We start from the raw sequence: 144,179 nt of genomic DNA on the forward strand, positions 1-144,179 counted from the left end.
TTTAGCAGGACAAAAGCAGATTTCAGAAAATAAGTTAGATTTTAACCCAGAGACTAATTCACCCCAGATTCATACTAGAAGGAACAATTTGCCATACCATTGTTACTACCGAGTAACATTGCAGGAGTCCCATGGCAGGAGTCTGGTAGTCATCAACAGTGCTACTCATTGACTTAATGTTGTATGGGTGAGTTTTTAGGAACTTGCTAAAACTTTTAGCCTTGATACTGAGATTCTGAATACATCACTAGACTTACATGAAAAAAATAAACCAGCACTCCCCAGATAACGCAGGCCTTGAAAGTTATTTGCTCCAACTATGGGGATACATAAATACATAAAGACAAAATATTATTTCTCTGTAACCACTTTTAGGCATAGACTTATAGCAGGCTATGTTAAAACCCAGTTTATTCTGTGAGCTACCTTTGATGCAAGCCCATGAGGAAATATAAGAAAAAAAGATAAAAGGCCATTTCTGAATGGCCACTAGGGTAGGTAGGAGAGCTCAGCCTAACTAAGATTGTTGTAACTTCTTCAGAGTAGTGATGTTTAGGGATGAGGACGGAGGAGTAGCAATGGCCTCCTCCCAATAGCCAGCAAGTTGAGAGTAGGCTCTTCAAGATACAGTGTCACAGCAAATTAATTCTCTGCATACCAGACCAAAGAGGGGAATCCACGCTGAAAATGCAGAGACAAGAATTAAAAAGGCAGATTCTCTATGTCCATACTGCCTGAGGTGTGGGGCCAAAGCATGTGTACAGGTAGACCTGAAACAGCTGCATTATCAGAGCCACATAGCTATGCCAAAGACAAGAGGTACCAACTTAACCACAACCCTAGACAAGTACTCAGGCAGCTCCTCATGCTGGCATCCCTGCAGCTGCAGCTCTCCAGCCTTCATCTTCAGGTACACAGAGCACAGAGTAAGTGCTCCACCAGGGCTTCTCACTGCAGCGCAGGCATCATCTCAGACCTCTCTACCCATCATTTCATGGCTCAGGAGAATGAGTTTTTATAGTAAATTTATACCACAGTCTCATATGTTTAGACTTTTCAAATCATGATGAGAAGTCAAGAACAACAGTAGTGAAATGATAACTTCATATCCTGTGTAGCTGATGTAGGAAACATTGCTATTGTCTTTTTGACACAAGGAAGACATACAGGGGGGAAAAAATAAGGGAAAAAAAGAAAAGGGAAAAAAAGAAAATGAAAAATTTTAAAAATTAAAACTGCCTACTTTTCAGAGGTGATTTTTTAATTCCAGATGATAATATGCATTTTTTTGTGTGCTTACAGAGAGGGAAATTGTTTTTTTTTCATTCCATACTGTTATGACAGGACAGCTGAACGGCAGCATGTAGCATTTAAAATCAGCATTTCAAAGCCTCAGCTATTCCTGGAATAGCTATTCCTATTACTTCTCTTCTTATTTGCACCAAATCAAAACACATCTAGTTTATTTGAAGAGTCTCTTAGCTGATTAAATCTGAGCCTCTAAAAAACTTCATCTAGGAGAACAGTTTCTAGCTATGAACATGAAGGAAGCCTTGAATTCCTATGCAATCATAAATAGCACTGTTCAAAGGATTTGGGCTTTTTTGTTGTTGGTTGTTGTTTTGGTTTTTTACTTTCTTCTCTGCATGCTTTGAATGAGTTTCATCTTCCAGTCTTCTGAGGAAATCCATCACAAGGCTGAAGCCTTGTCCTTACCACTGAGGGCATACACAGCCTCCTCTCTTCCAGGGCCTGCTCATCCCTAGCTCAAATCCCCCCTCCAACTTCTCTCCTTCACAGGGGCTACCTTGCTTTCTGCAGTGTTGCTTGGGCAGTGAATTAGCCACACAGGCTCCTTGTCCAGCCTAACAGCAAGAATCTTTCTTTCTTTGCTCTCCCTGAGGAGCCTTTGCAATGCCCTGGAAATGCCTCAAAGCAAAAACCCTTCCTCTATCCAGCATCAGTGGCCAAGCATTACCTGTCACCATAATTCTGGTTAGGCTGCATCAAGGATGAAGCTGTTCCAGTATTTCCCTCTCCCTTGCTCTAGTGTTTGTTGCTTGACAAGGGAAGATGGAAAATGAAGATGACCATGTCCATGCAAACACCAAGTGCAGATCAAGCACATATGCTGACTCAGCTCTCAGGCAAACTACAGAGGCATCAGACGCTGTCATTTTCAGGGTATCTGATAATGTGAAATATCTTGGTATCCAGGGGAGCATGTCGTATCAGCACGCTCCACAAGGACCCTGAGGCTAGGAAGTCACATACCATGGGACCCAGGTTTACAGATGTCCTTCTCTGTTCAGTCACCTTTTTAAAGGGCAATCCCAAGAACTTCAAGAATTTAAAGGACTTCCACATAGAATCTGGCAAACATATTTTCAACCTTTTCCCTAAGGCCAGAAAAGAATTTTTTCCCCAAAATCACTGATCTAAGACATCAGGAGGTGCAGATCTCTTGTCCAACTTTACTGCTAGTTTCATGCCATGTGTAAATATTTATCTCATAACCTGTCACATCAGCTAATGAGCAAACTGCTCCTCTTGGGTTACAGTCTACCACCTGACAGCTTGCCAAGGGATAATTAACATATACCATCTTCCCACATAGAGCAAAAAAGCTGCAGCTTTCCCTGGCTGGTCTGTGAAAGGGCAGCATTTCCCACAATGACACTTAGCTTAGTGCCCCAGCGCTGTTCAAACAATTCACTTCACTCAGCTAACATGTCCTCACAGACTGCTGCTCTCTGAAATGAAACTGCATATTAGTGGACTGTTAGAAAAATTCATGTGACACAATTACATTCTTTGAGGTTTGCCACTCCAACAGTCAGTGGACTTTACATATGGGTTTTCCAGTGGGCTTAGATCTGATTTAAGCATAAAGAGTTTGGAAATGGGCTTGCCTGGATTTTTTACTTGGGATCTTTGTGATCTAATAATTTGAAGAGCTCAGAGTAATTACATAGGCAAAATCCACTCTGCATCCCACTGTGAAACTCTTCCCTTCCTTGTCTCATTAAAACAATATAAAAGCTCAGGCCATGACAGCCATTTGAAAAGACCTACTTTCTGACTGAAAAAAAAATTAAAATGATCTCATTCCTTCTAAAATGGGAACACAGTCCTTGACGTTAGAGGAAAAGTTCACAAAGGGAAATAATAATTAGTGTTACATGAAAGAGCTGGAGGATCTCATGTTGTCATACCACAAGTATATTATGTCTGTAGCCATTGGTAGGAGGAAGAGGAGACTCAGACTCCACAGAGGTTATAGGTCTAAAAAAATATGTACACCATGACTGAGTAAACTCAGAGATCCAGGCGTTCTGCCAGCACCCTTATCCTCACCTTGCAGTGTGGCCAATACAGTGACAGAACAGGCTGCTGCCCTCTGTGATGTTTCCAGATTATCCTCTAGTAAAAACAGAACAACAGAACCTCCGTTTACTGCAGTGTAATGAGTTAAGTTCAATTTGGGACAGCTCTGAATGTATAGCTGATGCTCTTTTAAAGATTGCCGTGGTGCTGCCCCAAGACCAAGTGTCTTCCCACCAGCTATCAATCATATCTTACCTTGCAACCAGTGCACTGCAGTCCATTACAGTTAATCAATGCTGGAGCATCTCCTGTGTCCAAAAAGGTAAGTAGGCTCATTTTTCAATATCGACTGTGACCATTTGCTTTTCAGCATGATTTCACTTCAAAATTAAAAAATAATTAGGATCTATATACTACTTTCTCTGTGCTATGGATTTCCCTCTGCCTTTGCTAACTGTGAGGTAGGTAGTCTGTCACCGTGTCACATGCTTTGCCACCAGGTATACACACAGAAAGAATCCTGCTTTAGCTGTTTGCCACTTGATTTTCGTACCTTAGGAACCCAGTTGCTCATTTTAGTCAGGTTCTTCTCAGTAAATGAAAACGTATCAGAGCTTTATCTGCAAAACCTGTCCTAGCCCTATTTTTAATTGAGCTGACCCCTGAGTAGCTTTGCCTTATATTCAGTGTCAGATGCCTTTGAAGCTGTGCTGACATCAAAAATAGATCTGGTATGTGACCAGCACTCGGTTATTTCCTCTCCTCATCCAATGCCTTATTATGCAAGGCTCTGAGGGATGTAGCTCTACAACTAACAATCTGTGAAAGCGTATTTCCCCAGCGGTTCCTTTCAAGCAGCATGAAAGTGTCAGTTGAGGACAGAAGCTGGCATTATGCTACTGGCATGACTGAATCACAAAAGTAGCTTCATTGTTAACTATTTAACAGTCTAAACATATTGTACAGTACTGCCCTGTCTGGTTTCTGCTGAGGAATTATTCCTGTAAGAGAAGGTCCAGGGAACTACCTGTTCAGCAAAACTGTGTGATAAGCCTCTGAACAGACTCCAGATACAAGTAATGGTCCAGCTGTTCCAGCATCCTGGCAACAGTGGCACAAAATGCTTCAGATGATGCTAAATCCTCATCTTCAAAACCACGTCCTTTCATGACAGCAAACTGCAGGTAACTGTGACCTCTGAAAATGTCAGTCTTCCTCTCAGATGGCAATGGCTTGAATTACTATGACCCTTTCACCGATGAGCTGCTTCTCCTAGTAGATAGCATAAGGAAAGGTTTCTTTTCCATACTGTTCATTACATTTGTATCAAACTTTCCTGAGAACATGGTGACAACATGCTGACACAAGCTGACAACAGCAGCACATAGCCCAGGGGAAGGCAGCAAGTTCAGGCCTCCCAGAGATAACTTTCTCTTCCACAATGACATCTTCTGTGAACTGCTTGGCAGCAAGCAGTTCCAATCATTTACTGTCTGCCTGCTCGTCTTCTCCATTCTCCCATGTTATCCTGCTTCTCCATATTCCTTTTGTTTCAATCCCCCCATCTCTTCTACTTTTCCTTTTCTGCCATCCCACTCTCTTTTTCAGCCTCCGTCACACATTCAAATACTCTTTAACAGCACAAACATTGCCTTTCCTTCCAATTAGGGCGTAAGAGCTAGTGAAATCCTAACCTGAGCTGCCTGAGCTGGGTGTTGGCAGAGGAGCTCACCTTCAGCAGTCACCACTCACACCATGAGTGCCTTCCAGGAAGCACTGCAGATTCCTAAGCACTGCTCTGTCTGGCAGAAGACGTCCTCCAAGCAAAAGAAGGAAGAGAGCATTAATGAAATGCCTCTTCTGTGATCAGTTGCCCTTTAAACCCATTCCATAACTCGACAGGGTAAACTAACAGTGACATTCAGGATCTGGTTAGGCCAATTTAAGGCAAATTTGCTAGTCGCTGTTGATGTGGGGACCTCTGTTGGTTTCAGAAAGAATTATTCTAACATTGTGCCAATAATGTTTGTGTTTCTGGGAGACAGAAACACACGCAATCTTCCTGATCATCCCCCAACATGAGACATGAGGAAATTCAGGGTCTATAAATTTTCAGAGAATGTTGTTAGGAAATAGAATTCTCTAATATAAGTGGAACATTCTCATTGGCAATTTAAATGGAATCTGTAAGTTATAACAGAAACATCTTCATTTACAGTTACATGCACAGTAACCCATACAGTTATACAGCCTATCATGCAAAGCCCTGAACAGTCTTGATGGACACTTTAATAACCAAAAGAACTCTCTACAGAAGCCCATACAACTGTCACTAAAATGTGACAAAAGTATAGGACATTTTGTGGACATTTTACATTCTTCTGCTCACAAAGTTTAAGAAGCAAATTAACTTGCCTTACTTCTGAAAGCAGTGTCACCATCTCCAGAGGCAGATAGCAGCACAAAGCAAATAAGGTTGGGATCTCTGCATACACTCTGCTTCTCAGAATACACATTTCAGATATAATTGCCCTCTTGGAAGAATTAAGAGCCTCTGTCCCCTTCTAAACGTGGCACAGTCAAAACATTGCTCTGTCTCTCACTAACAAGTATGGTTCAGTAACTGAAAAGTGATTTTAAATTCTAATTCAAAGTAATTTGATTTGCAGGAAATGATAGTTAATTCTTAACACAAACGTCTTTGTGAGGTGTGGCTGGACTAACACAAAGTCCATGAAGCAGGTGAGAGCACACGCTTCAATGTGCCTCAGGCTGTGATATCTTTCACAATGTCAGGCAAAACAATTTGGGTTTTCTTCTGGAAATCACTACCCACTGAACGTAATTTCTGCGTGGAAGTTTAAATGAAAGGTGTAATTCAACATAAGGAATAACTGTACTTCAGACAGTTTTAACTACTGCTTACATACTTGCAGTCAACATGCAAGTCTGTGACAGTACAGACCTACTGGTCTGTGCTTCACAAGACTTGGCCCTTTCTCTCATTCCAATTTTACCTCCAGACCATGAATAACTTCCTTCTGATCACCAACATGTCTGAAGGTATGGGTTCATGATCCTAAACAGGATCCAGAAGTTTGCATACAAGGGGTAAAGTCAGATAAAAACTGCCCTGTTTGAAGGGTACTGCCTAAGGCAATGTTTTGACAAGGAAAATTGGCACTCACACGGCAGTGCTCAGCCAGGACTTTCCCACTCCCTCCCCGTAACACATTCCTTGCACATTAGCCCTCACTGTGTCACACAAGGTTAGTGATGCTTCACTGCTGCTGTATGTACACTCTCCCACCTATTTTTGGCTCTGCTATGGCACCAATTCCAGTAGTAAACAAGGTCCATGCTGTTTGCAGTCTATTTACCCACCCCAACCCTGTAAGCTAGGAAAATATTACAGCCACAGCACATGCACGGGAGAGAGGCTAAGCTGAGGCACAGTACAGACTGAACACCTGACTTCTCATGTGAGCCTATGCTCCCTGTCTATGCTTTAAGACAAAAGATGCTGCATAATGTGCCTGTAAAGTCCTTCTGTCTGAGCACAAATTTTCACTTGAGAGCTGTGTGATGTGTTCCCATAGGCTGGCCAGAGCAAGGGGCACCACCAGGGTGCTGAACTCCCAGAGACCATCTCTTCAGTTTCAGGATGCACGACGATATTCAGTCGTGGCTGTAAGTGCAAGTGACATCAATTTTCAGAAAATCAGGAGAAGTGATATGGGAAAGGTAGCCTGACCTTTGCACCTGAACAGTTACAGAATCACAGAAAAAGGTAAAGTTGTAATAAAGATTAAAATTGGTGGGCATCTAGAGAAGTACAATCTACTTGTGATGACGACACCAGGAAGAGTTAGTTGGCTTTTATAATGAGAAGATCTGACTCGCTCTCCTTGGAGATCTGCAAACGGATCAACAGTTCTGCAGATAAAGGTGATCTGCTTGACCCAGGCTGTCTTGATTTTCAAAAATGTCTGCCAAAGTATTAGAAGAAACCAAGCAGCTATGGAGGATCCTGGCACAGTGTGGAAATGCAGTAGCGGTATTTTCTCAATGGAGAATCAGCCACAATTCAAGATTGGTCTCTGCTGGGACCTGTGCTATTTGGTGCATTTACAGGCAATTTAGAAAAGAGTAAAGTGAGAAAGCTTATAAAGAATACAAAGTTATTCAGGGTAGTAAGGACTAGCACTAACCATGAAGAATTGCAGAGGAATCACACGTGACTGAGCAAGAAAATCCCACGAAAAATCTATAACAGAACTGGCAAATGTTCAGAGAAAGAACAGAAGATGAAAGACAACAGTGCACAGAACAAATCAATGAAGTAAGATGCAGCATTTGGTGAAAGAGGTGATTTCTGGGTACATGAAATATGACTGATAAACTGTAACTGGGTGTAGGGAGGGTGGGTAAAAGCTGGTTGGCCACTTCTGTAGCAGTACTAGTAATAGGGGACATAAATTGAACTTGGCTTGTAGAAGGTAAAACAACAACAAAAACAAACGGGGGGAATCAGGAACTCCTTGACTGCAGATTGATATAAGTTTCCATGGCTTCAGGGGAAGGTTGGACACACTCTCAGAGAAGGAAACTGCCCAGGGACCACATCTAGCCTTGAAGGCTCTGAACTCAAAAAGATGAAGGCTGGCAGATCATCAAGTATCACACATACTTGACTTGCTCAGACTCTTCTGTAGGTCTTCACCTATGGACAATGTTAGAAACAGCACTCTAGGCTAGGCTGGGCATAGATTAGGCCTAGATTGGGCCAGGCTCCACATCATCAGTGTTATCTTCTAAAAACACTAAGATCTCTCCTATAACGAGCTTTCAACATCTTTATGGATTAACTCACATCTGGGGCTCTGTGTTATATCTTAGTTCCTTAGTTCCATTTTACAATTCTGCACATTTTAAAAAAGTTCACAGCCCTCTTCATGGCAGAGGCAAGCTTGGCTTCCCCCCCAGGTTCAGAAATAAGAGCACAAACACAGAAGAGCGCAACCATATTTTTAACTTAACCCACAACTTCTTGACTACTCTTCTCATGATTTTAAGGCTTCACAGCAACTTGATGTACAGTTCAGTTCAAACAAAAAAAAAAAAAGACCTTACAACTGGAATATCTTGGCATTGTGACATGTTGTCCCAAGGATGAAAAAATTCTGAGAGATTATTTGTGAGCTCTATTTCAGTCTTATCCTTGGGTACAGACTGAAAAGAGGAAGAAACACTGTTGAAATGTGACACTATTTTACATAAGTGTTTTGAGATCTGGGGGGGGGGGGGGGGGGGAAGAATGGGGGGGATAAATAAATAAATGCAAAAATAAAGTGGTAGTAGAAGTCCAGTCATGATACAGTGATGAGTAAGGCCTGTGTGTACTTAGTGATTTTTTTTTCCACTGAATTGCTGCCTGGATTCTCTAGCAAATCAGTATGGCAGGCAGGGAAGAAACTGTACTGCAGCAATAAGAAAAGAAAAAGAAGGCAGTCACTTTCTATTTGCACATTTCTGACACACAAGGAGAGATATCATAGAGGTTATCCCTTGAAGCACAGCTCACTTGGTATTTTTAATTCCCATCTCACAAACTTCACAAGGAAGATAAACAAAATAGCGCTGGGCAGATTTTCTGCAGGAGTAGCTGTAATTGGAAGACATCTTGCTCCTGCTGAGCAGCAGCATCTCACCATTTTCTCCTAAAAAAAAAAAACCAAACCAAAACACATTTAAAACATCTTGGGGCAGTTACAGGTCATGATTGCGGAAGAAAATCATTTAGATAGGAAATGTCTTTTGAGTCCAGCTGTTAACCCAGGACTGACAAGTTCAGTGCTAAACCATGTCACAAAGCACCACATCACATCTTTTAAATACCTCCAGGAATGGTGACTTAAATTGACACTGTGCCCAGGCCTTCCTGAGGTGCTCCCTGCCTTCTCTGCTCTAAGAGCCCTCTTTTCTTTCTCACACACTTTATCAGCAGAAACAGGGGAAGGGACTGAAGTATTATTTTGCACTCCTGAGTGTTGAACCGCACTTTAAAATTGTCCACATAAATGTGGAGAGGTTCATTCCCTGTCCCCCTTCCTTCACACAGCATTAACAAGCTGTCCCATTCTCAATAAGATTAATGAAACTGGTTTTCCTGTTGGTTGATTTCTTACAGCCTCGGTGACCTCCTGGTGCCAGTGTACCACCTCCAGACAGAATCACAGAACCAAAGAAACATTCATGTTGGAAAGGACCCTTGTGATCATCAAGTCCAACCGTTAAGCCTGCTCCACAAAGTTCACCCATAAACCATATCCGCAAGCACTGCATCTAAATGACTTTTAAACACACCCAGGGTTGGTGATACAACCACCTCCTTGGGCAGCACATTCAGTGCCTGACCACTCTTTCCGTGAAAAAAAATTTCCTAATGTCCAGTCTAAAGCTACCCTGTGGCAGTTTCAGGCCATTCCCTCTTGTTCTATCGCTAATTACCTGTGAGAAGAGACCAGCACCATCCTCTCCACAACATCCCTTCAGGTAGTTGTAGAGAGCAATGAGGTCTCCCTTCAGCCTCCTTTTTCAAACTAAACAGCCCCAGCTCCCTCAGTCGCTCTTCGTAAGATTTATTCTCCAGGCCCTTCCCCAGCTTCCTCGCTCTCCTTTGCACTCCAGCACCTCCACATCTCTCTTGTATTGAGGTGCCCAAAACTGGATACAATACTTGAGGTGTGGGTTCACCAGTGTCAAGTACAGTCATGCAATCACCTCCCTACTCCTGCTGGACACAGCATTTTTAATACAAGCCAGGATGCCATTGGCTTTCTTGGCCACCTGGGCACACTGCTTGCTTGTATTCAGTTGCTTGTCGATTAGAACCCCCAGGTCCCTTTCTGCCAGACAGCTTTCCAGCCACACTTCCCCAAGCCTGTAGCATTGCTTGGGGTTGTTGTGACCCAAGTGCAGGACCTGGCACTTGGCCTTGTTGAAGCTCATCTTGTTAACTTTGGCCCATCGATCCAATCTATCCAAGTCTCTCTGTAGAGCCTCCCTACTGCAGTGACTCCCAGAGCCTCTCCACACCCTCCTGACTATACCCACCTCCTACTACCTTATCCTGTTCACTTCTGGTATCTGAACCAAAGGTGACATCTGCTCAAAGGAGTTCAAGCCCTGTGCACTGCACATGGAAGCCACTATACCCCTGCAGAACCTCTTCATTCCTCCCATCCGGCCAGCTACCTTCACAAAACTTGGGCCAACTCAATGTCTTTTGAAGCACCATGCCTCCATTGGATTTGCTTAAGTGACCTGAGGGCTCAAAAAATACACCTGAGGGAGGAGGGACCTGCAGCCTAGAAAGACAGAGTAGTTGTGCAGTCTTCATTTCCTTGGAAAGTTTGGTCAACATTCCCATCCTCTGGGTCTGGAGACTTCATTCAGCTAATCGTCCAATATTTAGCATTCTATGATTTTTAAAGGCTATTATTCCACGAACTTGAATACTTTCTGCTTCCCTGATGCTTGAATATACTCTGATGGCTGAGTTTAGACAAGGTCAGATTTTGGTAAGCAAGAGGAAATACAATCATTCTCCCTGTGTTCCCACTTATTTTCCTTTTAAAAATACCAGTGAAAATAGAATTCCCTAAAGGAGGCTTCAAGAAATACCTGAGGTCCTTTAGTATGAATTTAAAGGACATACCAGAGAAAAAAAAAAAAAGGACATTTTTGAATTTAGAAAAATGACACAGAAAGAAATGTGCAAAGTTGTAAGGAATCAAGCCACATGCCCTTAAGGCCATAATTACACTTAACATGCACTTAACTTCAGATGATATCTGATTTACTCAAATCACTACTGTTTAACCAGAGTTCTGTTGGTAGAAGTTCCATGTAACTGGGGAAACATTTAGCTGCAGCCAGTGGACTGCATAATGTTTAACCAAGTACTAAGTGAGTGAAGAAGTTTAATCTCTTTTTGATTGACAGAGGAAGCAAATATCCACAAAAGCAGCATGGGTAAAAGGTAATTAATTCTACTTTTACTCTTAGTTTCTTTTAAATTTGGTCATATTATTTTCATGACCTGCAGGCTTACTCCATAGGAATGAGCCTCAAGTATAGGAAATCAGACTAGATGCTCGAATCAAAGTCTTTCCAAATTCAAGGCTTCATAATCCCAGAAGGCACAGTTCTTCTGCACCCAAGCAGTGTTGGGAAAGATTTGCATGGATGTGGATCTCAGACAACAGACTGCTCACCCTCCAGTATGGAAGTGTAAGCACTTGCTACCTTCACCAGGAACCAGCGGCTTGTTTCGAAAAGCCCAAAGCTCAGGTCAATGCCTGTGTCCCACAAAATCTCAATGGTGGCTAAGTAAATACCTGCCTCTTAAAAACTCAGAAGTTCCCTCTATGTCCTAAAGGAACTAATTTGTAAACTTTGATAGATCAATGAAAAATGCAGGGACAAAACCCTGAGGGCAGGGGATAAAAAAGTGAAACTGGCCTGAGATATAAATACATTGTCTAATTAGTGTGTCAGACAGTGCAACCAGTAGCCAAGAAAAAAGAACCTACAAGTGGCACCTGTTTCCACATTCAGCACAAGAAGTCAGAAACACAGCTTGCTTCAACGCAGTTTTGGCAAGGGAGAGAAAAAACTTTGGTTTTGTCTCTTTTGCAGAAATCTTCCTCTTCAGCCTCCGGTCACCCAGTCATCCATGTCCTCATCCTCTGTCCTGAAATTCACCTCTTCTGGTGCTGCAGCTACCTCCAGCAGAGGAAAGCCCACCCCATTGTGTGCAGACAAGCAGCGGAGCCCATGCCAGCCTCTCCAGCACAGCCTGCAGCAGACAGACAGACAGCTCCACTGACTGCGTGGAAAGAGAGCACACAACAAGCAGAATCAAAGAAAGAGAACATTTACCATGAAATAGAGATGAGTTTGTGCATCACTTTTCTTTGTGCTACCACAGTAAACGTGAATGTAATGGAAATATCACCAAGAGCTACAGGTATAGAAGGAAAATGGTGTCCAAAAGGCAGAATTACCTCTATTACTAGACACTTGGGAGTTACCCTGAATTAATGACAGTCCTGCAGTCCTCATTCAATGAAAATAAAATAATAAAATAAAAATAAGCTTAACAAAGTAGCTGTTAATATGCTGTACATTGCCTCTGCAAAAGGCAGTGCAAATGTAGTATATGTAATGAGCTAGTCCAGACCAGGCTAGCTAGAGCTTTACACAGGCATACTGCTGCCCAGACACCTGCAGATGTCTCTCCCTTAAGCTGTCATTTAGCATGCTCATGAGTAATCACACTTACATGAGTGGGTTTTTTGGAATGAACAAGGAAATTAGGTGACATTGATGCTGCTGAAAGATCATATACACACTGGCGAAACATGTCATTTTCTGTTTCTACCCTGCAAAGCCAGAGGATGTGAAAAACACAGTGTACAGATGTTCACATTGCACTGGAATTCTTAAGATATTAATAGCTGACAAACAATGTAACTGTTAAGGTAAACAAAGCTTAGCTAGTTGCCAACATCAGAGTCCACACAGAATGAAACAAACACTGAACTGATTCAAAATACATATTTCCTTCTGTGTCTGCAAAAATTACGAGCACAGAGGTAAATTTCCACAAGATATAAGGCTCAGCCAGATATTTGCACAGAGCTAAATGTGAATATTAAACACAATGTTGACAGGTAACACCTTTGTTCTGAGGAGCAGAAAACCATCTCATAGGAACCCACAGAAACTTTGGTTGGGAAAAATGGGTGCTGTAGAGCGGTCCATGAGTTATTACTGTAACCAATTTTTTTAAGGGTGGAGTTTTTTGATGTTTCCTCTCTCAACTGATGTTCAGTCTCATATTGGATGCTTCAGTCCCTCCCTCTTCCTCTATGTGTGCACACAAAACTGAGCATCTACTAGACTTGCTTTCCTCCACATCTCTTCAGCTTCTCTTCTGCTTTCAGTACAATTTTGCTTCTCTCTCTCCACCTCTTCTTTCCAACTTCTTCCCTTTTATTGTTCCAGTTCTCTCAACTGATTATTGTCCTCGCCACCACTCACTATATTTTTCTCTCATAGTCTAAGATTTTAATTTGCTTTCCCTTTATTTTCCTAACCTTTCCTGTCTTAATGTTTGCAACTCCCACCCTAAGTATCACACACAGCGCATATCATGAACAGCTTTCACTCAGGATGGGCTCCCTCATAATAAAAACTTGCAGGGTTTTGACTGACTCTATTTAAAATGCATCTGAGGGGTTTGGGCCTTTTTTTTTTTTCTTTTTCCTTTTCTTAAAAAAACAAATTAAATTCTTTGTTCCTTCTTTCTTCTTAGCCTTATCATCCATCAAAGCAACCAGCCCTTTATAAAACAAGCTGTGAGGGGAGTCTGTTGGCAGGGAAGCTGCTCTGGCTGGGAAGCTGCCAAAGGCTGCAAAAACACTGACAAACATCACAGGAGAGAGAAAGAGAGAAGGAAGCCGTGCCCAGGGTCTCAGAAATAGGTTAGTATTACAAAAGGGAGAAAAGACACAGAGATGTTTCAGAAACAGTTAGTGTCTCTAATGCAAAGCCATCACATTTAGAAAGAGTGATTTAGAAATGATTGCTTTTCTTAGCAGTTTCCAATGCAGAGCTAACACTGCTCCTTTCCCCTCCTTCAAGCCTCAAATACAACCAGCAGCTGCTGTTCAAATCTGTATAATGCTGACAGAGCAAGAACTCAGCATCAATCAAATTCTTTCCCCTTAGAAAACACCCTTCTGTCAATAACGATTTGTGAAAACAGATGTAAAGAGTCTCCCAGAGTTAACCAATTTATAATATTTAACTCTCTGAAGCCACTTTTGGAGTGACCATCCAAAGTGCAACATGCTGACATCCAGAGGGAAAGTAAGGAAGGCTCATTAGAGAGGTGATATTTGCATGCAAGTATACAAATCATTCAAAGCAGTTGCATCTGCTCCTGGCTGGCAATCGTACATCTGTTCCCATGGCTACTTTTTCCATTCATGCTTCTTTTCAGTAGTTTGCTCTGTCCATTCATAGTATCTTGGCTTCATTAGGCTATAAACAGTTTGGCAGCCACTGCCCAGCATTTGGCAAACTAGGACTCCAGCATTGACTGAAGCCTGGGATGTTGTAACTGCGTATATAACTGGTGACAAGAGGTAACAGGCACAAACTTGAACATATGAAGTCCCATCTAAACGTGAGGAGAAACTTTATTTGAGGGTGGTAGAGCAACGGAACATGCTGCCCAGAAATGTAGTGGAGTTACCATCTCTGGAGTCATTCAAAACCCTCCCGTTGCCATCTGTTGCAACTTGCTCTAAGGTGAGCCTGTTCTGGTGAGAGTTTGGACTAGATAAAGTCCCTTCTAACGCCTATCATTCTGTGATTCTGTGAAACAGTACAACATTTACTAATGAAAAAGATGTATTTAAAAAAACAGAACCTGAAAGTAGAAGAACATTTAACTCCATGACTTTTCTTTTACCTTGCCCTTTATCCAGGTGAAGAAAGAGGCTTGACTAAAGGACATTTTTAGTCTGAACCCTTAGAGTTGTCTGTGCTCTTTATCCCAGGTTATCACTCAAGATGGTCTGCTCATTAGCACTAGCAGTAGCAGCTGCGAGTCACTTTGCGCCAGAGGAAGTGACTATATGAGATGAAGGTGGGGACACATACTTACTGGAAATAAAACTCGTAGTAAATTTAGTGTTTTCAGTTTCTCAGAAAGCTGTATCAAACAAGCCCAGCATCCACAAAAGCTGTCCAAAGCACTGTAAGGCTGATTTGTCTTTAAACAGGAGCAACCTAAAGGGTGATTTGGAAGACGATAGGATTTGAGCTCATTTTCTTCTCTACAAGTAAACTCAGGAAGGTCCACACACATTCAAAGCAACCCAGGAGAATCTTTTAGGTCTTCCACCTCTTTCAGCAGTTCAGAGAGATATTATCACCATGTCCAGGGCCCTGAAATGGAGCACGAACTATGGCAGCACCTTAAGCAGGGTCCTCTGGATCAGATGACGGCTAATTAACAGGACCTTGCTGGTAAAGATGATCTGACAGTAAATCTACATTTATGTGTCACATTCTTGTGGTGCTAAATATTTTCTCCTTTGAGTCTAAAAGACACAAGTCAAGACTCAGTCCGTCACCTCTGTCAGGTCTTGCCATGGCTGTGGAGCCTCCAGCCAAAGACAACAATGTTGAGAGCTACAGAAGCTGAGTACTGAGTCCACAGGGCACTTGAATCCCAAATCTTGTTGCATCCAACTAGTTGTGCTCTTATTATGCCAGTTGTGTATTACTGGGCATATGGTATTTCTTTCTATCCCTTATTCCCAAATACTCCTTAATTTCCTGAAAATTGTGCCACTTCATACCGACTGCCCTCTTCAGGCACATGCTTCTTCAGCATAGAGACTGTTCACCAAGTTTAATAATGTACTTTCAATTTCTCAATGGCAAGTCCCTAGTTGTTTCAATCAGGACTATAGTCTCTGCCCTTTTATAAAATATGCTGAATCCTTTCAAGCATCTTCTAACATAAGTTTCTGAAGAAATAACTCATGACATCATCTAACAATGTTTTATTTTTTCAACGACTAACATTCTGATGCTGATTTCTATAATATTTAGACTAACTCTTCCTTTCAAAGTAGTTTGCTTTTAAAACAGATCATTGTGTTTCTACATATTTAATGACTGTAACTCATACAACCTATTTCATCTAGGTTTTTCTTTTTTGTTATTCTCATTCAGTTTTGCTGATGCTAGTTTTGACTACCAAACAAGCCTATTTTGGTGAAGAATGAAACTGAATCTTCTGGACCTCTCAAACATGTTAGGACAAGTTACTGTTCATCCAGGTATGTATGAATAATTCATAATGCAGCCTCATTTTTAGCACCATAAAGTCAGCCCATTAATTTGCAAATTATTTTTGCATTATTCATTTTTTTCTAATTGCAGAAATTCTGAAGTAACATAGGGAAACATTGCAGTACCAAGGAATTGTTAGAAGTCAGAAACAAATATTTTTCATTTAGAACTAAACCAAGAACAGAGGCTCATTTTCCAACCTGTGATGTTTGACTTCAGGGCTAAACAGAGCTTGACCTTCTTAGCCCAATTTTTTTGTGGCCACAAAGCTAGTGCAATCACATTCTGTGTGTGAGCGTGTATGTGCTAGGGGTTTCTAAAACCCTCAGTTCAAATCCAGCCATATTTAAAAAAAAAAAAAAAATGCCCTTAAGCAGGCTCAGTAATTTTCAGCTATTTCAAATTGCTTGAATATAGATAGCCACAATAAATAGCTGCAAAGAAAAAAGGTCATCCGTGTTGTAGCTGAACATGCACTTGATTGGAAACTAGAGAAGCCCTATGGAAGGGAGCTAAAAAATGCTCCACTTACAAGAAAATATCATTCTGCACTCTTTTTAATTCCAAAGCTTGCTATCTAAATCAGAAAGGAATATGTATACTGACAAGCATCAGCTCTGAAATATCACAGTATCGCAGAGGTTGGAAGGGACCAAGGGATCAAGAGATCATCAGGTCCAACCCCCCTGCCAGAGCAGGATCACGTAGGGTAGTCCGCACAGAAACGCATCCAGGTGGGTTTTGAAAGTCTCCAGAGAAGGAGACTCCACAACCCCCCTGAAGAGCCTGCTCCAGTGCTCCATCATCCTCACCGTAAAGAAGTTTCTCCTCATGTTGAGGTGAAATCTTCTATGTTCAAGTTTGAACCCATTGTTCCTTGTCCTATCACTGTGAACCACATATATTCACAAACACCTGGGTTTGTTTTATGATACATCCATACTCTACAAAATAAAGCAAACTACTACCTGGAAAGGTAGTGCCAATGACAGGTTTATCCTAGTGACCATCCTCACCCTTTGATTTTAGTATTTCTGCTAAAATGCACAGAGACCAGTCAAGTGGTTCACACCATTCCTACAATTTCCTGATCCACTGAAGCTGGATGTTTCAAGCAACTGCTGCTGAAGGGAAGGTCAGGCAGGCCAATGACTCCCAATAGGTCTCTCTTGTTGGCCATCTACCTTAAGCCATCAATTTACTGTGCAGTACAAAAGAACCCAAGCAATGGAGCGCGGCTTTGCAACCAAAGCAGTGCTCCTACTGAAAAACAAAGATACTTGACTTTCACAACACTACCTCAGAATTACACCGTGTAGAGATTTTTATGCCCCCCACAAAAAAAATGTCACCAGGAAGCCCTACAAAATACTCACAAGCAGAGTGCTGGGAACTCTAAGCATTGCTTTCAAGAGGATGGGTAAGCACCAGCTTGACTGTTGCAATTGCTCATTACTTATTTAGCAGCCTCTCAGAGGAGACAAGACGTGCATTCAAATTCAAACAGGGCTGTATCTGTACTCAGCAATTTTGGCAGCCAGCCAAAGCTACCAGAAAGGACAAATACACACGCACTCCCACGCCAGCTGTGACAACTTGTTGAAAGCGTTGGGGTAGGTATCAACTGCATTTCATACCTGACAAAATAAATAAATATAAAAATCAAGTAACATAATAACTTTAACAGATGCTGAAAGCTACACCTCTGCCCTGCAACTTTGTCCCCACTGGCATCAATGGGTGAGATTGTCACGAACCTGAACAGGATCTTACTTTGGGCCAGTCATGGACAACTTTCCATACACATTGCCCAGTGGGATCAGACTCAGTATAGCCCCTGCCTGTGACATGAGGACAGATTTCTCTTAAGACCAAAACATGCATTATTTGTACAGATTTTGCATATCACACTAGCAGTTAATATTTTTTATTTTCTTTCAGTTGTTTCTTGAATAGCATATAATAAAACGTGTAAGAGTGTTTGAAATGTAAATGATCCATATGGGTGTATATCTAATAAGAAGTGGTATTTTACTTGGAATGGGGCCCTGTAGGTCTCTGGTTTAAAGAAACATTTAGGCTAAGAGAACTCTGGGAGGTGAAAGGGTTGTTGCTGTAGTGTTTTGCTGCAATGGTACAAGCACAAGGCAAATAGGTTGCCTTATATTCCCTTCAGGGGAGCCGGAGACAAGAAGTAGCATGATGAGGTTGCAGTGCCAGGCTACATGCCTCTTCCTTGCAGCTTGGTCTCTTCTAGCTAAAAAATGTCTCTGTTTTCCTTCCAAGCCAATATTAAAAACATATGCTTTGAGAAAGCATTTGCAAGAAGCTAAATGCAGCTCCATCATTAGGATTTTTATGCTTAGGCACCACATTTTAAGAGAGGAGTGTTAAAATTTATTCTCTCCCTTGCTCAGCACAGCTGAGGCACTAAGCTACAAGAAACATGTCTGAGGATATTCCTAAAGCATTTCTGAAAATCTAGCTTCAGCTACTACAAGGTAGTACAAGGGCCACAGCTGTAGACATTTCAAATAAATCCTTTTTTTTGGGAGATATGCTTCAAGCACAGATCATACCATCCACTCTGTCTTTCTGCTTTCTCTTCCTGGACATCAGTAGGAGTAACAAACTCCAAGACCATCCCTAGTGTGAAGCACACTGTCCACCAAAATGACTTGGATGGCATCCAGGACATACCATGTGCACACACGTGAGAAAAACTAGGTCACCACTACTCCTTCCTCCTGTTTTTTCTTCTGCAAGCGCTCTACAGCACGAGGCAAAATCCTACAACTAGATCAGCAGGATAACAGCATTACAAAACCCATCAATAGATCCAAGTGCTCAGGGACAGAGAGGTCTAAAATACATGGTGAGATCCTTTCCCGAGCCAGCGGTTTCATATTATCTTATCTGCAGTTCAGTGAAGCAGAGTGTTTAATATATAAAAAATGAAAGCCTGTACAATTAGAAAATGTTAGCAAATCTTTATATCAATAACAGAGGCAGACAACAGGAAGTCTCTCTGCATTAGATGCAATTAAAACCAAACCCAAACAAACAAAAAAACAATCACAAAACCAACACAACAAGCCACACAAAAATCTCCCAAGGTCCCTTTGAAAGAGCCCTTCAAACTAGCTACATTTGGGCAAACCTGGGGTCATAAAAGTGCTCTTGGCTCAGAATATGCTTCATTACCACCCACTCTGGGAAACTCCCCACTCATCCTACTATAAAAGGGGCAAATTAAAAGCTTCTTCAAGATTTTAGTATTTGGGGACTATTTTCCTAGGAAGTGAAAATTCCCAGTGCTGACCTGCAGTTGGAAACCTTCACCAAAGGACTGGGGAAGGCTAACTGCATATGTATAATACAAGAGTGATTTGGGTTAGCTGTAAGAGTTCTTTTTACTGGTAGAAAATGAGATAGAGGGTCTGGTCTGCACTCACTCTGCATGAATGGAGCAGGCTTTTATAGATGAAGGTCTGAATCTCTCTGTAGTCTCCAAAACACTGTACCCCACCATATAGCTGAGGAGGTCACTTCATCCTGCATCAGTGAACATGGCCCCAGCAGCAATGCTACAGCCTCAGCTGCCAGGTACCCCAAAAAGAGCAGGGACATTGAGAGTTTTCTATCTGGAAACCCTGCTCTTTCCCTGGCTTTCAAGGTAGTCATTGCTCCCCCTCCCCACACTGTCTGGCCCGTGAGGCCTTGTCTTCACTCATTTCAACCCAGGTAACAGCATTTTGCATGACTTGCAACTCTTCTTCTGCGTTAGTCTGAGAAGAAAAAAGCACTCCATGTTGGCTTAACCATCTCCATGTGATAAAAGTGACACAAGGAGAAATGATAAAGGTTAGAGATTCAAGGAAATACAAAACTTCTCCTAAAACCTAAATGCCAACTTGGGAAAGGTCAGCAGGAAAAAATTCTATATAAAACTGAAACAAGGCTGAGCAGGTAAAGCTTACATCCATTTTCTGCTTGGCTGGAAAAGAATAGAGCTTCAAATATTTTTTTTTTTAAATGCAGGTATTGTACTGAGGGCAAAAAGCTTTTTGTTCCTTCACTCCATTCTCCTTTCTCTCTCTCTATGTATTTTCTGGGAAATGCTGGGGGGAGGTGGGGAGTGGATTTTTTAACTATCTAAGTAGCATTTGCAGCACTTAGACCAGAAACCCACATCTGAGGCATCCCAAGGGCAAGCTGAAGGTTAAACCAGAATATTTCCTCCTCCTCAACTCCCTCTGCATGAACCAAACCTGTAGCACATTCAAAATCAGTGCCTGAGCCAGAACTAACTTGGCACCAAAGACAGAGAGCGTACTCAGCCTTGCTTCATGGCAGTGTGGTGCAGGTCTGCAGGAAGCAAGCTGCAGAGCTGCATCCACTCCTCTCCAGCACATCACACAGGGTGACCCAGCTGATGGTTACCTGGAAGCCACAGTCCTTAGGCAGTCCCAGTCAAATACCAAAACTTCAGTGCTGGGCTGTTCTGAAAACTCATCCTAGGAGTTTCTTAACTCTATTTAATCTGCCCTCTTTAGTAAAACCAGCACTTAGGAAAAAAAACCTTATCACTGCTACAGAGTGGAAATTTCACACGTCAAATCCCTTTCAATCATCTGCAACTTCTACTTAAATAATTTCAGATTTCTGAGTGGCTACCTAGTGCCTTAAAGAGAGTGTCCTCCACAGAAAAGCAGTTGACACCACATTCAAGGGATGTATTGGGAATCTGTCTCTTGTCTCACCTCAGGTCAGAACAACCCATTGGTTAAGGCCTGAAGATACCTGAGAGGAAAAAGGATATCTAATGGCAGGCTGTTTTTCTGCTCATGATGGAAGAAACTTTCTTAAAATACTATGTTGTTTGAAAAGGTTCAGTTGACCAAATCTCTTTGAAACACAGCAGGACTTGTTAGTTACCCTAAAAATGCCAGGCACAGCTAGTGAAGTGATATACATGCATTTTACAAGTATTTCAATCTGAGGTAAAAAGTTATTTCACATAAAACCCCATTTACTATATGGACACAGCATGTAGAAACAAAGGTACTAGAACACTTTTTTCATGATGCTAGTTAGGTACAGGCCAAGGCAAACACAACACTCCTCATACTAAGTATTTACAATCTGTTCATACAACAATCCTCACTTTCATCCATCCTTCTGAACCTATACATTCAGTGCATAACATGAACATAGCTAAAGGACATGGTTTAGCACCAGACTTGGTAGAGTTAGGTAATGGTTGGATTTGATGATCTTCAATGTCTTTTCCAACCAAAATGATTCTACAATTCTATGACTTTAAATTACTCCTTACTGTATTTGGGGAAAGTACTGATTTTCCTCCCATTAGTAGGTCCCATAGTAAGCAATATTAGTGAATTCCAATGCCACAGGAAGCCAATGTCTTCACATAAATGGATGAAAGGGCTGAAGAGGAGGCAAAGACAGAGAGGTTTCTTTCAGAGCTGTTTGGGAGAGAGCTCATAGCTCTGTGCCAGTGAATAGAAGTTTGTCAGGAGAGTTTAGTAAGGGGAAAAGCCTGATCACATAGCTGCACAGAGAGTCCAGCAAAAGGTCATTCTCCAAGCAGACTTGCCAGAGCTTTGCCTGAAGGAGCCTCCAGTGCCTTTCCCACACCACAGGGCACAGCATCCTTTCCCAGCCTGATTTTGTGATTCACGGCTATTGCTTTAACTCTAGTCTTGAAATGCAAGGATCGTCTAAAAACAAAGAAATAATTGCTTTAGAATATAACACAATGTGTTATATGTTTCTACTACTAGCCATATTGAGAAAGCCAGTGTTGCTGATTGCCTTTACTACAGAGCTGAGTTATTCCTACCTGAAAGATAACCTTCAGCTCAGGTCCTAGAAGGAGGCAAGGAATGAGACTATGCAGAAGTAGACAGAGGATTTGGCTGAGATGCAACTCCTCCACGAAATAAAACACATACTTGCTTTCAAATAGGTGTATTTTTCAAGTACTCACAGAGAGCACAAGCCATCTCCAAGAAGCATCATGCAAGCCTTGCTTATTTATCGCTTAAGCCACATGCTCAATACACCTGGTATGAGTTGGTTGATGAAAAGAAAACAAAAACCTAACAGCCAAGCTGTTGCCAAGGAGAATGTCTGAGTGCCCTGTCAGAGACTGAGGCACAGTAGTTGTGGGGCTCATCCCCTGGCTCCAGTCAACAATTGTTCCACTTGTCAAAACAGCATTTCCTGAAATGCTGATAGGAACTTAAAAATAAAATATATTAGCAGGACTCTGCTATAGATATTTACTGCCTTGCAAGAATTTGGAAAACAATATCGTCAGACACTTCCAACCAAAATAATTCACTGTTTCTTTAAAAGCAGCCAGCTACCATAATGAAGATGACAGCATATTGCTAGCATTTAATTTATCCAATAATGCTATTGTCTATCAAACATTCCACACTATTCCACATTAAGTTCATCCTGAAGCCTGGCATACAACATGGTCATGCAGAATCTGGAATAAACCACACTGTGAAAGGAACTATTATTTAGCAGTTGTCAACCCAATATATATATCTTGCATTACTTCAGTGAGGGTATTTAAGACTACAGCACTGTAATCAAGAAAAATGAACTGAATAGGCCAATAATGCAGTTCAAAATGCAGCACCATATTTAATACAGAAACAAGTAAGATACAGGAACTTCAACAGAAGCTAGAGGCCTCTAACAAGGTGATACAAGCTCTGTATCATTTCTTGGCAATTAAGCTGGCAGAATTTGCTGTGGAAGTTTGAGTACACCTCACCCATTCGTGTGTCTGAATGTGGTGATACATATAGAGACAGCATACTGCTCATTTATTTGGCTGTGTTATCTCTTCTGAAGGAAAAGCCTCCATACCCTTCTGCATGTTTCCAGGTCAGTGTATAGTGAGTTCTGAATAGGCATCAGTCCTCATACAAAATCACTGGCTGTCCCCATGCCCTACACATCCAGCACGTGCACACATGCACTCCCTCCCCATCTCTTGTGGATCACAGCACTGACCTGCTGCTTGCCCCAAAGCTCTCCTTACAGCACAGGCTGAGCCCCATACCCCACACCAGCCCCCTTCTCTCTTGAGATTGAAATCCGAACCCTGACACCTGGTTCCTCTCTAACACAGACAGAAGCAAGCTCTGTATAGGAACAGATCTGGTTAAATCAAACAGGATAGCATCACCAGCAGGAGGGATTATGCCTGGAATTACAATAGATCACCCAGAAGAGAACGTTGCAAAGTGCCAGTCTGGTGGTTTTATGAATGCAATCCATAGAGTCCCCCAAGTTCTTGCTTTTTCTAAGGCATGCTGTAAATCACTGCCATCTAGTTCAATGCACACACTGAAAGAAAAGGTCCATTTCCTTCTTACAGCACTGCCTGAGCAGCATCAGACTCCTGAGGGCTAAAGGAAGATATAATGTGTTCACTCACAGAAGCATTGTAATGGGTGCTAAACAAAGCAAAAGTACAGAATGGGGACACTTCTTTGCCTGAAATCATTGAATGAACATCTTATTATAACAAATGAATGACCTGGGGTATTTCCCCTCTCTCTCTCTCAAAAGGAAAAAAAAAAAAAAGAGAGAGAGAAACATGAGGCTCACAGAATGGTTTCTCAAGTCAGTTGAGATATTTAATAAGGAATGCTAGAGGAGAAAATGCCTTGACATGCCTCTTGAATGGTACACTTGAAATGGCATCTGTAAAAGAAGACCCATTCATTGACAAACAGTGTTAAGTGGAGAGAAATATGTTACGTTAAAATTATGCTCTTTAAAGATGGGGAAGGTCTTGTCCATTTTTAGGATATAAGGAAGTAAACTCCTTGTTGCAAAGAACTAAGCAACACAGAAATAATTTTTCTTTCCCCAGGCTCAGACATTTAGATGCCAGATGTGATCTCTATAAGAATTTCAGCCTCAGAATTCACGTCAAATGCTACTTTGCTATCCCAAGTTGCTGTGATTTATTCTCTGTTGCCTCTGACTTCCAACCTACCCTGATCCTACCCCCAGAAAAGTCAGACTCAGGAAAAAGAGGTGCTCAAAAATCTCCCTCCCCCCACAAAAGATTGTAACAATTTGGCCTCTGTGCTCCCATCTTGTCAGTGCAATCAACATGCTCACCCCATCCTGGTTCCACACCACATTGCAATCAATATGAGCACCCCGTGCTGGCCCCACACCACAGGTCCCCATTATCACCAGTAGCAATCTGAGTGCTCATGTTCTCTCTCAATCTGCTTTCTGTACACTCTGGGGTGCAAGGATATGAGACCTTTCCTTTGGGAGCCATCTGTTAGTTTGCCTTTGGATAAGGAATACAATTATTTGCATTTATTAAGGAAACTAAAGCTCATTTTCAATCAAGGTCTATCATCTGTCTTTCATACTTTGCTCTACAGCAGAATCTTAATAGGTAAGCACTAACTCCTTCTTTATTACTGAAATAATAGATTAAAATTAGCAATAAGTAAGGCATTGATTCTCCAAGACAATAGCATCTGCTGAGCTGGTTCATACTCCCTGATGAACGTTACCACTGCAGCGTGAAAACTAAACAGATGCGACCATACATTGCCATCAGAGCCCTTTGTCGGCCTTCCTTCTGCATAGCTGTGCAATTAATGGACTGAGCAGGGAATGAAACCTTTCCAGCTGACAAGCACCTTTATAAAAAGCTGCCTCCCCAGGACAATGGTAGCAAGTTTGACCAGCCACTCCAAACCAAATGGCCCCAGAGTGATTTACCAGTGATCAAACAACATTCTGGTGAATTTAATGTTCAGGACAGAGGCAAGATTTTTCATCACCTTCAGCAGTCCAAAAATTGCTTCTGGCTATACTATTCCCAGCTATCTGCTTGTCCTCTCTTGAAGCTGTGCTAGAGACTCCAGAGAACACAGTGCAACTTAAGCCTCACTTGTTCTTGCAGACGAGTTATGCCAAACCTCATAGGGATATCCTAATCACTTTCAGAGGCAGGAAACCTCAACAGAATGGCACAATAAACATTTTAAGACTATAAACTCTTCACTTGCCTTTCAGCAAATTTATCTTGTCATCTATAGCCATCATCAGCACAGAGGTGCAGCCTACTACTACTGAGGTGAGCAGGGATGCCAGCATCTCAGATCTTCTCAGCTGCACTCTGCAGTACCTGCACAAGCCACTCAGGCATGTAGCTATGATGGGTGAGGTGAGGATGTTGCAGACTGCTGGAGGGTACTGACTGCCTGTGCTTTCTGCTCATGGGCAGTCCCATTCAGAGTACATCTTTTAATTGGAAAGACTTCATCTGAGCGGTGAGACATCCTCTGATGGCTTTTTGATGGTCTACTTAACAAGTAGTTTTAACATAAGGGCCCTGTGTCTCATAAGCAGAACTGAATGGCTGAACAGATTTGGAAGCAATTTTTCCAGGCAAGACTTCCAGGTTATGGGGATAGAAAGAGCTATAGATACTTCACCACATCATCTCATGAGAGGAAACCTCGTGGAAAGCACAATGCTTAATCGCAGAAGACAGAAACATGTCAGTTCATTGCTCTACCTGCTCCTAATAAGAGAGACAGGAAGAGTGAGTGTGCAAAGAGTGTGGTTATCAAAGGAAAAATATTATTCTGGGAGTAAAACAATGCACGCAGGAGACCAGATAGCAGCCTTTTGCTAATTTAGCAAGCACCTAACTTAGTCCCAATTACCAATGACAAATGCCTCTCCAGCTTCACTAAATAATGACAGGGAAGGAAGCAGTACGCTTTCAGAGAGGTAACAGAACTGTGCAAGTACAGGAAACAAGAAATGGCTTGCTAACAAATTTACCAGCTTTGGAGAACAGAATACAAAAGAAGCACATAGAAAAGGTGAAGAATAAAATACACGAAGGGTAGAACCCTAAATCAGCCAAGGTGTACTCAGAAGAGCATTGTAATACTCCTAATTCTTTAACTATTTGATGAGCTCTTCATCAAAGCGAATGTGGTCCTCAGTAATTATTGTATAAAGTATCACTTTTTTTTTTTTGCAGACTAGAAATAACAGTGGCACAAAAACAATTTCTAAGATTTTGAATTTGGCAAACCAGATGAGCAGAAAAGTATCAGTAGCACATTTCAAAGAGTGCCACATCAAAGGAAATACATGACCACAGAAGGGAAAGCACTTCAGAAAAGGTTTTGAATTTAAAAATACTAAAACAGAACAACACAGGATAGGAAGAAAATGAAGTCTCAGAATATTTTTTTTCTCACAGCAGAATTGTCTTGTACCTCTGCCTTTTCCAGAACAGATTTGTTTAACCTGTCCTAAATGCTTTCGGTGATGAAGCATCACCAACATTGCTGCCTTGCAACTTACTCTAGTCCTTTGCTATACTTATTTCAGAAAGATTCCTCCACTGCCCTTCTAGCAGATTTAAAATCATTAACTCTTGCCCTAGCTACCATAGCTATGCATATATTGTATCCTCCTCCTCTTCTCTTCTTCATGCCTTCTCATGAACCTTTCACCAAAAGCTCCCCCCTGCTTCAGATGAGCGATCTCATTCTTTCATCCCAGTAGGTGATGTTTTCTAGGCCTCTAGTCATTCTCAGTTTCTTCACATCCATTCTACCAGGCAGTTTTCATTTTTCTTTGAGCTTACTGCCCAAAATGAGATGCAAATCTGCAGCCCTGTCCTGTCCTATTCATAAAAACCACTAGATATTTGGTGATTCCTGGTGTTTCACTTTCCTTGCTCCACCAGCTGCAAGGCTGGCCTTCTTCACATAGAGCTGCTGATCCTGTTCAGACTGTGTTTCTCTATAAATTCCAGATTCTCTTCTGGCAGGCTGCTACCTTGGCAAGCACCTCCCTTCTCATCCCTGAATCAACTACTGAATGTGTTGACTGCCTCAGGGCAGAAATTGACTGCTTTCACTCATTAACTGCCTCTGGATAGTACCGTGCTCTTGTTCCTATTGAAATGTCTCTTTTTATTTCCCAACAGTTTCTTCAATTTATCAAAATTATTTTGGATCCTAGCAGGAAGAAAACCCAGTATGTACAACTCCAAATCCCCATTTGATCAATCCTTTCACTGCGCTTTCAGTCCGCTCATGCCAATTCTTTTCTACCTGTAAGATGTGTCACCATTGTGTAAAAATAACTTAGACTGGCTTAACACACTTTTTTCGTGCCAGATTCATAATGGATAGCACATACTTCATTATCTCAAGGATGCCTACAAAATACTGCATAACTATTTGCTTTAGAATGTTTCCAAAAAAATGAAGTGATTACTTAAGAATAACTCTCCTGCATCCCCTTTTTTAGATTTTCAGCATCACACATTTTCTAGGTGTCAAGGACCCTGACTGTCCTGCCACCTCTTCTTCTCTTCCAGAGGACCATGAGATTGCCATCTTATAAAATGCTCTTCAGCACAAACTTCTCAACTCTTCTTACTAGTAAAAAATAAATCTTTAAGCCTCCATGTCTAGTTTCCCCAATTCTGATGCATTTGAAAAACTCATCACTGGCAACCCAAGCATCCTTTGCAAGCCCCTATTCAAGTTTTAGGGTTTTTTTCAGTCCTTCTAATTGCCTATTTACCAGTTTCAATTTGGCCCATTTGGGCCATTTCTCCATTTTTAAAATACTGATCCTCTCCTTGCGATATCCTTGACTTCCGTATTACAAGTTTTGAGGGGATTTTGACGGATTTTCTTTCTTTCTAACACAAAATTTGCCTAAACTTCTAATACAATATCTTTGAGAAGTCTCGAGGTTCTCACTTCCTAGACTACTGTTTTTAAGGTTGTTTTGCGGGTTGGCTCTTTTATTTGGTTGGGTTTTGGTTTTTGACAAATTGTCTTCTTTTCATAGATTCATAGAATGGTTTGGGTTAGCAGCAACCTCTTGTTCCAACCTGCCTGACATAGGTGGGGACACCTTCCACTAAACCAGGTTGCTCAAAGCCTCATCCAGCCTGGTCTTGAGCAGTTCCAGGGAGGCTACCTCATGAAGTTCTGTGCTTGCCAGCAACCCAGAACCTACTTTCAGATATTTTTTAATGCAGAAGTGCAATACTTCATTTCTTTTAGGAAGGAGAACCTTTGGCAAAAATTTGAGCGCAAAATGTAAGAATTCTGAAGATAAACAAGAATTCGGTTCACTTATTTCTCCACTGCAAATATAAGCTGACCAGTTAACAGCAATGAGCAACAGTCAAACCCCTCCTCTTCAAGAGAACTGAGTTTTAGGATATTTAAATGCTTCAAACATTTGTTCTCTTTCACTATTTGCAGAGTTCCCTTTCTTGAAACTGAATAGTCATGTTTGGAATTAATTTGACTTGCTTTTGCTGACATCTAATCATGCTGATAGCATCTCTTGAATTAGGGCTCATGTACCACATGGGACCAATCACAGTTCAGCATCTTGGAGGCTGTTCTAGGAAGCAGTCACACAGCACATCAAAATTTCTTACTTCCGCGCCTTGCCCTCACAAGGCATCAATTCAGTCTATAGCAGGAAGTTACAATTACCCACTCTACTGCCTGTCTTACAACTGCAGCTCCTCTAATTTTGCATAACATCTCCTGGTCATGTTATGACTGAAAGCAGAATAAACAACCCCCACAATCCAGGAGGAAGCCATTAACAGCCTGCTATGCCACCTGCACATGCACAAGTCTACCAGGCCAGAGGGAATCCACCAGAGGTTGCTAAGGGAGCTGGGAGAGGAGCTTGCCAAGCCACTCTCTGTCATTTATCACCAGTCCTGGTTAGCAGGTAAGGTCCAAACAATTGGAGACTTGCCAATGTGATGCTCATTTACAAGAAGGTCCAGAAGGAGGAAGGAACTACAGGCTGATCTACAAGTGGTGTTCCTCAGCGTTCAGTTCTGGTGCTAGTCTTGTTTAATATCTTTATCAATGATCTGGATGAGGGTGCTCCCTCAGTAAGTCTGCAGAAGGCACTAAGTTGGGTGGGAGTGTTGATCGGCTTCAGGGTAGAAAGGTGCTGTAGAGGGATCTGGACAGGCCAGATCAATGGTCCGAGGTCAGTTGTAGGAGGTTTAATAAGGCCAAGTGCTGAGTCCTGCACTTGGGCCATAATAACTGCAAGCAATGCTACAGGCACAAGGGAGAGTGGCTGGAAAGCTGACTGGTGTAAAGAGACATGGATGTGCTGGTTGACAGGCAGCTGAACATGAGCCAGCAGTGTGCTCAAGTGGCCATGATGGCCAACAACTTCCTGGCCAGTAAGAGGAATAGTGGGGCCAGCAGGAATAGGAAAGTGATCAGCGCTGGTGAGGCCACACCTCAAACCCTGTGTTCAGTTCTGGGATCTCAACGTCTGCAAGAAAGACATTGAGAAGAGTGTCCAGAGAAGGACAATGCAGCTGGTAAAGGGTCTGGAGAACAAGTCTTATAAGGAGCAGTTAAGGGAACTGGGATTGTTTAGTCTGGAGAAGGCTGAAGGGAGACTGCATTGCTCTCTACAACTCTCTGAAAAGAGGTTGCAGCAAGGTGGGAGTCAGTCTCTTCTCCCAAGTAACCAGCGATAGGACGAGATGAGAGGAAATGGCCTCAATTTGCACCAGGGAGGTTTAGATTGGATAGATTTCTGTACAGAAAGAGTGGTCAGGCATTGGAACAGGCTGTCCAGGGAGGTGGTGGAGACACCATCCTTGCAAGTGTTAAAAAAACAAGTAGACATGGCAATCTGGGACCTGGTTTAGTGGGCATGGTGGTATTAGGTTGATGGTTGGTCTTGATGACCTTAAAGGTCTTTTCCAACCATAACGATTCTATGACAAGTCCCCAGTCTGAGCAGAGGACCACCATTGCAATCCTACACTTTGTTACTAGGGATTCTACACCACTTTTCCCTGCAGAATTTTTATGCCATTACAGTTCATATTATCCTTCAAATACAGCATAACTCCCCCACCAATATGTCCTGCTTTCTCTTTCTGCAGAGTTGGTAGCCTGCCAACACTGTATCTCACTGATCATCCTCCACTCACCATGTCCCTGGGTTGACTGCTTCATTAGGGTTGCTGGTTGAACCCAGGAATTCTAATTCTCCCATCCCCTTTCTTAGACACAAAGTACTGCTGTAGAAGTTCCATTCCTGAGCATTACTAGCCAAGGGGCACCAATGGCAGTCTCATTTTCCTTGTTTATTACACCTGGACTGTTTATTTCTCTCCCAACACGTTTTTCAGAGTGCACAGCCTGGCTGCATTTTAACTGTGGCTGCCTCACAGCCTGCATGGGTCCCTCTTGGCCCAGAAGCTTCCTTATTTCCTAAAATGCTTTAATCTTGCCCTTCTACCCCATCACCTCCTCTGCACAGGCTCTTTCCCTGACCCCTAAGCCCCATATGTGGCCTTAGCAGTATTTCAGACACGGCTACTGCAGAGGTCTGGGATTCAGTCTTTCACCTCTCAAGGTGAAAACAGCCCCCAGAACACTCCTTTATTGATACCAGTAAGGACAAAAGCCACTAGCTTCTACCAGAAATGCAGAATTCAAGCCTCTCATGAGGTCCTCTACCTTTGTATACAGCTGGCAGGTTACAACATAATTCACTCAAATAACACAGTTTGTCATTTTGCCTAATATTAGACTCTCCAACACTTGCTTCTTCCTAGCCTTGAAGGCCTTCAGGGTTGTAGGTGCACCCTTGGTACAGAAGCATGTTGTGATGCCAGCTAGACGGCTAGTATCATCTCCAGGTTAAAGATCAGCTGCAAATCTCCCCATTACTCCCAGCTGCTCTCCCAGGGTCTGGACTGCCCATACTGATAAAAGCTGCCCCAGAAGGTAGTTACCCATAGTGCAGCCTGTGCAATCTCATGGGAAGCCACCACTCTCTGGCCTTCTTCCTTCACCTTGAGCAGTAAGGTCTGGTTGATTTTGAATGCTTATAGAAATTTAGCTTCTCTCCTTTGATTAATGTACTTTCCCTGTACCTTACTATGCCCAGAGTAAGACGTGGAACAACAGGCAAAAAAGACCCAAGTGAGCGGACATGCTAACCTGAGAAACTCAAAATTAAGTCCTCACCAGCATCAACTGCCTTACTGCAGTCACTAGCTGCTTGGTACTGTTTTCACCCTCTCAGGGCCCAGGTGTTGCCTCTCCCTTTTTCAACACCTAACGGATCACTTTCCAGGCCTGCTCATGCCCATAATTAACAGCCAGCTAGCACAGACCCCAGTACCTGCTTGGACACCCGCATGAAGCTCACAGCAACTGCTAAAAGACATCCACTCATCAGATGAGGCAGAAATTCAACAAGCTTAATTTGCTTTCCAGCACCCAATCCACTTGAAATCTTCTTCCTCCTCCCTTCCCTGGCAAAACTGCCCCACAGAGAGCACTATTTGCTTTACTCTGTTCATTACCCAGGGAGGGAAGGACAGCAAGAACTCTTCCCTATAGAAATTGCAAGACAAGAACCCCAGCAAAAATCTAAGCCTTAGTTGCCCGAGTGGTCCTTGTTTTGACTCCTGCACAGTTGGATACACCAGAATAGGATGGGTCCAGTACTCTTGTCTGAACAAAAGTGTCTCAGGTCCTCTGAGATATCTGAGTTTACCCTAACCCACTCCACCTGCCCCTCTGCAGGCCACAGGCCACAGCTGGGCTCCCTGTCACATCTGCCAGTGCTGCAAGTCCTGTCAGAAACCTTAAAGCACTAGATGGCTGTTATTTAGGCAGCTGAAATGAGTGCCTTATGAATGTGAGATTTGCCCTGGAGCAGAGGAAGGATCCCAAACTGGAAGCACAGAGATCCTTTGGCACAGATAGTTATAATATACAATAGATGGTACTTCCTCCAGGAAAGTAAGGAATAATGATGAAGTAAAGATGCTTTTTTTTTAAAAGCAGTGTTATCCAGCTTGATCAATTTGTTCCTAGACATGGCTGCTTAAAAAAAAAAAAAAAAGAAAGTCCTACAATAGCAGTGAAAATTAAATAACACTGCAAAAGCAGACAGGGTCTGGGATTGAGTCATGATAGGAGCCAACTTTTCTAAGTAGGGCATCAAACAAAGGGAGAAAGTCTCCAAATTCTAGATGTATCATAGGATGTTCTAGGCTTTGACATTAGAGTTTTGATGATCCCTTTCCAAAAGGGTTTATATACCTGAGACCAAGGATGTCATATGCTACACATTTTGTTACTAGCCATAAATTCTTTACTACGAAGTTTGTAGCCACTTTTGTGTTGTTTGTTATGTATGAAATAAGGGATCTCAAACAGAATACTAGAAATAACTATTTTTAACCTCACAATTAAGTGTCCTTCAAAGCCTTAACTTTCAAGATACTGATTGATTCAACATACTGATACAGATTCAACATCTGCCCAAAAACATTAAAGAAAGCAAGCAATATTACTGAAGAACACATAATCTAATTTATTTTGCTTCTTCATCCAGCTAGAGTTCCTGCATGTCTCTTCCAAATACAATATAAATTTAAGAATGCATCGTTTTTCCCTCTACAAAAATGTTTTTCTGTATGACTAAGATATTGTCTAGAGCCACAATTGTGCCATACTCTCATATATGTGTGTAATTCCTTTTCCATTAAACCATTGCACACGTTTTTCCTTTGGAATATAGTTCTGAGGGCAGCTAGAGCAGTGGACAGGTCCTGCTGGGATTTATTCCAGAATTTCATGGAACTTAATATTTCAGTGGTTTAAGACATCATTTACTGATGTCTTTTATGAGTGTGTTTATAAAGAAGCACGTGATTACTGCTTGTGAAATTATGGGATATTTAGAACTACACATTGCAAAATATAGGACAAGTAGAAGTTCTCCTTCAAATGATGTAACACCACAGAGTACAGAGCCTTCCATACTTAAATACAGATTAATAAATATGCGCTTAAATATGGACTAAATATGTAAATACTTCTGATTTGAACACAACTGAGCTCACAGGTTCTCCAGCAACAAAATAGAAGTTGCACAGCCACTTCTGGAAAGTTGATGGGCTATGAAGCCATTGCTCACTATGCATTTTACTGACTCAAATTATATTCTTAGTTCTCAAGCATATTATAATTAATAAAGTAATGCACAAGGAGACAAAGTCCTCTTTGGGATTATTTGCAGTGTCAATCTTTTACCTTCTATGAAAATATTCCCCACCAACATCAGTTAAATAAGAGCCCTGCCAAGGGTGGGCTCAGTGTCGTACAAGAACAAATGTAGCAGAGAATAGCTTCAGCAGACAAACTCTAACCTTGATAGAAGGCTGCAATTTAAACAATTTAAGTAATACATATTCAGGCACTCAGCAAAACCATGAGAGATGTGTTGAAAGTCAACACCCAAAGAAGTAATTGGATATTTTTTCATCAGTCACTCATTTCACAGATGTATTTTTCATTAGCAAGGACCAAAAAAACCACAACAAAACAAACAAACAAACAAAAAAACCCCAGACCCACAGGTACTGCAAAACCCCCTAGTGCTAGTGGTTCAGCAACAACCTCCACTCCACCTCTGTGCTGAACCAAAGCCGTGACACTTGGCAAGGAAGATCCTGTGAGCTGAGAGAAGTTAATCTTAATGCCTTGGGAAAACTGCAGTTTGAGTAATTCACATTCACCCCACACCAATCCTCACTGTCATTATGCTTGGGCATTGTAGTCCCTTCACCCTGCACAATGTTGCAGCACAACATTCAGCCCTAGCAACATCACTTTCAAAAACCAGTTGTATTTCAATGGCAGATGAAACAGTTATTTAATATACAACTTCATCACAGAACCATATTTCTCACCTTTTCAGAGAAAAAACGCACAGTAGAGCAGTAATGAAATACAAAGCTGACCAGCTAAAACTCAAAGAGGTTAGACTGAGTTTTACTTTTTGTTACACAAATGAAAATAAGCATATTTTAGCACATAGCAGTGCTTTCTTTTTATGTATAAATGCCTTGTTTTCAGTCAAAAAGTAAAAAAAAAAAAAAAAAAAAAGTCAAAATCATAAATCCAAGCCAAAGAAATATTTTTTTTTAATCAAAAGCACAAATGAAAAAAAAAAGTATGGTGGGTTTTTTCCCTCCAAAGTACATGAAACATGGTAACCAGGAGCTGCTCCACTAGGGTTAAAAATCCTACTTCAGTGACAGATATTATTAAAATTTGTAATGCTTTTGCCATGGAAACAGCTGTCATGTCACCCACCAGGATTATGGCTGGGTGGACAAATAAGAGTGCAGATGATACATGAAAGCAGTAGGGATGGCAGCATTTTTAAGAATTAGCAATGACAAGGGAAATTAAAATGACATGTAAGGTCTAATTGGAATTCCTCTAGTCACTTGGAAAGATACTAAAAACCCTTCCTCAAAAGCACTCTTATCAACATTTTCTTCAGGAATTAGCGTACAACATAATTTAGTCAGCACATCAGCATATTAATTCTTTATTCTGCAAGCAGGTGGCAGGAAGTTTGCAAGTATTAACACCATCACACAAACTCTTGTTTGAGCCATAGAAGAGAGCAAAGCTGGGGAGCAGCAAGCTGTTGGCTGCGACTCATGCCCAGCTCCCCAGGACACTGTCCTGCCACAGTCCTCAGCCACAGGGTCATCCACAGTCGAGACCTTGCCATAAAGCTCCCTGCCCTGCTTATGCTCAGGATCGTAAGACCAGGGCTTACTAGCAAGAAGCTGCAGGAACATGACTGGAAAGCTGAGCTGAGGGACTACCATTCTGTGAATCTGTGACTAGGAAGGGATACATCACAAATAGGATACTTGGATTTCATTTGCATATCCTCATCCTTGCAGAAAGCAGAAAAAAAGGAATATTTAAAATACAATCACGTGTCTACTAACTTTGAACATCCATTTGATCCCCCCATACCCACTGTCTCTCGCTCCGAAGAGAAATCTACCTTGTTAGCTACCACAACAGCAAGGGAGGTTGATAATAAATGACCCACAGAGGGCAAAAGCTGCTTTTTCCAAGGCAGTAAGAAGTTTCACCTAGAGCCCACATACTGATAAGCTTCTCTGGGAGACAGCAAGGCCCACAGGTTATGTCTATTGGGGAAGACACTCTCAAGGCAACCAGAGAAAACATTCAAGACCATCAACCTGGATCCAGTCAGGGCAAGTACTAGCTCTCATGGACAGGAAAAGCTGTTAATTTTTCTCAGTCCTGTACAGAATTGGTCTTTTCAATCACTTCGCCAGTAGGATAGGCTCAAATGTCAGAAATGCTCTGCATGTAGCATGCATTTGCCATTGACTCTCCCAGCTCAGGCAGCCAAACTGTCCTTTTTTTTTCCCCCCAGTGTTTTGCATGGATTGTCAACATCACAGCCCCAGTGAGGTCATGTGAATGGATAAAAGAAAAAAACCAATCTCACCTTGCAAAATTCATCACATCTACACAACCTCAACCAAGACAGAGTGATCCACGCAGTGACCATTGCACTGGGACTTGCCTGTGGCTGACTGCCAAAAGACAAAAAAGGCAGTCACAGAATCAGAAATAGGCCCTGCCAACCTCATCTGATATCGTGGTTATCTCTGCTTTTGGCAGGTATTCCTTCCAGTTCTCACCTGTATTGACCTTACTGTAGTTAACAGGAATTCTGACAGTTTTTGTGGTGAGATGAATTAAGAGCAAGGACTCCTGAGTTCCCCACCACAGTAGTTATTGAAGGAATCACACTGTCCCTTTGCACAGTGCCAAACTGATCTTTCTGACAGAAGAACAGGTTCTTTTGCATATGAAAGAAAATTGACAGGACGTACTAGGGGAAGAAATGCCTCCTTTAGTAGCTCTCCCTAGTTTCACTGTCAAACAAGGGAACGATAAAAAGGCGCACTCACCATCCAGAACAAAAAAAAAACCTTCAGAAACCAGTCTAGTGAAGGCCAGAGCAGAAACTGTTGCTTTACCAAAACTAACATTTGTTGTAAAAGTACCACATTTGCTGGCTGCAGAACTGGAATGAGGGCCATGCAGCTTGATTTGTCATGCAATGAGTTTTCAACACAGATGTGCTTTTAGAAGAGCCAGGAACACTAAGAGCTAATTAAGGCACTTCAAAATAGCAATTTAAAATATAACTATAAAAATACCTAGTTTAATTCTTTACCCAGTTTGTTGGTTTGCATGAGAAATTTGTACACTCCATTGAGATGGCAAGTGGCAACAGGCCGAGGGGCTGTCCTTTGAACTGCTCTTTCCAGTAAATGGGATCAGACTAACTGCATCGGACATACAGCCACTTGGCAAAGGAACCCTCTCCAAGCAGTCAACATAAGCAAATGTCTACATAAAACCAGGAGTAAGACAAACTCATATGATTCTTCTCCCTCAGACTGTCCCACCTTTTCCCTAGTTCCAGATCAGACTTCTCCAGAATCAGGTATTTGTGACAATTATGAGGATTTATCTTTTTGCACTAAAAAAATATTCTCTCTTCCCACTAATCATTCAGTTTCCCTTAAACTTTTGGCACCCATAACATACTGTGGTGAAGATTTAGCTCTTCAGATAAGCCACTTATTGTTTAGAAAACCCAATGGGTTTTTTTCGTTCTGATTCTGGGTGGATTATCTACATTGATGCCTCAGCTCTCATACTAGCCAAGTTCCATCCCTATCTACCCTCCCTATGACTTCTTAAACTGCTATCTTACCCACGCTTACACATCTCTTCTCTCATCCTGTAAAAACGCTTACCACACCTTGGATCATCTTTGTTGCCCTTTTTTGAACATTTTACAGGTCTACAGAAAACCTGTCTGAGATGTACAGAACTGCACAGAAAATTCAAGGAGGAAGCGCTAAAAAAGCATACAGTGGCACGATGTTCTATTTCATTCCTCATCATGTTAAAAACTTCTAACATTTGATATGTTGGATTTTAACATGGTACTGACTACCACCAGTGGTTTCAGGTATTTGATATAACCTAGGACCAAGCTTCTGAACTATGTTGCCCAATTCCCTGAGCTCATATCTGGGCTATTATTTTATACGTGGTGTCATAAGGGTTTTGTTCTCATGTGTACCTCTTAACATGCATCTGTACTGAATTTCATGTGTAATCTTTTTGCTCTGTCACCCAGTCTTATGAGGTTCTATATATCTGCACAGCTGATCCTGCTTCTTAGTAATTTGAATAGTCATCAACAAATTTTGGCAGCACACAGCTGACCCCCTTTTCTAGGTCATGTATAAATATGCTGAACCGCACAGGCTCCTGGGAGCTCCTCTGGTGGACTTCCTCCACTGCAAGAACCACATTTTCTCCTGCCCTGATTTCTGACTTGAAATCCACATAAGGATTTCCCCCACTGTGGGATGGCCAAAAGTGATATTCTGGGAGGCAGCAAGTAAACATCCCCTACTCAATGCTGAGCTTGTTCAGCTGAGCTCTGTGTTTCTTGCATGTTACATTTGAAACCACATCACTGAATCCCCACAACTACACACCAGTAACGTTTCTGTCATGCAGACAGGAGATACACACACACACTGCCTGTTTGCCTACACCCATTCCTCACATACCAAGTGCCTGCTAAATTAAAAGGGGATCTACAAATACACCAGTGCTGGTTTAGCAAGATGCTGTTCTAGTTTCCAGGCAAAATAGAGTCTTGTGTGAAAGACTGCTGCAAAGATATTCGTGCTTAAATCTGACTGCCTGACATCAAGTGCTACACAGGTGATTGAAACCCAAGAAATAAAAGACATCACTGCTGCCAGCTGTCTTCATTTACTGTCATTATGGTTTGACCATGTATTTTTTGTTTTGTTTTCCCCCCAAACTGCACCAAATAGCTGAGTTTCATGAACTTCATAGTTATTCAATATTTTGGTTTTCCCTTTATTTTCCTGCATGAGGCGAAATTTAATCCCTGCACTGGAGAAAGAATTAGCCCACTGTTTTTCAAGGCTGTCATCCCTCTCAGATCTCTGAGTGTGTCAGAAGCATTCAGATGTCAAATGGGGAAAAAAAATATGTTCAAACCCTGCCAGAGTTTAGACATGCAGCTGACTACTGCCACTTAAAAAAGAAGCACAACTGAAAGACAAACCTAATTTGCCCCTTTTATCATCTGCAGCACCAGGGAAGATAGGACACTTTATTCAAGGCTTTCCTACATGGCTCCTCACAGCAGAGGAAGAATTAAAGATAAAAAGTTGGGTTATCATTACAAGCTTAGAAGCAGCTTTGGTGGACAGTGCTTTGAATCCTCTATCCATGACCTAAAACCTGGCATCTTTCACTTCTCAAAGCTAAAATACAGAGCCAATAAAGTTTCTTAAACTAAAAAGCATAGAATGACAGAATGGCTTGAGTTGGAAGGGAACTTCAAGACCATCTAATTCCAACCCCACCCTGCGACAGGAAGGACGCCTCCCACTAGACCAGGTTGCTCAAAGCCTTATGCAGCCTGGTCTTAAAACGTTTCCAGGGATGAGGTATTCACAACTTCTCTGTACAACCCTAGTATCTCCCCACCCTTATAGTAAAGAGCTTCTTCCTAACATCTAATCTAAATCTACTCTGCTCTAGTTTAAAACCATTGCCCCTTGTCCTATCAAAAGTCACTGGAACTTTGTCCAGAATAGTCGTAGCAACATTTTCCACATTAGCATCACAGTACCAAGGAGATGCTGGTTGAGAGGCAGTCCATCCCTCACTCGCAGCAGGGCCATCAACAAAGCTACATTGGGTCTGTTGCAGCTTTGCCTAGCACTGTCTCCAAAATCTCCAAACTGCCTCTAGGGTTCTCACACAACATCATTCTTCTTTTTCCTGAGATCCACCCTGAACCCCTCATGGTCTAGTCTGTGGGTATTGCCTCTTGATATAATGCCTGGCACTGCTGGAGGTGATTTGGGTCAGTACCTGAAAGGGGCCTACAATAAAACTGGGAAGGGACATTTTACAAGGGCTTGTAGTGATAAAACAAGGGGGAATGGATTGAAACTCAGGGAGGGTAGATTTAGACTGGATATCAGGAAGAAATTCTTTACAGTGAGGGTGGTGAGACGCTGGAACAGGTTGCCCAGTGAGATTGTGAATGGCCCCTCCCTGGAGGTGTTCAAGGCTGGGTTGGATGAGGCCTTTAGCAACCTGGTCTAGCAGAAGGTGTCCCTGCCCATGGCAGGGGGGTTGGAATTAGACGATCTTTAAGGTCTCTTCCAATCCAAATAATTCTATGAATGTAACTGTTTTTCAAATACTTCATCACCTCAGCCTTTACTGTGTCACCATCACCAGGCTGCCTCCCCCATCTGTGAGCAGATCCATATTTACCTGGAATTTCTTTTAGCAGCTAGCATACCTGCAGGGTTCTTCCTTATTATTCACAAAGTCTGTCTAAAGTCTTTGCTCCAGTTGTGCTTTGTCTTCTTGATTCTGTCCTTAGGCACAAGTGATGCTTTCTATACTCCTACCGTCTATCCCTGCTTCCATCTCCTGCCTGCTTCTACTTGTGTCCCAGTTGGCTTGAAACATTGTTTTTCAAAGTCTTTCAGCCTGAGGCAAACAGCTGGTATAGAAAATTACAGCCCAGTCATAGCTTCTTAGAGTTATAAGTACCTGAAATGAAAATCTTATCATGAGCAGGGTCATGAAATTGTAACAATTAGTAACCCCAGACCTCTCATCTATAATTATTTACTGCCACCTTTTACAGCCATCACTTACTATGCTCTAGCCAGAGGCATGTAATCCTTTTAAGCAACCCTGAATTGTACTTGTGCTATCCAAATAAATATAGCATGGATCTATTCTAGCAAATGACTGCACATTGACTCCGTTTAATGTTTAGTATCTTTCACTGTTTTCAGCCCTAGTAATTTTTACTTTATTTCTATTAGTTTAATCTTTTTTTCCCATTCACACCTCATTTTATGCTCACTAGCCCTTGCTGATTTTTTTATTTTGATTTTTATTATATCTTATATCACTTGCCTTTACTCTGTTCCACTTTTTTATATTTGACCTCAAGCTGTTCCCAGCGTTTCAAGCTCCTTCTCCACTCTCTCACACACATATTGCTCCCCTGTATCTCTCTCACATGCAATCAGTTCCTATCTTCATCTTTCTGCTTAGACACAGCTCTTCTGGCTTGACACAAGCTCTCATCTATGCCCATTTTATTCCAGTGCAATTCAGTGTCACATGTTATCTTCCCTCCTCTTGCAGTGAGAGATCAGGCTCAGGTGGCAGCACTTCCCTCAGGCACGTTCACTCTCTCACCCTCTGTGCCCATCTCACCCCTTGTCCCCATGGCCAGCAGCTGTCCTGAGCAGCCTGTGTAGGGAAGTACAGCCCCACATGCAGACACGTTCTCAGTCCACCGACAGATCCACCAGCCTTTTGGGGCTCTGAAAGAGCTATTCTTGACTGTGGTGGACATACAGGAGATGCTCTAAGAAGAGCTGCTCCTGGATCTAGACCTGAGCTGGTTGTTGGCTTGGGGAGTAGGGAGATATGATGTGGTTATTTGGTTGGTTTGGGGTTTTTTTGTTGTTGTTTTGTTACATTTCAGTAGGGGTATGGTTGGTTGTTATTTTTCTCAGCAGGGACTCAAGGTTACTGTTTTACCTGCCAACCAAAGTTCTGAGCCTTTCATAAAGGATTCAGGAGAATATCTCATATCCACTCCTCCCAGGCAGCTGCTGTAAAGCAGCAGAGACATCTGCCCCTTGCTGTTTCTGGATGCCACCAGCAACAGCGGGAGGGACAACTGTGCCGAGCTCCTGTGGCAGAAGCCAGGGAGAACAATAAATCCAGCAAACTCAGAGGCAAAGCTCTTGCCTTGTATTTTCTGTGTGATCCTAGCCAAGTTGATGGGTTACTTTGCAATCCTTAATGAGAACAACGCTTTCCTGTATCCTACTCAGCATCCCACTGGCCTGTGAGAAAATATATAGAGCACCATGAATATTGATAAGATAAACAGGACTTTGGAATAAGGAATCAAGAAAGCTGTCAGGGAATGTTTTCTATTTTCTTTGCCCGGGGGAAGTACAATCACTATCCCTTTCCTTTGGCAACATCCACCCACACAGAAGGGAAAATAGAGGGAAGCTGGCATAGCAAGAGCTCCAACTCAGGTCTACAAAAACATACCACAGCGAGATTTACCCACAGCAGATGCATCTTTAGAAAGGAAAAGGCCCGGTTCTTATGGTGGCTAACAAAAAAGATAAATCCAGGAGCTGCTGAGCAGCTGAGTCTACAGGATTGTCATTCTAAGAGCACTGTCCATTGAACTGATCAGTCAGCCCCACACAGAAATCCAGATCACCAGATGGTCTCCTGTCAGTGTGCAGACCACTCAGTACAAGGCAAATGGCCTTTGTACACTTGTACCCTGAAGTGTTACCTAATTTGTTTTTAACTGTTTAAAAATTCAGTGCATCCTCAACTCTTTAGCTACTCGTTTGTTTCATTCTGTTAGTAGGTACTAAATATTTTAACAGGTCTTACAAGGTACTAACAGCAGGTTCAGTTGTTGCTGTGCTGCGCATGAATAATTTAACCCCCTCCAGAATTAAAATTAAGCCTGGAATAGTGCATTGCTATAACCTTTACATTACACCTCTGCGTGCAGGTGCATGGGAGACTACAGAAAAGGGTTTCTGAGACTGCAGTGAGATGGTGAGATGCATAAAAAGCTCCTGGTTCACACTTTTTCCCTCTCACATGTGCCCCCATGACTCTCTAACTGAGCTGTTCCCATTCTCTGTTCCACACAGCTGGGAAGACTGTCACTCTGGGACCACAGCAGCAAACACATAGCCATGTTCCCTCCAGCTAAATGATAATTTACCAAACACATAGCCATGTTCCCTCCAGCTAAATGATAATTTACCATAGTGCCACAGGCTGACGAGTATCAGACATGCTGGTGTCTCCCTGCACGTCGAAACAGACTTAGCGCAGAGGACAAGCTGGACATCGACCCTCCCCTCTCCTGTAGAAAACTCCCTTTCTTTCAGAGGAATTCTCATGAATGCTTCAGCTTTGATTGCTAATAACTGTCTTCTTTGCTTGTTCAGCAGCTCTCCATCCACAGGCATCCCCACAGTTGCCAATATGTATCACCAGAGAACTTGCAAGGAAGACAGATTTACTAGACAGCTCTGGCAGCAATGCAGAGGATTCACCAAGCCCCAGAGCAGCAGACCATACCTCCATGTCAGCTTCTGCCAGGGAATGGGGCAGGAATGCAAAAAAGAGCTCTGTTTTTATATTTTTTTGACCTGTCAGCATGCCTGTACATGCTCAGTAGTGTTTGCACATACAAGCTGACTAGCAAAGTATCCAGCCAACAGGCCAAAACCAAAGGTCACAGAAGTCATTTTGTGTACCCACAACTAAGGTCACAGCAGCAGGGGGAGAGTGCTGGAGCTCTGCAAGTACAATTTCAAGTATTTGAACCAGACAAAAAAAACTTTATTAAAATCAAGTTTCTGGCTACAAGACATTTTTGCTTGTTTGTTTTAATGTAAAAGAGCATAAGATCATAATGTAAGTAAAAGGAGAGAAACAAGCAGAAAGCCAGAAACACCAATTTGCCTCAAGTAACCTGGCATCTGGGAGGCTCTGCTGGGTAACAACATTACAAACAATAAAGACAGAACTTTAAAAATAGTAACACAGGAATTATTAGCACACCAGCTTGCTTCAGCTCTGTAACCCAAGAGGGATCTTACTCTGTTACGCAAAACGCAAGGCACACACTGCAGCCTTGTAAGTACAGCACTTCCCACTCTTAAAAATAACCTCTCTGGTCTCTATGCACTGGTCAGTTTTGAGGCAAGGTATGAAAATTTACTTCACCAAGGTGAAACCACATAGGTGAGTTACACAGCCTGTTTATCACATTCAATGCATGGCAGTCAAGTCACCACAAGACTTTCTTGCCTCAGATGCATTTATCCTAACAATACCTGGTGATGAAACCAGCCCTGGACCATTACTGCAAGAGGGGCAGATGCACAGAGGTGCCTTTGTCAAGGCCACAGAAGAGGCTACTAGCAGAACAGCAAGCTTAAATCCCAGTCTGCGGAGCTGAGAAGATCCCTCTCAGAGACAAAGGTCCTGCACCTAGGGAGGAATAATCCCATGCACTGGTACAAGTAAGGAGTTGACCTACTGGAAAGCAGCTTCACGGACAAGGACCTTGAAGTCCTGGTGGATAACAAGTTAATCATGACCTATAAATGTGCCCTTCTCACCAAGAAGGCCAATTGTATCTTAAGGTGCATGATGAAGAATGTGGCTGGCAGGTTGAGGGAGGTTCTCCTCCCCCTCTCCTCTGCCCTAGTGAGGCCACAACTGTGACCAGTTTAGGGCTCCCCAGTTCAAGACAGGAAAGTATTGAAGAGAAACCAGCACAGGCTACAAAGATGATTAAGAAACTGCAGCATCTCTCTTACATGAAGAGGCTGAGAGACCTGGGGATGTTTAGCTGTTTAGCCTGGAGAAAAGAAGACTGACATGGGATCTTATCAATGCTTATAAATATCTAAAGGACAGGTGTCAAAAGGATGGGGCCAGGCTCTTTTTGGTGGTGCCTGGTGACAGAACAAGAGGCAACAGGCACGAACTGGAACACAGGACTTTCCATCTGAACATAAGGAAAAACTTGTTTACTTTGAGGGTGATGGAGGACTAGAATGGGCTCCCCAGACAGGTTGTGGGGTCTCCTTCTCTAGAGAATTTCAAAACCCATCTGGACTCATTCCTATGCAACCTGCTGTAAGCTTTAGCCAGGGGATTGGACTAGATGATCTCCAGAGGTCCCTTCCAACTCCTGCAGTTCTCTGATCCTGGGTGATTCCTATCAACTGAAATTTTTCTTTGTTGTGGCCAAGTTCATTTGTATGGTGTCTGCCCCATTCCAAACAGCTGAAATACCCAGAATAATACCCAGGTGCATCACAGAAGTAACAGCTTGTGAGATCCCTACAATTTCACACAGGGTGATGCTATAAGCATCCAAGCCATGAATGACTTCCTCACACTATTGAGCAGCACTGAGATGCTATAGTTGAAAGGAGGAGGTAGGGGTTTGTAGAGAGGCCAAGCTGCCTTCCCCTGTGGGTCAAAGGAAGGCTGCCAATGTGGGAGAGGTCTGTATAATGGCAAGGAAGGGGAAGGACAGCCACCAGAGCCTGAGCACCAAGGATAGTGGAGTACCCCAAGAGGAAAAGCACAGCAGGAGCAAAGTGGGGCTTTGTAGCAGGCCAGGTATTTTATTTGGCCTTTCTACAGAGCTGGATCAAGCCTTGGTCCAGTACAGGCTGGCAACCTGAAAGGAGGCATGCCAATACAGCTTTACATGGCCAGAGTAGCCAGTTTAAAAAAACAAAACAAAACACCCAAAAAACCAACCAATATATGAACCTAAAACCAGACTAAGCACCCAAGAAATCCCACACGTTACTCCCTTCTCAGATTAGTTGTAGTCTTTTAATAGTACACTCGAACCATCCAGCTCTTTTCAGGCTGTCCACTGGGCTGGAAATCTTGCAGTCAGGCACTCAGGTTTCTTTTCCCTCCTAGCTAGGTCAGAAAGAGCCCCTCTGAGGTTTTCTGTCATCCCCTAGCCAAGCAAAATACAGCAGGGCTACAAACCCAAGAGTTAATGGCTTCATACACAAAATCCTTTAACAATACTCAGACTCCAGTGTTTTTTCTTTTATTTAAGTCCATTAAAGACTGCTCATGCAACAATTCACCTATTGCACTTGTCAGCAAACATTGTTTGAAGCTGACTTTTACTCAGGCCGAAGCATCCTGAGGTTTGGTAGCAATTCGAGCTTCCTCCAAGCCTCACCTCAAGTTCAGAAATGCATCATTTGGCTTGAGGATTTCAAGCTCTGTTCACAGATAGTGAACATTGCATACCTGAGCCCTTCTCTTTATTCTTAGCTAGTTACCAGTGACTGCCTTTTCTTGGTTCATTGATTTATTCCCTTACTCAGCCTTCTGTGGATGACCTTGCTGCTTCACACGCCAGAAAGGCCACACTCTGCAGCAAAAATGCCATATACCCTGAGCTAAGGCATGCAAACACACCACAATGCCTCTCTCCACTTCCAATAGCAGAACATCTCAGGGACAAAGAAGGAAGCAGTGGTCAGTGCTAAGTGAACATTTTTTTCTAATGTTCCCTGCTGTATTTTAAAAAGCATTGATGGGGGTAACAGAAGTTGGTTTGGGAAGTTGAACCCATTATTTTTATAGGGAAAAAAAAAGCCTACTGTCTGCTATACAAATCAGATGTTAATGTCCTTTCAGACATTGTATCCATAAACCCTAGCTTTTTATTATTTATTTATTGCTATAACATCAAGCACTGCCTAAATAGGGGCACACCATCAGGTCAATATGCAGATGATTTTCAAAAATGACCAATGAGTTGGAAGTCTCAAATTCATAGTGTTCCAGGTGAGAAATATTAAAAGCATCTTTATTTCTTAAATAAAGGTCCTTTTAAAGCTCCCCATTCCAAAACACTGATAAATTAATGACCTTCAGATTAGTAGTTAATTATGTCTCAGCCATTGCCCTACCAAGCTTGCAGCAGAGTAAGCAGTGCATGTTGTTAGGAAGAGAAAATCCTCAGTTAGGCTGGGTGAGCTTTATGGTAGACTATTTAGACTAGAGGAAATTTACATCCAGCCATAGTGTATTCCTCTGTGGCATAAAAAATTAAAATGTTGTCCTAATGTTCTGGAGGGGTAAGGATTATTTTCCCATTAATAATAATAATAATAAATACCTTAATCCTATTCAAACCTTTGAAATACACCCAAACTACAAAGTTCCCTCAGCAGTATTTCCAGCCTGTTGTATCAGCCATAGCTCTGCCTCACATGTGATCTTATACTATTCAGCTCACATCAATTATTTCAGCTTTTTTCAAAAATATTTAAAAAATACTACATTATTTATGAGTCCTGCCAGTAAGCAGCTGAGAGGTGATAGAGGAGGGGAGAAGAATGTGAGCAATGCTCTCCAGAATTTACTTAGGTGTTCTCCTTAAACAGCAAAGCACACTAATCCTCAGAAATTAAAGAGGTCAGTGTGATGATTCTGCCTCCGATGTGTTCAGCCTAGATAAAGCCTTCGTTGCCAGGAGGCAGGTCTGGCTGGGAGAGGAAATGTTAGAAAGTTACTGAATCAGCCAAGAGACTCCCTGCAGATTTGCTTCATTTTTCCAAGTCACTGCCAGCTTCTTGTAGTCTCCTCCTAGATGCTTTTGATATGTCAGCTGATAGAAGGACTAACTTGGCTCCTTTAGAAAACTAGAAATAAGGAAGGAAAAATATTGATATATCATTAGATACTAGCAGCATCTTGTTAGGGGAACTGCTGTCCAAAGAAGCTCTGCTGTCAAAGCTAAGAAGGGTACCAGGACTTGATACAATGACATTTCCTTTCCTTCTTCAAAGACAATCACCACAATCTGTTTTGACAATGTGACCAAATATTAGATTTAAGACAGTTTTGGTTTTCAACAAATAGACTGTCTAATACACAAAGCTCTTAGTACACTGACTTTTAAGAGCTCCACGAAGATGACAGGAAGTGCTGCTTCTTGCTTTTTGGCATTGCTGTTCACTAAGCGCCAGTGACTTGCCTGGTCTGAGAAGCGTACAGGCAAGGAGCACTGCCCATGTCTGGCCTTTCAGCCATGGGACTTGCTGACACTGCTTTAGGTAGCCTCTGCATGAGTACGTCAGGATCTGAGTGTTTTACCCAAGTCCCAACAGGAACTCGGTAGGTTGTGCTCACTGGAGCCCTTCTCTTTCTCTAAACAGAGAGAACACTGCCATGATGCAAGTAGGATGGTACAAGAAGTGGAATTAACAGCCAGTTTGTCACAGCAGTGGGTTAATGCAAAGTGCTGTCTTATACTCACTTGTAGAGAACATCCAAGATTTGCAAAGCAGAAGACAGAAAACAAAATGGTAGACAGTAAGAGATATTTAAGTTGGAACAAGATGGATGGGACAGGAACCTCAGGCTGTGACAAGGTGAACGGGTACCAGAAAAACAAATAAGGTACAGAACTCAATTCTGTTTAATAAATGTCAACAAACAGGAGGAAAATATTTTGTGGTATTTACTTGGAGTGTAAAAGTTCACTCATTTGCTAACCCTAAGTAAACAACTAAGTCTTGAGCACTCTCATGGAAATGCATGGAAATACAAGCACTTTGTGCAGCTGAGTTGCCTGACATGTGATGAGCAAGTGGGATCATCTGCCCTTCTACATAGCCCTGTTCCTTTACCAGTAACCTTTCAGGTTCCCTGCATTACCCTAAGGGGGAGGTGGTTCCCATGAACTGGAGAATAAGATACTGTGTATTTTTAATAACTCCCAGTGGCACCTACACATTTCTTTTATAAGATAATCCATGTCCAAAGCTCTGCATAGAAAGCAACCACAGGTTACCTTTCTTAGCAGTATAACACTCTCAGATTGTGTGAGAAAGATATGTGGGTAACCAAACCACACATTTAATCTGTCATTTAAAGGAAAAGGATATCATGAAAACATCATTTTAGTTTGCTCTCCCTAACCTGCAGACATGTGGCATAGAAAGCTGTGGATCCATTTCTCAAATGCCATTACACAGCTCTGAAATCTGCCAAATTTTGAGCATCAACTACCATTCATGTATTAGAGTTGTTTGCTATCAGTAAGCGACTTAATGAGAACTCAAAGACTTCCATGATTTGCAGACAATCCAGCATTTGGCAGCTTTTTTCTTTCCCTAAATGGCAAAATTAAGAATTATAATTGATTGGGGTATTAGCTAGGCTTCACTGCAACACGTTTTCAATCTAAACACATTTTTAAAACCAGCTTGCTTATCTCTGTCCTCAGCTAGTTATTTAACAAAAAAAAAAAAAAAAAAAAGCCATTTTTCTCTAGTATCCACCCAAGACCCATTTTTGCCACCAGGGTGCCTGAATACTGTAGCAAAGCACAGAAGTGATAAATGAATGTCCCCTCACAAACTCAGTTTAAAGGAAGGCTGCTTTCTAGTTAATTAAATTAACTGGACAGAGAGTAAACTATATCATTTCTAAACCCAGCAGACGTCAGCATATTTTAATTTTACCTAGCCTGACTACCTACCTGATATGTTTGTGTGCACTAGGCCTCCTACCAACACAGACAAAGCTCCATGGGCTACACAAGATGAACCAAGAAGAGCACTGTAGTAATAGAGGAGAATAGTCATTAGGGTTTGATCTGAGTTCCCAGCCCTGATGTGTATTTCACAGCTGCTCCTCAATTTCTAGCAAAGACTCAGTGGTTGCATACAAAAGCTCTGAACAGTCCTAATTCTTAAGCCAACATTGTACATGAGCCTGACCTGAGACATTTGAACTCCCAGAGCTTTAAACACTTTCTTTCAGGTGCTTCCTGCCTAGAAAAAAAAAAATACCACACTCCTTGGGAAGATTCTGCTTCTATGAAAAATATATGATACTCAAGACTAGGGCTGGGCATGGCAGCCTTTCTTCAGCAAAGAAAACACAAGAATACTGTAGGTTAATCTGATTTATTTGATCTCTCTTGAATCCCTGCTTAGGTATCTTTGCTGGTTCTGCAGAGGTGGCATAATTTTCACACAGTTTAATTTCTTTTGCAAACAGGGTGACAGCACTAGAGAGGAATTCTGAGGGAGGGGGAACAGTTGTTTGAGAAGATAGCAATTGCAATCATAAATACAAGCTCTAAGAAGTACAAGTACTAAATGACTTAGGAAGCAGCTAACAAGATCAGAACAGAAAAAGTCATACTAATTTCAGGAAGTGCTCAGATTTTCAGATTTCAAAATGTAAGCAGAAGAGAAAAAGTTAAATAATTATCATTTCACTCAACTCTGGCATTAAAACTTCTAATTTGTGAGGAGTTCAAATATATTTCTAATGCATTGTTCTCAATGTCCTTGTGTCAAGGACAGAAAATCCAGTCTCAGAATGATTAAGTGCTGAGCTAAACGTACAGCTTCCTAGATGAAGCAACAATCAATACAATACATTATGTGGCAGCTCTTGACCAAAGTATAGAGAACAAAAGAAAGAGCAGGCACTTAAGGCAGATTATTAAGATTCCAAGGATTTATCGTTGTAAAACATGCACTATTGTGGTACATCATTGACATGAAAACAGAAATACCTTTGAGACAAGTATAAAATGGGGAATCTTACAAAAAAGTTGTAGCTTACATAGCCTTTTTCCAATATGTGATCATTTTGTGCTTAAGTCTAAAATTAATAATAAAAAAAAAAAACCAACAGCATCAGAAAAATTTCCCAAATAAATACATTAAAGCATTTCTGATGACTGCAGCAACTAAATTTAACAGACAGATGGAGTTTAGGAAGCACGAATTAAATGGGTCCAGATAAAAGAATACTAAACAGCTTCATTCTCTCTCAAAACCAGACACTGTCAGTTCATAACAGCATATATAAAGCTATACCTATTTCAAAGACTTGGGGTTTAGGTGTGTGTGTATATATATATATATATAAATACACTTCAGAGGATCATACTTATTTTAATGTTTGGATTGGTAACAAACTCCTGTGCTTTCCAAACAAAACCCATGTTTTTCCCTAATTGCGTGGCTGAAAAGCTGCAGCATTCCTCACTGGCAGTGGCAGAGGTAACTACACATATCATAGCTACTGCAAAATGGCAAAGGGTGATGACATCCTTCTAATGTTCTGCTTGACACACTGGCTTATTAGCAGCCCAAACAATGGATTCAGGGTTGAGCAAGTTAGCTGACACACGATCACATGAACATGTTTATATCTGCATTACTTACCTCTCTGCAAGGCCACTACCTGGACTCAGTGGAAGGAAGCCTGGTAGAAGGGAGTTAATCTCTGAGAAAAGCTGAGCTCAGGAGAAACAAATGCATTTGCTTTTTTTTCAGAAGAACACCAAGATTTCCATTTGGCAAGCCTATGTGCTTGCCACCTAATTCTGTTTCATTCCTTGCACTACACCCTCAGGTTTCTAAGCAAAAACATTTGTGAGGCTACGGACTCCACTGAAATATCTTTCAGATATTTGGGGGGAAAACCCCAAAACTACAAAGACCACATTTTTTTGTTTTGGTCATCCATCTGCCCTCCATCCCCCACACTCCACTCCCCACCCAGAATGAAATAGAAATTGTTTGATTAGCTATGGGAGCTTTGCTCTCTCATAGTACGTGGCTGAGTGGTATTCATACACTGATGAAGGCTTACTTGGGGAAAAAATGAAGCAGAAATAGAGTAAGCTCCATCAGTATAAGGCTATCATTCAGAAGACACTAAGATTTATAGTAGCCTTTCTAGTCTTTTGGATTGATTTGGTATTGGCAGCAGAGCCTCTGTGACACAAGTAACACCACACAGAATCACAGAATTAACCAGGTTGGAAAAGACCTTCAAGATCATTAAGTCCAACCTATCAACCAACACCATCTAATCAACTAAACCATGGCACTAAGTGCCTCATCCAGTCTTTTCTTAAACACTGCCAGGGATGGTGAGTCCACCACCTCCCTGGGCAGCCCATTCCAATGGCTAATCACTCTTTCTGTGAAGTATTTCTTCCTAACATCCAACCTAAACCTCCCTTTGTACAGCTTGAGACTGTGTCCTCTCTTTCTGTCATAGGCTGCCTGGGAGAAGAGACCAACCCCCACCTGGCTCCAACCTCCCTTCAGGCAGTTGTAGACGGCAATAAGGTCTCCCCTGAGCCTCTCCTTGTCCAGGCTAAACAACCCCAGCTCCCTCAGCCTCTCCTCATAGGGCTTGTGCTCCAGACCCCTCACCAGCCTCGTTGCCCTTCTCTGGACACGTTCAAGTATCTCAGTATCCTTCTTAAACTGAGGGGCCCAGAACTGGACACAGTACTCAAGGTGTGGCCTAACCAGTGCTGAGTACAAGGGCAGAATGACTTCCCTGCTCCTGCTGGCCACACTATGCCTGATACAGGCCAGGATGCCATTGGCTCTCTTGGCCACCTGGGCACACTGCTGGCTCATGTTCAGCTGGCTGTCAACCAGTACCCCCAGGTCCCTTTCTGCCTGGCTGCTCTCCAGCCACTCCGACCCCAGCCTGTAGCACTGTGTGGGATTGTTGTGGCCAAAGTGTAGAACCTGGCACTTAGATGTGTTAAATCTCATGCCATTGGACTCTGCCCATCTGTCCAGTCTGTCAAGGTCCCTCTGCTGAGCCCTCCTCCCCTCTAACAGATCAACACCTGCCCCCAGCTTGGTGTCATCTGCAAACTTATTGATGATGGACTCAATCCCCTCATCCAGATCATCAATAAAGATACTGAATAGGATGGGGCCCAACACTGATCCCTGGGGGACACCACCAGTGACAGGCTGCCAGCTGGATGTGGCACCATTCACCACCACTCTCTGGGCCTGGCCCTCCAGCCAGTTCCTCACCCAGCACAGAGTGCTCCTGTCCAAGCCACAGCCTGACAGCTTGGCCAGGACTTTGCTATGGAGGACAGCACCAAAGGCTTTGCTGAGGTCCAGGTAGACTACATCCACAGCCTTCCCCACATCCACCAGGTGGGTTACCTGATCATAGAAGGAGATCAGGTTGGTCAGGCAGGACCTGCCCCTCCTAAATCCATGCTGGCCGAGCCTGATCCCTTGGCCATCCTGCAGGTGCTGTGTGATTGCACTCAAGACAACCTGTTCCATAGTCTTGCCTGGTACCAAGGTCAGGCTGACAGGTCTGTAATTCCCTGGCTCCTCCTTCTGGCCCTTCTTGTGGATGGGCATCACATTGGTCAGTTTCCAGTCATCACCAGATGACATATCCCCACTTTCTCTGAGGAGTGAAAGGTCCTTAAGAGTCAAGTCCTTTGAATGGAGAAAAAATTAATGCAGGCTGTAGACAAATGCACCACAACAGTATGGAGGCAGTAGATGCTAAAACTGATTTAGTAACTATTGCTCTGATAGGCTTAAAATTAAGACTAGTGAGGCAACAGAAAACATGAAGCTCACTGAAAATTGTTAGTTGCAAGAACTAGGTGCAAAAATGCCTGAGGGCCCACTTTAGCATGGGTTGAGCTCAACTCCATTCTCAGTATGGTGAGATAGACAAACAAGATGTGATCCTTCACATGTCTACAGGCATTAGGCAATGAACTGTCCCCCTCTGCTCAATGTTGTCCAAGTATGCTAGAAGCAACCCTCAAGCAGCATCCAGAAGTCCTTTATTGTGGCAAGTCTTATGACACACCTAAAGCCTACCTATCAGACTACCACAGTGGTAGTTCACTAAATCAATTCTAGTGCCTTTGTCTCAAGCACTATTATAGCATGCTGTAGTCTTAGCATGGTTCTGACTCTATGCCATGATGGTGCTTGAGACAGAGGCACTAGAATCAATTCAGTGAACTACCACTATAGTGAGGAAAGACATTTGAGTTTACTACCAAACAAAACCTCCAAAAGAAGATTCAGTCTTCTGAGTAGCTAATTTTCTTTAATTTTTGAAGAGCTAATAACATTTTTCCTGGAAAACAGAAGGGTCTGTAAGTAGTACACATTAATAGCTCAGAGAATCTGGTCATTGATTTTACTGAAAAAAATAACACAAAATCCCATGAGTACCATTAGAAATGTCAAATTCAAGATTTCAGAAACACTCTGCACTTACACTGAGGGCAGAATTCTACAGTGGCTAGAATAAATTCTGCAGCTCTAGGTACCTCCTATGTACATTCTTGCTTCTTCATTTTCTCTCGCTTTTGAAAGCAACTTTAATTACATTGATATTTTTTTGCTTACAGTCAGAAAATGAGAACAAAAAGGTAGCATGGAATTCAAGTAAGTAGCAGAGTTGTATGTAATATGTATATAGCTGGTACTAGTAATCTGATGAGTACTGCATGTGACATGGCCACAACACATACATACACAAATCGCTTCACTTGTTCCCTCCGTTTTACAAAACTAAAAAATAAAATTAAAAAAACAAGCAGATGGATAGAGTTTTAAGGCCTTTGATTACATTGTCTGAACCAAATAACTTATCTAATGAGATCTTACATAGAAAAGCATTGAATTTCAGTTTGGGGATCCTTGTAAAGGGTGATCTCACCTATTCCCTCAGTAGCAAGCACAAAGGACTCCTCACACTCATCATCAAGGTGCTCTGTCTATGTTCTTCCACACTTCAAGTCTCCTTCCTTTATCTCCCAGGCATTTCTTCTCCTTATGCTTTTCTCCAATACATCAAAACCCTTACATCTCTGATTTTCTTTCCATACAGAAATACATGCAAGCAAAGCAAGACTTATTTCAGCTTTCTTAATGGCTAAACATGTAATTGGTTTCAGCAATTTTTTTCCCTACACTTCCCAGCACTTGATATTCTCCATCTCTAAATCTCAACATCCTTGAAAGAGCACTGTATGCAACTACTTAGTACTTGCTTTACATCTGTGCATGATGCTAACAATGACAAGCCTTATGTGGTAAAGAAGCAACAAATCCTTTTGTTACAGTACTTCAGGAGTTCGAGTTCAACTCTTTGTTCAGACTGAGACCTGTATCATTTCTAGTTTCCAAGCAACAGGCTCTCTGATGATGCAACCCACATTATTTTTCACCCTGTAGGTCCCTGTTTATATTAAGGCTGTCTTAGATCAGCAAAACCATCATAGAAATAGATTACTGAGTGATTCTGATTTCACATACAGTATTATACCCCTGCCAGGGTAAAGCACTAAAGGTTCTTACCAAGACTCATTTTCAAAGAGCTTGAACTGCACAAAAGGAAGAGATATTTTGCTCCTGCTTTTCTTGGTCATGGTCTCCAAGAATAGGGAAAGTTTCCCCCACATTTTCCCGAGATATCCCCTGCACAAATGGCAATTTTTAGGAGTAAAACTCACCACAAGAATAGTAGGGGGAAGGGGCAGAAACAAAGCTGGCAGAAGAACAGCTCGTCTCCTTTCTTCTGTGCCACAGGACTATACTATCCTGTCACTGCAGCCTCACAAGGCACACTGAATGATACAAGCACTTTCTTCCTCTTTCTAAGCCAACTGGAAGAGCAGCCACAGGAGATATCATACTGTCAGCTCCTGCTGTAAAACATACAAAGGCTAATTATGCCATGAAGCAGACCCCAGAAACACACGTTCTAGCAGGCAATCTCTACACTGGAAAGGCACTTCAATATCAAAACAAAAACCTCAGCTTCACTACATGTTTATAAGAAGGAACTTCAGTTCTTTTCATCACTCACTTAAAGCCCAGAGGAAACTCTCACTGCAGCCACACTTGGTCCCCCTCATGAAAAGTGTCCAGCCAAGGCATTGAAGAGCCTGGGCTGTAAGATTTAATTTCAGATTGTTTTAGTAACAGTGTGCCATTGATATGCCCCATGAATATTGCCCAGAGCCAAGAACACCCACACAGTATAAAGACATAAAGCACAATGAAACCTTAAGTGAATGAGTCACTTACACCAAGGCCAAGAGTATCTCCATTAAGTAAAAAAGTGGCAAAAATGAGACCCTGTAAGGCTCCAGTAAGATCAGGCCAGCTGTAAACAAATGCTATTTAGTTTGGTTTTGCTTACTGACACTTGTAAGACAGTGCAGCATGTAAAAGTGGAGTAAGGGAAACCCTTCACAGAAGTGACTGCCCACTCATATAAGACAAGAACATAGTAAAGACTGCCCCAGTTTTCGTCATTTCTAAGCATATCACCAAACCAATTGGTTTTAGAAGGGGCAGACTGCTATTTTCTGCAGCTTCTTCAGTGCAAGACAAATACGACAAAAGTTGCAAATGTGTGATGTGCAGTTGACCAGGCATTTTTTAGTCAAGGAATGCAAGGGAAAAAATATTCGTGGAGTAGCATTTTGTTGCAGGAGGTGAGAATTGATGTAGTTGCCATCACTTGACGTTTCTGATTTTGCACACCACTATTCTAAAGGGAGGAAAAAAAATATTTTAAATAAGTCACAAACATCTGTGGATGTGGAAATTGCTAGAACCTCTAATGTTCAGACTTCAGATTGTTTCTAAATATCATCTACAAAATGTAGCAGCTGTAACCAGCTCAGAGGTTGAGCAGGTGTATTGTGTGCTTTCAGTTGTTTCAGCCCATATGTTAAATGCACATGAATGAATATGTCAGGGAAAAGTACCCACAACCAGACAGCATTTCAGACACGAGCTCAGAATTCTAAGCATTGCTCGTAAGTCTCAAATTAGAAGCTTTTTTTCCAGTTTGGACATATCTTAGTGTTCACAAAACACCCTCGATGGTTTACAAACCAAAGGCTTACCAGTACAAACCTGTGACAGACTATGCCTAGTCAAACATCAGAAGTTTGCAGTAACTAAGATTTCTAACACCATTGATTTCTGACTTTGGAGTTAAGTGGGGGGGGGGAATCAATAGGCCCCTTACTTGGGAAGCTTTTACTGTAACTCCCCTCCAAAATGTGATACTGATACAAACCTGTTAATTTAGGTCTGCCTACCCCAGATCTTCCACAAGGAGCATGGATCAAGGAGACAATTTCCTTGTGGCAACAGATCATTCACATGGGCCTCTTAAAGAGCCAGTGACATCCCACTGATAACACTGACAACTGCAGTGGGAAATCCCAAACAAAACCAGACAAAATCACAACCTCCTTCCCATTCTCCCGGAGCACGGATTTCACTTCACAGTTTTAAAAGTTTTTGCTGGAAAATTCAGGAAGCCAAAGATCTTGAATTACAACTTCAACAAGATACGAGATTTAAACATACGGTGCTGCAGGCAAACCAACGAGTTGCTGGAAATTCTTGAGAATTCAGAGAGGTGCAGAAGGAAAGAAAGGTAGAGTGCTTGCTGAAACACTCCCTTCTGCTACACCTTTAGTAGAGAACTGAAATCCACCCAGTGCAAGTCACCCTCAACATTCACTTCTGGTGGAAGGAAAAAAGGAAGCAGCAGCATTTACCTGGCAGTTTTCAGGAGGTTTCCCCACCCCCCCCCCCCTCCTGTTTAAAAAGCTCCCAGGGCACACAAAGGGAGACCTTATCTGCAGATGATTTTCAAAAGTGAAGCTGGGTACCAGGTTACAGTAGTTTGAGTGATAGCTGGGCACAATAAAAGCCAAATGGGGTCTATACAGCTGGATTCCCATTTACTTACCACCTCACAGGTTTCTTTTTTGATGAACAAGTCCATTTACCAACCTACTCAGCAACAGTAGTCTTGTAAAGTGTACATGTAACAAGTCACAAGTTCTTCCATTTATTTGAGTAAATATCTGGTAAATAAAATCATCAGTAAACATTACAAAATTAAATACATTAAAAAAAGCTTGCCAGTATACATAAAATTCACAAACATGTATTTCTTTTGAAAAATAAAATATGTTCAGAGCACCCTTGATATAAAATGCCTGACTAGTGTCACCTACCAGCATATGGTAGCTTATTGAACATTTCTGTTAGGACATTTTCAGGATGGAGCAGGCATCTCTCTTCCGTTCTCACTTTTACAAGTAAGAGAGCCAAAGCTACGAAGTTTTCCCACTCCTCATGGCAGAGCCATAAACAAATATTCTAATATTCTTTGCCTGCCTTAGTAGGCAAGGAATCTGCATTTGATTAAGATCACATCACTGAACGCAAGACAGTGCCTGTAATTAATTTTGCTGGCACTGCCTTTCCTTCACTGTGAAGCAGCTTTTAAATGGTGATGGACATTTCCCTAGATATCACTGTAGGCCTGTATTCAGTATAGGTTAGCACAGTTCTAAGACAGCATGAGGTGGAGAGGAAATGATCTGGCAAAGCATGAAGGTCAGTCAAATAACTTTAAGTTTAGAAATTAAGCCCTTAAAATTCCCACTTCTTATATGCTGCAGTCTAAACAAGGAGATATGATGAAATTCTTCACTGGGCTGCTTTAAGGGTATTTAGAAAACTGGCAGCATTCATTTTAGTAATCTAAATTGGTACCTTCTGGTAACAAATTTGCAATAATCACCATTTAAATAATTTACTGTACTTTTCCTTCCATCCATGTGAAACAGTATTCACAACCCACTTTATAATTTATGTACAGACAAGCACAAGAAATTTGACATCCATGAGTTAAATGTACAACCAACTTGAAAAATGTTATCCAACTAGTTGCATGGAGAAATATCCTAGCTCTGTAAATTTACAAGATCTTCTGGTTCACCATGTAGGCTTGCTGCCCCTCATCACTAATAACTCTTGGATTCTTCACTTGCTTCAGTAATCCTCTAGTGAAAGTTAAGCAGCATCCAAATCGTTGATATTCTTGATTAAGAAAATTAGACACTTAAAAAAGAACCCTTAAAACACACCAAAAAAAAATATATAATTCCTTGAGTCAAAACTGAATTAAATCAAAAAAAGTTGTGGAGAAATACAACAATAAAGGTCTTGTATTCAAAGTCCCATTTCCCTTGCCATGTCTTTTACAGAGTGCTACTACTTTGAATTATTTATATACTCTTCTTTTGAGGGGGGCTGAGTTTCCTCATTCCTCTTATCCGAGTTAGCAGCTCTTTGATAAATTCCTAGGAATAAAGATCAGAAAATATGAGTAATTTTTATGATCCCATAATACCACGATTTTCAGTTTAAAAAAGAAATCAAAGCAAACTATGCGTTTTCATTTAAGCTTTTACTGCTAAGCTGGAATTTCTCTGGCCTAATCTCCAGGAACCTTATATGCATATACTCATCACACAGTGGAGGTGCAACAACCATCTTTTCCTCTGCACAAGTGCTCGGGCTCAGGTGCTAGTCATCTTTCTGGCATTTACTACAAAGGGCCTTCTACCAGCTATTGAATCAAGCAAAATCTACAGCTGGATACAGTGCAAATAGTCAAGGTAGACTTTCACAGTTTAAGACTACTCAGAAATCAGCACTCCTGCCACAGAGGTGTTTCCCTTATCACTTTCCATGCCGGCACTAGCACCTTGGCTGGCTGTATACTCAGCTGAAGCAGAAGACTCTACTTTTTCCTCTTGTCATGCTATTTTTCTAAGCTGGCTCAGCTCTCTGACAAGGCTGACCACTAAGGACCAGGAACAATGAGTCAGAGGTAGGACCAGTGGCTAAAGTTAAATTAAAAAATGTTGTAGAGCTCAGCAAATGAGATTATTCTGAAAATAAATGAACAAACTAACAAATAAATACATTGTGGACCATTCTTTATTCACAGGGACATCTTTCCTAGTTCCAGCACGTTTTCTTTTTTAAATTGTAAGTCTATTCTCCCACAGAATTGCACCATCACCTCAAATCTTCTTGATATGCAATTTCTTATAACAACTGCAGATGCATTAAAAGCTCTGTCACCCCTTTGCTGTCAAATTGGGAGAATAACATTTACCCACAGTACTATGTATACACCTACAAAAAAGTTCTTAGCATGAAATCTAAACATGGAATGTGATTATGGATTTAGTCAGTCAAGTTGCTGTAAAGGGACAAAACCTGTGACTTCCTGGCAGAATGCCTGAGGCTAAAATTTCCATGAACAAGGTCACTACCTAAATGACAATACAGTACAGTTCAAAGAAGTCACACTGAGACACATTATCTGGGTGCTACACCATGCATTAATAAAATATCTGGAAATACGTATTTTGATTGGAGAAAGATGTCAGGTTTTTCTAGATGGACAACAGTACTGGCAGGTATCACCCCAGCAGAGCAATTTACTTTTCTGCCAGTTTATGCACGTCTGCACTGCACCGCACGTCTGCACTGCACCGCACGTACTGTTGCGCCAACGCTAGCTGTGGCTTCAACTAAGAGCAGCAAGGGCAGAGCAACAGATATGTCAGGGTGAGCTCCCAAACACTCCCATTCCATCCTCTAGAAGCTATCTTTTTCCATACAGACACAAGCCACCACAACAATATCCACTCTAAACTTCCCAGAGTACAGTATTTATCCATTCAGAGTTTAGGAAAAGGAGCAAGACAGGTTTGCTGTAAAAAATCACAGCTTTCGATGCACGATGCATTGGTTCTGTGTTATCCTTTCATCATTGCAAAGACCTGCTAGATAATGCAACGCTAATGTCACATGGTGGTCTTCACAACAAATTTTAGGATTTTTTACTTACAATCCAAACTCAAATGAAGCTCTGCAATGAAACCATACAAGTATTCTCTAGAAAGTGATTTTTGAAAGATTATTTGGGATTAATGCAATTAGCTTTCCCTTTCAACATCCTTTTACATAAAAAGCTAAACTCCCATGCCAAAACATCAGATTAAAACCACTTTGGGGAACGAATGGGTTGAAGTTCAGTTCATCCCTCTGGAAGACTTTACTATAGTCATTTGTTAAAGCTGCAAATACTCTACACCACATCACCATCAAGGCAGCAACGAGACACTGCAACTGGAAACTGTCCAACTGCTTCACAGAAGTTGAAAGAGCATTACAGGAAGGGGCATCTGACAGGGAAATCTATGGTATTCTGGACCCACTAAGGCTAACCCCATTTGAGACACATCTCTATCATTTCTCTGTCTGTTTCCTCGCACAACTCCGAAGAGTTTGAAGCAAGTTTTCTCTGGACATGAAATGCAGACAGGGTCAGTCGCTTTTCAGTATGCTACATCTAGGGAGTGGAGTTCCTCCCCTTAGATTCTGAAGTGGTACCACAAGTACCTTTTGCAAAATAAGATATTTACTTGAGATTGTCAAGCAACTTTCACACCATCTATAAACTTTGTATTGCTGTCAAAATGCACCTAACTGTAGGGGCAGACCCCCAAGCAGATCTGTGAATTTTCAGGTATCATGAAGATTAAAGATATTTAATTTCTTTGCTATGTTCATTGCTAACATGAGACTCAGAATTCCCAATGCCCTGTATTTAGATTCTCCATTGCATAGACAGAGCCAAGGCAGCAACTTGAAAAAGATCTGAGTGGGATTTTCCACAGGTGACATACAGCCAGCCGGCTCCAAGTGAAGCAATTGCCTGCACTGGCACATGGGTGATGCAGGATGACGCTCTGTTACTTGCTCTTTTTCAACCACAAATGTTCAGGTCCAAGATTTGATTATGGCACTGATTTTGCAGATAGCATACCCTTTAAGTTTGTGCAGCTCTAAAAACGAATTGCTGTTCTTTCATGAAGACTACATGATATGTACTGATAGGTATGATAGCAACAAAAGAGAAGAGGAAGTGGAAAAAAAGTAAATTATCTGAAGAATACTTCTAGCACTGTTTAATTTTGCATGGTGAGAAGACCATCATCATGTGTCAAGGCACTGTCCACATCTGAGATCCCAAAGCCTATGCCTTGAGTCAGGTAGCTACTCACCTTCAACAAGTGCAACTTAACGACATGCAGCAAGGAGAGCATGGCTCAAGTAAAACAATGTAAAGCATAAATATAAATCATATATTGCAATGGTTAACAGTTTGCTAGTTACCAAATGTATCTTGGCTACTGGGTTGTTTTGGGCTTTTTTTTTTTTACTACTTATGTTTGTAGAAACAGCCAAGTTGGCAAATTGTGCCTAGAAGTTATTTTTATTTTCTGGCACAATTTACAAAGCTAACTTTTGATGACTGAATGACACATCAGTCATATTCCTTATGAATCTTGATTACCAAATCAACATTTTAATTTAAGGATCATTAACGTAAACTTAAATGGCACCCAGAAGTCATACACTTTCCCCGATTAATTTTTGGTTGCCTTGTTTGGGTAAACTACATGAGTCTACAACAAAGTTCCCATATTAAGCATATGTCCATGCAAACAGCCACAACTGCTACCTTAGGAAAGCTTTGACTATTTTAGAGCATGTTAAACAATCTAGCTATATTTCCCTTAGAAGAACAGTTTCACAAGCAGTTTCTCATAAGTTACCATCAGCTATCTTTAGCCAATTCATTAAAGAGGCTGAGAACTCCTACCTTTCAAATGACCTGGAGAACTCTGCTTCTGATAAATCAGTCCACAGAATATGCAAAAATCCCTCAGTCTTTCCTTAATCATTAGTTTGGAAGATGCTATGCAAAACAGACTTAACAAAAATTCAAGCATATTTCTTGTGTTTTGTTTTCATTTGTGATGGTTTGGGTAGGGTTTCTTGGGGTTTTTTGGTGGGGTATTTTTTGGTGGGGTTTTGGTTTGGATATTTTGGTGGTGGTGGTTTTTATGTTTGGTTGGTTTTGGTATGTGTTTTTTTCTTTTTATATATATTTTTGTTTCTTTCTTTCTTTTTTAAAAAATACATGGGATAAAAGCTTTAAGTTAAACTTTCTGCCTGCACTATTTTTCCTTATGTTCTGAACAGCAAAAGCATCATAGCGCATAAATGTTTCCCCAGCTGGGGATTACTGTCTTTTGCAAACCATAGAACTCTTGATACTAAAATCCCTATCATGCTTGATTGACTGTATATGTGTCAGGAAAAATTCCATCAGCTTATCTGCACAAATCTTCTAGAAATCCTTTTACAAACCAATTACCTCAGTAGCTTTGAATGATCTGCAAATATGAAAGGATTGCAGATTTTCTAGGCAAGGTGTGGACTCTCATATAGCAAGTTTAAGCCAGCTCAAAGGCTGCTCCTAGTGATTGGGGTTTTTTTTCAACCTGCCACATGCAGACTGTTTTTAAGTGACCTAGGTTAAAAGTCCTGCAGTATTGCTGGGATTATGCTATTGATGAAATTACTCCAGTTTTGGCACTTATCCTCACAAAGAGTGGGTTAGGTACTCCTCAGCTTGACTATCTCAAAAGATTGACAAGATGGATATTATCCCAGGTAAAAGAACTGTCTCCATCCCATCAGCAGATGACTAAAGAGACAAGTCACAAGTCCAGTATTAGAATCTCACCATGATCCAAGTGCCTTGAAGGCAAACATGTATCTAGGATGTTGTTTCCTGTGAACTGCTGTGTCATCTTAATCTACAAACATGGCACAAATACTTGCTACAGTTCTTGTGCCAGGAGCACCCAGCCCAGGAGGGGGTGGGCTGAAAAGAACCTAGCCCCCAGGTAGACAAAGAAACCTGACCCAGGTGGGCAGAGAGACTTGGTCCCCCCCCTCCCAGGGGAAGGGATCCCTGGGTCAAAATCTATTCCACTCCAACCTCCTGTCCACAGCCTTTTAAAGTGGAGACATTTCCTGTCTCTCTCTTGCCCCTGTCCTCGCTTGCCCGAGACACTGCTCCTGCTGCTCCAGCTATTGCGGCAAGCATGTGGTGGGGCCTGTTCCATGCTGCATCCAAATTCCTAGGGACTGCATCTAAAGAGAATCCACATTGCATCCAGAGAATCTTTTGCCAGCTGTGCCTGGTTTTGTACCTATTTTTATTTACCCTTTTTCCTTATACTCTTGTAGCCTTCCTTTTACTCAAATGCCTTTTATATTTTTGTTAAACTTACATTTTTAACTTCCAAATCAATTCAAGACTCTTTCTTCTGTAATTTTACTTCTCTTTTCTCCTGCCTAATTTGTTTTCCCCTACCAGGGAAAAGGAAGAGGGGAAGCAATCTAAAACTGTTCCATTTGGGCTTTTGGACTCCAGGAAAGCTTAAACCACAACAGTTCTATGACAAAGGTTTCCTGTGGAAAACTCACTAACATCTGTCACATACCCTTACCAGAGCTCTGAAATTTATCCTTGTGTTAGGTATCAAGGCTTGGAACTAAGAAAAAAAATCATATTACATGTTCAGTGAAAGAGGAAGAAGGATAATTGATTCTTTGTCTTCATGTGCTTTCAGTTAACGTGAGAGATAAAAGGTCATCACATTAATGGCTGCTAAATTCTTCCTAAATTTTTCCTCCCACCTACTCATGACCCCCACTGTGACAAGAACTATGTCAGGCTCCACATGCTGCATCAGTCCACAAGTCTGTCTCTTGGTGTAAGAAGGCTGGAGGAGACTGACAGTGATCATCTGTAGTAGGGCATTACTACAGTGAGACAGCTTATTTTCTGGCCTGGCATCTCCATAATGGAAGACATGTTACCTGCTGTGAAGAAACCAAGGTACAAACAGACCAAGCTATACAAGAGTTAAAATGCAGGTCTTGAAGTCAGTTCTCTGCACTGTCAAAAGTTGGTACCAGTAACTGCAATAGCAAACCTGGAGAATTTCCCCAGTCTACCACAGGAACTGATGCCACAGAAATCAATAAAAACATAAAGACCCTAAAGAAAATAACTTATACAAGTGTTCCACTTCTACCAGTGGTTCTTCGTGACAGCCTGACTATCCTTAAGCCCCAGTTGTTGAAGTGGCTACAGCTGCAGATGTTACAAAGGAACCAAGCTATATGAAGTCTTGTTTCAAAACCCAAATACCTGGCTTCTAGTAAAGCACAGTCGAAAGGTCTCTGAGTAGAGGAATATTTTAAGCCACCCACTCTGTTAAATACTGAGCAGCCGCCACTGATGGGAAAGCACTGACTCAGTAATTTTTAACCCAGAAACTGACCCACAACCTGGACTTCCTTATTTATAATGAGTCCAAGTTTTTGTTACAGTATTTGCTCTTCCTAGTAAACACACACTGCTATATGAGAGGTAGACTGTATTTGCACTGGGCACATTAATGACTACTCAAGTTGAATACTGAACTTAATCCTGTTAGTTCAGGTTACCCCACAATTGTATTCAAACCCATTCACAAAAGGGCTGAGCCACATATCTACAGACCTGTTCCCAGAATAAACAACTTCAGTCTCAGAGAAAAAAAAATTAAATGTCTTCACATTGAAAAGCACACAGTCCAGCTCTCAAGTTAAAATGTCATGCAAATATAGTAGGGTTGTAACTATGTTATGACAATTGTGTTTAGTTCTCTTGTAACATGACAGATTTAAGCATCAGTTAATAAGGACCTTATAAAAGACAATATTGATACTTCAGATGGAATGATCAGTAGTTCCTCCACAGGACCCAGCCCTGTTCCTACTGCAGTCAAGTGACAAGCACAAAACATTGCCAGGCTATAAAGCCTCAAGCCCAGCACTTCCTCATTAATATGTCTATATTTACTATTTATCAGCAATGTTTGTTAAAAGTTCCTTTAGCTTGAGCATAGATACACTTTCCACATGCGAATAGTATTTAAGAAAAGTCTTTTTACCTCTGTTGGTTTGTAGCAATCTACAAGAGTTTCCTAGAAGCAAAATATGAAAGTGTCAGTTCCAGTACAGAACAACAGTGAATACAAACAAGCCTACAGTATGAAACCTAGCAAGACAATAGCAAGAGAAAAGGAGCAAGAACCAGGAATCACTGGACAAAGACAATACTGAAATCCAAGTAATCTTTGCTCCTTAGGTCAAATGATTTGCAACAGGAGAGAAACGATGGCTTCCTCCTCCAGCTTGGAAGTTACAAAATTTCCTTTCTCCAAGAAAAACAGGAGAATCTAAATACATTTCTCCCAGTAATACACATGTGAAAGGTAGCTTTCTGTGAGGGCACCACCCCCTTGTAGTACAGAAACACAGAAGTTAGCTAGGTCAGGCATTCCTAGCAGGGCAGCTGCAGCAGCCACTTTAGGCAGAAGCAAAGCTATTTATGAATTCTGAGTAAACAGCCTGGGGCCATGCCCCATATCTCTGTGGCTGGGCAGTAGGAACTGAGAAAAATGTGCCTGCAGGCACTGCACATCAGATGTAGTGCCTCTAAGTACCATGTTAGTCACCTCCCAGAAGTTAGCTGAGGGCAAACCACTGCTCTGGGACCTGTTTCCTTCCTTTAGCACATCTGAAAAGAATATTAACAGAGACGCTAGCTAGTATAGACAAAGAAATAATTTCCAGTATCCTAAGGACAAAGGAGGGTTGCTAGTCTATTTGTATGCATGTGTACACCTTCTGCTGCAGTGAATCACAGAAATTATCTGGTCATCATAACTGCCTCTCAGCTACATAATATTTTTATGTGATTGTTCTTTCTTTTTCTATGCTTTCAGTTTTTCATTTTACATGCTTGTAAAAATATAGAATGAATCTAACTTGTCTCAGCTTATCTCACTGTACTACTGGATTTTTTTGGAACATTTTTACTCCTGTTATCTCTCACCTTCCAGAAATGTTTTATCTGAAAGGATTTTCATTACCTTTGTACAGTCCAGTAGATTAGACTAACCTCACACCTAGAAAGCTCTCAGTTCTAATTCTACGCTTACAGTGGATTCAAGTACAAAATATGTATCCAGATGCATTAAATCAACCACATTCTGATTTAAAATTAGAAAATAATATTACCTGTAATTTGAGAGCTCTCTCCTCTTCATTGGCTGCATCAAGAAGGTCATCGATGTCAATTTCTACATCTGGCATCTCTTCTTCCTGAAAAGCAAAAAGTCCCACTTAGTCCAGAGGGATATCCTTTAATTCACCTCAAAAGCAGCCTAGTGATAGCACACATAACCTCATCTGCCTGAAGTCAGATAAGAAGGAAATCAGCAAGGCACAGTAGCTTGATTCCATAATTCCAGGACAGCAGAAAGACAAGCTTTGGCCACAGAGGGTATGACAGCTCTAACTCAGCAGCACAGGTCATGCTTTTCTCATGGTACTGAGCAAGAGACTGAAAAAGAGGTCGGGGAAGAATTGGATAAAAGCTGCAGCAAGTCACAAAATTGCTTTGAAAACATTCTTAATTACTTATTTTGCTACACTGTGGAAGATCTCCCTTGCTTGAAGTTGGCTTACAAAGACAACATGGATTTCTAGTGCCTGTAATGAAGCACAGTCTAAGGCACAGAGTTATTTGAGAATTTTTTTAAACCTTCTCCACCCGTATACTTATCCATCTGCATCACCACCACATCAGATACATCATTCCCCGAGTCAGAACAACAGTCCACATGGTTTGAAGGGCCCCTGAGCTCTGTAATCCCAGTGAGAGTTTATCATCCACAGATATCATTGTTAGTTCATTTAAAATTATGCAAAAAAAATATTCTGCTGGCCATTTTTTGCATTTGCTCATTATAAAAGGCACTTCAAAATGGTAAAGCAGCACCTCGCTGCACAATCAAAACATTCTGGTCTCAGCCTCTTCCCCACAATAAATCCCACCCGCAGTGTGAGGTCACGGACACAGCTCCTCAGTCACACCTGATCCATCTAAACCAATGCATGGCCACTGCATGAAGCTCTATGTTTCCAAAGGGGAGGGTGGATTGAGAGTCAGGGTGAAGGGGACAAGACCGCTATCCCCAGTAGCTGTTGTCTTGTACCCCAATGATGCTTCTGAAGATCCTTTAAAGAAGCATTTTGACCAAAATGTGGTGGTTCCAGCAATTTGCAAAATTACAACAACTGTGAAATAATTCAATAGCTCCAACAGCAGCTGTTATGGGTAACAGCAAAATTATTACTTGGTAAAAGAAGAATCCAAACATTAGCAAGGAAGATAAATGGGACTGACTTAATCTAACAAAATTAAGCACCAATGTGCCTAACAACTACCTATATCAGAAGTGCCAGCTAAAATGTCAACTGTTCCACATTTATTTGGGTGTGAGGACAGAAGTCGATTACGGTAGAAGGAGAAAGACCATTAAGCTTCTCAATCCCCACCTCTGAAGGAAAATGTGCAAGAACATGATAGCACACCCATGCAGGCTGTTAAATCTAATTAATAAAAACAGATGAAGCATATTCTTTGCCCAATTAGCAGGTTGATTCTTTCAGCCTGCATTTTAGTCAGAAAGGAAGTGTGGGCGTTTGCTGAAATTAATCATAATACTAGTAAATGTAACAATCTGGCAATAAGGGGGTTTCTACCCTAATGTTATAGACTTGTTAGAGCTTTGAACAAGGGTAAAAGGAGACAAAAGAAGTCTTCCACAGATTATAAAGATATTCAGAAAAAGCCATCAGAACTGGAAAGGATTTATTCATAACAATAATGCACTTAGTAGTTTACTGTCCTGACTTTACACTAATTCCCATCACACTTAAAACTAGAAATTCCCCAAATAGACAGTAAACCTCCTAACTATTTAAGCAGCTCATTATAAATACTGTTAAGATAGGGTGCCTGCAGTTACCATTAATAGAGTAAACTTATCAAAATATGCATCCATCGACCTGTGTAAATGCCAAAGGTGAATCTGTGTTCAGAAGAGCTGTTCAGCACATTGAATTTTGTCAGATACACATTTTGAACTCTTGCCTGTCAAAGTTTTTCAGCTTGCCAGAACGCCAAAGTGAAAAGGCACCAGGGAGGGTGAATTTCCTAGAAGACAAAACACTTATTTGCGACCACGCTTCCTTGAAGCTGAGCACTCCTGAAAGGTTTGGTTTACTCTGATTGGTACCAGTCGTGCAGAAGATCTCCTTGCTTCTATTCCTGTTCACTCTCAGCTCTTCTTCAAATCACCTTTCTTGTGCATCTTCAAGGTTCACATTATGCCCCCTCCCGGGAGGTGATGGATCACACCTTGAGTGACCTAGTCTAGTAGAAGGTGTCCACACTCATGGCAAGAGATGATCTTTAAGGTCCCTTCCAACCTAAACCATTCTAGAAATCAGTCCAGAGGACAACTGTACCAGTAAATCACTGAAGTTTTGGTACAAGAGGTAACACAAAGCTCCTCTACACAAAAGAAAGCCGTAACAAAAACAAACGAAGGAGGAGTACTACCAAAACAGTAGACTATAGTTCTCTGACATGCTGCATTCAAGTTACATTTTCTGTAAAAGATGATGTGTATCTTCATCACATCATAGCAAATTTGAACTCTGGTACACAACACAAATGGAGGGGAGAAGCCCAAAAGGTAACTCTGGTACTTGTTTGTTCAAGCAAAATCAAAGCATTTTTTCCCATCTGAACTACTGTGCCTCCATGATCTCAAGTTTTATGTTAGGCATGAAAAACATGCTTAGGTCAGGAGCCTGACCACTCCACAACAGCTGTAATGACAGAGAAAAAAAACTTATGCTTTCTGTTTGCCTGATTTTATTTGCAATATACGTGTGGCTGATCCTACTACAATTAAGCAGGGAAATCCAGGGTAGGCCTTATAGGGGCTGTGCATAGCTGAATGGTGGTCTTGCAAGGGTCTCGTTAGTGCTATGAAGCTGTTCACAAAAATCAAAGCACTGCCATGTTCCGCTCCAGTAAGAGGGAGACAAGGTGCTGCAAATAGTAGATGATGAAGGGGAAAAGAAAGAAAAAGACAGAACAAAAACCATAAGAAGCATGTTGACAGGGAGCAGCCCCCAGAAAAACCGAAATAGAACAAAACCCTTAAATTCAAATAGCTGGGAAAGGGGAAGATGGACATTTCTTTTCAGCACTCTCTCCTGTTTGCATTAACTATGTGGGCAGGACACGAGCTGATTTCTGCTTGAGTATTCACAAGTCAAAAAACACCAGCAAAGTTAGATTTCATGTTATTTAACACATCTTAAGTTCAACCATGTATTGGAAGACAGTCCTGTGGTTATTTAGGTTGCATGAGTTCTCTCCAGGCTACTGGCAAAAGACCTTGGGGCACAGACATGCATTATGTAGTAAACAGTTGTAGCAGTTTAAAGCATTACAACTTCTCCAACTGTTTGCTATTTAGCCTCTGGCAGGGGTGGTCACAGTCCCAGCAGTGAAATGAACAGAAACATTACTTTGTGAGACCAAGGGAAAAGATCTGACAGCTTCTGAAGCCACTTCCTACAACAGTTTATGCCAAAGGACTGAATTTTGCTGAGGCAGCTAAAAAATACCTGCACACTCTAGTCTGCTGACCCTGGGACACTGCAAGAGTGGATCTGACATTGTTACTAGTATTTACTAATTAAACAGTTATCTGGGGCTTTAAAATTTAAAGCACATTAGTTGCCCTATGAATTATTTCCCACTATAAATCATGCTCCCAAATTAGCCTGCTGCCCCTCATGCTCACTGCCTATTCACTGTCCATCATCCCATTTGCAGTACTGGAAAACAAAGGAGTAATTTTCTTTAGTTTTTACTTCAGATTTTAATATTGGGAGAGAAAGGAGAAGTGCAGCAAGAAAAAAGTTAAAGCCATAATTTGTTCAGTGAGATAGGAAGCAACTTGACAGCAAGAGAAAAATTAAGAAAAAGGAGGGAAAGACCACCTTACGATTTGGACATATGAAAGTCTCAGATTGGATGAATCAGAGATTTCTCTCCAAGTTCTGGAAGATGGCAAGCATAAGTGATCAAAAAATCAAACTAGAAAAACAGGACCAGATCTTCTAGAAGTATCCATTTAATAGATTAAAAGATTAGCCCAATAGAGTTAGCTCTAAACAAGTTCAGCTGCAGATATGGATGGCACTGCCCCAATGTAAGACAATGCTTTAAGTCTCAATGCCAAAAATTATCCAGAGGAGAAGTTCTTCTTATAGAAAAATGGGTGAGATTATGGATGGATTACACTTAGTATAGGTAAAAGAATACTACCAAATAGGCATTTGTATGAAAAAAGGGGAAACCCATGTGGCCCTCATTTCAAAGCATTCCATTGTTTCAGGGGACTTATGGGTCAGGATGAAAGGAGATAAAAATGAGAATAAAAAGAGTTTAAGTGATCAAAAATTATGAATTCAGAAACAAAGAAAGCTCTTTTTGACTTAAAGCTATTCCTAGTTAAGTGGAGAGTCGAAATGCAAAAGCTAAAATAGAAACATAGAATGCCTTAGACTGGAAGGTACCTCAAAGATCACCTAGTTCCCACCCCTCTGCTATGGACAGGGAGATCTCCTACTAGGCCAAGTTGGTCAGGGTTCATCCAACCTGGCTTTGGACATTTCTGGGATTGGAGCCCCCACTGTTTGTATGGGCAACCTGTTTCAGTGCCTCACCACTCATGGGGAAGAATTTCTTCCCAATACCTAATCTAAATCTAGCTTCTTCCACCTTGAAGTTCCTCATGCCCTTGTAAAAATCCCCTCTTCAGCTATTCTGTAGGCCCCCTTCAAATACCAGAAAGATGCTAGAAGGTCTCCCTGCCCAGAGCCTTCTCTTCTCCAGACCAAACAACCCCAACTCTGAGAGGCTGCTCCAGCCCTCTGATCATCTTCATGGCCATCCTCTGGACCTGCCCCCAACAGTTCAATGTCCTTCTTATGTTGGGGGCCCCAGAACTGGATGCAGTACTTGAGGTCAAGTTGCATGAGAGCAGAGTAGAGGAGAGAATCACCTCAGCCTGCTGGCCTTGCTTCTTTTGATGCAGCCTGGGATACAGCTGGCTTTCTGGGCTGCAAGTGCGCATTGTGAGATCATGTTGAGCTTTTCATTAAACAGCACTTCCAAGTCCTTCTCCTGAGAACTGCTCTCAAACCATTTTCCACCTAGCCTATATTTGTGCTTGGGATTGCCCTAACCCAGTTGCAGGAACTGTTGTTTGCAATACAAAAAGGCTACTAGTGTCTATTGATTGGTATGAGGAACAGAAGATTAGAAAAGGATGTTAAAAACAGTAAGAAGAGACTAAGAAGTGTGTGGGCTGAGGACACTTGCAACAGGAACAAAAATCCTCAGTGGTACAACCCAGTTAGCTAAATGACCATCCAGATGCTTTCTTCAGTTCTAAAATCTTAACAGCAGTAATGCCATAGCAGCCACAATGATCTAATCTTAGACATGCAAAAGTAATTTGTCCCACTTCTGTTGGTTCTGGTGAAGTGGTTCACACCACAGTGCATATTGGTTTGTACAGCTGATGATCAGTGAACACATTCAGGATGCCCTTCCCAGTGGGATACAGTCTTTATCCAGCAGTTAAGCGTTATTCTCTCCTACATCAGACACTTCTGATTAGCAACCAGTTGAATGTGAAATTTTAAAGGCAACACAGAGCACAAAGCTCCACATCTGAGCACATGCCATCCAGTCTTGGCTCCAGCTGAGAGTTAGAAAAGCTTGCTCAAACCAGAGCAGCAGTCTCTTCCTTCAACACCAAGTTCACCTTTCCTCATCATTCTCATTCATTAACAAAAATGTGGAGGCATTAAAGGCAAAGTTAAAGATCCTACTGTTTCTGAATAATCAATTTTTCCGTGGCATTGTGGCTGTCTTCAAGCCTGTTATCATGTAGATCCAGTTCAGTATCCAGAAAAGGAAGGGCGCCTGTCAACAGAATGGTTTATGCAAGTTGCTCAGTATCTCACAGGAACAGCAAGTGCATCTATATCTACATGACATGGCATGAATGGCTAGATTAAAAAAAAAAAAAAAAATCAAGGACATGGCTGTTTACCACTAGAGCTGGGAGAGTACTGTGCCCATAGTCTTACACATATACCACTAGGGGGAGGTAACACTACGAACACAGCAAGGCCCCCTGAAGTTGCTGGTAGAACATGGAAAAGTCTTCTGAGAGATTCAGTTCTCAGGTCTGGAGAACAGGAGCTTAACTTTCATCCTCAAGTACCCATTTTCTTCTGCTTATCTTAAAAAAAAAAAAAAAAAAAGAAGAAAAAGCCAAAACTTTAAGAAGTGTGGGCACATGACAAGCACAAGTGAAAGAAGAAGAAAGATTGATTAAAATTAGAACACGTTCATAAACTGTCCACAGGTATCTCTGTAACAAAGTCTGCTCCCTCCAAAATTTCCATCCTCAGACATGCTAAAGTTTCAACTAAGCTGGTGAAAGTTCTCATGCAATATGGAAAAGTACCTCTTTTCCTTCCTGAAACATCAGGATGTCTCAACATCAGAAACAGCTGAACTCTTACCTAACTCAAGATACTCCAGATGAGGCAGACACCTACTGCAAATCTCTTCAGATCACAGTATTTAAATTTGGACAAGTTTAGCATTAAACAAGGTGTTCCTGGGCTTACCTGGGGAGGGAAAAGAAGGGGGATGGGGAAGTCTGTAGGAAATGGTAGCAAGAATGGGCCACATGGGAGAATTACAAAAGAACTTGCCCAAGCAGAGATCAGGTTAAGAAAGCAAAAGCACAGATAGAATTAAATTTGACTAATGACATAAAGGGGAACAATAATTTCTTCAGGTGCATCACTGACAAAAAGAAGGTTATAGAAGACATGGGGCCTCTCCAGAAGGAAAATGGAGACCTGGTCACAACAAATACAGAGAAGACTGAGGTACTCCATGACTACTTTGCCTCAGGTTTCTCTGGCAAGGGCTCAAGGCGTATTGCCCAAATCAAAAGGCAAAGGTAGAGGAATGGCAAAAGGAAGACCCGCCCACTACTAGCGAAGATCAGGTTCAAGACCATCATAAAGAACCTGAAGGTGCCCAAGTCCATGGAGCCCAATGAGATGACACCAAGCTGCATGGGCTGCTTGGCCCATGCTGGAGGGAAGGGATGCCATCCAGAGGGGCCTGGACAGGCTTAAGATGTGGGCCCCTGCCAACCTCATGAAGTTCTACAAGGCCAAGAGCAAGGTCCTGCACCTGGGCCAGAACAATCCCAAGCACAAGTACAGGCTGGGCAGAGAATGGATTGAGAGCAGTCTCCAGGAGAAGGACTCAGGGGTGTTGGTTGATGCACAACTCAGCATGAGCCAGTAATGTGTGCTTGCAGCCCAGAAGACCAACCATGTCCTGGGCTTCATCAAAAGAAGTGTGACCAGCAGGACAAGTGAGGTGATTCTCCCCCTCTACTCCGCTCTTGTGAGACTCCACCTCAAGAACTGCATCCAGTTATGCAGCCCCCACACAAGAAGCACATTGAACTGTTGGAGTTGGTCTAGAGGAGGGCTATGAAGACAATCATAAGGTAGTTGGAGCACCTCCCCTGTGGGAACAGGCTGTGAGAGTTGGGGCTGTTCAGTCTGGAGAAGACTCCAGGGAAACCTCATAGCAGCCTTCCAATACCTGAAGGAGGCCTACAAGAAAGCTGGGGAGACTTTTTGCAAGGGCTTGTAGTGACAGAACAAGGGGGAATAGTTTTAAGCTTGAGGAGGGTAGATTTAGAATGGATATTAGGAAGACATTCTTTACAGTGAGAGTGGTAAGACACTGGAACAGGTTGCACAGGGAATCTGTGGATGTGCCCTCCCTGGAGGTGTTCAAGGCCAGGCTGGATGAGACCTTGAGCAAACTGGTCTAGTGGAAGGTGTCCCTGTGCATAGCAGAGGGGTTGGAGCTAGACCAACTTTAAGATCCCTTCCAACCAAAACCATTCAATGAATCTATGAAAATGCAAAAAAGAGACAGAGGAGAGGGATCCTATGAAAGCATCTCCTTAATGGCTGGGACTCGTAGGAAGTTTGGAATATCTAGGATCACTTATTCCTTTCTGAAAACTATGAAAGGCAGTAAATTTAGCCAAGAGAGACACAGAGGAAGAGGCACACAGCTGAAATATAAGCCTCTAAGTATTTTGGCTTCCTCCATACCCATCACCATCCCCGTTATCCTTTCCTGTTATACAGGTAGCAGACCATCTTGAGCAGTATGCCCATTACTGTCAAGGGAAGGACCTAGAGTTTAGATTTAGCCAGCCTCCACAAGTTTGGAGATATTTAAAATGTAAAGAGATGCAGTCAAAAAAACAGGGACATGCTCCCTTCAAGTTACATTATCTGACAACCTAACTTGTCAATCAGTACTGTTGCAAGCTGCCTGGAAAGCATAAATGAAGGTCACAGGTTTGGGCGTTTGGTTTTGGGTGGTGGGAAGAAGGAAGGAATTCTGAACAAAATTATGTCAATCAGGACAATCCCTCTATAAGGACATAATCCTGAGGATATAATCCTGGGCAAACTGGGATACTAATCCTGTATGTTAGTAGCCTGTATGTCAATAGCCAAGAACAGCTGAGACTTCCTGACTTAAAAATTATAAAGAAAAATAGGGTGGCAAAACAAATTTATAACAATTTCTGGGAATCACTTAATTAGATGGGCATCTTAATGTCCACATATGTGCCAGGAATTAGGTACAGCTGTAGCATCAGAATTCAAATGGAAATGAAATATACCACCAATAGGGAAATACTATAAAACACACAAAAAACTTCACTTAAAATTCTAGTTACAAACCTCATTAAAGCAATTAACAACTGATATTTTCAATAAGCAGAGGAGAAGCACCCACTCCAGCCAAGTTCTTCCATCTCATTACCCAAGCTAGCTCTTTCTTTCTCTCAGTCACTGTAAACCATTGTTGTTTGTTTCAAGCTGGCACTACCGCAGATTGGCCTCTCCTCTTGGCTCTCAAGCAACTGCAGAGCAGATGAAGTAGACAGATGCTATTCCAATTAAAAGTTCCTTTCAAAGAGTCAGTCTCTCTAAAGCACTAAGCACAGCCTGCATTTGTATAACAAAATGACACAGAAGTACACCAAGATATCAACAGTGTAATCACAGAAATTCAGTGACAGAAGCAGCAGCTCTGTTGCACCCTCACTTCAGTTGGGGTGCCTCTGTCATCATGGAGGATGAGATAACCAGGGTTATGGGCAGAGGTAAGAACATCATCTCTCAATACACTTTTTCTTGTGAAAGTTCCCTTTATGGGCAAGCCTGTGTGAAACAGGATTAGGGAAAGAACTTCTGCATCCAGAGCATGGGTTCCCACCCAGCTTCCCTGAATATCTTCATCCTCCCCTAGAACACAAGCCTGCCTGCATTGACACTCGACACACAGGCAGCTGCTGCCTTTGCAGATGCCACTGCAGTTTTGTCTTTTCTTCAATTAGAAGGCTAGAGGGCAGAAAGATTATGGCAACACACCACAATTTCCTCTGGACAAACTCATTACAAGCCACCAGCTGCCCAAACACTAAATTTATGTCCGTTTAGGTCCTACATGTATGACATTTTACCCCATTTAAGGAGGAGGGTTAAGGTACAAATACTTCCAACCATTCGCTGAAGTTAGTCAGGGAAAGGGAAGCAGAGCCAATTTCAGAGTACAACTCAGTACAGAGAGGCTGTTCAACTAAAAGCTTTCAGAATTGGAGCAACAGAAAAGCTGGGCTGCTCTCCTGCTACTGTGTTCTGCTGCATTGCAGATAAATGCTGCACATCACATCTAAACTGCCTTAATGCCACATGGCTATGCCAACACAAGGTTTTGAATAAAGCATGCTACTACTGTGCATACACTAAAAGTGTAAGTAGCTAAAAAAAGTTGATGTTTACTTGAAGCTAGCACTTCCTAGCATTAGTAGCCTGCACCCAAGAGTGATGGCAACAGGATATTCACAAGGAGGCTAGGGGCTTTCTCAAATCAGTAAAAGCCTTTAAAATTTCCTTTATGCTTCTACATCGTGACCACTACTACCAGAGACACCTCTGTGTTTACATAGACCAAACAAGAATGTCATGGTGATCTTAGTCAAATGCTCTAAAACTCTCTGCAGAATAAGAAATTTTGGTCCCCTTTCCCCCGTTCTCTGTTCCGCTTGCTAGCGGGACCACAAAACTGCTATTGAAAAAATAATGTGTTAGGAAAGCTAAACAGGAGTTTCATTGCTCTTCAAACTGTCAGCTCAGTTGAGGCTGGGCTTGCCTAGCAGACACACTGCCTACTGTTGGTCACCAACACACTCATCAAGATTTCTTGGCTGGGAGGAAGACTTTCTGTGCTGTTTTAGAAGGTCATGCCTTTTTACTTAGATGCCCTTAGAGCCAGCATGGGCTGGCTGCCACTTTTCACTGGCTGCATTCTCCCATCAGCAACAGGGAGGGAACTGTACATGTAGATGCAGCCTGTAACTCCATAAACAGCACTGGAGGTTTGTGCAGACACCTCAGCCAATAAAGATAAATAACAGATCCTTTTACTTTCCTTCTCTCCGCTTCTGTCCAAGAATTCTTTCCCTTTGAATTGTAAAAACAGAAAATAAAATTCTATGACAGCTAAGGAAGTAATTTGCAAGGAATCAACAGGAGTAACTTTTCCTCCAACTAGCTGCTAAATGGGCTTTCATTAAAGTAAAAAGCATACACACTACTTAATGGTTGGGGTTTTTCTAGGAAATTCATTTCTTGGTATCCTGTCTTTTAACAAGTTTTCAAAAGAGCCTATTATGTAGGTGACTCAAAATACTTGTCATGGGCCCTGAACTTGCTATTTTTAGTCTGGAATTTATCTGTTGCTTGAACGGGTGACTGAAACACTAGTCAGGGGTTACACACTTGCAGTGCCAACTCTGGTCTGTCCATACACAGTAGCTCTTGTATGAGCAGCTGTTTAGGCAGCACTTCCTCAGATCTGCCATAAAGCACCCAGCAGTGAAAAACCAAAAAAGGCTCAGTCTTGGAACAGAACAGCTTTTAGAAATCCCACGCTGGCCAAAACCCACAGTTTAGCAAGCCTTGCTAGGCTTGTGGCCCCATCATTCATTTAAATATTTCCATTGGTTCTTTTTGGAAACGAAAGTTGACTCAGATACAACTTATTTACCCTCATTTTACCATATGGGTACTTGATAACTTCAGAAAAATTGTGACAGCTCTTAAAAATCAGGTGGTTTTAGCTATGACACTGATACAGCTGACCAGTACAACAGAACTATGGCCACTTTTCTTGAATAGATAGAATACCTTTTTGGGCTTTCCTCTCCCAGCTGGAAAATCCTTGCCTAGTCTACAAGGAAAAGTCATCATGATGCCAATCCAGATGCTAGGCTGGAAAAAGGCATCTTTTCCCAAGATTTCTGTACAAAGTAGCACAAGCCAGTAAGAAATATACAAGGACAGCTCCATTTCTCTACCACCTGGCAACTTAATAAATGTCTCATATGAAAAGTTCTGTCAGTGGAAAACAGAGCAAATGAGCAAGTGCTCAAAGGGGAAAGTTGAACGTCAAGTTCAGATTAATTCTTTGCCATGGGTTTAATAATGCCTTTCAAAATGGGGATTTTCAGTGGCAGTATTCAGTTCTCTTTCTTGCATTGAAGCATTGTCTTCAATAGCTGCTTTATTAACTGGGATTTCTGTCTTCCAGCATCACTCCTTCACACTTGCAAAAGAACCATTTCACTACCTGTGCGTGCTCATAGGTCCTATATATCATCTCATCCCATTTTAGTTAACATTTAGCTGCCAGTAAGTACTTGGGGGTTTGGGGGTTATTTTTTTCCTTCCCCAAATCTTTTTATTATATCCAAATGCAACATACTTGAAGGGAATTCAGGCTTTAGTAATTTAAAAGCTCTAAGAAGTCTGTCTGGCAAAAATGTCTTCCCACTCGTTAAGTTTCAAGTTCACACATTCACTCTTTCCTGAGAGTCTCTGAAAAAAGAGTTGGAAGAAAGCACTGCATTCCCACACTAAAAGCACATCCCTGCAACCACAGCACCAAACGAGAAGTTCATTGCAAAGAAGTCCAAAGCACCACTACAAGGAAAGCTCCCAGCAAACCCTTCTAAGTCCCAGCTCCTTCTGCATTTTTCTACCCATTTCACACTGAAATCCTTACCCACGTAGGCACACTTACCCACGCCAAGAGGAGCAATCCTTTATTCACTGCCAAAGAGCTGCACTCTAAACAGCCAGGCAATTCTATGAATCATGTTGCCATCTTGAAAATGCAAACTGAGCAGATACCAGCCTAAATGTGAGGCTCAGGGATGACCTTGGCTGCAGTGACCATGAAGCAACAGAATGTAAGATCCTCAGGGCAACCAGGAGGACTTATCCCAAGCTTACAACCCTAGACTTTAGGCATGCAGACTCTGAAAGCTTCAGGTATCTGCTGGCCAAAGTATTGTGGGACAAAGCCCTAGAGGGAAGAGGGGCCCAGGACAGGTGGTCAGTATTCAAGGATCACCTTCTCCATGCCTAGGAGCAAAGTATACCCACAAAGAGGAAAGCAGGAAAGATTGCTAGGAGACCCACCTGGATGAGCAAGGAGCTCCTGGACACACTGTCACACAAACTCTACAAAGAGTGGAAGAAAGGACAGCTGGAATGGGGGGCATATAAGGAAGCTGCCCAAGCAGCAGGAAACCTGGTTAGAAAAGCTGAAGCTCAGTTAGAATTAAATCTACCCAGGGAGATCAAGGGGAACAGTAAAAATTTCTAAAGGTGTATTAATGGTAAAAAGAAGATTAGGGAAGGTGTGGGCCCCCTCAGAAAGGAAACAGGGGAGCTGGTGACAAGTGACATGGAGAAGGCTAAGGTTCTCAACAAATTCTTTACCTCAGTCTTCACTGGCAAGGGCTCCAGCCGCACTCCTGGAGTAATGGAAGATAATGGCAGGGACTGGAAGAAGGAACTGGACATTGCGAGTGAAGATCAGGTTCGTGACCATCTGAAGAACCTGAAAGTGTTCAAGTCCATGGGACCCGATGAGATACACCCACAGGTGTTGAGGGAACTGGTGGATGAGGTTGCTAAACCACTCTCTATTATATTCCAAAAGTCATGGCAGTCCAGGGAGGTCCCCACTGACTGGAAAAGGGGAAATATAACTCCCATTTTCAAAAAGGGTAAGAAGGATGACCCAGGGAACTATAGACCAGTCAGTCTCACCTCTGTGCCTGGTAAGATCATGGAGCAGATCCTCCTGGAGGCACTTCTGAGACAGAAGAATAGTGAAGAGGTGATTGGGTACAATCAGTATGGGTTCACCAAGGGCAAATCCTGCCTGACAAACCTGGTGGCCTTCTATGACAAGGTCATAGCATTAATAGATGAAGGCCAAACAACTGATGTCATTTACCTAGACCTAAGCAAAGCCTTTGACACCGTCCTGCATGACATCCTGGTCTCCAAACTGGTGCAGTCTGGGTTTGATGGATGGACCATTCAGGGGATCAAGAACTGGCTTGATGGCCACACCCGAAGAGTGGCTGCCCATGGGTCCATGTCCCAGTGGAGGCCAGTGACAAGTGGAGTCCCTCAGGGATCAGTGCTGGGACCAGTCTTGTTCAACATCTTTGTTGGTGACAGGGACAGTGGCATTGAGTGCACCCTCAGCAAGTTTGCTGATGACACCAAGCTGTGTGGTGCAGCAGACACGCTGGAGGGAAGGGATGGCATCTAGAGGGACCTTGACAGGCTGGAGAGGTGGACACAAGCCAATCTCATGAGGTTCAACAAGACCAAATGCAAGGTCCTGCATCTAGGCCAGGGCAATCCCAAGCACCAATATAGGCTGGGCAGTGACTGGCTTGAGAGCAGCCCTGAAGAAAAGGACTTGGGAGTACTGGTGGATGAGAAGCTCAACACGAGCCAGCAGTGTGCACTTACAGCCCAGAAAGCCAATCACATCCTGGGCTGCATCAAGAGAAGTGTGGCCAGCAGGTCGAGGGAGATGATTCTCCCCCTTACTCCGCTCTGGTGAGACCCCACCTGGAGTACTGTGTCCAGTTCTGGAGCCCCTATTACAAGAGGGATATGGACATGCTGGAACATGTCCAGAGAAGGGCCACGAGGATGATGAGAGGGCTGGAGCACCTCTCCTATGAGGACAGACTGAAAGAGTTGGGGCTGTTCAGTCTGGAGAAAAGAAGGCTCCGAAGAGACCTTATTGTGGCCTCTGAAGGGGGCCTACAAGAAAGCTGGGGAGGAACTTTTTAGGCTATCAGGTAATGATAGAACTAGGGGGAATGGAAAAAAAACCAGGAATGGGTAGATTCAGATTGGATGTTAGGAAGAAGTTTTTCACTGTGAGGGTGGTGAGACACTGGAACAGGTTGCCCAGGGAGGTGGTGGAAGCCCCATCCCAGGTGGTTTTTAAGGCCAGGCTGGATGTGGCTCTGGGCAACCTGATCTAGTGTGAGGTAAGGTGTCCCTGCTCATAGCAGGGGGGTTGGAACTAGATGATCCTTGAGGTCCTTTCCAACCCTAACAAGTCTATGATTCTAAATGCCTTTCAGAGTAGTCTGCAGCATCAGGACCTCTTATTTCAGCTCCCAGGATCCTTAAACAGTGCACTTCAACTGAACTCTCACTTTGTTGTGGTCAGACTAAAATGTGTTCTCCTTCTCCTGCTTCAACTGCAAGATTTATCTTAAGGAGATGTCATAAATAGATGTTAAGAGACTTCCTCATTTTTACTTTTCTTTTTTTCCCATGGACACAAACATGCCAAGTCAGGACTTGTCAGCAATCTCTAATCATTTTCTTTGTTGGAAATGGTCACAGACTGAAGAAAAACATGGTTCTCTTCCCAGTGGCATTATAGAAGAACTGAGTTATGGATGATACAGATTTGTTTTCCTATTTATTTTGCTGTCTTTTACTCCTTTAAAAAAAAAAAAAAAAAGTAATTCCATACCCCTAGCCTGAAGAGTCATTTAGGGAATACTGAAGGTGAAAAGTATAATATAAGGCAAGATATTTGTCGTTTGTTCATATCCAAGTTAAAAAAAAAGAAAAAGAAAAAGAAATTCTGAAGCATCTAACTTACAGCTTTACTTTTTAAATACTAAAGAGACCATCCTCTTCCAGAACACATCTTGCCTTCAGCAAACACCTTATCACAATGGATTATAAGCACTTGTTGTGGGCTACACAACCATGACAGTGTTTGCAAGCCCAAAACAGAATGAACCCAAAGGACAAAGGTATGCCTCTGCTTGACAGATACACAAATAGGCAATGTTTTCTGGCACAACTGCAGAAATTCCAGATGCTTATGCAAAAGCTCTCACAAATCACTAACTGAAAGATGATGCAGACAAATACAAGTCCAGGACCGATGAGAGCCCTTAAGTGAGATGGACTTAGAGAATCACAGTATCAACAACAGAGAAATCACAAATGGGCTGAACTAAGTGGAAAGAACCCCAACAGGCTGCCACAGGATGATCACTAGGAGATTCTTCCCCCCTCCTTAGCAGCACAACTACTGTAGTACATGCTAAAGGAAACCACCTAAACTGTTTCCTAGGACTGAAATACAGCTTTGGGAAAGGACTATTTTTCAAAAGCTGTATCAAGTCTAGCTCTTCATTACCAGGTTGGAGCCCTGACAACAAGGGCTGTAAGTCCCACATTGTCAAGTTAACCAAAGAGCGATAGATTGCTCTTAAGTATGTTAATTAAACACAGGAGGCACACCAGAAAACAAACAACACCCAACCAAATAAACAGGAGGAACTGGAAGAAGGTTTTAAGGGAAGTGTCATTTTCTCAAGTATCCCCTAAATGTGGAAGAAGCTATCTTCAATTATCAGGAACACCAAAGGTTCACAGAAAGGAAAGAACTCACATGCAAACTCCAGATGTCATTTCTGAAGTCCTGGTGCATGCTCTCCTACAGAACCAGGAAATACCTGGGGATCCTAAACACTTGCATGTAAATCAAGAGTACCTTTGCAACTCCTGGAAGTCCAGAACACAATCAGAGCAATGCTTCTGGTTAGCATTGAGTTTCCAGAGGCTAAATCAAGGTGTCAGCAAGGACTTGGTCTGTAGCCACCTAGACACAGCTTTTCAGACAGAAAATCAAACAGGTATACAAGTCGTCCAGTTTTCTCCTGAAGTTATTTACCTACTATGCAAAGTCTTTCCATCAGTTTAGGTACAAACAAACACAAAAATAACCAGCCAAAACCGTAGCTTCATTCAAACAGATTTTGTACTGAATTGCAATACTATTTCTTGGTACAGCATCCAAGAGCTTACTATATATGTAGTGTACACACATATATACTAAACCCCCAGAGGTATGTACCTGCATATGTACGAACCTTTAACTTGTTGTTACAGAAAGTTATCAAAGAAAGAATTTGTATGCAAATTTCTACAATGGAAGTATAGGTGGCAGGGCCCTGAAGTAGCACTGCTTGCTATAGCACAGCAGAATAACAAGTGCAACAGGATTCAGCTTCTAGCTGCTGAGGTGCCGCCCACAGCACGTCCCTTGATCATGCAAACAGCTGGTGGATATGGCCGAAGTTTTGCCACATCCCTTTCACAGAACTTGTTATATGTCCCTGCCACCAGCAGAGTCTGGATTTAAAAACTGCTTTCCCAGGAGGCTGTGCCTTTGAGCGGGATTAGTCATAGTAACAAGCAGCCCAAGAATCAGGTTCCTCCAGCTAGAGATACACAGACATAACCAATGCTATTTGCTTAAAGCTCCCAGCTTCTGCTCTTGCCTCAGAGAGATGCATTGTATTTCCAGGAATAGAAACACTGAAGAGCCTGAAATCTGTTCTCTGAACAGGTACTGATTCTTGAAAAAGACAAGAACAACATTTTTCTCTAGTCCTTTGCAAGCAAGGTGGCTAATCTTCCAGGGTTTTTTCCCCCTCCCATTGCTACATTTCTCCCTTCAAACAGGGAAGTTATGAAACAGCTGCTGCTTTTGCCAGCTTTTGTGAGAGGCAAAGAACAGCAGTCAGAAGTAACAACAGGGGAACAAGACTGTAATATACTCCAGGTCCCATCTGTTGAGAACGGGTAACAGAAGACAGAACAAGGAGACAAATAGGGACTCTAACGTACAGCTGAACAGCAATTTTCCCACTGCCTATCTTATGTTCCTTTGCTCCACGGCTAACAACTGCAGCAAAGGGCAAAACTCTTGAGTTTAATCTACAATATCATTCAGTTTAGTATCTTGATAATGTTCACAAGCAACTTGTTTAATTAACACATTGTGCAGCCAGTACTTTGGCTTGGCTGTTATTCTGCCATGTGGCAAACTAGACAAAGCAGATGGCCAATAAGCTCTGTTAAACTGTCAAGGCCAGCTATTATGAAGAGATACAAACCAGGTCCCTGCTAGTTCCAAAATTTTTAAGCTAAGTCTTATCGACCTCAGTTCAGTTCCTGATTCTAGAAGAGATGTCATCAAAAGAATCAAGGTTATACTAAAAACTTTACCAAAGGTCCAATCCTGAAGTCTATAGCACGCCAAGCCCTGTGCTAAAAGGTGCTCAAGTTCATTAAAAGGCACGAAAATCATGAGAACAGCCAGTATCATCTACACAACACTAAGAAACCACTGAATTGTGAAAGCAGCTGATTTGCACCATAAAAAAATAATCTAAGAAGCGTAGCGCTTAAATGAGGAGAAATGGGACTGAAGCCAAATATTAATTCCTTAGGCTTCAAATTCTAAAAAGGGAAACCAGCACAGCTATGTCTTAAATTAATTGGTTAACAAGACAGATTTCATAATACTTTCTACTATTCATCAAGAAACTTGTTGTCACACAAATTCTGAAACCATCTCAGACACTTTACCCTCACATGTACCTCCATAGAGTACTTTGATCCTCACAAAAACAGATGCTCTCAACCAACCAACCACAGCTGAAGTCTGGTTTGGCAAACACATAATCTTTGCTGCAGCAGAGGAGGTTTCTGGAAGGATGCACAGCTACACCTTGCTTTGTTCTGCTAAAATCCACCTCTTCCCTGCCTAGTTACCAAGAAATGTAAGAAATGTTCATGTAGGGCTCTTGTTCTGCGGCATCTCCAGAGACAAGTGTTCAAAATTTGACAAAAACATGCCTCTCCCTCCCCTATCACCTCCCATGACAATAGGTTTTCTTCAAAGCCTTTAGCTGATACAGTTTAATATTTCACCCAAGAAAATGCACACTGTGCAGTTTTAGAGCAGAGCACTGTTATGACAGCTCTAATCCCAGCTGCAGCAAATTTGGCCAGCAAAACATGACATACATGCAGCCGTGGGGGTCCACAAAGCCCTTCTGAAATGAAGCATCAAATAAGGACACTGATATTTCTGCAGTGCCCAAGAGTGGTGGGTTGAAAGGTATGTTGCAGTTTATCTGAAGATGGGAAGTTCTGTTTTCCCAGATACATGCAGATGAATCTCTACACCAGGAGTACAACAGACCAACATCTTAAATAAGGAGAACCACATAATTAATGTTCGTTTATCACAAGGTAAAAGTGAAGCTCTATCATATTTTAAGGCAAACTTTGACCACTCAAAGGCTCACGCATCTGCATCCATGTTCTTCAGACCACCTACCATCATATTGCCTGTCACAATGCCAGTATCATTTGCTCCCAGGGCCGTAAGAAACCAGGTGATGCCTATAAGTACTCCTTTTGGCCATATAATGGCTAAATACGAGATATGTCTTCTGCTTTCACTTAGGATATAAAAGTTTTCGAACCTTTTCAGAGCCCAAAATGGCCCTCATCTTTAGCATGCTATTTTGAGTTCAGCTGCCTCAGATGAGAGCTTTAGACCACCAACAGCTTTTGGACAGATCTTAACCCAGCTTTTTGGGTGCATCAGACACCACAGAATCATAGAATACACTCAGTTGGAAGGGACCTCTAGAAGTCATCCAGTCCACCCTTCCTGCAGTAAGCAGGGAAATTTCCAACTAGATCAGGTTGCTTGGAGACCCATCAAACCTGTATCACCTCATCATCTCATTTTTTCAGGCATTACTCTCATTTGTCTTTGCAACTAAGTGCCTATCACAGCAAGGCTCTAACCTTAAATTGCTTCATCTTACAAAAACTCCTGCAACAACCGCTAGCAATTTTAATCTTACTGCTGGTAAGAGAAATCAAGGAGTCAAGAGACAGGTCAACTTTGTCTAAATTATTTCATGTTTTTTATAAAAAGAAATTCTGCATCTTGAACTCAAATAACACAATGCATTTACAGCAAGGACCCAGATCAGCTTGAACAAGCCTCAGGTGAGGCTGTAATAGCATGGGTTTCCTCCTTGTGGACAACGCTGGCTACTTTCTAGCCTCTGACAGACTTTTGAGGAACCTTCAAAGAATTTACCTGGATTCACACTTCAGCTACTCATTAATGTGAGTTTCGCTTTCCTTCCACTCTCTTGCATCGTGGAAGCACTTGAAGGTTAGCCTTCTCCTGTCTTCATATCTACCCTGCTTTCAAACACGTTGATCATACGACAACCAAAATGCATGCCTATCAAGTCATTCAGTATACAAACCATCGTACCTACCTGAAGAGAAACCATCTTTCACAACAAGACCATCTGATCAAAATCATTTGCATTGGGCAACATTTTAAAGAAAGCTACAAAAATTATTTTTTATCAAGGCCCCAGACTTCAGGATTTCTCTCAATTACAGCATAGAGGTCTGTCTCATGAGAGATGAATCTTACTAACAGTATCTCTCCTACACCTGCATGGGAAGTCACATATCCTTCTTCAGCTACAGGAGGAGCTGAAGTTCACTGAATCTATTTTTGATCCCGAAGGCAACATCCAACATTATCCTAGTTCAGGAGAGGTCAATCCAATGCTCTTTTTCAGATCTTGATAAAGTTAACCAGTGTATCCTGGTAAAGATTGAATCAGGACATGAGACTAAGAACAGCCTGTCTTAAAGTCTAGCTGATTGTTTTACTCATACTATTTTATCAGAAGAGACGTGTTACAATCACAATTAATGTTATTTAGATCTTCCATCTGTTACTCTGTTACTTTTTACTACCAGATGAAACACATCAAAAGTTCTAAAGATGGGCATTACCAGCTGGCGACTTTGACCACCCAACAAATATTAATTTACATGCCAAAAAAACCCCAAACAAACAAACCCTAGCCTGCCTCAAGTTAAACATTTAACTCTGACAGATCTTAATTAGTTCACTCAATATAATGCAGTATTTTTTTCTGTCAAAAATATTCTACTTCAGGTACCAAGAAAAGTAATATAATCTGAGCATCCTTTCTGCTCCAATTCTTAAATGTAATTTAACTTTTTCTCATTAGCACGTCTTAGTCAGAGCTGACTATTTTGCATTCTTTTCACGTTATTCTACTTCTGAAATCAAAGATGGGATTGGAAATAAAGAAGAGAATTTCAAGATTTAAACACTTAAAATAACACTGGTACAGTGTACTTAATTCAAATCTACAGTCTTTGGGTGGCAGTGAAGTATGCATATGAAACGTATCATTATCCCATAGGGTATAGAACCAGCTCCAAGGAATCCAAAATGGAAGTCCTTCACTAGAGCTCCTTCTCAGATGACCCAGATGTGCAACACACCTGCATATACACCAAATACCTGCAGCAGCCCATTTCTGATCTAGGGACAAAACAACAGCCAAAAGGAGTTATGCACTTTCTGCCAGCAGAACTCCCCTCCAGTCTGATCTCAGTCACAGTACAGAACTGATACCATCAAAAAGAATACAGAACTCCTGCGCACTTTAAAGTAACAGTTGCATGCTAGTCCCTGTTCAATACAGAACAGCCAGTTCAAAGGAACTTGGAATTCAAAGTATAATACTGTGTTAAACAACCAGCTTTTTTTAGTTGGCTACTTTTCTTACAAGCATCCAAAGTCTAAGATTTGAGGTTCTCCTAGAGATCAGCCTAGAAACAAACATGTTCATGAGGAAGATTGCTATATTCTTTGCTCCACCAGATTCTCATAGGCCCGTTCCTATTTCCACCCACAGACTTTTCTCAAATGGGAGATATTCCAGGAATGCCAGAGATGATAATTAGTCTTCAAATATGAAATTACATGAACACGCACACAGAAGCAGGTGGAAGGAAGGGAATAAGATCAAAGTCAGGCACTCCCTTTCCCTCCCTGAGAGAAAAAGATAAGAAAAAAAGCTCCATGATGCTTCTGTCTCATATTTCTGTTGTTTCCCTGCTTTAAAACATTTCAGTCATCAAAATAGTTTTAAGTACAAACTATAGCCAATGCCCCCCATAATGGTTGGCTTCCACAACACTTCTTGCAGATAAAACAAGAGGGTTCACCTAGCCCTCAGGGTAGCACTGCCCCCAGACCCCAGTGGTCCTGTTCTTTTGAGGTGGGTTGTTCTGTTCTTTTGTTTGCCATTTTACACTGTGGCACACAAAAGAGCAATGACTCTCTCTGCAGGAGAAATAGCACGTCAAACATACTTAGGGGATGACTAGTACCATGAAAATAAGTCTCCCACCAAAGTCTGACTTGTTATTAACAGGCAATTTCCTTTAAGATGATGTCCACTTTAAAGTGAACATTGTCTCCCATAAACTAAAACATGAAAAAGTAAGATGGCATTATGATCTGCCACAAGTAAAGGATTTATGTCTGGTCTTGGACCAACAGAGGAGCTACTCAAAACAGGGCTACGTATTGCATTTGTGGTTGGATTCCTCATGTCTGTTCTTACATGGAGCAGGAACACTGACACATCTTTGGAAGCACTGGAGGCCAAAGAAGTGTAAATTTCCTGCAACTTGTGTCTTCATTCTCAGGTGTTCAAACAAAGCCCTTCCTTTATTAACAATATACAGGAACCTTACCTGTGTATACAGCACCTCACCTATGTGAATTTGCTACCATCTAATAAAGAATTAAAATTGCAGGTGAGTTGGACTAGATGAACTTTAAGGTCCCTTCCAAGCCAAACTAATCCATGATTCTATGTTTTTCCCTTCAGTGAAGATACTTAGAAGGGTATTTGATGCTCTTAGACCCGTTGGTGAAAATAGGCAGCTAAATTCCACAGCTATCACCATGCTATTAGATCCATTATTCCTCTGGCCAATTTCAAGATGGTGTTATGTTATATGGCAGAAGACACACATACACAGATTTTCTGCCAAATGCATTTAGCTTGCCATTTTAGCTTAATGATAGAAACAAATACACTCAGTGTCTTTAAAATACAACCAGCCCCATATTCCAGCAACAGTCCAAGCTTGTACCGGCCAGAAAAGCAGCTTTCATGATTTATATTTGAACGGGTTCAGAAATCTGCTCCGAGCTTGGAAAAAGTGTTTATGCCCATAAAAACAACCTGCTCCTGCTCAGCTTTTAAGTACACTGTAGCACCAGCTCAGAAGACTTTCTGCAGTGGAAGAGGACCCTCCTAAACCTGGAAGTGTTAAACCAGTGCGCAGGTAGTTTTCAAGACCCTTTTTGCTCCCCCAAATTAAAATTCTGAGCTTTAGAGAGGACTCCCCATGTGGCATTACAACAGCATGCAATTACTTTTTGTCTAACCTACACTATCAGATTTCTTTAAAACTCATTTTAGGCATTCTAAAATATGTTAGCATACCACATTACCCTCAAGCTACAAGGGATGCTCATGGATTCAATATTTTCTTATCAATGAAGGAGGAAACAAAACATGGAAAGAGCATAATCAAAGTGACAGGTGGATACTGAAAAGTCACTTTAGGCTACAGCTAATAACAGAATACCCAGTTTCAAATTTAAAGCTTGGATGAGTAGCTCTATATCGTCAAATGCTTTAGAAACACTAGTGCTTTTCCAAGAGCTGGTCAGGGAGAGTGAGCAAGCCAAAAAACATGACCAGCATGGCAACTTTCTCATGCAGCAATTGGCCTGAATCCAACCTCCTGGATAGACTCTCTTCTCCAGCTAATGGGAGATGGGAGGTGGGCTGCACACAAAGGCAAATTTTGCTCCAGCAAACCAAGCCAAAGCATTCTATACCCAGCTCAAAAGAGGTACTGGCTTGCACAGGGTTGTACCATCACCTCCTTTCCATCAGCCTTCATTTGATGCTAACCTTCTTAACGATCAAAATAGCCATCTAAAGTCCACCTCACCACTTTCAGGATGTCTCCAGAACAGGCATGTGGTTAGACATTACTAGATCCTCCAGAAACAGCAGCAACCACTCTTCCACCCTTGCACTGAACTTCACTGTCAGAGCAACTGCTTAAGAAATGCCTGACTCCCTCCTGTGACAAAGGGCTTGGAAAGCTTGGGCCATGTAAAAGGTCTCTATCTACTGGCTCAAAGATAACATAAAGGATTGGAAGAGGGAGAATTGATTTCTGAAAATAAAGAGAAAAATCATTAGATATTTCCAAAGCAGATATATCCATTTGAGAACCCCACTTTCTTCTGATTGCCCAAAGCTACCAAACAGCTACTTTTAATCCCTCCCATTTTTTCAAAAATCAGATGGTTTGGAAGCAACAAGATGGAGAAACACCCTTAAAACCATCTTCACAACCTGTAGACACTACCTATATTCCTCCCACAAGCAGGCAGCTTAGATAAAGCATAAATGGTCCAATTCTGCACACGTGGTGTCAAGTACAGGAGTCAGGACCCTAATAAACTCTACATTCCTACCTTCTATGACAAGAGTTCACAGGATAAAATCCACTCAATATGGAATGGGGTATAGCAGCCATTGCCTGATCATTTCAGCACTGCAGAATACAGGCATCAAGGGAGCATTTTATGACTAAGAAAGAGCTAACCAAAGCTTTTTAACTGGTTCACTAAAATCAAACATCTCCAACAGTCCTTTGCTTAAAACCCCCATTACCTGCAACTGCAAACAGGAGACAAGCTGTGCTAAGAGTACTCTTCTGTGTATTGCCACTTTAAAAACGCCAAAAATCCTTCATACAACGCCTTCAGCATCTACCACTGAATAAAGACAAGCCAAGTCATATGCTGCTTTGTAATACAATATTCAACACCAAAATACACAAAGTTGCAACAGTGTTTTCTAATAAAAAAGGATTAAACAATTATGCACTTAATTAGAAAAATTAGGATACCAGTTTTACCTTGCTTCTTCACCTTGTTTCTACACAGACAAAAACTTGTTTACTGATGTGGTTCCAGATGTAGCTCTGGATGACTACTTAGGCAAAGACAGTAAGGCAAGCAGGTTAATTTTTCGGTTCTTGCATAATGTTGTTAATGAAAAAATACACACAGGGAAAAAAAAAAGACTATTTATAATTGAAAAAAATCCAGGATGTATGCACTCCAATAGGAAATACTCATATAAGATCCAGAAATGCTTCAGATGGAGACAAAAGAGAAATAACAGCTGGTTTAGCTGCCAATCTACAAAGAAGATTCCAAATATACAGAAAAACATGCAAGGGTAAATTCAAGTTGCAGTTAAAAATTACTCATCCCTTGTTAAGCACAGCTTGGTGGCTTCTGTTACATCCATGTTCAACTTGGCAATCTGGCTCAAGCAATAAAAGTCATTTTGAGCACTAGGCCAAAGTTTTACATCAAAGCATCTTCACACTGCCTTAGGAGCCAAGGTAATAGTATCAGTCTTGTTCAACTTTTTTTTAATTATTATTATTCTTAAGAAACAACCCTGGCCTTCATTTAACACTTTGTTACACAGCAAGTCAGCTTTGGCCTTTACTAATGCATTGCTCCTAACGAGCTCTTACCCACACCAGTAGTTCACCATACACTTGGTGACTCACTCCTGGCCACCCAAGGCATATTTGGAGCTATGAACAAACCCCCCCCCCCGCTGTTTACTTGGGGGCTGGGTACTTTTCCACATTTTGATGATTATAGCCCCTTGATAACAGCCCTAAACAAATTTCAGTCATTTGATTCATTCCCACAATGTCTTCCTCCTTCATCCAATCAAAATATGCCCCAAGGACAGGCAAGTTCCCACAATTCACCAGAAAATAAAGAGCAGCTCAGTTTACTGCAGAAAAAGAAAAGAAAAAAAAAAAGACAACCTATGGGAATAAGACATCGGCAGTCTTAGCAGCATACATATGGGACTGAGATGCCTAGATATAGAGTGATCCATTTGGCTTACAAGTGTACCCAGCCTAGAAGCCCAGGTTAGTCCACCTGCTCTGCATCCAGCTGTGTTTTACACGTGAGGCTCTCTTGCACACAAAAGAGACATGAAAACACAACACCAAGCTCATTCATATGCTACAAGACTGCTACCCAAGACTTACAGAAGTTTACAAATCACAAGGAAGCATTTTCTCCAAAGAGCGAAGAGCTCCACGTTTACAAAACAGGAATTACAGATAGTGAATGAAGGTAGTCCTGCAATTAAACTAGATGAATGAGTCTGGCCACCTTACAGTAGGATCTTACCATGAAGTATGTGTATGATGTTAGGCAAGTCATAAAATGACTATTTTCATCTCTGATGTGGAGGAAATACTTAGCTAGCCCTTAGTTCTAAAGTTTTGTTCATTAACCTTTGAGCACCTGAGACTGACTGTGCTTAAGAATCAAAGCAATGTAAACACTTATCTGGGAAGAAGGAAGAATAAAATTCTCTAAGAGTCAAGTTAAAACTAACCTCAGTCTTACAAATCTGTCTCCAATCGCACCAGTGTCCTGTATTGCACAGCTTCAATGATACACTAACAGACTTGTTCCTTTATAATTGCATATAATTTTTCTTGAGATGTCTGATCAATACTGACAGTTAAATGGATCATTATGATTGGAAATGTTCATCTCTTTGAGACGGAGCAGGGCAAGTTTCTGTTTTCAAAGCTTCCATTAGTCTGCAGAGAGATTTCTTTAAGGTGCCATTAACATGGCAGCAACCAAGACTGGCTTACATTGTCCCCCTCCAAAAAATATTATCCAATGAATTTAATCCTTTTTCCCTTAGCTACATAACTCCAAATGTTATGAAGATAAAACCAAAGAAGTCACCAGGTCCTGTACTTTTTTCACTTTTGTCTTACCTGCCACTGCACTTACATGACAAAGTAATGGGAGAGCATTGCATGGCCAACTTCTAAAGGAATACTGGGTCAGAAACAGTACATGGGCTCTCACTGAATTTGCTGTTTAACTCTTCTGGCCAGTTCCTAATCTCCCACAAGACAGCAGTCCCTCTACACAGCATTTAGCCTGGCCTCTCTGTTCCCCTCTTCTGCCTTGTAATGGCTATTTCATCCTCAGCACCAATAGTTTGTGGCAAGGAATATCTTTCACAGACCAAATCATTGTGATATAAAGAAATGAAGATATGAAAGACCATTTCAGGAATTAACATTTGAATAGTTTTTATGGCTGAACAAAGGCACTTCAAAAAATTAGTCTTTACATAACAAAACATATTAATGGCATCATCACGCACCTTCACCTCAGGATCCACTCAGCCGCTCTGGCTATGGTAACACAACCGGATCTGCACCAACATCTTCAAACGTTCAGTCTCTGACATGCATGGTAAGATACCTCACATCCCTATATTACAGTCTGTTTCCCAGACCTAGAGCTCTCCCTACAAGGCCACCAAACTTCCCATATTTGCCCCTGATAGCTTTAAGAAAACATTCAGGACTATAAGCTTTTATAATAAAATACCCTAAAGCAAGCTCCATTCACACTAGTAAGCCAGTTCCAGAAGGCCAAATTCACTTGAGTGCTACAGGCTCCCTGGGGTTCCCCCATGGCCCAGGACCTCACATCAGCCCCTGGGACTGTCAGCCCCTGCCCCAGCAAAGCCACAGCAGGGCCTGTTTCCAGCTCCTCACAGCCCTGCTTGGCCACAGTCCCTGATGAACCAGCCCCACATCCCAGCCTGGCCTCAGCCCATTCCTAGGGATGTGCCCAGACCTGGGGCTGTCCCAGTGCTCCCAAGCAGCCTGCTTCTACCTAAAGGGTGGGACAGGCCCCACAAATCACTGCAAGACCACTGACTACACAAACCACCGAAAAGCAGGATCTCTCATCAAATAACATTTTTGCAGCCAATGGCAGAGACATCCCCAGCTGAGCTCAAGCAAGAAGTCCCTCTCACACAGCTCTTGGGAAGCCAGCCACAGACCTTCTTCTGTTGGGCTAGGGTTTTTTTCTTTTCCTTCCCTGCCAGCCATCCTCAGCAGCAACTGCTCTGCAGCTATGTTTTCACCAGTCAGTTTCAGCACCATTGCTGCTCCTCACTGAGCATTGAAAAGACTTGGGAGGGGAGGGCCCATGAATTAAGAGAGGAGAGATTACACTTCTTTTCCCCCAGCTACCACTCTATGGTTCATTTCACGCAGCATCTCAAACATTAAGTCAGAGTAATGCCAAACAGGCATGTCTTTGCATATTTTCATTTCCCTACTATAACACACACCCTGTGCTTACTACTTTTCTTACCTTTACCCTATAGCAAGCAAAGACCCTTCTATAGCAGCAGAACTGAAAGCCAACTGCTCTGTCTACAGCTTCTCTGTGAGCCAGTCTCCGCTAACTCACAGATGGCTTCCTTTCTTTTTGCCTTGCTGTGTGTGTTGTCTTTTGGGAGAAGAAATTCCTATGCTAGGTTTTAATGCAACTTCCCTCGCTTTGATTTGCTAACTGACTACTTGAAAACAAGAAATGAAAAATAAGAAACCTGGAGGACTGCTAAAAGAAACAATCATACAGCATGGAGTCAACATGAAGAACAAACCAGTGTGGGAGGACAGGCAGACATACTCCAGCATCACTGTTTTATGCTTAACACTGCAGCTGTGACAATCAGAAGAGACGAAACCTGCTTTATCAAGGCATAGGCAGCAGGTCTGCTGCAGTGTTTCAGAAGCACATCTCTAGTGCTTCTCTTCAGCACTGTGGAAATAATGGCATGTATAGGTCAGGTTCTGCTCTTGTGTAAAAACATCTTTTTTAAAGAAAATAGTAGTCTTCAATAACAGCAGATGGCATAGTGTAACAGGATGAACCAGGCACTTTGAAACTAACATTGGAAGACCATCATTTTCTAGCATTGTTTATACCATAGCTAGAGTATTAAAATTAAATAAATGTTAAGATGGGCTCAGCAAGTAGAAAATTGCTTTTATTATAAATTTGCCTCATAACATGCCTCTAAGAGGCAGAAAGTACAGAACATGAGCTCAAAACTATCCAATTTCATTGTTGCAATAGTCTGTATCTCAGACATTTGGACCTAGCAGTTCCTCTTCCATAAGAAACTCCTTATAGGCATTGTGATGGTTTGAAATTCTCTCTTTTTCTTTGCAAAGTTCAAGCACAGAAAGTGAAAGAGTGTAAATAAGTCACTATTGGGTGTAAGAAATCAAAATAATGATTGTTCTAAACACTTCCATTGGATAGATAGAAACGTTTAAGAACTACTACTCAAAACAAAGTGGGCACTCTGAAGTCGGGGCAACTTGCTGGGCTGTCTGGCTGCTGTTTCTTCTTCTCTTCTGGCTGAAGATAATACACTGACCTTGGAGAGCTAAGTTAACAATTTTTCTGCTTTAGCTAACACTGCTCTCTGCCAGGGAGGTGTGGGGGGGAGGACCCTGGGAGAGAGGCCCCTTTGGGAAAGGTCCCCTTTCGGGGGAAGCAAAGGGATCTTGGTTGTGCTGTTCTGTTGATTGTGTATATTTGTAAATGTTGTGAATTTTGTGTATTTGTACATATTCATTGCATTTCATCATAGATTGTAGATTCTGCTTGTAAATACAGCCTTCATTTGCTTCCAGACTGAGCTAGCCTGGTTATTGTCGGTGTGGGGGGGGGAATTTCAGCTCACACTGACACAGGCATAAACAATTCAGTTTACTGAACATCCATCAGCATGGAACAGTCTTGATGAAAAAGCCATTTATAAAGACTATTTCATCTGCTAGTGATAGGCTTGGAGTGAGATGGCAACCACACAGGTGTTCAAAAAGCAACCTCTACAGTAAGAAAAGCAAACTTGTAACAATCTACTTTAAGTCTCATTGTCCCTAAAATCTCTGACTTCTGAAGTTCTCCCTTCCGCTACTGGGAATATTTCTGTGAGTATTTAACACAGAAAAAAAAGACAGAAAGGAAAAAAATGGATCAGGAGCTTTGGATCACAGGAAGAAAGCAGGCTACTGAATAATTACAGATATTTATCAGATTAGAACTTTCTGCTGACCATATTCCTGTTGCGAAGAGACATCTACTCACGCATCTGGATCAGTACACACTCGGGAAAGGATGCCGTTCAGAGAGACCTTGACAGGCTTGAGAGGTGGGTTAACACCAACCTCGTGAAGTTCAACAATACCAAGTGCAATGTCCTGCAACTGGTTCAGGGTAATTCCAAGCACAAATATACACCGGGCAGAGAGTGGATAGAGAGCAGTCCTGAGGAGGAGGACTTGGAAGTGCTGGTTGATGAGAAGCTAAACATGAACCAGCAGTGTGCACCTGCAGCCCAGAAGCCAACAGTATTCCAGGTTGCATCAAAAGAAGCATGGCCAGCAGGCTGAGGGAGGCAATTCTCCCCCTTTACTCCACTCTCGTGAGACACCACCTTGAGTACTGTGTTCAGCTCTGGAGTGTCCAACACAAGAAAGACGGGGGACTGTTAGAGTGGGTACAGAGGAGGGCCACAAAGATAATCACAGGGCTGGAGCATCCCTCCTGTGAAGACAGGCTAAGAGACCTGGGGTGGTTCAGCCTGGAGAATAAAAGGCTCTGGGGAAACCTTATAGCAGCCTTATAGTAATTGAAGTGGGCCTACAGGATAGCTCTAGAGGGACTTTCTGCAAAGACAGGTAGCGACAGTATGAGCAGTAATGGCTGAAAGTGAAAGAAGCTAGATTTAGCTTAAATATTAGGAAGAAATTCTTCCCCATGAGGCTAGTGAGACACTCGAACATGTTGCCTGGAGAAGCGTTAGGGGCTCCAACCCTGGAAGTCTTCAGAGCTGTGTTGGATGGAGCCTTGAGCAACCTTGTCAAGTAGGTGTCCCTGCCCATGGCAGAGAGGTTGGAACTAGATGACTTTTGAGGTCCCCTCCAACACAAACCATCCTATGATTCATGATTCGTTCTCCACTAGTCAAAGACACAGAGTTTAGGACAGCACAGAACTCAATTTTCACTTGCTGGTAGGTGGAGGAATGATGGGAAAATCCCCATCTCCTCAGAGCCCTAACAGCACCTGCAGCCTTTGTACTTTCTAGGAAGAGGGCTCCCCCAGAAGAGTTCTAAACCACTCCATCCTTTTCAATGCCTACATTTAAGAGCAGTTCTCAAGGCGGGAGATACCTTCTGGCATGCATCCTAAGAGGTTAAATTATCCCAGAGCCACAGGCAGTAAAAGCAAGAGTGTATTCAGCAGGTAGAATTGTGGATGAAACAAGACAGAGCAGCAAGTTCTCTGGGATTCATGCCATTTCTACTAAGTCATGGAAAACAAGCACTACAAGAAATACAAGATCAAATGCCATGAGATTCTGAATTTTGAGAACGATCCACCTCATGATGCCCATAACTCTGGCAATAAAAATCAATTCTCTTTTACAAGGGCTACAGCTCTCTATCATCTTTATCATAACACAAAATAAAATCAACTGGTGAGAAGATGCAAAACATTTTAGGGCACCAAAATGCCTGTTTGCCCCCCCAAAATGCCAATATTAATACAGTACATTAAGCATTTCATTCAGCCATAAGGTTATTTTTTTTAAAAAACAGCAGAACACACCTCTGCTCATCATGCAGAGAAAGCAAAGAATCTTGCCCACTGCAACTGCAGTATCAGTTCTAAGCACAGAGAAGGAACTGACATCCAGTCACTGTCAGGTTTAGACTTCATTAAGCCTTCTTTAGTACTAATGCTGGTATTCTACCATTTTCATAACTGAACTGTCAAAACAACTTCAGCATATCCCAAAACATCCATAACACGCTTGTTAAGGAATTGATGTCTAATTTGTGCATCTCTACAGAAGTCTAAAGGAATCACTAGAGTGTGAAATTGCTAAATGGAGAAGAGGAATTGATCACAAACTACTCTGAGCAGAGGAAGAGAGAAGCATCCAGCACTTCCTAACCATACCCATGACACGGATCCAATCTCAGCAAGACATGTTAAAAATCAAGTGCTGTTGCCAAAGCAAAAGCCTTGTGTTCTCGATATAAAAATAGGGTCATGCTAAGTCTATGCGTGGGTGTCACTTCTGCTAAACAAAACACTCCAAAGCAGACAGGAAGGACACGTCGTGTTTTTTGTCATCTACTTTCACACATGGCACAAGTAGTTTGGTATTAGTAATACATGTTGTATGCTAAATCACTGTTACATAGTCAGCCCTGAGAAGCCCGGAAGTCAAGCCGCCAGGAGTACTACTAAATGGTAGTACTTTGAAGATTAGCTAATGGAATGACTTTTCACACAGCAGGCCCAGGACATCCCTACCTCTGCTTCATTCACAGTAACAGATCATTCTTCACCTCCAAATAAGAGAAGCTCAGTTGACTGCTTCCCTGCAATTCGTACATGATTCTGCACACAGGAAGAATACCCAAGTTTGACAACAGCCAAGTTCATACTGTATTGTTACACCACAGAGGGCAATGGTGAGCCAGAGAAACTAAAGATACTTTTCTACAAAAAGAAAGTGATTGTGAAAGCAAGATGCACTATGTAGAAGCAAAATTTGAGTGTGCTGTGAAGTCCATAGCTAGATAACACAGGAGTAACAGTCAAATACCCTGCATGTTCCAGGTCACCACACCTCATCCTTGCCTTTCCACGCTAATACATCTTTATTTGGAAAGCACATCCTATGCTTGGACCTGACTTTCTAGCCTCTGGAAAGTTTTGTTTCCTTTTCTGAAAGGAACAGAATTCATACAGCACTGCATTAAAATTCTTAAGTGCTGACCTAGCACTTTAGAGGATCCCTGAGATACATCAGCAATTTTCTCCTTCACTCACACCACAGTGGTACCATACTCTCCTAGTGTGACTCCTGACTACTAGGACCACTTCACAGTAGGTCACATTTGACAGATTGACTGCTTACTCATAAGAGTGAAGGTGAAAAAGATCCAAGGAATACGCTTTAAGAAAACATTTCAACCAAAGAGGATCAACACCAGGTTCTCTACACCCTGGAAATTTAGACTAAGCAGTGCAATTAAGTAGGTGTGCCTCTTGGGGCACTTCAAGGATTAATCACTTTGTCAGACTGTTTAAAACAACACCAGGAAAGAGCATGTGAGAGGAGGTCTCTGAATGGTGCTCCTCCACTCAGGTTCAGCAGTCCTGTAAAAATCTGCTAGTCTCCAGAATTTATTTTCTCTACATGGAGAAGCTGTGTACAAATTGACTTCTGCAAGTCATACAGGATGGCTACATCAAGTATCTGACAGGGTCAGGGTCTTCTCACCACACTGTTTGTCTTACTAGCCAATTAAAGCTATTAGCTGGAACAAGAAGCAGTTTTCAAATATCAATATTTCTTTAATCAAAAGTATTAGGTGCTGTGAGATTATGGTAGGGAAAAATGTTTTATTTAGTGCTTTCACATCCTACAGAATCTCACAGCAATGTAATCTTCTTGAAGAAATTTAGTCTACAAGAGATCTGGAGAGCCTTTCATGGTTTGTAACAAGTCATTCCTTCAAGTGATGCCTGGGCATAGCAGTACGCTCTACACAGTGAGGACTGCTAGACTTCTGCCTCCCCCAAGATGCTAATTTTGAGCAGCAGGCAGGCCAGAGACTGGCAGTCAATGCATTCTGGCTCTGGTCCACTAGTGTGAAGAAATATCAGCAGGAGTTCTAACATGCTTTAAAGCAGGCACTCCTCCTGCCCAGGGGCCAGAGATACCACTTCACTCCCCAGTCAAGTCCCAGGACTGCAAAAGATAAGAGCGCCTGAGGGATGTTTAAAATTAATTCACCAAACGGCTCCAGATCTAAAAGTGGGATAATCTGCTGTGACTATTCCACAGAGGATGACGAACCCTGGAAGAAAGGAGCTAAAGGCTGTATGGGATACATTTGATTCCAGTGCTTCTGTCAGATTCCCAAAACATATTTTGACACATGACCGTTTTTCCTTCCACTTGTCACAGCCAATGCCCTGAAAACCACTAACCCAGGGTGGTAAGCTAACAATTCTAATACCAGCCATAGTTGTTACATATTTTAAGGTGAACTCCTGTATGAAGTTTAAAAAGAAAAAAAGAGAGAAAAAGGACTAGAGAAATCATTCAAAGGCCTACTGAAAAAGAAGACAAAGGGAACACTTTGTTTAAGATGTTTGCTTTTACAGAAGTAGTCCTGGAAGCCCCCATGGCAAGACAACCTAAGATAAGACAACCTCCAGATTATAAAGTGAAGGACCGCTACCTTGCTTCCTCATATAAACGCATTATTTGGTTATCATAATTACTTCAAGATGCTAAAGCAAATCTTTTGCATAAGTTTGGTCTTACTAAACAAATAGCAGCTGTATATCTAAAAGCAAGACAACAAAATCTTTAGCCAAGCTGACTAGTAAACTAGTACTACAGTGAACTACAACAGCTGAAGCAAGAGCTGAGATACTTCTGGCTGACAGTCAGCTCCTATCCACGCTCCTATCCACATCAGTTCCAGTAATAAGAGAGAATTTAGTTTTCCATATTAAAAGGAAGAATTCAACCATAATACAAAACTAGGCAACTTTGTTACCTTTCTTAGAAAAGAAACCTAAACCAAGAATTTAATCCAGAACATCTAGACTTTTTAAACAAAATAAACAAAACAAAAAAAAAGGCAATACATCCTTCAGGTGTTATCCTTTAAAATGTAAAGCTCTTTGTGTTCACAGTAAATGTGTCAAAATGCTAGAGTTAATTAGGGCATCTACTTCAAAGTTATCATTCAAATGCTAAAATCAGTTAGGAACTTGAGCAACTAGCATCACATATTTTGCTAAATTAATTCTATGAAATATAGTAAGCATATTTCTCCTAGAGTCTGTAGACATATAGGCAAGACGGATTTTTGCTATAAGGTAGTAAATGACCTACAGCAGAATCACTGTTTGATACTTCTGCCCCTATACTGCAGTCATCACTTGATCCCGATGATGCCCAGAATAAGGGCAGACAGTAAAGTGCATTTACATATGTCACAGATTGAGCTGAATAAACTGATGATAGTCAATACCATGCTGCCATCGTGCCAGCTTCAAAAATGAAAGTGCTGGTTGGAACAAAGTATTATGGGGCTTGAAGTTCAGACTGTAACATTACAGGCTTCTTTTTCCAGTTGGTGCTTCTGTTTTCCGGGTTTTGGGGGTGTTGGTCTTCTTCACCATGCAGGCTGCAGGTCTTCTGTTTTTTTTTTCCAGTGCTTTTTCTGCATATAGACTACAGTAATTATGTATTGTATCAATACCAGTAAAACTCTCTATCACAACCCAGAGTGGGGTTTTTCGTGTTACTTTTACTCCCATCTGTGTTCAGAGAGAGGGGTTTGTTAAGAGTAGGCTGTGTTGACCCAGGAAAGTCTGTATTTTGCACCCAAGGCAGGGCTTGAAACAGCAGGCTGTTTTAACTAAGAGAGTCAATTTTGGCAGGAGACTAAAGGGTTGAGATAATGAGAAGTGAGATAATAAGAGGATTCAGTTAAGCCTTGAAGCTTTTTTTCTGTGGCGTGTTTGCTGTGTTGATGCATTTGCTTTTGGGTGGTGGCTGCAGCCAATGTGCTGGGGTCCTGTGTGTGTTCTGTGGTGCTGGTTTGTCACCTCAGGAAAATAGTTTAGAGCTGTGCTGGTTATTGGCATGCTAGGCTTTGTCCAGTGTGATGTAGGTCTTTCCCAAAAATATGACCTTGAGATCTGACCCAGGGCTGGATAATTATAAGTGGCAGGGTATGTGAGAGAGTATGGGCAAATGCCTAGGCCAGTGGTCACCTCCAGCAGTTTGGAATTTCAGCCTTGAGCAAGTGCAAAATCCTGACAAGCTGGTGAAATGTTTGGAAAAAGTCTGTTGTCAGTTCCCAAGAGACAAATCACTGCAACACACTGGGGCCTGGCCCATGCTTATCAAACCCTTCTCATCAGCCTTCAAAGTGCTCAGGGGTAAACGAAGGTCTCTGGACCTACAGGCAGACTGGCAGGCACCGTGTCTACCCCTACTCAGACCCCAATAGCAGGCATGGCAACTGCACCAGAGAACCAGACTGAGCCAGTATCAGCTGCTCCTCTATGGGAAAAGATACATACAAGGAAAGCAGCTCACCTGGCAAAGGATGAGAATGAATCAAGGTCAATATGGGAACAAGAGGAAGAGCCATAGGTGGTCACTCAGTCTTTATCTCTAGCCTTGGAAGATGGCCAAGGACAAATGTTGGATGAAATGACTATCAGGCTCCAGCAATGCAAGGGAAGTGTCTCTTCCTCTGGCACAGGCCCATGTTTCAACTGTGAAGGAACTGGCCCAGAAGGTTAAGCAAATCCAAGGGAACATCTCCTATTCCCACCTGTATGGTCCCATGTTTCAGCTATTAGGAGCAGGTGCTTCTCTGTACAAGGAAGAGAATCTGGGAGGTACATCACAGAGTACCCTGTGGTTTTACTTATGTGACCTTGGGGAGGTCATGAGGAAATGACAAGGAAAACCCACTTCAATCCTAGCTGCACATGTCTGTGAAGCACAAGAAAATTCTCCACTGCCTTAGTTTCCAGTGGAAAACCACCCTAAAAGAGCAGACATGTGATACTAATTCTGATCCTCCTGAAGGGCCTCTCAAAGCATCTTCACAAGACACAAGTGACTCCAATCAGAATTAGAGGGGCCCTGCCCAACCAGATGCAGAGGGACAGATGGGTTTATTGGACTGTACAGAACTGGAAGCCTGGCAAGTTGAACTCATGAGAGTATAAAGCTTTAGTAGATACAAGCACCTAGTGTAATCTGATGCCATCCAACTACAACTGGTAGAACCAATCCATGTTTCTGGTGTGACAAGGGGATCCCAGCAGCTGGATGTGTTGGAAGCTGAGCACTGGAATGCAAGCCACAGCTTGCTTTCACTTAGAGGGATGGAAGGAGTTACTGGAATCAACTGCCCTACGGGTGGAAACACAGCCACCATTTGGAGTGGTCACGGAGTCATCCAGACTGTACTGGAACAGTGTGGAGCTCCACAGCAGTGAGAAATCTTCTGTGTACCACAAAGCGATCTCATTTTGAGTGAGAATGGACAGAATTATGTACAATGTACATTGTTTGATGTTAACTGCTGCTGGGCATGACATAGATGGTATAGAATAAGAGGTGGAGAATGTCACAGGTTGAATTGAATCTGCTAATGATATTCAATACCATGCTGCCATCATGCCAACTTCAAAATGAAAGTGCTGGTTGGAGCAAAGTATCATGGAGCTTGAAGTTCAGATGGCAACATGAAAGGCTTCCTGTTTTGGTTGTGGCTTCCAGTTTCCAGGGTTTTGGGGTGTTGGTCTTTCCCACCATGTGGGCTGCAGCCTGGGAGGAGGTCATGGCTTCTGCTGCTATTTCATTTTGCTATGCTTTTTCTTCAAATAGGCTAAGGAAACTGTGTATTGCATGATTTCCAGTAAAACCTTTTATCTCAGCCCAGAGTTGGGGTTTTTTTTTTGTATTACTTTCCCTCCTGTCTGTGTTTGGCTCTGTTAACCTGGGACAACAAACTATTTTCAACCTAGATTGAAACTCCAAACAAGCCCATCCCAAGCAAGGACTGGTCTGGTCTTTATAGAAAGACAGAACGCTAGGGGTTGGAAGGGACCTCTAGAGACCATCCAGTCCAACCCCCCCGCCAAAGCAGGATCACTTACAGCAGGTCACACAGGAACACAACCAGATAGGTCTTGAAAGTCTCTGGAGAAGGAGACATTAGAACCTCTCTGGGCAGCCTGCTCCAGGGCTCCAGCACCCTCACAGTAAAAAAGTCTTCCTCATGTTGAGATGGAACTTCCCATGTTCTAGTTAAGTATCCATTGCCCCTTGTCTTTTAACAGGACATCATTAGAAAAAGTCTGGCCCCTTCTTGACACCCACTCCTCAGATATTTATAAACATTAGTAAGATCTCCTCTGTCTTCTCTTCTCCAGGCTAAACAGCCCCAGGTCTCTCAGCCTTTCCTCCTCAGACAGATGTTGCAGTCCCTTTGTCATCCCCATAGCCTCTGTTGGACCCTCTCTAGTATGTCCCTGTCCCTCTTGAACTGGGGAGCCTAGAATTGGACAGAATACCACAGATGTGGTCTCTGTCAGGGTAGACTAGAGAGGGAGGACAACCTCCCTTGAAGGTTCAGAGAGGATCAGCTGAGCAATCCTCACTACCCTGAACCAGGGAGACCTTGCAAAATTTCCCCTTCTCCCCAAGTTCTCAAAGGCCCCACTTGCACAGGGTCCAAAAATGGATCCAAATGTCACCAAAGTCAGTGGGAAGTCTCCACATGGCTAAAGGATATTTTGAACAATCCCTAGGCTATTAAAATGCCCAGAAGGATAGATGGGGAGGGCCCAACCAGATCTGGTCCTCCTCTGAAAACTCTTTGCTCATGTTTCAGACTCAATCCCTGAAATGTCCCTCCATGAGGAATGGGCACAGGGAGCTGTCCGCAGGAAAGGGGCCCTCAGCTCCTCTCAGCCCTTTTCTTCCTCCCCCAGTAGGGTACCTTTAAGGCTACAGGGATCCTAGCTGCCACAGTAGCCATAGCTGGCCATTTGCAAAGACATTACAGTGGCCTCCTGATGTCACAAGCTACCTGCCTGTGTTCTATTCAACACTTGCTGAGCATCCAGGCACTCAGACGCCACCAAGACTGGCAAGAAGAGGACCCAAAGCAATGAAGTGAGCAACAAAATGAGCAGTTGCCCACCTCTACACAAGCAATCCAAGAAGAGAGTGCAGGGGCTGAGGAGGATGAGGAATTGGTTTCTGAAGAGAGTCACCATAAGCTCCATGGTAACAATGGCCTCCACTTTTCATGTAGCAGGTGGTGGGGAGCATGTGGAGGTGGATCTGTCTCCAGGTGAAGAGCCCAGGCAGGTGGATCCACCTGTAGATGAGGAGCCAATGCAGGTGGATCCACCTGAGGATGAAGAAGAACCAATGGAGACAGATCCACCAGCAGAATTGTTTCCCTGGTAGCAGAGCATCATGTGAAGCCTCCAGAACATCACTGAAGCAGTGCCATAGTGACACCTCATCAGTGTCCTACTACTGGCACAGAGGCTGCAACTGACATCAGCTGGGCTGTCAACCCTCCGCACCTGGCCCATTCACTCCCTTATTCCACTTTTCTGGCATCACCAGTTCTTGTATTGCCCTTCCTTCCCATTCCCCAGCCTCTCCCTTACCCTTTTGCTTTCTGAAGACATACCATCACCTCTGCAATCTGCCTGGAGAAAACGGGACTAGTGCTGTACCAAAAGAAGTCCCTAAGAGGATTAACAAGGTCCCATGGGCCTGAAGATGGAGTTTCCTCAAACCCTCCACAGCAGTGCACAAAGAGCAGCAAGCAATCAAGAAGACACCAGACAGATTCATCTGGGGAAGCAGAAGACCACAGATCTGCCAAGACGACCTGCTGGCCCTCAACATTAACCCCGTTTAGCTGTTTATCATTAGTTTAAGATTAGGCAACTCAAAAAGCAGAAAACCCCAATAAAGCAATCAATTAACAGTAAGAACTCTTTCAACAACTGGCAGTTGTACCTGGACTCCTCTGGCTTCCCCTGGCATCCCCAGACCAGGGGACATACAACCGTGGGCATGGAGAGCAGGTCCAGCCCTGGCCCTTCAGGCTGGTGAGGGGCTGGGCACACAAGGGCAAACCAAGAGAGCTGCCTCTAGTCATGTGGGCAGTGAGACACTGCAGCAAGTTGCCCTGAGAGGCTGTGGATGCCCTATCCCTGTCTAGGGTCATTTGGAGCCTTCAGCAACTTGGTCTAGTGAAAAATGTCCCCATCCATGGCAGTGGTGAGGACTAGGTGATCTCCAAAGGTCCTTTCCAACCTGAGCTGCTCTATGAGCTTATGATCCTGTGAGGCCTGTCTTCTCCCAATGGGCCTGAAAAAGTTTGTCTCTGTTTTATGAAATGGGTACACAAGAGCCTAGTGTCTAAAATGCTTACATAGTACATATAAAGGTATGAAATAATATGGAAAGAAACATCATCATATAGCTGAGTTATTCTTAAAAAAAAATAAAATTAAATTTTAACAGTGGGGAGAAAAAAGGGAAAGAAAAGCTTATCTTTAAATGAGAAAGCAGACCCTGTGACCTAGGAGATCATTCCCAATTCTGGAAAATAATCCTATTACGACAGTGAGATAAGAGGATTTTCATTAGGCATTGATTGTGCCATCATTTGCATTTATGAAATTCAACACAGGACTGAAGTGTGTGGTCCCTTTGTTGGCAGCACACGCAGAATGGTGAACTCTTCTCCATTACTACTGGAAACATCACTTGTAGAGCAGCACCACTGCACAAGGTACCCATTTACTTACCAATAGGCCACTTTAATGCTATCTTTTGTACTAGCTTTGCTCCACATGCTGAAGAGTATTACATTGAATTAACCTACCAACGTTCTGATAATTAAAGACCCATAGTACATGTTGTGATTTTTCTCTAGGCTTAAATCTCCTAGATCTGCACTTCTGATAAACATCACACAGATTCAAAAGATACAAGATGACTTCTGGGGCTGTAATCTGTGTATTCCCTGAAAATAGTTAAAGATACCACATTGAACTGGTTCCTAGAATAGATACGCCACTCCCTAGAGCAAAAAAAAATTGTAACAGTTCGCTATTCCAATATGATCCTCAGAATTAAATAAATATCACTTCAAAGAAATTTTTTTGTTTCAGTGTGTACTTCTGCCCAAATGATTCACTGTGTCACACTGCTGCTGCATGGACTGCATATAATAAAGATTTTCTCCTCTCTTCTCCAAAATTAATAGCTTCTAGAAATCTTGACTTCCATAGTTCCACATGTCACATGGTAGAGACAGCAAAAGAAACTGCCAGTGTTTTATGACAGGCAGCCAAAAGCTGGCAGTGACACAGATGGATGGCCATGTATAACCTACTCAATTTGTACTGTCAAATAGAAGTTTGTGCAGTTAGATGCAGGGAAGGGAAATAAAAAGAGAAGACAAAAAAAGAGAACTTATTTTTGTTACACTGCAGGCAGACATGAGGCTGCTAGAAGAACAGAGTGGTATTGCTGCTGCTCTATCACCTGTGGTAACAAAAGACAAGGTGATCAAAATTTGAACTGAATCAGGCTAGATATGTGAATAGCATATTATTTTCATTAGCATTTCCTGTACTCTCAGAGCACTGCTTCATACACAGCATGTACAGTAACATGCACTACAAAATTGTTCAAGGATTTTTCAGTTGATTTGGGGGCCAAATACAGCACCTTTTCAGTGGCTGGACCCAAGCTAATCTCAAGGAAGAACTATGAGAATGAAAAGAGGAGTTCAGCAAGCCTTAATAAGGAATGAACCAACAGAGAATTAATTTTGTCTCACAACTACCCTAAACTATCAGTCACTTGTAAAATGAAGTCTTACTTCAAGTAGAACATCTTTTGATTTAGATAACACCTATTTAGAAGCATTCCCTACAACTTTTCAGAAGAAGCAGATGTGTCATGAAATACATACTATCCTCATTTAAACAGGGTTATTTGTTTCAGATGTCTGCTTCCATAGTACAACTTAGATCAGCTAATGTGAAGCTATGAGACCAATGGAGACCAATCCCACTCAGATGTCTGCTTCCATAGTACAATTTAGATCAGCTAATGTGAAGCTATGAGACCAATGGAGAGATCCCACTCTGTCAGAACACAGGGGACTAGGAGTGCTCAAGTCAGTCCAGCATCCTCAAAGAACATGGTGTCACGTTGACAGTTGGATTCTACCATCTTAGACTCAATCACCTGTTTTGGTTTTCCAACCAAAACAATTCTATGATCTTATGATTCTATAACCAGCCCTCAGCTATCTGTGGATAATCCCTGTCATAGTTTAATTGTGCTACAAGTACAAACTCATTCAAGCCAGACTCAAGTCCAAAAGTAATGTGGATGAGTTTGATGACACTGAGTGGGAGAAAAGGGTAGATGGACTGGTTCCCCCACTTCTCCCTTCAGCTGTATGTCTCCCTTCAGCACAGTTCATAATTACTTTTTTTAATTCACTCTTTCCACTGTGTCCATGCTCTGTTTCCACCCTCTCCCCACCCTTGCTACCCTAGATAATCAAGCCCTGACTACGCAAAGCAATGTGCCTAAAGGCAGAAGAGCCTTTGTAGCAATAACGGTTGGGAGCTGCTGTTAATAAGTAGTACAACTATAAAATTTTAAGTGATGCAAGCAATCAATTATTTCTTTGTCTTGTTATAAAACAACCACACCCACCACTTCAGGAAACAGACCAGTTGAATCTTGAATGGAGGGGGAAAGCACAAAAGACGTGTTATGGAATAGCCGATGGAAGATGAAGATTTATACTGCAAAGAGTGAATCATGACTGGTTCAGAAATAACATCCAGACTATAGGAAAGCCCAAGCAGCAGAAAAATAATTCTTTTCAACTCCGAGATGTAGTGCAAATTTTGCACGTAAAAAGGAGAAAAGTAGCCTACTAGTGGTACACTTTCTACTACTACAGTGGATTCTTTAGAATCCAGGACCAGAGTTTAAGCAGCCATTTAGCAACAAAAGACTCTGGCCTCACCACCATCAGGTGCTTGGCACCCTCACAGGTACTTAAGCCCTCTCCTCTGGAAGAAGCACCATTCATTTTGAAAGGGTTGGTTTACAGCAACATGCATTTTATAGGCCATTTTTGGCTTCCTATTTTCTGCTCTTGGAATTCGAATGCCATTCTGTGGTTGTTACATGATACAAGAAGCCTTTGCTACATCAGCACTGCCCGTGTCCTTAGGGGTCTCTGATCATAGCAACCTGTCAGCTGACACAGCTATGTTAAGCAGCATCACTGCCCACAATACAGCACTCCAAAAGTTTACACTGCTGTACAGTGTGGATACAGTGTGGAGATCTGACATCTCTAACAGCTGTCTGATAATCCAAATCTATTTCTAAGAAATCTGATAGACCTCCAAGAACTTTACTCCGGTGTGCCTAGATCATAACAATTTCCTGAAGAAAGAAATCCTTTATTATGCTTCCTACTGACTTGCATCCTTTCAAGGAGTGACACTTTAATTTTCAGAGCCCTCTCAGTCTCTTTGCACTTTTGACCCATTTAGGAAGAAGTCCACATGTAATTGCCATTTGTGAGATCTTAGTCCAAGTTAGAGGAAGTCTATTCAGAGTCAGCAGAAGTTTGTTTCTGTAGTGTTTTATTCAGCAATTTCCTTAACAAATGCCTGAGAAATGAATAATTAATTTTAAACATTACCTCACCATAGCCTAAAGTAGTACCTGGTCATACTAGCAGGTCCACATCACTACATGGCAGCCTAAGCATCATGCTGACCAAGCTGTTTTGAAAAGGATAGGCTGTTTGGGATGTGGAGGGCAGTGTTTGCCCCTGAAGTCCTTGCACCATGTTATTTAGTATTCTTCCAAACCCAGAGCAAAATAGATCACTGGTAACCACAGCAACTGCCTCAGACACAGGATCTGTAGGGTGTGCAGAACCACCGACCCATGAGCAAGTAGGCTGAAGAATGTGGTCCATACTGTGCAGATGGTCACCACTTCATAAATACAGACCCAGATATCAGGGAGAGAAAGTTCCAACCAAATCCATCAAATTATAAGACATGCCTATTTGGATACACATACAGAGGAACCAATATCCTGTACAGCATCTCGTTGACAATATACCCAGCACTGCTCTTGGTAGACCACCAATACCCATTAGTCTGCACCTAGAATCAATACAGAAAAAAAATATTTTAAAACTATAGTCAAGAGAGCTCAAGGGTAAGTGCCTAGAACCCCTCTTGCAAAAATCCATCCTTTTCACAAAACCTGACACAGACAACTCACCTTCCTTCCAACCCTCCATCCACATTTTACAGCTTGTCACTAGCTTTACCACTATGGCCAAAACATTTGTGCAGCACGCAAGGAAAAGGCAGGCTATGAAGTTTTCACTTTCGTGCTCTCTCTCTCCAGCCTAATTAAGGGCCTGTCTTTTGTCATCTCTTGTCTAGTACCAACCAGTTTAAATTGAAACATGTGAAGACTGATATTCACTGATGTTATAAATGAGGGACAAGCTATTATTGTCAGCATATCCCAGGAGCTTCAGGAAGACAGCCAAACAGGGTGTTCCCCAGCAGTGCAGTCAAGAGCACTCAAAGGAAGAGAGCTCAGTCCAGGCAGGATCAAGGTAAATTGATCCCTTCTCTCCCACACCCCACCAATAGCTTTTTGAGCTAACAGTCACATTTGTCCTGCTGACATGGAATCCCTTATCCATTTCAGAGCTTCTTGCCACTCTTTTCTTGACAGTACTTATATCAGGAGGTGGAAGGCAATCTTACATATGACAATTCTCAGTCTGACATAGCTTTGTACTCTTAAAGGAAATGCCTGAGGACCTGAATTTTTAAACCAAGTTCCAGGGTATTTTGCCCTGGAAAAAAAAAAGGGATAATCTTGGACGTAAATCCCTGTTACTTCCAGACCAATATGTTCTTTGACAGGCACTAATTTCATATATGACATACACTAATAAAATAGTTGATTATCCAACTAAGTTCAACAATATCTCATATGAGAAGTTGTATATTGAACTTCTAGAGTACACTTGATTTGTACATCAAGTCTCTACAATAAAAAAATGCTCAGCAACAACCTCATGAAACAAGCAAAATCTTTCTTCATCATTTACTAATGCTGTGCAAAATTTGTGTGCTTTATTTCATCAGCATTCTGCCATTTATAGCAAATGGTGTAATTGTGGTAGACGAGACCTCTGAGCACAGTCATTTCTCTTTAAAGTTGAATGGGTTCTCAGATAAATCCAGTGCCCTCTTTTTTCCCTTTTTCTCATTTATAGAGTTGCACAAAGCAGGCAGGTACACACAATGTAGATGATACATCTGGAAAACTAGGCTGCCATTACTCTCGTGATGAGCTATAAGTTATAAACCATTAGGGAATGAATAATAATGATGTAAGTTGTTCTGTGCAGCATTGTTTAGCAATTCTTAACTCACAATGGACTTAGTCCAACACAAGCATCTGAGGAGAAACTATTTTTAGAACCAAGATACCTAATAAAGGTCAACACTGAAGTCAGTGCAAGTCCTGCAATTAAGGCAATGCACTTTCAATATGCTAGTATCTGACCACAACCTGTTTCAGCGTTTGCAGAAACCAGAACAGACAGATTGCAAAATATTTTTTTTTCAAATGAAGCAGCTCCAGGAGCAGACAGCCAGACTGACTTCAAGCACTTGATCCAAGTAAGTTAGCCTGAGAGGTTCTGTTGCCAAATGAACACTGCTTAAAACTCTCTAGTCTTATTGAAGTTTTCAATGTTAGTAACCTTTTACCATGCAGACTGAGTCTTATCCCCAAAGCCTGCATCATAGAATCATAGAGTGGTTTGGGTTGTAAGGGAGCTCCACAGTCCAACCCCCCTGCAGAGAGCAGGGGCATCCTCCATTAGATCAGGTTGCCCAGAGCCCTGTCAAGCCTGACCTTGAAAATCTCCAAGGATGGGGCCTCAATTACCCCCATGAGCAATCTTCTTCAGTGCCACACTACCCTCATGGCAAAGAATTTCCAGCCTAAATCTAGTCTTCTCTAATTTAAAACCTTTTGCCTTATCCTATCACTACAAGCCTTTGTAAACAGCCTTTTTGCAAGCCCCCTTCATGTGGGTGTAACCTTTCTAAAGCCTATTTTTCTATCACAAATTTGTCAGCAGCATCACGAATAGTCTCGGAGAAGTCCTTTTAAACCACTTTTCCCCAACTCCATTATCCTGCTTGGTGCCCAATTATTAAAACTGAATTTGTACCACTAAAGACAAGAGCCACTAGAAAAAGAATACAAACAAATCTGTCTCCTTATTCCCCAATCCTGCTTCCTAATTTGTCACCAAGCCAAGACAGGCTTATAGCTGACTTAACTTGCAAGTACTTGACAGACTATGAATACAGGTTTAGTTTTGAATAAAGGGAGTCTTTCTACAAATATCCACTTACTGAGGAATTTCAGCATAATTTAATAGAAAACATTATTTAAATGAAAAAAAAATAAGCAGGCACTACATTGTGCAGTCCCAGAGAGAAACCCAAGTTTTCTTGCAGACTTCCAGTGCACCACACAAGCACACTCTACTTTGCACCTTAGAGCTCCGAATCAGAATAGGGATGAAACAGTGACACTGCTTAGCTCTTCCAGGATTAGCATTGCAATGGCTGTTTCAGAACTTGTGTCATTGCATCAGAAAGCTATGGTAGATATTCCAGGGAAGAGAAAACGAGCAACTCCCCAAACCCCGCCCCCCTCCCCCACTCCCCCCACCTCAGACAGGGTTATTATCTGTCTGTATAGGTGATTACCTTTCAGCCTGAAAGCTATGTCTGTAAGTAGAAGTAATTCAAGCAAAGCATCTTACATTATATTGCTATTGTCTTTAATCACTCCACTCATCATGCATCTTCAACTTTATTCTGATAGCATATTAATTGCTTGACCTTTTCATTACCATCATCCACATCGACACTGGATAGAGCTCATGCATAACAGCAAAAGCAGAAGACTTAAACATTTTCCCCTCAACCTTCAATGCTAAAAACATTTTCATCTGTTGTGACAAATCATTTTTTCCCCTAAATGTCAACCTAGAAGCCATATTGTAAAAAAAACTTCATTTTATGCAGCTAATTATGGTCCCCATCTTAATGCAGAGCCCTCCTATTTCAGCCGGAAGAAGCAAGACAGTCAGGAAAAGAATTAATTTATTTTTTCCTCTTCACAGTATTCAAATAATTGGCTTGCTAGAGTAGCAATAATTGCTCTGAACCTTGGTTTGGGGCCTTTGCACATGCAGAAAAACTATGCCAATATGTCAAAAGCACACAGCCCACCTCAACAGGCTTGGTGTTTTGGAATGAGAGTCAAACCAGAAAGAACAATTCCAGTAGGCCAGCTATGAACTACACTATCAGCTCATGCAGGCAAAAATCGTCAGTTCAGGGAAATTGTTTTAAGTACTTCTGACCTCAGAACATCCTTGCAGCCTTTAGGCTCTGTGGCCTAACAAATCATGAGGCTAGAAAGGCCAGAGTTAAAACTGCTTATTTTTAACTATAGTCCCCACTTGTATCTTTCCTTCCCTTAATTCACAGATGTGAACAGTTAAGGAGGTTTAACTAGTCACACACTTTTTTTTTCTTAATGAGGGCAAGTCCTCTTGACAAATTTGCTGATAAACAGGTTTTGAGGTGAAAGGATGTTTTCTTTAAATATTTGTATTATGTATGTGCGAGATATTCACTCCCTGCTATTCAGCCCCTTACACCCTCTGCAGCCATCATCTTAATCAGGAGTTCCAGGGTGAGATGTTGGCTGCAGAGGTGCTACCTGCAAAATTCACATGTGGCTTCAACAAATCTCACTTCAGAAGTCTCCCCCAGAAGTGAATTACATTACTGATTGGCAAAGTACGTGCAAACCTCAGTTTAGACTTAACATTTTGAACCTTTACAACAGCAAATACCCACAGAAACTAAGATCCCCTGGGGACTAGAAGGGTCTACATTTCTAATGGAGTTTTGCCAAAATCAAGTACTGGTAGTTCCTCTTATTTACCACGTTATCATCTCTGTATGGAAGATCGTTACTATTCCTCTCGATCATCTCGAAAAATCCTTCTATTTGCCTGTACTTCATTCCAATAACACTTTTTACCGGAATAACAGAAAAACTGGTTCTATACCTACGAACGGGATACAATCCCCGAGTATTTTCGATTCTCATTCTAATGATCTTACTGCTCATTGCAATGCTCTATTTAGTATCCACCCCGCTCCCGGAGGACGGGGCAATACAAAACCACGGTCTAGCAGGGACCCGAGTTCTTCCTCCGCCGTCACCGCACGGCTCACTCCTCCTCCTCCCCACCCCCAGCACACCGCTCCCCGCTCCGGCTGCCACGGCCAGCTCGTGTCAAACGGGAACCCACAATGGCCAGCCCGGGCAAGGTCCCTCCACGCCACGCCCTGGGGGTACACAGGGACAGCAGCTCCGGACCAAACACCGCCCCGGGAGCCCTGGGCTGCCCGGTACCCCGGACCCTGCCCCAACCGCCAGGACTCGCCGGGTAGAGAGCGGCTGCTCTCTGCGCGGCTATGTGGCAGCCGCCACCAGTCCTCGAAGGGCAGTCCCCTGCCACTCGCCTCGCGGGGGAAGAGGAGCCCTTTCTCGCAGCGGGGCATCGCGGAAGCCCAGGGCGGCGGCAAGGAGGGGGCGGTGGGCCTGGAATGTCATTTGGAGGTGGCGATGACAGCTCTCCCCTGGCCGCAGCCGAAACGCGACGCGAGGCGGGAGCAGGGTGCCGAGGGCGAGGGAGGCAGTGGCGGGCAGGGGGGCTGCGGCGGCGCTGGAGAGCCCACCACCCCGGCCCAGCCCCGCACCTCGCAGCCGTAGAGCTGCCCCAGCTGCTCCACGATCCACTCCTCCAGCACCAACCGCTTCCTCAGCTCCTTCCGATCGTATTTCACCGTCACTTTCCCCTGCTGGTGGCGTCGCTGCTGCACCTGCACCACCGCCGCCGGCGCCGACACTGAGTCCTCCCGGGAGGCACCACCGGAGGAGCCGCCGCTCCCGCCGCCGCGGGGGCTCTGAAAGAAAACACGGTTCCCGCCGCCGCCGCCTGCTGCCGCCGTCTCGCTGCCCCCGGTCGCCACCGACATGCTCCACTCCGCCGCGGCTCCCGCCGAGCCGAAAGGCGCCCGCCCGCCGCTACCGCCGGGCCACAGCAGCCGCCAGTTGCGCGTCTGCCTCCTTCCCCCGCACCTGCCGTTTAAAGCCTCTCATGGCACAGCGGCGGAGCCTGCCCCGCCGCCGGGAGGGCTGGACCCAAACCGGCGAGGGCGGAGCCAGACGAGGGGTGGCACGGCACGGCCCGCCCGCTACCGCCCGGGCCCGCCCCTCTCCGCTGGCCCCACGTCCCGGCCCCACGTCCCGGCCCCGCAGCAGCGCGCAGCACCCTGAGACAGCTGCGGTGCCGGCGACAGAACCTTGGGGCCGACCCGGTGCCAGCGCGGTGCCGGCGGCTGCTCGTCGCCTGACGTGGAGTGGCGTGCACCCGCAGCAGGGCGCTTCGAGGAGTGCTCCTCAGGGGGAAGGAGAGCAGAGGATGAATTATTTTAGGGCAGTTAATTCAAACATAAAACAAATATTTTGAGCTATCAGCAGTTAGCGTAACGATTAGCCCCTTGGAGATGGCCGTCTTTCTAAAAGGCTCCGGTTATTATTAGTGTTCTCAGCAGCCTGAATTCTCAGGAGGCACGGAGTGAATCACCAATGGTCCATCACATGCACCAACATGTCTCTGACTGCAAGTCAGCAGCCAGCTTAACGTTGTGCTGGTTAAGGACGCTGCGCTGTCCTTGCTAGCAAAGAGATTTGCCTGTGACAAGGGGCAGAAGCCAACCAACCCCTTCTTATGCAGCCTGAAGACTGCAGTGCCCGATGTCCCAGAGCCTGAGTACTGCTGTGGGGACTGCCCTGTGGGAGGATGTCTTAAGGCACCAAGGGGCAGAGGGGCAGAGGGGAAAAAGAATGGATCGCTGACCATAATTACCTGGGTGTATCCGCTTCAGTCGAATCCTTGCTGCTGTTTAATATGCCCTTGTGGTAGTGGTGGAATTTCAGCCTCTTCTGCTCCCTGCATTTGACACACCACTGGCTAGCATTAGGCATTTGAGCCCCCTCAAACTATTGAGGTAAAGCTCAGGTCGTGCCACTAAAGAAATCGTAATCGAAAATGACCAAGAGATAAAATCTTATTATTGGTCTTAAATGCTATGATAACTTTCAGATTTTCATCTAAAAAGAACCAGTTCTCCAAAACAAAGCATATAAAGTCAACCTTTTTATCTGTGCAGAGGGACCACCTGATTTTCAGAGATACCAAGCAACTAGGCATCAGTGCAGTTCACACTTGAAGGCAGACCTTGAGAGAAAAGCCACATCCCACAAGTCTGAGTCTATGCAAGAAACCTGTCTGATTCCCTTCTCTGCCATTACCCAAGCAAATCTCGACTTCCAGCTGCAGCTGGGTAGTGCTGCCTGCCCGGCTTTTAACAGTCTGGGCTTGGGTAAATGCAGTAGGAAAATACCATCAACAACTTGTTCTTAGAGAAACCAAAAAGATACAGAGGAGTTTTTTGAAAGACGGGAGTGGCTGTCTTTTAAACTTTTGTGTTTGGAGTGGCCTGTAATTTGGGTCTCAGTTCTGCATGTCATTTTGAAACTCTGGTGCTGACGTTCTCAACCACAAAACTTGAAACTTTCTTGTTTACAGCAGGAACATTTTCATCTTTATAGGCTGGTTTTGTTTTCAGTTGCTTAGAAAAAAAATTTTGATTAATCCAAAAGTAGGTAAATATTGCACAAGAAGCTTTTTAAAGCCATAGTAAGCATCATACTTGCTGTTCCATTTCATATAAAGCAGGAATACCTGAACTGTCACTATAATAGGATATTTTCTCGAGCCAAAAAATGCCAAAGTGTTCCACACTGGACCTAAGCTGGCCAGAAAATACTGAGATTTTTGTTCCCTGCTGGAGCAAGTATCAAGTGTACAGATGGCTCAAATATTCTCATTGACTCTGAGTGTGAGAATCTCTAAAGTCCCAGCTGAAGGGACTATTATTAATTGGATATTATAATCACTGCAGACATTTTAAAACTGGGAGCCGCTATTCAAATAGCATTTCCTCTTAAAGTACACTCTTAAAGTAGAAAATGAGGTAGAGGCGATTAAAAAGCATGTCCTCAGAGGCTATCATTTCAAAGTTACAATTCTAACATAATGCATAGTGGTTGGTAAATGTGGGTGGATGAGAAACTGGTAGAACTGCCAGCATTGTCGTAAGGCAGTTTTTTATGTGCTATCGTTTTTTTTCATTCAGCTTTTAAAGCAAGTGCATTCCTCAGGAAGCCAGGGCAAAAACTGCTGCCAAGAATCTTCCCTGCAACGATTTTGCTTCATTTGAAAGAAAGATCTAGTTGTTCAAAAGTCAAAGTTGAGTAAAAACGTTTAGATCTGCTAATATCCTGGGAATGAGCAATGCAGCCCTCTGTGGGCACAATCTCTACTTTGCTCCTGAGTGGCTGAAGGCATTTTTTGAAGTGAAAAGTTTCCTTGCAAATACTTCTCTATACTACAACAGAACCATTAATGGTTATACCCATAACAAAGACAAGAGTTAATGTGGCAGAAGGAGGGACAATCTTTCCCAACCCTTCAGCCCCAGTTTCAGACCTACCTTGAGGAATTAATTTGGGGCTTAAGGGATAAAGCTTCATAGGTGGAGGTCTTCCTACTGCTAAATCAAAATCATAGTGCTGCATTTAATCTAAAACTAACGTTTGATCAATTGAACCCAATAGGAAATAAAATACATCACTGAAACATTGTGCTCACTTAGTGTGACGATGTCCAGGTCTCTCACAATATGGTTTAGTGGTGAACTTGGTAGAGTAGGGTTAATGGTTGAACCTGATGAACTCAAGGGTCTTTTCCAACCTGAATGATTCTGTGACTCTATGATTGTATCAGGATAAATAAACAGCAGGCAACATGAATTAGGAAATGCCAAAGGCAGAGGTACACTCGCATCACATGCACTTCCCTGTGTTTCTTTCCCAGATCACATAGGAATCTCTTGTGAATGTAAGCAACATGAAACTGTATCCACTTCCCATGCATGTATTACATGCTCCTAACTTGTTTTCCAGTCAAATAAAATATCAAAAACCAACTGGACTATTTTGCCCAGGAGGCTTACACAATGACCCTTGAGGGTTCAAGGCCCTGTGCGTTAATTGCCTGTTCACTTTTTGTAACCCTGTTTAACAACAGGTATATTTTCTTCCTAAACAATTGATATGTCTGTCAATGCTAGCCACAAACGTCAACGTTTACTCATTTCTGTGGCTAAAAGGTTCTTCTCTAGGCAAGTTTGCTATTTAGGAACTAAAGTTTAGGCTTGTTATCTTCAGTGGTAGTTTAAATCCCCATTTCCTTATGCTGTCATGTAAGTACACTGGCCAAAATCAAAGCCTCTTTATATCCTGCTCTCCACAAGGTTTTCTTCCCCAGAGGCTGCTCAAAGGAGGGACCCCTGAAGCTTGCCTCCTCTCTATGGCTTTCCATTGTTTCGTAGCATCTCTTAAGATGTACCCTCTGCTGAATAACTTTGGAAATAAGTTGCTGGACTCTAAAACAAACAAGTTTGTATCATGAAAATTCATTCAGTTCAGTATCTGTTATTTTTCTGAGGCATCTGCTCTTTAAGATGTATACTGCTCATGTGTATGTAATTTTGGTGGTTTCTGCTTCACATGACAATGGGCTCAAGAAACAATTAAGAGTTGAATGGAAGACTCATAGCTGGACGTTTTCGGCGACCCAGAATTGTTTAAGACTGCAAAGTACACACCAGTGATGATTTTATTTCCTTATTGAAATGCACATTAGCCTTTACATGTTTTCAGAATCATTTCATGCATGTATTCCTTTGCTTCCTACTAAAATACTTGAGTAAGGAGTTGGCAAAGAATCTCCTGTCACAGATTCCATCGTGTTTGTAATGCTAGGAGGTCTTTGTCTACCAACTACCCTGCCACTTAAGAGCTCTGCACGGCATCTTGTTGGTGAGCTGTGAGATTTCCCTCCAGGCATGCTAGCAAAATTCATTGTCACAGGGCTCTTTTGCACAAGTACTGGAAACTTCCATCAACCAAATAGTCTGTCTTGTGCCTGCTAAGTGTATCTGGGTAGTCTGGAGACACTGTCCTGAGTTATTAAATGTTATCTATGTGTGAAAAAAGTGTTTCATCACTAAGAGCCTTGACATCCCACTCAGCTCAGACATTTCACCCCTGTTGTGTGGGTACTGAGGTGAGGCTTGTGCACCGCCTTATCTAGATGAGCGTTGCCATACTCCCCATCAATAAGCAAAAGCAGTTTGGTTCATAAACTACTGCCGAACTGAGCTTGGCTTTCCTCGCAGCAGTAGCCCGTGTGTGTCAGACAGTGTATGAGAGTCATTTCTGTGTCTCTTATTTGAATTTAGCTTGGGGCTGTGAGCTGTTAATGGGTTCTGTGTCTCTAAGTGATTTTCTACTTTGCATGTCCTAATTAATGCCCCTCCCTCTGGTAACTTCCTTGTCTCCCCAGATGTATTATGATTTTGTTTGCCTTTCCAATCACTCTTCATGTTTGTGTTATTGATGTTCCATACTCCAAAGCCACTGTGTTTGTGTTGAACTATCATTCTCAGCACTGCTGACTTTTTATTCTGGCATCCATCCTTTTGGTTCTCCAAACCCCTACTTTACTGAAAAGCTCCTATGAGTCTTATTCTTTCAAACATTTGCTGCTGAGGGTTGCTTTTTCATCTTTGTGCCTTCCTGTGAAGAAGAGACTACTGTCTCAATGCTCAACCTCCCACTGTAATACCTGTGGTCAAAGCAGTAATTCTAATACTAGTTGTATAAAATAATCATAGAATCATAGAATGGTTGTGGTTGAAAGCAACCTTAAAGATCATTTAGTTCCAACCCCCCTGCCATGGGCAGAGATACCTTTCACTGGACCAGGTTGCTCAAGGCCCTGTCCTGGCTTTGAATGCTTCCAGGGATGGGGTGTTCATAACCTCTCTGGGCAATCTGCTCCAGTGCCTCATCACCCTGACAGTGAAGAACTTCTTTCTTACATCTAATTTCAATCTACCCTCTTTCGGTTGAAAGCCATTACCCTTTGCCCTATCACTACATGCCCTTGTAAAACTCCCTCTCCAGCTTTTCTGTAGGCCCCTTTTAAGTACCGGAAGGCTGCTGTAAGGTCTCCCCAGAACCTTCTCCTCTGAACAACCCCAACTCTCTCACACTGTCTTCATAAAGAAAGTGCTTCAGGCCCCTCATCATCTTCACAGTCCTCCTCTGGACCCACTTCAACATGACAGAAAGCAAATATTGGTTACATTGGAATGTTTGCTCTGGACCCTCTTGCTTATGGTACCTGCTTATAGCTTGAGACTCTCTGATAGTGAAACTTTGGAAGACTTTCATTTCAAGAGGAGATTTTTGCATATTCATGAGTTACACAGGTCAAGGAGCAATGTAAATGTGACATAAGGATAAAAAACAGAAGGAAAATAAATTTGTACGCATACCTCCATTATTTCCTACAAAGTAAGCGTTCAAAATAACCGCCTCTTCCTGTCTCAGAGTAGAGATCCAAGCACGAGGTGTGACCATACCCTCTTTTCTCCCTTATACCAGCACTGACTGGAGACTACAATGCCCTGGTATCTGACAACTGTGGCCATTCCTCTGTGGTGGAATTCCTCCAAACCTGCCTTACAGACATAATATGGAGCCACATGATACATTTATGTAGCTGCTCCCAGGCAGCTAAGAAGGCTAACTAGGACCCCTGTATACTGGCTGTACATAAGCACCTCCTCTCCCTCCCTCCTGCCTATGGCTGCCCAGCTGGTGTACTCAGGAGAAAACCTGGCCTTTGGGCTCATCCTGAGTCCACACCTTAGCAGTCTGCCTGGGACTGAGGCACCATTTGGCTCTGGCTCTCCCAGCTGCTCTTGCAGCAGCAGTCCTAAGTCCTCTAGAACAGGTTTCTCTGAAAGGGCTCCAGTTTGCAAAGGTAGGTAGTCTGAGTGCCCACTGTTGTGTCTCAGAAAGCAGTTAGAAATTCACAGCACTCCCATGTATCCGATGTACAATGTCTCTGACAGTCTCTGGGTGCATTCTGTTCAGCCAGCTTAGGACACACAGGTTGTTCTGTCAGGATACTTTTTTTTGAGGATAGGTGGCAACTAAAGAAGCAGCAGGAAAACTTTGTTTACTTGCACTTGCCCTCAGTGACATCAACAATTCCTGGTACAAACAACCTATGATTGCTCATCTAAGATACCACCCAAGCTGTCACTTTTATTTAGAAAGATGTGGACAGTCTTCTTTTTTTTTTTTTTTTTCTGGAAGGGATTAGTGGGAAGGTATGGAATCAATAAAGGAAAAGATTTGAAAAAAAACAACACAACAAAATAAACCATGAAGCCAGGCTGACAATTAACATCCCACAGCCTCTAGTAATATTGATTGTTGTTTTGCCCTTGAATCCCACTCTGCCTACATAGAAGTATTAACCCTTTGGTAAAACACAAAGGGAGAAAATGAGTGACACAGATAAAATATTCATATTAGTCCATAAAAAGAGACCAAAGTATTAGAAGAACATAGATTAATAATATTCTAAATCATTCATCTCCCAGACTGGTACCCATCACCTCAGCTGCACACTCCATTTCACTTATACTCAAGAAATAACAAAGAATGATAATAAGTTGTTCTGCACAGCTTGGCCAGCCTGTAAAGGAGGAACATAATGGGTTTTACCCATTGTTCTCAGCAATTAGTTTTGAGTGATGACACCCAGGTGCTTAGATTGGGAGGTGGGGGCAGGGGGGGGGAGGGAGGGTGTGAATAAAAAAATCTGAAAGCTAGAAAGAAAGCAATCATCTAACAATCTGTGAGTCAACAGTCCTGCTTTGCCTTACATCCCTTCATCCCTGAATCTCGAAGCATTCCTCAGAAAAACCAATGCAGAGTGAGGCCAAGACTGTCTAAAAATTGGCATGGATATGTAGCTAAACCCAGGTGGTGTTCTCAATTTTTGTACAAGGAGGAAATGAAAAACTTCCCAAATCCTTTGTTACTTCCTTTGAGAAGGCAGGAACTGTACTAGGATGCTTAGAAAGGAAAGAGCCTGTGGTCTCTCTGGCTATAACGAGAGATGTCAAGAGTACAGAACTGTTAAAAGCATTAAGGATATTCCAATTTGCCACTCAAAATCTAGTAAATGAAAAAAAATGAAAGATGCAGGTGCTGAAAAGAGATCAGCAAAGTGCAGAGCAGTAACAAAACTAGTTCATCAATTTTATATGTGTATCACAGGATGCAGTTCAATAAAAGAAATTAAGATGGTCCATATTCATCTGGAGTAGTCAGCTGCACAAACAGATGATCAGAAAACATGAATTTGACAGCAGTTCTACCAACAAGGACCAAGGGGATCTGAATCACAGACTGAACATGAGTCAGAAACACGCTGTGGTGAAAAAAGTTACATCACAGTGGGGTGTATGAGAAGAAGAGTGTCATGCATATGAGACATGAAGTAACTTTACCATGTAAGATTCTGTGGGTTAGGCCCCTGTGAAGAGTGTGAGACGCCACAAGCAGAAATTGGAAAGAAGAAACCAGAATGATTGGATGTCTAAAAGATATTCTCTTTCTGCGATAACCTACAGGGAAAGACTGAAGGAACCAGAAATACTTTGTTTATAATATGCAGAAGTGTCAATAAAGCTGAGGGACGCAATATGCTCCCAATCTCCTGTGATGAGTGCAGGGAATAATGAGCTTAATCTGAAGCAGAGGAGATTTTGATTAAATGTGATGAAAAGATTTCCAACAGTAGGGATAGAGAAATGGCAAATGTATGCTACCTAGGGAGGTTGGGGAATCCACATCTTCAGAGGTTTTTCACAAAGAAAAAGGCAAATGTTTGTTGTTTGTTTATTTTCATACAGGGGAAGTCCAGCCCAAAGGCAAAGACATGAACCAGGAGCCTCTTAGGCTACACTTCTACCCCTAGGCTCTCCAGGGTCAGGAGCAGGCTCAAGCACTGGTACCCAGCTACTTGCTAAGATACCAGTGGCGTCTCCATTGAAGTTCACCTGCACACTTGTCACTGTCCTGGGAACCTAATCTCCAAAGACTGTCCCCAACAGTCACTATGGACAAAACTATCACATTCAGAGGGGAAAGTATTCAATTGCACCATGGTATTTGCCCTCAGAGTGAAAGAGGTCATGGCCCTGCTTCTTGCAAAGACATGGCCTGAAAGTGCCCTCCAGTTCTAATTCCTGGGGGTATATCTGTACTAAGTTATTTTAAAGAAAAAGGAGAATCCAAAAGCCCTCTCTAAATATGTGTGATTTAAATGAATAAGCTTTTATGTGTACAACAATCATCCAGCTCTAGGGCATTCATGCAATTTTGCTGTGCTTAGCAGCTCTGTATAAATAACACATGAAAATAATTATTCCGTGTGCGAGCATAAGATGTTCATAAGTACAAAATAGTTACAATAATTCATTGCAATATTACCAAGATGAAAGTCCCATTATCCTAAATACTTTTACAAATCTGTAGCAAGAGGCACTCCCTGTCCCAAACTTTGCACAGTATGGTTTGAGACCAGAGAGCAGTACTTTTTGGTGTAAGGCACGATTTATATTTCCTTCCCCACTTAGGCTTAAGTCATTTTGCAAGAGGCTCCTCTCAGTAAGGTTTATACAATGGTGTGACTACTTTAAAATTTAATTTTCCTGTATGATTATATCTATTGGTTAATCTGTTAAATGCCTGTCTAGATTGCCTCCATTTAACAAGCTTTAAGGAACGGAGTAATACAGAGATGATCTAAGAGCTTTTACCTATAGGTATTGTCCTTTCTAATTGTAATGGAAGGAGAGAAACTCTGTCAGGTTCAATAAACAAATTACTCTATTTAACCGTAGTCAACTTCAAAGCTATTCCAAGATATTGTTATCGGGCCTTGCACATTTCTAAGCACCACTGAGAGTATGGGTATCAGCACTTCATAAAACTCTTTCCTAAAGTGAAAAGAAGAGCTTCAAAATGGGCTCATATATTTCTTGCAGGAGTGAAAATATAATCTACATCAGGGTTATTTTCTTTTCCTTTCAAACACCATAAAAAACCACCACAGTCGTCAGCTAGTTAATAACCTCTTAGTGCACTGACCTGTTTGATGTTCATAGGAGGGTTAGTCAATATATTAGCCTTAGATAGGGTACCATTAGTAATTTATGCCTGAATTTTATTGCATAGCTCAATCTGCATCTGACCCACAGCCTGCAAATGTCTCTCATCACACACTACTACACAGATCGTGAGTTATGAAAAATTAAAGTGATTCCATTTATATTTGGTCCTATGCAGTGTGAAAGGCATGTTATTGAGGTATGTTTGTAATATTTTGCACTCAAAAAGTAGCAAGTATCAGTATGTCACTACTTTTAAATATGTCATTGCAGCTAATATAAATTTAATAATTAATAATTTAGGGAATTTCTAATTGTTCTTATTCCTAAGCCCCTCTGAACTGATTCTCAAAAACTCACTAGATTTGCCTAGAAAAGAACTCTTGGCATTTGAAAAAATCATGTTCAGCCATATGCAAACTTCTGTGGGTTAGTATATTAGTAACTCATCTTTTAAAGCAATAAAATGTCCCTTGTGTCTTGTAAATGGGGAAAGACTGCAATCTGCCATGGATCATCCTCAGAAAGGGACAAGGAGCATGATTAATCAGAGAAAAAACTTGCACAAATTGAATTTCATTAGATACACCTGCTAAATTATGTGCTTTCTGACTATGGGTCTGGATCTAGAGCAGCTGTTGTAGAGAATTTGAGATGACTGAAAAAAAATAGAGATGCAGAGCATGTGAAAAAGATTGAATCAGTGTTTGGTGCTACATGGAATGGCCCTGCAGCTCAGTCATGCTGTTGCTGAATTATGTCTCTATGCCTTTTTTTTTGTGTGTGTGTGTATATATATATATGTGTGTGTGCACTTCACATTCATACTTTCTCTAGAAACACGTGTTTATATGAATCCATCTAAATTATTTCTAGAATAACAGTCTCACAGTATATCAGAGGTTGGAAGGGACCTCAAGAGATCATCAGATCCAACCCCCCCTGCCAAAGCAGGATCACTTAGGGTAGTCTGCACAGGAATGCATCCAGGTGGGTTTTGAAAGTCTCCAGAGGAGACTCCACAACTCCCCTGGGCAGCCTGTTCCAGTGCTCACCCTCACTGTAAAGAAGTTTCTCCTCATGTTGAGGTGAAATCTTCTAGTTTGAACCCATTGTTCCTTGTCTTATCACTGTGAACCACCAAAAAGTGCCTGCCCCCTCCACTTGACATCCACCCCTCAGGTATTTATAGATCAGATCCCCTCTCAGTCTTCTCTTCTCAAGACTAAACAGCCCCAGGGATCTCAGTCTCTCTTCATAAGGGAGATGCTAAAGTGCCCTAATCATCCTCGTGGCTCTCTGCTGGATTCTCTCCAGCAGGTCTCTGTCACTCTTGAACTGGGGAGCCCAAAACTGGACACAGTATTCCAGGTATGGTCTCACCAGGGCAGAGTAGAGAGGTAGAAGAACTTCCGTAGTAGAGAGGTAGAAGAACTTCCCTAATGATACACACTATAGCTCTGTAGCACTAGGAAATGAGGCAATTATAGGTAAAGTTAATAAATCCACTTTGACTGCCCTTCCCTTTCAGAGCTGAATCCCAAGCCTATGGTTAGGTAGCTACATTTGCAACACAGTGCAGAAGGCAGCTTAGAAGAGCAATCCATAAAGCCCCCAGCTTTTGCAGAAGATGCCTGAATTGAGCCCAAGGCAATGAGCCTCCTTCAAAACTGCCTTGGTTGATTCCAAATGAGGGCCAGAAGTAGGGTAACAGCATCACTGCAGCACTTTATTTAGGTTTATGTACTCCACTTCTCACAGCATCGTTTCAGGAAAGGCTATGGTGGTTGCATCAGTGAGCACTGGGGTTGCTAGAGCAGTCTCCTGGGAGGAGGCATTTTTGTTAGGGTGACTCTGAACCAGTCCTAGAATCAATCTCTCCAGCTCTCTGCAGAGGCCCTCTATCAGGTTGCTATTTAGACAGTGGAAACCAAACATCTATTCACATTTCCTTAGAACTCAATGCCCCCCATTACATCCTAAAACACTTCTGCCAGCAATTCCCTTGAAAAGTACAATTAAACAGCCTTTCTGCAGGTTTTTAAGTTAATAGAACTGCACTTTCTTAAAGCTGGAACCAGTGTCTCCCACCAGAATTTCACAGTTCTCCTCCATAGGATTTTGGGCTACAGTCTGTCACCAGGAAAGAAATAAATTAAATTAAATAAATTAATAATAATTTTTAAAAGCTTCAATGAAAGGACACGTCTGACTATCTCTAGTCTGACATACCTGCTAGCAGATGTACCTGCATCATTTAGAAGAAGGCAGCGTGGTTACATTTTTCAAAATCTTTTTTAAAAAAAAGTTTAAAAGCAAATCCAGATGTTCCTTACTGGCTGGAGGGAGGTGGAGAAATTAAGTCTGATTTTTTTTTAATTGATATATTGCACCATGACTGGATGAATATATTAGACTGTACATTATTATCATAAGAGATATGATACTAATGGCATTAAGCTATTTTACCATTAAGTAATTCAGCAATAACCAGCTGTTCATTTAATAGTGTTTTTACCCCATTTTTCCTGTATTAGCTATGGGATTTGTAAATCCTCTAGATTCATACCTAACTTGACTTGACATGTTTCTTTTTACATCAAAGTATTTACAGCCTATTTATCAAAATTAATAGAAGGGTTTCAATAAGGTCCTCTACTCATAGCACAGCTAGGTTGTTTGTTTCCAATTTTCTTATGATTAATGTCATTCAGTTTTGTTCCTCATAGAGGAGTCCTCTCTATTTCTAGTAAAGTTAGCTGAAGTGTATTCTCCTTTAGTGTTCCCATTAGCCACAACAAATGATTCTCTTGCTGTCTGTGCATGTTCTGACTGCCATTTCAATACTGAGTGACTCATAGAATAGGAATTAAGACTTGGACTTGACAAGTTATGATCCTCCGCCTGCAACGAGAATGTTTGCTGCCTATAGAGCAAAGCAAGGCTTTGATACCTTACAACTGCCAGTCCATGCCCAAGGAGGCACAATAGCCCATCTGATATAATTCAGCTTCTCCTGATTAGGTAGTGGGGGAAAATACACACATATCTAACCAAAGTATAGGAATTATTTTACTGGATTACTAATGCACTTGGAATATCTATGGCAACCTTTATATTTATTAAGTACTTCTTCACATACATAACCTGGCTCAGTTCATTACACAGGATGAAGAGTGGAAACTGCATCATATGAAGTGGTTGGAGCTTCTCTTGATTGCTGAACAGGCTGTATTTTTCATACTTCTCCAAATCATCATAAAATCATAGAATGGTTTGGGTTGAAAATTACCTTAATCATCTAGTTCCACCCCCTCCTGCCATGGGCAGAGACACCTTCCACCAAACCAGGTTTGCTCAAGGCCCTGTCCAGCCTGGCGTTGAACACTTCCAGGAAGGGGGCATCCACAACCTCCCTGGGCAACCCGTTCCAGTGTCTGACTACCCTTACTGTAAAGAATTTCTTTCTAATATCCAGTCTAAATCTGCCCTCCTCAAGCTTAAATCCATTATTATTAAAGCTCTTGTAACAAGTCCCTTCCCAGCTTTCTTGTAGGCCCTCTTCAGGTACTGGAAGGCCACTATAATGTCTCCCCAAAACCTTCTCCAGACTGAACAGCCCCAACATTCTCAGCCTGTCCCCTTTGGGTAGGTGCTCCAGCCCTCTGATCATCTTCCTTATGATTCACAATGATCTTCCCTCTCTTTCTGAAGCTTTATATTATTGCACAAATGCCAGAGTAGCACCTGTTCTGCAGAGTATTGTCAGCAATTTAATACGTATGCCAGTATATCGCATACATTGGAAAAAAAAATTAAATTAAATGTAGCAATACAGTCTCAGCAAACACATCTATTGTATTTTCTTATCTGCTTAGTTTCCTACCATCTGCTTTGCACATAATACTCATGCTTATGCATCAGCTTTGGCATTTCTGTTGCAGATGCCATGCTGCCTCCTTGCTACAACGCCAAGCTTTTCTTTAATTTGAAAACCAACAAATGCAGGTTATACACCAGCTGACAAAGCTGAAACAGGGTAATTGAAGAATAATGATTTCTGTTGGAAACAGCTTAAAAGGCCTTTTAGGGCTACATCATATCAAGTTGGCAGGTACTAATTCTTGATTTGTATTTAACTGTCATTAATTGCCATACTGAGGTAATGTACTCATCCAATTTAGAAAAATGCCAGTAAAGTCCTAAGGATCCTTATAAAAGCCCAGTTTTCATTAACATGCTTCAGAGTGTAGAACCTTACACTGTATTTTGCTTCTCAGAGGGCATAGCAGGGAGGGAGACAAAAGTAGATTTATAGCACTGATGCAAAAGGAGGACCTTCCTGGGTGTCAGTAAATATGGCAAAGTATTATTACCACTACTTTGACTATTTTACCTACTGAGTGGGAAAAATACTGATTTCGCCATTTCTGTGATTATTCCTCAGACTTTTTCTCCTGCATTCCTTTCCCCACAGGGTTCTTTTTGTCTGTTTCTGAGCCTGTTACAGTGATGAGCTGCTTCAGAAAACTTCAGAGCTATCTTTATTTGCAGGAGACTTTGAATCACGCAACTAAACTTGAGTTGCAGACTGGTCATTTTCTCTTGCTGTGTTTTGGTTTTGGGGTTTTTTTGGAGTTTGGTGGCAACATTCATGTTGATTGCATGTTCTGCAGTGATCATCCATGATTGTGCCTATCACCTGCTTTTTTCATCTAGCAGTACAATTCTGTCTCCTTGAAAGCTTTTTTCCTCATGTTCACCTCAGTAGGGGACCTTATTGAACAGACAGGAAAGGCTGCGTCACCACCCATTTGACCTGAAGGTTGCCTCAAGATGGACCTGGGGAGAACACGGTGAAAAGCTGAGCTAAAGACAGATGAAAGAAAAGAAGGACAAAACCCAAATACCACATTTAGGAAGAGGCCCTGAAACTTGCCGAATTATCCAGAGAAGCTCTGTTTATGGCTCATTCCTGACTTATTTCTCCAGATGTCCTAAAGGTCCTGCTCTCCCAGCACAGACACAGGAAGGCACAGAGTGAAGCCCTGCCTATTGTCCGCAGAGCCATGAGGCAACTTCAGATTGACAAGCACCACAATTTCCCCACAGCTGGCAAGTACTGCTATTTCCCTGCAATGCTGCACCAATGACTGCTGCATACTGACATGTCTGGAGGCCACAAAGTCCTGATCAGGCCACTGCAGGGTTGATAAAAGTCCTCCCACTGCCTGTTTTCCAGATGTCCATCCTAACCCCATTCCTCCTCTTCATGCCCAGTGTAAAGCCTCAGGATGAAAGACAGGTCTGCTGAAGTCAAAAGCAAAACTCTGTTTGAGCCGATGAAGTTCACCTTGGTGATGAAGGTGCTTGGCACCACATAACCTTAGCATCTGTGAAAAAAGACTGAGCAAATGTGCAACTTTTGAGCAATGTGAAAGTTTAGAAACAGAAGGAAAACATTTTTCTTTCTGACGTGATTCATCTTAGGGTCAGGGAAAGCTGGCTTGTGATATCTGACTACCTGGGCAGTACCTAAGGGCCACTTTCATAATTGGCTGGCACTAAGCTAAATCCATGCCTTCAGGTCCTCAGCTGCATATTCTCACTGCTGATGGTGCCAATGTGAGAACTCCTGCAGCTGCACAGTCATCTAGACCAGGGACCTGAACCACCAGAAAACATCCTTTCTTTAGGTGACCCAGGGAAGGAAAAAAAGCTTCATCATAATGCAGCTGATGTGGCCGACTGAATACCCAGGAGCTAGCAAATAGAGATACTTGGGCAGAGGAAAGAAAAAGGTAAGACAGCCCATTCTGGAAGTAGCTAGTATTTAAATCAATGTAAAATGATGGTAAAGTTATGTATACAGGTAGCAAAATATGTGCACCCATTGTGTTTGCAGAGCATAACACTGGACCTCACAAAATGAGATTATAGATCAGAGTGTAATATACCACTAGCCGGCACAATATCAATTCCAGTTCTCATATACAATATTCACTATGAAATTCTTAAGGATAATGAGGCACTCAAATCAATTGCCCCAAGAAAGTGGAGAATCTCCCTTTGTGGCTATTAAGATTAGGACAAACATGGATGAGGTGCCTCTCTGCTTCCCAGATACCCTTTTCTGTTATTCCATAAGGAAACTGACAAGATATTCTGAAACAACTTCAAAACCCAAAAGCATACAAAAAACAACAACAAAAAAAGAGTCTCTTGTTAAAAAACTGGCTGGATGGCCAGGCCCAAAGAGTGGTAGTGAATGGAGTTAAATCCATTGTGGTAGGTCACAAATGGTGTTCCCCAGGGCTCAGTATTGGGGCCAGTCTTGTTTTATATCCTTAGCAATGATCTGGATGAAGGGATCGAGTGCTCCCTCAGTAAGTTGCAGATGACACCAGACTGGGTGCAACTGTTGATCTGCTTGAAGGTAGGAAGGCTCTGCAGAGGGATCCAGACAGGATGGATTGATGGGCCAAGATAAATTGTATGAAGTTTAACAAGGCCAAATGCTGGGTCCTGAACTCTGTTCACAACAACCTCACGCAACACTACAGGCTTGGGACAGTGGCTGGAAAGCTGCCTAACAGAGAAGGACCTGGGGTGCTGGTTGACAGTTGGCTTAACATAAGCCAGCAGTGTGCTCAGGTGGCCAAGAAGGCAAACCGCATCCTGGCCTGGACACAGTTTAGCACCAGACTTTAGGCAGAGTTAGGGCATGGTTGGACTTGATGACCTTAAAGGTCTTTTCCAACCAAACCAATTCTATGATTTGATGATTCTATATCAAGTCTGCATCTCAGCTAAAGAAAGCATCAAAGCCATCAATATGTTCCTCGATAGCAACAGCTTTGTCTCCATGCTTCACTGGAAATATGTCAAGAGTGAGCACTGTGTGGAGTCAAACCAGCTACCTAGTCCAAGAGCCAGTAAAATCCTTGAAATAGTTGCTCTTTCCTCTCTTGAACACTTAACATTTGCTGAAATCTGTAACTGAGACCCCAGCTCAAGGAGTTTTATGGTTAAATTCAGTGTTTTTTGGTGGATGAGTTCATCACAGCTCCTTCATTTATCACAGTACAGTCCCATGGTGAGGCCTTTGTCATGTCAGTCACTCACATCTTCCCCTTCATGCCATGGCCTCTGATGGCCACTTGAAAGACATGCCTGAATTTTTGTAACACTTGTTCACATTTCAGGTCCGCTTCATCTGCTCTCATTAATAACAGAATAGGTTTAATCTGGAGCAAATGTAGACCACATAGTTATGGTGTTTTGGCCCTGGTTGAGGGCCAAATGCCCACCAAAGCTGCTCTATCACTCTGCTTCTTAGATGGACAGGGGAGAGGGAAAAATACAACCAAAGGCCCGTGAGTCAAGATAGAAGCAACTCATTAGGATGAAAAGCCAAAGCAAAGGCTGGGCATGGAAGCAAGAGCCAACAAAGATGTTATTCTCGACTTCCCATCAGCCGATGATGTCCGGCCACTCCCCGGGAAGCAGGACTTCAATACACATCGTGGTTGCTCTGGAGCACAGACACAACCAACGAATGCCATGCCACTTCCTTCCTTCACTGAGCTTTTATATCTGATCTAATGTCATATGGTATGGAATACCCCTTTGGTCAGTTTGGGTCAGCTAGCCTGGCCATGTCCCCTCCCATGATCTTGCCCATCCCCCAGCTTACTTTTGTTTGTTTGAGGAGAAATTTGGAAAAGCACAGCCTTGGTGCTTGGCTCAACAGTAGACAAACAATGGTGTGTTATCAACACCCAACTACCACCACCAAACACAGCACTATGAAAGATACTATGGGGAGAATTAGCTTCATCTTAGCCAAACTAAATACAATAGTCAGCTAGGGCAAAGTCTTTCATCGATTGTCCTTTTGAATTTTTTTTCCCCACATTTATTTATTTGGGAACCATTTCCATCTCTATGGCTTTTCTTACATTTTCTGGGCACCAGAAATCAATCAGAGTGCATAAAACAAAAGTCTTGATAGTTTGTCAATATTTCAGGCCCCATCAACAACACATTCCATTTTATTCAGAACATTATTATTGGAAATTTTGCTCATTTTGAGGCTTTGAAGTGGAGGCAGTCCTGTTAAGCAAAACCAAAGCCTTGAGTAGGTCTGACCATGCCAGATACTCCTGCTGCCCCTCGCTGTTACCCAGAATGGTAGTCCCACATACAATACCACCACTGTGACCACAGAAGAATGTAGATCCACAGGGGGGTCACATTATTTATTTACTTCTCCTGCACTTAGTGTGGCAAAGGGCCCTGTCAGTGTAGCAGGACAGAGGGAGGGGGTGATTTCAGTCTCTCTTAGCAGCTTTGGCCCAAAGCTCTTGCTTTTTGCCCTTACCCTGCTTACAGATGGCACTGACCATCAGGAGAGCAAAAATTCTGAGTTTTTATTGGGAATCCCTCATTTTCTCATGGCTGGCTCTTATGTTGCTGTCTTATTTTTCACCTCAAAAATAACAGAACATTATCCAGAAAAATGGATTTCAATTTCAGAAAAGACAAAGACAGAAGCAAGTCAAACACATTTAGAAAGCTACAAAAACTTACTTCTTTGCAAGAGTGCTACAGATTTCAGTTCTTTGTTCTTTTTGGTTATTTCCTTTGCAAGATTATTGCAGCCCTATATTGCTTAATAAATGATGGACGTCTTGGTGGTTTGGACTACAGTGGCATTTTGAGGGCCTCGGAGGCAGACCCCAACAGGATCATATCTTGTCCTAATATTTATTTCTCTGCAGAAGTTTAATTTTCTAAAACTTAGCTCCCTAGTTTCTCTCTAATTTTTGTGTGTCTCTTTCATTTAAGGCTCAACCGTGTTCTACCTGTTGAAAGCACACCAGACTGACTAATGGGACAAGCATCACAGATCCAGAAAAGTATTTCCAAAGCATGTATATTCTTGTTTGGCTCACAGTGTTTCTCCCAGTGGGAGAGTTACTATGCTTAGATGAACATGTTTTGTACCAGTTAGTCAGGTATTCTGGTGATTACACATAGCTTTTTAAAGCAACATTATGGCTTTTTGTGCAGTTTTGACTTGCTTTTAAGTACTTTTTCAACAGCTTGCTCTTTCTATTTCTTCCCAAACTGCACCATTGTTTCCAAGAATCTTAGGCAATTCGATATGATTGGTTTGATTTTATTCTTCCCCTTTAATAATTATGAACTTCCCTCTCTATTTTTGCTTTCAGCAACACAAAAATAAATCTTGCAGTTACTAAAGATGCAGTTCAGGGCTACAGTTTTCAGAAATTTTTAAAAAAATGCACAAAGAAATAGTGGCTTGACTTTTACATTCTAGCAGACAAAGCAACACACAGAATAAAATATATAGTTAGGATCTAGCAAGGATGGTAAGCCATAAGCCTTCAAGAAAGACCACAGGGAATCCTTGGACTTTGATACTCTGTTAAAGGCAGGACACAACATGTTTTTTTTCCACTATGGCTCTTTTATGTGGGTGGGCAGGGTGCATTCTGCTCCCTCACTTTCTACATGCCTGCTGTGATTTTTGTCTGCCTGCAGCTGCACTGGGGACCCCCTCTGTCAGCTGTGGGAGTTGGGCTCAGCAGTGACCCATCTCCCTGGCTCCCACTGTCCCACTCTTGCTCAGGTGGAATCTGACCTCTGATACCTGGAAAGCTGAGAATATTAGAAAAGCCTTTTGCGATTTTTTTTTGCCTTCCTTGGGATAAATAGGGATTCTGAACTGCAGGCAGGCTGCACAGGCAGACAGGCTTGGAAAGAGAGACTAGGGCTCTGTTTTTAATGCTTCCCAAGAAAGAAAGCTGTTTTCATTACTTTGAAGCAAATAAGTTTGCAGGAGAGACTGGGAATGGTAGTTTCACTGCAAGAAATGCTCAGTGAGGTAAAGCACTAAACTCTGCTTCTTCCTCTTCTCTCCACACACACTTTCAGACTGAACAAATTTATTCTCTACTAAAGCTGTAGGGTATTATCCACACATTGTTTTTCTGTTTTTTAAACTCAGGAGACCTCATTCATGTGAGGTAGCCCAAGGTGTAAAATACCCCACTTTTAAGAAAAACAAAACAAAACCAAAAACCCAAACAATAAACAAGCCTTGTGTTGGACTGGATGTTGCTCATTTTAAACTCTTCCATCTCAGATTATCCTTGTTTTCTGTGAAGGCTGGATGCCAAAATGCACTCTTTCCCTCCTTTAGATCATGAAACACCAAGGTGTAAGTGGTATGCAGTTGCTGTTTAAGTCAGGATTTGGGAAGAACTAAAAGTTAGCCAGGAATATCACAGGATAAGAGCAGCAGGAAGATGCTGAAAGAGATGCTTCCTGAGGGCCAGAAAAAAGGCTGTGAGTGTGAAGAAGGCCTAACTGTCCCCACTTGAAGAGTATCACTGGAGGGATGACTGGTAGATGAAGGCAATTATAGGAGAGAATAAAAACAAAGACTCACCAGGGAATGCTGAGTGTATTTTACACCAACATATATTATGTGATATAAGCAGGCAAGTTACAGAGACATTTCAGGGTTAACTCCACACCCTGAAATTCCCTGATAATAACAGTAACTATTGCACATAGATAAAATCTGCTGTGCTACATCATTCTTTCCATCCAGCCCAGGAAGAGAGTATGAAATCTGTCAGGGCTGGCATCCACGCAGTCTGAAGGCTGGTTCCCCCTTCTACATCCCCAGGCTCATTTTGCACACACCTCCATAATGGATTAGAATTGGCTTAATTTGATCTTCGCAAAATAAAATTAAGTAAGCACAAAACCAATGAAGCTATTATAGAGAATGTCTTTCTGAATCATATTTAGCTTTGTGCCATGCCAGGAGATAATCTCCAGCTAAATCCAGCTTCAAATGAAAAGAATTATGAACCTGATTCAGCTCAGTATACTTCAGATCTCAACTGTAAAGCAACCACAACTATTAAACACTCTTTTAAAACCTCCTCCTTTCCCAGGCAATTTTAGGAAGCTAATCTGGATGATCATCCTCAAAATCAATTCCAACTTCCAGGTGCAGCTGGCTCATTAAGCTAAAAAAAAAAATCTTCCTCAGAGGTTTCTCATCTACGATGGGTTTAGATTGTCTAAACAGGGCTATCCTACCATGTTTAGACTGCCTGTTCAACTGCCTGTTCTACATTTTACCCATTTTGTTCACACTGATCATACAGAAATAGAAAACTGTTTTGTCTTTGTGGCAGAACAATGAGACGTAAGGGTGTTCAACTGACAGCAGTTGTGATCAAATTGTGGTTAAAATAAATTCACATTGACATGTCAGTTCAAATCCTCACTAAGTGTAAAATCATTATATCTCTGTTGGATTCATTGAATTTCTGCCCATTTTCATCAGCTGAGGCTCTGACTAGAGCTGGACTCTTCTGAGTAATCTTCAGCTTTCTATTGCTAACAAAATCAGTAATTTGCTTTTCCAAATATCTTGCAAAAATCTTATCCATTCATTTCAGTAAGTTCCATTTCAGCATTTCTTGTAGCTTGAACATGGAGCAGGGAATCCTTCACCAATCCTTGCTGAATCAGGTCTCAGTGCACATACTACTAATCACTTTTCTTACAAGGGTGCTTAAAATAGCAGCTTCATCCCATCCTAGTTCACTGGGAAATCTGTCAGCAAATTTCATCTTTCTATTATTACAAGACCAATTTTAGAACCAGGGAAAAAAAATCACAGCAGTGATAAAGCTCCAGTGTGTTTTAAAAGAACCCAGGTGGAGATGGGTCAGCACTGCAAATATTTTCACAAGTAAGTGCCAAAATTTCAGGGTGAATTCATTTTTAACATGTTCATATCATCTTGAGTTGGCTTTCCACAAACATTTTGGAGATTAAAGTGCTGATTGACAGCACATTTTGCACTTCATTTCTTATGAAGCTGCATATGCAAGTATCCATGGTTAATGAGCTTTGCCATTAGCATTAGCAATTACTCTTGCTGGAAGAGTTCACAGATTTGTGAATTCAGGAAAGCAGGTAGGCGTCCACCTAGATCCTTCCTTGTTGCATGCAGTGTTGAAGTGTGTGCTTATATCCCAAAGACTTCCTCCAGGCATGGCTCCAAATTAGTCTACTGACTTGCAGAACCCTAGAACTGAAGCTGTAATGAGACTGGGGGAGGTGAAGACTTGAGTGCCAGATGACTTACAGACTAGTAAGCTTAAATAGCTGACACCTTGCTATTGCCCCAAAACTTTTAAAAAACATAAACACAAGTGGCTGAAAATTTTCTAATAATACATCCTGAAAGAAATAACAAGTACATGTACATGTCCTATAAATAAGGAGCATCCATTAGTTAGTCACTTCTGTCAGAGCTTACTTTAAAATCAGGTAAGTCTAGCACTTGGGGTTTTTTTAATGTGATCAAGCCCCTTTTAGACCCGACTGCCAGCACCCTGGTTAATACCAGAAAATAATGGAGTCCTGGCAGGGTCCTAAAATGGAAAAGTGGAGAAAATTCCTCAACATCTATACAGTAGTAAAAAATAAGGTAACTCCTGATACTTTGTCTAGTTGTTGTGTTGAAGGGAAAATCTGATTTAAATCCACATGCCCACCTTCTGGAATAATTTTCTGGGTGCTGAAGTCCTACTTTAACCATGTTCTGAATGATGTCTTAATGTTCCTCCCAGTGAGGCACAACATGGAGATGGTCACAGTGGTGCTGCTGAACTGATTCACTCTTGAGAGGGCAGCCGGAAACCAGACAGCATCTGAAGAAATTTTAAATAATGTGGAGAAGTGGATGATTTCAGTTGGGAAGTGAAGCAAAAAATAGAATAGAACTCTAATAATTTGTTGTACCTGTGAAACATGAAAGCTGAGCCACGCATTGCCAATACGTCATTATGAAATACGGCTTCATGATTCTTTATGGATGTGTCCCATAGCACAGATTGCTTCACCTCTGGCTAACTTTGAGCAAACCTATACACTCTATTGCTGTTACCACAGTCAATGTAAAGAATACACATCAAAACCTATGCATTTAAATCCTTATTATCCTCCTCTTTTTTTCAGGCTATCAAGAAGGGATATGATAAAGAGCAGAGTGTTTCACATTTACAGGTAGGTTTTAGTGTTATTTTGTGTTGTTTCAGTCCTAGGGATAGGCATCAGGACACAGATTTATACAACATACTTCTGAAGTACTAATAATATACATGCATACATTATTTTTTAAATGCAACACCCATTGGGAATCTGAACATTTCATGCTGCTATAAAACAAACAGCCTCTCCTGATAAAAATCTTCCTTTACCCATATGCTTGTTCAAGGAAAATGTAATTTATAGTCTCTAGATATAGCTTTGAAAAACTGATGTCAATAAAGGAGTGAGACCTGAAAATAGGAAGGATTCTGAAAGAAAATTTAAGAACCCCCCCAGCCCAATGATTCTGGCCGGAATTTAAATGTTCTGCTAATAAGCAAAAAGAATGGCAAACTGGTGCTGCTGACTTGTGCTGTGCCTGCTGCATCTGCCACCACATTACTATAATTTTGCCTCAAGCATTGCTGTGGAGCTTACTTTAGCTAATAATCATGCTACTAACAGTCTGTCAGCCCCAGTATCTGCAGGAAACAAAATGGAATTTGTCCCTACACTATTAGCCATGCTTTCTAAACACACTTCCTTTGGCCATATGTATTGAACATTACATTTAATGGCTGCTCTACTATATGCCTACTGGATATATCCACTAAAGACAAATATAGGGCAGTAGGTAGAAGTCTACATAAACTTATTTGGCATATCCTTGAAATACAAAACCACCTAGATCATTGCTCAGTTTTTGGAGTAAACGCAAGAGATGAGAACAGGCAGGTCAGTAGACCAGTGGTCAACACCAATGCCAACCAGCCACAGAACACGAGGACACAGACTCAAGCTGTGCAGGGGGAAGTTTAGGCTTGATCTTAGAAAGAAGTTCTTCACAGAAAGAGTGATGGCCCATTGGAATGGGCTGCCCAGGGAGGTGGTGGGGTCAATGTCCCTGGAGGTATTTAAGAAAAGACTGGATGAGGCACTTAGTGCCATGGTCTAGTTGATTAGTTAGGGTTGGGTGATCTGTTGGACTTGATGATCTCAGAGGTCTCTTCCAAGATTCTGTTGATTCTGTGATTCAGTTTTTGCCTGAAGTCATCTAATTGCACATATTGTCATCACAATGGGATGTAACTCAAAGGCAATTAAAGCTTCCATTTTGAGGAGGTAAAAAAAGTTCAAGTCCAGTGTGAATCAAAAGATAGTACAGCCAGAAGGAGTAAAATTAGAAAGGGTTCCTGATCTATGAGACATTTAAACACAGGTAGGGATTAAGCTCTTTAGTAATAGCCATCCTAATGGCCTCAGCCCCTAAAGTGATGGGCACCAAGCTGTGTTAGCAGAAAATCTGGCTGCCAGTTGATGCCTGAAGCAAGCTGGCAAGGCTCAGAAGCCCAAGTTCTCGCTCTGCTGTGCTGCATTTGCTGCAGTGCTGCTGAGACAACCCATATGCTATGGCACTGCTGAGATGACCCATTTCTTAAGGCAGTGTGAACTGTCAGGAAAGCACGAGAGAATGGAACTGGAGAAAGCAAGCAGTGGATTCCTTTCAGTCAAACTATTGCTGTGTCAGAGTCTGTCCCTCTAGATTATGTTTCCTTGTTCCACAAATAGCTTTGCATTAAAGAAACCAGAAAAAGTGAAATGACTACATCTTGCTTTTACCACTGTTTTCCCTTTTCTGAACACCATTATCACTCTTTCTCCATCTGATCACTTGTTTGCTCAGATTTCACCCCTTGGCTTAAGGTTCACTGGTCCTTTTCAAGTGTTCAGTTACAGAGACAGGAATCAGCCCTCCTGACTTGGACTTAGGAAAGCTTGAGTTTAGGACCTCCTAGCATACACCCACACGAGACGCAAGGAAGCATTTGAATGCATAGGGACCTCCTTCTTATAAAACATAACTCAGTGAGTAAACACTTGATGCAAGGCAATGCAGGGCTTACTCCCTACACTACAGCTCTGCTATTTTCCAGCAATTAAGGTCCCAAGTATTTAGATATTTGAAGGAAGGACTGAAAATACAGCCAATGCACAATGCAAACTGTACCTGGTTTAGTTTTGTTTAGAGTAAGACTAAAGGATTTAATTCTTTCTGCTGTAGGTTGTAATCACCAGAAGCGCTCTGTAAGGATAGAGTACTAAGTAAGTCAGCACAATAATTCTCCAAGTCTTAATTACCTTCATTCCTGTTTTCACATCAGATTCTACTTCCTGATGCCTGCCCCAGGGGTTTCCAAAGCACATTATAACTCCTCCTGCTGTCACAGTTTGCTTAGCACTAGCTTTCCACCAAAGCCAGTTTGTACCTTTCACCTTTTCTATACACATCATCCATTCCCATACATTTCATCAGTTACTGACATTTTAGTTTAATTAGAAGATCTTAGCTGTGTATCGACTCTCCCAGCAGTATCAACTGCTTCTGGTCCCTTCCAAGAGCAAATGGTCAGGTGGCCCTGGAGGAGAACAGTACGCCCAGGAAAATCTGAGCACTGTAACGGAGAGCTGGACAGGCTGGACAGCTGGGTGAATGTAAACCTCATGAAGTTCAATAAGGTCAAGTGCAGGGTCCTGCATCTGGGGAGGAATAACAGCAGGCATCTGTACAGGTTAGGGGCTGCCCTGCTGGAGAGCAGCTCCATGGACTCCTAGTGGACAGCAAGTTCTCATCACTGGTTAGGCCACACCTTGAGTACTGTGTCCAGTTCTGGGCCCCTCAATTCAAGAAAGATGTTGAGTTGCTCAAACGTGTCCAGAGAAGGGCAACAAAGCTGGTGAGGGGTCTGGAGCACAAGCCCTCTGAGGAGAGGCTGAGGGAGCTGGGGTTGTTTAGCCTGGAGAAGAGGAGGCTCAGGGGAGACCTTGTTGCTGTCTATAACTGCCTGAAGGGAGGCTGTAGCCAGGTGGGGGCTGGTCTCTTCTCCCAGGCAACCAGTGACAGAAGGAGGGGACGCAAGTCTCAAGCCACACCAGGGGACATTTAGGCTGGATGTTAGGAAGAAATTCTTCACAGAAGGAGTCATTGGCCATTGGAATGGGCTGCCCAGGGAGGTGGTAGAGTCACCATCCCTGGAAGTGTTTAAGAAAAGACTGGATGAGGCACTTAGTGCCATGGTTTAGTTGATTAGATGGTGTTGGGTGATAGGTTGGACTTAATGATCTTGAAGGTCTTTTCCAACCTGGTTAATTCTGTGATTCTGTGAGTCCCTTAAAAATCATGTAAAAAATCATACAAAAAAAGATTCCTATAGAACCTTACTTTGCTGTCCTACATATATTTTATTAGGTATTCTACATTATGGTATTCAGGTACATATTTCACTGATTTATCTTCAGAGCCAAACAGCTCAGGAATAAAGACAGTCTCATAGAGTCTGGAGTGGTGTATATAAACACTCAGATGGAGTATCGTGTACAGTCATGCATATCACATGCTTTAGAAAAGATGGACATCATCTGGAGTAAGACTAGGGAAGGCAGGGGGAATTATGAGAAAAACAGGAAAATGGGGAATGTGGGGAGTCTTTCAATATTCAAAGCATTATTGCAAAATAATCTGAATTAATTTCTGTGTTACTGAAGACAGGGGAAATGTGTTTATGCTACAGCATGAGACATTTAAGACAACATTTAGGAAAATATTTCTAATGGTTAATTGTAGTTAAACACTGGAGTATCCACTGGGGAGGGAGTGAAGTACTTAGCTGAACTAATAGGGAATAAATCCACTGCTTTTACAGTGGTCTTGACATAAGATTGTTAAAAGTTTGAATGTGTTTCTCCAGGGCATCCATCTCTTGCCACTAGGAATGGCAACTGGCTGTAGATGGCAACTTCCTAGGTAGAAGCAAGAGTGGATCTTCAGCACAGTCACTACTGCAGTCTGCTTTGCTGCAGCACATGAGGCTCTTTCCATTTAATGGTTGATTAAAAAAAATCTATGCAACAAAACTATGGACCCTTTACTCTTCCTCTTAAGTGGGAAAACAATCATTCCAGCATTCAGGTGGCAAGTAACTTGTTCAGCTGGTTAGTAAACACTGCTAATTATGCTGTGGTTTGAAGTCTTCAAACCACAAATTCACACTACTATGCTCAAGACACCACAACAGAGGCTTGAGGAAATTAAAACAGAAATGAAAAGCCAGTTTTTGCTTTATAAATCACATGCAAAATCATCAGAGCCTTCAGAAGTCTTTTTGGACTTTCAGAGAAGTTATCTCAAGTTAGATCTTTATCTTCAAGTATTTCATAAAAAACTGAAGAAGAAAATGGTTTAATGTAATAAGCAATCTGGCAGGGCACCCTAGAGTTATACTACCTAAATGCGCTCTTCAGTCCCAAACCACCTGTGTTAACTTCTTATAATCTGACACACTGTAGCCTTTCATCCGTTGAAAAAGGTCCTGTAGTTTAAGCAAAACATTAGGTTACAAGTGTCACCTGGAGGTGAAAAGATTCAGCATCTCTACAGTAGAAATCTCATAATAATAAAAGGCATAGAAGCAAATCCTGCCACAGTGGTAACCAGGGTGGGGGCATTTTGGTCAATGAATGAAGGTCCTGGAGAATGCTTAATTGTGTACAAGCTTGATGAAGCATGGAAAGCATTAATTTTAGACAGCAAATGGCAAAGTAAACACCAGATTAAATACAGAGCCTCATAAATAACTACGTTTGCAACTTCATCTTTACATTATAAAAATAAAATTATTGCTAAATTGTGTCCTCTTTTGTTACTATACAAATTCTAGTGGATAGTTTATTATTCTCACTGGTGGTTTGGTTCCTCACACACACACTTTTATTGCAGCAAGAATTGCTCTTTTCATTTCCATCAATTGTTAGGATTATAAATGTTTGCACTTATTACATCCTTTTATCTGGAAAATTAGCTGGCAGGGGCAGACATACACATTCTGACACCGAACAAAATCTGCTTAAGTTTAACAAAGCATCTCCATTGTACAGGAAAGAATATACATTTACATACCAGGACAAGACTAATGTGGAAAAATCCATTTTCATTTTATAGGAATGGTGTGTATTGTTTAGGGAAAAGGGGAAAATTCAGTCTGCCTAATATTTCTGTCTTTATGGTAACTCTGCTGTATGGGTAGTTCTTCCAAATGTAAATCAAATGGGGCTTATAGTGGAATAGGGCAATCAGAGTATGAAAGAACATGAGAGAATCTTGCTGTCTATTTCAATTTAAAAAACAAACAAACCCCAAAAGCTCCTAGCTGAAGCTCCAGATTCAAAGCAAAAAGCACTTAAGAGTTAACTGTGAGTGCATATAGGAATATCGACTAATACTGTAAATGAGAAAGTCACATTTTCTCCTGCTCATAAGTAAGTAGATGCATTCTTCCTGACATTCTCTAGCCATCTCACTGCTCCTTGCTAAGCTCAGTACAATTTATGGAGCAATAAAAATCTCCATTTTTATAACAAAAAGACATCTTGTGTCCAAATGAAAGATCTCCAAGCATCTGTATCGGAAAGGCAGTAATCGAATTGCTCCATTGCTCTGGATTACAGCTAGGGAACACATCAGAAGCATCGTGAGTGACGGTCACACACACGGGTGTAATCTGCCAGTCAGAGAACAGCCATAGTAACGAGCCTATGTGAAATATACACTGTTCAATTTTCTGCTTCCAGGGACCCAGTTAGCTTATTATACTTAAGATGCTCAGCATCTCCACTTGTCAGTCAAGCTACCATCTGCTCCTACTTACTGTAACCCCTTCCAGGTTGCCTGTGTGCTACCACATATCTTCAAATCCCTTCTACTTCAAAGAGTCTGAGACAACCTCTGATCCTTTCTCTCCTGCTTTGAGCATGTCCACATTATGCAGGCTGCGAAGTGCTGGCCTGTAATAAGGTTATGTCTATGTCATATTCCGAAGACAGATGCAAGTTTGCTTCAAGCTGGTAGGAAGCAAGCAGTTCAGATGCAGAAGCCACGTGACTGCATTATCAGCACAATGCTGAGCTTGATGCAATAACCCTGACGGAGAAACAGAATATATTAGCTGAGCTCCAGTCAGTGCAGAGCACAGGCAAAGCAAGCTTACATCTGTCTGCAATCTGTCAGGCAGTTCCATATTGTCCCTGAATAATTCCCACTTCAGTCTTATTAGCCCACACAAACAGGGGACAGAAAGCTATTCTGTTTGCTTCGTACAGATGAATTTGCTGGTACTGGCCAGTATACAGATACTGAGACAGCACACCTGCATGGACAGCTTTCTGATCTGCTCTGCTGTGCTGCCATTTTTAACACTGTATTGGGTTTGGCTGAACTGGAGTTAATTCTCCTCAGAGAATCTTTCTAGTGCTGTGTTTTGCAGTGCTGTAGCTGGGTGTTGATAACACACCAGTGTTTTGGCTACTGCTGAAGGAGTACCCAGGCTGTGCTTTTCCAACATTTCCCTGCCCCAAGAGTATGCTGAGGGGTGGGCAAGATCTTGAGAGGGGACACAGCTGGGCCAGCTGTCCCAAACTGACGAAAGGGGTATCCATGCCATATGACATCAGCTCAGATATATCTACTAAGGGAAAGAAGGAAGTGTGGGGATATTCATCCGTGGCATCTGTCCTCCAGAGCAACTGCTACACGTACAGCCCTGCTTCCCATGAAGTAACCAACCATGGCCTGCTGATGGGAAGAAGAGAATAACACCTCTGTTTGCCTTTGCTTGTGCTTCACATTATTAAATTGCTTGTATGCTATTGCAGGCCTTTTGTTATATTTTCCCCTCTCCCCTGTCCATCTAAGAAGGGGAGTGATAGAGCAGCTTTGGTGGCCACTGGGCCCCCAGCCAGGGCCAAACCACCACAATCACAGGTACCAGTTCTGCATCTGCCATAAATCTTTTACACTCCTCAACTCTGTTTACATTTGTTCCATTTACCAGCAAGAGATTATTTTCTATGTTGCTACCTGTTTCCACTCACTGAGGACAGACTTTGCAGAGCCCTGAAACAATATGGAAAAAAAAATAATTTGCAATTCTCTGGTTTTTTATATCTCCAAAAGCTCGAGTGCCGGTAACATAAGACTTGCAGTAGCACTGCCTGCCTTCAGTGGTCTAGCATCACTTAGGATGAAACCCACAGTTAGCCATTTTGAAGCACATAAACATCTTTAAACAATGAAGACACTTCATAAACGCTTAGGATCATATAGCCTTTGAAGATTTTACATGTAAACTATCCCAAGGTCCATTTTCAATGTTACTTCTACTGAAAGTAAAGGCTGCACTCTTTTATGAGGCCAGCTGCCACATACTCTGGCTATTGAGGACCCTTCTTAAATGTAACTGTGAGAACCCCTGACTTAGAATTCTCTGTTCTCAGTATTTTCTCTTTCCCCACCCCACCCTCCCCCACAAAATCCTTGATATATAAAAATGTCTTCCTCAAGGAGACACAAATCTGCTGCTTGCAGCATTGAGGATCAGCTCCCTGAAGCAGATGCCTAAATGCTTAGGTTCCAGCACTGACTGTAGGACAGACTTGATCCTTTTCTGTATGTTGTACTCCAACATGTCTGTAAATTCATTTCTCAAATCACAGAATTCATGCTGAATGGATCACACCATGCACACTGCTTTCTTTCTATAGGAAGCAAGGGTGTTGATCTCCAGAGGTCCCTTCCAACCCCTAACATCCTGTGTATGTGTGTGTGTTATTCAGCAGAAAGTGTCTAGCTTCTCAATGGGACAATAGAGATTATGAACTCTTAAGCTGCCTTCAATTTCAATGACATTAAGAAAATTAGAAGAACCAAAAAGGTTTCCAAAAACAAGTACTCACTGCAAAATCTAGCATATAGGTTTCCCCCAGAAACATCCAGTGGCAGCTGCTCTAGGGGAGAGCAACCCATAGGGCCAATAACCAGGCTAAAGGAGAGTGCAAAAGGACCAGCATGCCCATGGCTCAGCAGTACCCAGCCCTCTTCTGTGAATCCTGACCTCATTTGTCCCTGCCACACAGGATTCTTCACTTCTCTTCCAGGTGCATGCATCTGTTTTGACTGAGTTTCCACTGCGTCAATCTGCTTCTCAAACCCTTTCAGGCAGAGAGAACACTGATGATACCTGAGCAGGAAAAGGCAAAGCTGACATAAAAATA

General features: G+C 42.1%; 1 protein-coding gene across 1 annotated transcript; it reads right to left on the bottom strand.

Annotated features, from left to right (window-relative positions):
* Positions 1 to 57,906: 57,906 nt before the first annotated feature.
* Positions 57,907 to 113,729, bottom strand: PPP1R14C (protein phosphatase 1 regulatory inhibitor subunit 14C). Its single transcript, XM_054396539.1, has 4 exons — positions 113,451 to 113,729; positions 65,696 to 65,779; positions 64,564 to 64,596; positions 57,907 to 57,981 (listed from the first exon to the last, which is right to left on the bottom strand). Exons 1-4 carry the CDS (start codon positions 113,727 to 113,729, stop codon positions 57,907 to 57,909), a joined length of 471 nt encoding a protein of 156 aa, XP_054252514.1.
* Between the last annotated feature and the right edge of the window lie 30,450 nt (positions 113,730 to 144,179).

Source organism: Indicator indicator, chromosome 2 (genome assembly GCF_027791375.1).
Source record: "Indicator indicator isolate 239-I01 chromosome 2, UM_Iind_1.1, whole genome shotgun sequence".
Classification (NCBI taxonomy): domain Eukaryota; kingdom Metazoa; phylum Chordata; class Aves; order Piciformes; family Indicatoridae; genus Indicator; species Indicator indicator.

Excerpts from the sequence above, each read along its gene's own strand:
- PPP1R14C (XM_054396539.1), bottom strand. The coding sequence starts at position 113,729 with ATGTCGGTGGCGACCGGGGGCAGCGAGACGGCGGCAGCAGGCGGCGGC. Across the intron at positions 64,597-65,695 it reads AGAGAGCTCTCAAATTACAG|GAAACTCTTGTAGATTGCTA; the intron begins GTAATATTATTT and ends TTTTGCTTCTAG. Across the intron at positions 57,982-64,563 it reads ATTGCTACAAACCAACAGAG|GAATTTATCAAAGAGCTGCT; the intron begins GTAAAAAGACTT and ends CTTTATTCCTAG.